General features: G+C 41.3%; 1 protein-coding gene across 1 annotated transcript; it reads left to right on the top strand.

Annotated features, from left to right (window-relative positions):
• The first annotated feature begins 3,923 nt into the window (after window positions 1-3,923).
• Window positions 3,924-120,019, top strand: rheb (Ras homolog, mTORC1 binding). The gene is made up of 8 exons (XM_041184297.1): window positions 3,924-4,309; window positions 52,904-52,975; window positions 88,059-88,126; window positions 99,788-99,870; window positions 102,383-102,439; window positions 102,528-102,575; window positions 104,539-104,620; window positions 118,600-120,019. Exons 1-8 carry the CDS (start codon window positions 4,258-4,260, stop codon window positions 118,690-118,692), a joined length of 555 nt encoding a protein of 184 aa, XP_041040231.1. The 5' UTR covers window positions 3,924-4,257; the 3' UTR covers window positions 118,693-120,019.
• Window positions 120,020-121,896: the final 1,877 nt, after the last annotated feature.

Genomic DNA, 121,896 nt, shown 5'->3' with positions numbered 1-121,896 from the left:
AACAACTTGCATTTATATAGTGCCTTTAACATAGTGAAAGAACCCAAGGCATTTCAGAGAAGCATGATCAAACAAGTTTGACACCGAGCCATAAAAAGGGAGATGAGGTCAGAAAACCAAAAGCTTGGCCAAAGTGATTGATTTTAAGGAACATCTTAAAGGACGAAACAGATAAAGAGGCAGAGAGCTTCGGGGAGGAAATTCCAATGTTTAGCACCTTGACAGCTAAAGACACCGCTGGGAATGGCGGAGTGTTTATAATCAGGAATGCTCAAGGGGCCAGAATTAGAGGAGTGCAGATACCTCAGATGGTGATGGAGCTGTGAAGATTACAGAGATAGGGAGGGGCGAGGCCATGGGAGGATTTGAAGACAAGGAGGAAAATTTTAAAATCCAGGCACTGCATAAGTGGGCACCAACGTAGGCCAGCGAGCACAGTGGGTGAATGAAACTTGGTGCGAGTTAGGACAATGAGGGATGGGCAATAAAAATGATGACCTAGCCAGTGATGGCCACATCCCGTGAAAAAAAAACACAGCCAGTTAAGAGGCTGCCTTCCAGCCTGCTGTCCAATGAAGGGCTGCGGCCTGCCTCTCCACGCAACACGTCCAGAGGGGCAGCAGCTCTGCAGCCTTGGCAGCACCTCTGAGGTGGCTGTTGCTGAGGCTGGAAGGAGAGTGAGAGAGTGCCTCCATTTTGAGATTTCCTCTCAGTGGGAATTAAAAAAAAATAGTTTCTGTGTGTTATAAATACCTTGTTCATCGTTCATAATAATATTTTAGGCGCAACTTTTAGTTCTAGGGAGATTGAAGCTAACTGTAGAAAATGGGATCAATGCAACTAAAGGAGCTTGAAGGCTATTAGATTTAAAAGGCTGGGCCCATACTGACTTAAGGGGGTTAACAGCTAGAAAGGTAAGATCATAAAACAGTGGGTGGGCTTCCTTAACTAGAGAATTGGAGGCAAGGGGTAGAATTTCACCCACGTTGGGCGGGATTGGCGGATGCGGTGGGGAAGCTGATTGGGGCCAGACGGCTATTTCACGCAGGCAGGCCAATTAGGGCCCACCCAATGTGAAATGCGAGCGGCAGAGCTCAGCGCTCCTTGTGTGGGCAGGGAGGAGAGTGTGAGCCAGGCAAGCACAAACTTGGCGCATGCGCGTGAGTGCGCCCTTCATAATCTCCCTGAGGCACAAGCTGTTTCAAGGAGATGAAGAGATATGAAAAAAATAATTTTAAAAAAATGTAACGAAACATGTCCCCTCTGATCAGGGACATGTTATGAATGAAAAATTAAAGTTTTTATTTTATTTTTATTTGGTTTTGGAAACCTCATCCCTCCCGTGGATGCGGTTTCCAAAAAAAGTGCCAAGGCCGCTTGGGCTTTTCGCCTGCCCGCCAATCGTAAGGCTGGACGGGCAGTGAACAATTTCTTTTAATTCATTTTTTAAAGGCCTCAGTAGGACTTTTAATTGTTGGTGGGCGCGCTGCTGACTCTGGCATGCTCCCGCCGACCGAAATATCGCGTGAGTGCGCGATGACATCGGGACACTCGCTCGGTGTCATTTTACGCTTGGTCGGGTTGGGCCCACCCGTCGAGCTAAAAATTTTATGCAAGGTGTCGACACTGCTTGTAAAGAAATGCGGCCCAGAGAGTTGTTTTGTTTTGGGATTCAAAGCTACAATTAATTTAAAAGCACTCAGTGAGCCCTGGAAGGCTACGTTTTCATGGTGATGGGTGAAGCTGAAGCAAGTTCTAGGGTTTCAAATCATCTATATGTTTGCTGGGGAAGAGAGCATTCTGCAGCAGGGGTAAAGATCCTGCTGTTAGCAGGCTCCAGGCAGCAAAAGTGTTGCTGTTAGCTGGCTGTGTGGAGTTGGGGCTCTGGAGAAATCCCAGGAGCTGTATGATAGCTCTGTGCAGTTAGGGCTCAGGGGAAGTCTTGGAGAGCTGAGAAGGTGGCAGAAAGTCACTAGCTCTGTGCTGGAAAAGGTCCAGCTCAGAAGAAACCCTGGGAGCCACTTATAGCTTGGTGTAGCTGGGGGGATTGGAGGTTGGTGAAATCCAGGGGCACTGCCAGCCCAGTGAAGCTAGCCAGCTGAAAGAGCTGAAATTGTGCCAGTAAGTAGAGGCTGGATTGCAGACTCGGAAATCCAAGGGAATGGAATCTTGGGAGATGAGATGGAAATGCTGGGAGGTGTGCAGTCATTTAGGCAGTCTGAATTGGGGTGGCTTTGAGGGAATTCAGAGGCTTGAATTTTGAAAGTGAAAAGTTTGGAGTCCCACATGAGGGAGACAGAGTTTCAGCAAGATTGATTGACACACAGTGTTTACTGACGTTGGATGGGTTGTTGAGAAATCTGTGGACTCTGTCTTGCTCGCATTTGCCATTTGTTATGTGATGTTGTAGTGCAGTTTGTTTGACCACATTTGCCTGTTAATTGACATGTACCAAATATTAAGTTTGAAGGTTAGAGTATAAGATAGATATTGTAAATGGTTTCATCTAATTGACCTTGTAAGTAAAGTTTATTTTTGTTTGTTCAAAAGCTGGAACCTTCTGACTTTATTATCTTAGCAAGTGTCTTGAATCTCAAACCTCATCTACTTTAAGCACAACGCTATTGGTCCCTTACTATATCTCACCAAAAACTTGGGGGTCTGACCTAGGATCATAACATGTGCCAGACCCAGGCCCTGGTGTTCAGAAGGGGAACTAACCCAGCAATAGTTCTGGACTGTGGGTGCAGGCTTGGTGACTGGCCCATGGAAGCCCCCAGATGCAATATTCTTGAATGCTTCCTCCCCGTCCCCAGGCAGGAAGCCACTGGGAGTCCCGCCTCCATGCAGCTGGTGGCCTGCCCACACTGCAGAGAATTGATCCTCTGCTGGCAAAATTACAAAGGCCTAGGAAATTGGTCGACAATTGCTTTTATGATTACTTAAATTGGCTGCCTGTCCCTGGTCAGCAGGCGGAAAAGCTGCTGCTGTTTTCACTTCTGGAAAAATGACTGGGCGACGGGACAGCACTGGGGATCACTCCAGATGCTATTCTTTGTCATTTTCCTGGTCCCTCCGCTTCCTAGCCCACCTCCAAAGTGCTGATAAAGTCCCAGCCATAAACCGTGAGAGTGCTTGATAGGGTAAATGCTAAGAAGCTGTTTCTGCTGACTGGAGAGTTCAGAACTGTGAGTTATTGTCTCAGAATAAGGGCTTGGCTATTTAGGATTGAGTTGAGGAGAAATTTTGTTACTCAAAGTGTTTGTAAATCTTTGGAATTCTCCATCCCAGATTGTTGTGGATGTCCAGTTCAAAGTTGAGTATAGTTAAGACTGAGATTAATGGATGTTTGGACTCTAGACAGGGTTGAGCTATGGAGGTGTGGAGTGGAAAGTGGAATCAGGGAAGAAGATCACTCATTATCTTACTAAATGGCAAGGCAGGTTCAAGAACGATATTGCCTACTCCAGGTCCAATTTCTTATGAAAAAGAAAAAACAAGGTTTCCAAACATTCCCTGTTTTATTTTAGATTTCAGTTTGCCTTTCTACGGATGCCCAGCATTTTTTTTGTTTGTTTTCAGATTTACCAGCAATGTTTCTTTTTTTTTGTTGCTGCTGTTGCTTTAAAAAGAGGGCAGCAGGGAACTACAGTTCCCAGCAGTCAGTGCGGTGGTGGGGTGGGGGGGGGGGAGAAGACCAACCCAGCCCAGTCCCTGGCGTTGCTAGGTAACCAGCTGCCCCTCCTTCCCAACGGGCCGGCTCTGCGGCGGGGGTGGGGGTGTGGGGCGCGAGAAATGACTGACATGTCAGATAGCCAATGGCCGCGCAGATGCTGACGTCAGGCCGGCCGGGTTGATCCAATGGGCTGAGGCGAGGGGGGGCGGGTCCACAGGATGGAAGGTTCCGGTTGAATCTGGTGAGGGAAAGGGGGTCGGAGCTGCGCCACTAAGCGTCTACCGAGCCCAAAATAGCAAATCCTGTACAGATATACCCCTCAGTCGGACAGAAATCACCTTTGATCTCTTTTTTTTGTGCTTTCTAAACTTGATATATATTTTACAAAGTATATCGATGTAGTTTTTGTTCTTGAAGTAATAAGTTCTTTCCCCTCCCCCTTCCCCCATTGGGATTTTTTTTCTCTGGGGGGGCTGCCGGCCTGTGTAATTTGTCATTTTTTTCCCCCAAAACGGAAATTGTCTTTTTAAATTACCAAATTTTATTTTTTTTTCCCTTTGGGTTTGAACCTCGTTGTTAACATGCCACAGCCGAAGTCCCGTAAGGTTGCGATATTAGGATACAGATCAGTGGGTGAGTAGAAGCGTCTGGCACAGCCCAGCCTGTGCACCGAGTGAGCAGCAGTTTCTTGTCTGTGTCTCAACCCGGAGACGGCAATGCTCATCATTTGCAGACATTAATTAGCGCCTGCTCGGCAAGATCTCGCAACTAATTTTTATTTAACTGTGCAATAACATAGGCTGAGCAGGTAGCTTGAAGACATTGTTGCCTGTTGTCGGAAAATCTTGCAACTAACTAGTTTTTAAAAATAAATGTCTATTTCCATAAACGCATCGTGTAGCGACATTATTGATTGTTACAGAAAATATTGCAGCTTTTTTTTACGTGTCTCTATTTCCATAAACTCATTGGTTGCTTGTTCTACAAGATCTTGCAACTAATTTTCATACATCTGTGTGGACTGAGCAGGGAGCTGAAGACATTCTAGAAAATCTTGCAACTGGTTTTTAATAGATCTGTATTTACTTAAGCTCATCATTTAAAGATATTGCTTGTTCTAAAAGATCTTGCAACCATTTTTTTAAATATGTGTGTATTGAGATTAAATCGCTGGAATAACTAACCTCGTGTAATGGCTGACTTTCCTTCCTCCCTCCCTCCACCTTACTTTGGTTTACCACTGTGTGGGGTGGTGTATTACTGGTTGTAGTAAATAATGTTACCTCCAGCTCGCTGCCAACAACTTTTAAAGTACTTTTTTTTACTGAGGAGAAGCTTTATTGGATCGGCAACGACTGACCATATTCTTTCGTTTCGCTCCGGAGTGGGGGGGGAGGGGAACTCTGTTTTGCATCGTGTGGTGCATATTAAAAGTGTTTTTCTGGTTTGTTCCAGCAGCTTTAATTCACAAAGGAATTCTCTGGGAAACCTAACCCCGCGTAATGACTGTCCTTAACTTCCCATCCCCCAGTCGCCAGCTTTGTTTTAGCTTTTCACTGCCAGCCAGAGAGAGATACAAGCATTATTAGAGAGCCAGTGTTTCCTGGAATTTGTGTGTTTGTAGAATGTCTTTTAATAAAATATTGCAGGCTATTATGGGCAGTTTTTGTTTTAAAATAGCCTTTCCAGCCACTGATTTAATTTATTTTTGGTAATATTGTACTATTTTGATATGTAGACTTAGATTTGAAAATAGATGACTAGGTTAAATTAATTTGTTGTAACTTCATGGTGTGGGTGAAACTTGGTGGATTTTGCTTTTTGCAAGTGGCTGTTACTTATTTTAAATGGGATTTTTCCGTGTACTTGGTCTTGATGTTGCAAACTCTCATTTTAATTTTTTAATTTTATTTAATTAAACAATGAAGGTTATTTTATCATGGCAGCAGTTGTTTAATATAAAGGGAAAACCAAATATATGTGGTATCTCTGCATGATTTCAAGTTTGAGATTTACCACCAAGCTATTAAATATTTTAAAATGTAAGTTTAAGTGCAATGAAACAACCAACAGAAAAAAATATATTGATGCATAAATGCTTAACAGCTAGGAAGATTTTGATGCTATTATATAAACTTTTATTCTGGCAGTTTTATAATGCTGTTTCAGCCTTTCAGGATACTGGTTGCTAGCTAAATGTTTTTAAGCAGTACTTGAAGCAGTTATTATAATTAATGTAGCGATTGCTTTATGTAGTGATTTATTTTGATATATCAGGGACATCAAGTTTGGGGTGAATTCTGGGTGTGGAAGAGAGGATTGATTTCTTTTAGGGCTATAACTTCTTTTGGTGTTTTCGTGAAGTGGTGGTTTTAGAAATTATGAGCCTCTTCTAACTAAACAACACGGTTATGTTTCCCTTAGATTTCAGTGACTTTGCGTTGCAGGCATTTTTTTCTGTTCCTGAAATGAATCCTAGCATCTGCATGAAATGGGTTCATTCAGTGAGGACTTAAGTCACCTTTGCCACTGTTATCATTGCAGTGCAGATTTTCTTGATGCAAGATGGGCAATGTCAACAATCCTCATGTCTTGCCCAGCTGAGAACTGACAACTCACCAACTGTAATAAATGACTGGAAAGCGTTTTTGCTAATATTTAGTTGCGAGTCAACGCAAAACAACCTGAGCTACAAAAATGTTTAGTAAGAAGTATTAGTAAATGTGTGTGTGTGTAAAGTCAAGGCGATTGACGTGAATTGCTAAACTGCCTGTTTCACTCCGTTTGCAATGTCATCTCAACCCTGAGTTGTAATATGTCCTTGAAATGTACTCCAACCTGTTAGTCTTTGTCTTTATATGCACATGTTGGTTTTTAAATTTTGGCCTGCTTTTGTGTGTGAATGACAGGTAGAAAGGACAAACTCTTGACAATTGAACCGTGATTGGAATCAAGATGGTATTAGATCTTGATTTGAACTGCACTGATATTGGAATTTATTGTAACAGTAAAATTACAGTACCTATATTCAATCCATAATGTAATGAATAACAGTGACTCTTTGGTTCACCTATAATGCAGCTAATACCAATTCACTGTAATTCTAAAGAGTCTTTCCGACTGATTATAGAATCTTTTATTGGCTATAATTAGCTGTTTTCATAACTTTTTTTTAAAGCAAAATGCTTCTGGTTCTTTTTCAGCTCAAGTCATCTGGATCTTTTGGATTTTGCACTTGTTTTGATAGCACATTATGCTGTGACTGAAAATTGAATTCCATGATTTTGCCTTATTTGAATTCAGTGCTGCTTCTGGCTCCCCAGAAATTCTCACTTCCTCTTTCTGTTCAATATACTGAGAATTAAGGACCTAAGAGACCATGACGTAGAAGCAGATGTAGGCTATTCGGCCCATCGAATCTGCTCTGCCATTCAATGAGATCATGGCATGACACTCCACTTTCCTGCCTTTTCCCCATAAACCTCGATTCCCTTACTGAATAAAAATCTTGTCCATCGCAGCCTTGAATATACTTAATAACCCAGCCTCTACAGCTGTCTGTGCTGAAGAATTTCACAGATTGACTATCCTCTGAGAGAAGAAATTACCCCTCATCTCTGTTTCAGATGGGTGCCCCCTTACTCTGAGATTGTCTTCTGGCCCTAGACTCTCCCACAAGGGGAAACAACCTCTCAGCATCTACCCTGCCAAGCCCCCTAAGAATCTTATATGTTTCAATAAGGTCGCCTCTCATTCTTCTAAGCTCCAATGAGTATAGGCCCAAACTACTCAGCCTCTCATAAGAAAATCCCTCCATCCCTGGGATCAGCCAAGTGAACCTTCTCTGGACTGCCTCCAATGTTAGTATATCTTTCCTTAGATAAGGGGACCAGAACTGTTCATAACATTCGACGTGTGGTCTAACTAGCACCGTGTATAGTTTTAGCAAGAGTTCTCTATTTTTATACTCCATTCCCTTTGAAATAAAGGTGAACATCCCATTTGCCTTCTGTATAATCTGTTGAACTTGCTATTTGGGATTCATGCACAGGGACCCCCAAGTCCCTCTGTGCTGCAGCTTTCTTCAGTCTTTCTTCATTTAAGTAATATTCAGCACCTCTATTCTTCGGGCCAAAGTGTATAATCTCATGTTTTCCCACATAATATCCCATCTGCCACGTTTTTGCCCACTCATTTAACCTGTCTATATCCCTCTGTAAACTTCTTGTGTCATTCTCACCACTGGCCTTCCCACCTATTTTTATGCCATCTGTAAACTTGGCAATAGTACATTGACTTCCCTCATCCAAGTCATTAATATATATTGTAAATAATTGTGGCCCCAGCACTGATTCCTATGCCACTCCACTAGTTGCAGCCTGCCAACCTGAAAATGCTCCCCCGTATCCAAACTCTGTCCCCTGTTAGTTAGCCAGTCCTCTATCTGTGCTAATATACTACCCCCAACACCATGGGCTCTTATCTTATTAAGTAGCCTTATGTGTGGTATCTTAAAGAACGCCTTTTGGAAATCCAAATATATTACATTGACTGGTTCCCTTTTATCTATCCTGCTTGTTACCACCTCAAAGAATTCTAATAAATTTGTCAGGCACGATTTCCCCTTCATGAAGCCATGCTGACTCTGCTTGATTATATTATGCATTTCTAAATGCTTTGCTATTACACCCTTTATAATAGACTCTTAACATTTTCCCAATGACAGATTTTAAGCTAACTGGCCTATAAGTTAAAAGCAAAAAACTGTGGATGCTGGAAATCCAAAACGAAAACAGAAATACCTGGAAAAACTCAGCAGGTCAGGCAGCATCTGTGGAGAGGAACACAGTTACCTGTGTTCCTCTCTGCAGATGCTGTCAGACCTGCTGAGTTTTTCCAGGTATTTCTGTTTTTGTTTTGGCCTATAAGTTACCTGTTTTTTTTTTCAGGAGACAATATAAGAACTTATAGGAAGTAGGAGTAGGCCAGTTGGCCCATCAAACCTTCTCTGCAATTCAATAAGATCATGGCTGATTTAAATGTGGCATTAACTCCACTTATCTGCCTGTTCCCGCCCCAAATAACCCCCAATTCCCTTGTCAATCAAAAATATGGCTAACTCAGCCTTGAATATTTTCAATGACCCAGTCTTCATTGCTCTCTGGGGAAGAGAATTCCAAAGATTAACGACCTTCTTGGAGAACGACCTTCCTGGAGAATGACCTTCCTGATCTCCATGTTAAATGGGAGACCCCTTTATTTTGAAACTCTGTCCTTAGTCCGAGATTGCACCACATCCTCTCGACATTTACCCTGTCAAGTCCCCACAGATTCTTACATATTTCAAGCAGACCACCTCACATTCTTCTGAACTCCAATGAGTATAGGCTCATCCTGCTCAACCTGTCCTCATAAGACAACCTCTTCATCATCCCAAAATCAACCTCATGAACCTTCTCCAATGCAAGTATGTTCCTTAAATAAGGAGACCAGAATGGCATTCAGAATTCTTGGTGTGGTCTCACCAAGGCCCAATACAATTGTAGCAAGACTTCCCTACTTTTATGCTTCATTCCCCTTGCAAAAAGGCCAACATTCCATTTACCTTCTGAATTGCTTGCTGTTCCTACATGCTAACCTTTTGTAATTCATGTTCGAGAATACCCAGATCCCCCTACCACAGCATCTTACAGTCTCTCTTCAGTTAAATAATATTCTGCTTTTTTGTTCTTGCCACCAAAGTGGGCAAGCTCACATCTTACCACATTATAGTCCATCTGCCAAAATTTTGCCTACTTACTTAACCCATCTGTATTATTTTGCAGACTTTTTGTGCCCCCCCCCACAACTTGTCTTCCTACCTTCTTTGCACCATCATATTTGGTTACAATACACTCGGTCCCTTCATCTGTCATTGATTTAGTTTGTAAATAGTTGAGGTCATAGTACTGATCCCTGTGACACTCCACTAGTTACAGTTTGATAACTTGAAAATGACCCATTTATCCCGACTCTGTTTCCTGTTTTAGCCAATCCTCTATCCATGCTAATATATTACTGTCCCACCCATGAGCCCTTCAGTGCAGTACCTTTTTGCTCTTATATTCGCTACTGAATACCTCTTATGTGCACATTAATTTGAGACCTTAAACATTCTTGATGTTTTTTCTTTTTTTTAGACCTGTGTTTGAAAAGTCTAAAATAGCCATAATATTTTTAAAAATCAAAACTGGAAACATGAACCTCCAGTTGTATGTTAAACTTATTCACTGAGATGTTTTTCTGATGGATGTGGGTATTGGGATTCAGCTCATCTGGCAGCATTCTTGAAATGCAGTTGAAATGCACTTGGGCTGTTATTTCTAATGTTATCAAGGAGGTATCTTGTTTTCCCATTAAAAAGAATACTTGGAATATGATTGCTAACTAATAGCTGCTCATTTGATCTCTGCAGGTTTGTGGACCGAGCTAAATTCTTGAAGTATGACCTCTCCAGCATGTGTTGCTCAAATGTAAAATTTAGTACTTAAATTTGTTAAATCAAACACACATTATGTTATCAAACCTCAGTCTGCAAAACTTGTATTAATCTTAAAGGGCAACTTGTGGCATTCTTTTGACTAGTTTGAGTTGTAAAAACACATCCAGTGAAGAACGTGCACACTGGAAACTGGAAAGTTTTTTTGAAGCATTTATATACACAGTGGTACTGTTATGCCATTCGCTGCAATAGTATTTGGAAATGGTCCTCAAAAGATTTTTATGCAAGGTTACATAGGCCTGTCAACTGTGGGATTGACATTTAAAAGGCCTTTTGTTGGGTGGCTTGGCAGATAGAGCGACTCAGCATTAGACTTTCAATTAGGCTGGTTTGAATCCCAGTATTGATTAACATTTGCAGTCTAACTTCTCCATTATAGCAAGAGTCAGCTGGCTAATGTATGGGAGGGAGGCAAAACTAGTTGATGAGAGTGCTATTCCCACAGTAAGTGCATTCTGGCAGTTGGGTGAATAAGTGTTGCTAAGGGGATCTGGAGATTGATTCAATCATCTCAACCAGCCAGGAGAATATGAATGTGCAAAGGCAAAATACTGCAGATGTTGGAAATCTGAAATTAAATTAAAACATTCTGGAAACACTCAGGTCAGTCAGCACCGTTGGAGAGAGAAACTTTTCTTTCCCAAAAATATACTTTATTCATAAAATTTGTGGAAGTATACTATATAACAGTTCAAATTTGACATGACAGTGCAATAGGAATCAGGGGGAAAACTCTCCGCTTGTTGGAGTTATACCTATCACAAAGGTTGTGGCTGTTGGAGGTCAATCATCTCAGTTCTAGGACATTACTGCAAGAGTTCCTCAGGGTAGTGTCCTCAGCCCAACCATCTTCAGTTGCTTCATCAATGACCTTCCATCATAAGGTCAGAAGTGGGGATGTTCACTGATTATTGCACAATGTTCAGCACCAGATACGACTCCTCAGATACTGAAGCAGTCCATGTCCAAATGCAGCAAGACCTGGACAATATCTAGGTTTGAACTGGCAAGTGGCAAATAACATTCGTACCACTCAAGTGCCAGGCAACGACCATCTCCAACAAGAGCGAATCTAACCATGGCATTACCATTGCTGAATCTTCCACTACCAACATACTGGAGTTACCATTGACCAGAAACTGAACTGGACTAACCATATAAATACTGTGGCTACAAGAGCAGATCACAAGAGTAACTACCTCCTGACTCCCCAAAGCCTGTCCACCAACTACAAGGCACAAGTCAGGAGTGTGATGGAATACCCTCCACTTGCCTGGATGAGGGCAGCTCCAACAACAGTGAAGAAGCTTGGCACCATCCAAGACAAAGCAACCCGCTTGATTGGCATCTCTTCCACAAACATTCACTCCCTCCACCACCAACAAACAGTAACAGCAGTGTGTACCATCTACAAGATGTGCTGCAGAAACCCACCCAGGATCCTTACACAGCACCTTCTGAACCCATGACCGCTACCATCTAGAAGGACAAGGGCAACAGACACATGGGAACACCATCACCAGGGCACACTCCCCTCCAAGCAGCTCACTATCCTGACTTGGAAATATATCACCATTCCTTCACTGTCGCTGGGTCAAAGTCCTAGCACTCCCTCCCTATCAGCACAGTGGGAGTACCGACACCACAGGGTCTGCAACGGTTCACCACCACCTTTTCAAGGGCAGTTAGGGATGGGCAATAAATGCTGGCCTAGCCAACGACGCCCACATCCTGTAAATGAGCAAAAAAAATCTTTTTCTTTCAATACAGTGCATGAGGTGCCCCACACACTTTCCATTACAGTGTACATTTACATTTCATGCCAAACATTCTCTGATGCATGTAGCTTGGGTTTTATATGGTTTCCAGACCTTTGGTGTACTATGGCAGGAGGAGGACCTTGGACGGTGGCATTTACCCATTGAGCCTTTGCAGCTTCTGCCCCAAGCTTTAGTGCAACCCTCAGCACATTATCTTGGCTCTTGGAATGTCCTAGTCTGAAGCACACTCATGAGAGCTCTTTGAAATGGAAGACCAAGTTTTGGGCAGATCAAAGAGCATCATTCACCTAATTGATGGTCCTCCAGCAGCAGCTAATGTTTATCTCAGTGTGAGTCCCCGGGAATCACCCATAGAGCACTGAGTTACAGAGCTGGTCAGGATGAACCTCAACAAAAGCCACTGCACCTCTTTCTAGACTTGCTTTGCAAAGGCACAAGATGGGCAGACCTTCCCATCAGATACTGTGCAAGTCTGATCAGGGCCAGCTTATCACAACTCCAGACCAAATATGACCTGATTGGCAATGACCTTGGGCAGAACTTTGTAGTCCAGGTTAAACAGCGAAATGAGCTAACAATTTCTGATTTCCTCCCCATTCTGCTTGTAGATGAGAGTGATGATGCCTTTCTTCGTAGGTTCTGACATACTACTGGCCAGAATCAAACCCTTGTACACTTCCAGTAGGTCTGGGCTGATCCAGTCCCATGGAGCCAAATGCACCTCGGTGTGCTGTCGCTTTCAGGAGTTTTACTGAATCTCAGAAGCCATTGAATCACAAACGTTACAGTTGCAGAAGGAGGCCATTTGGCCCATCGACTCTGCACCGGCTCTCCGAAAGAGCATTTTACCTAATCTCACTCCCCTGCTTTATCCCTGCAACCTTTCACATTCTTTCTTTTCAGATGGCTTTTGAACACTTCGATTGAACCTGAATCCACCACTGTCTCAGGAAGTTCATTCTAGACTGCAACCACCCTCTGGTTGAAAAACTTTCCCCTCTCATCACTATTACTCCTTTTGCCAATTATTTTGACTCTGTGCCCTCTAGTTCTTGATGTTCTCTTCAGTGGGAACCGTTTCTCACTATTTACCCTGTCCATACTACTCAGGATCTTGAATTAAGCCTCCTCTCAGCAGCCTTTTCTCCAAGGGAAACAGCCCCAACCTCTCCAATCTATCTACTGGTGTGGGAGGAATAGATTTCAGTTCATGGGGCACTGGCACCAGTACTGGGGTAGAAGGGAGTTGTTCCAGTGGGATGGGCTTTACTTGAACCATGCTGGGACCAGTGCCCTGGCGAATCGAATACCTAGGGCTGTAGAGAGGGTTTTAAACTAAATAGAGGGGGGAGGATTCTGGAAAAGGGATACTTAGGCTTACAAAGGAAAAGGACATAGCAACCTTGCAGGGCAGCTATTTAGCAGTGACAGGAAGGGACAGAGTGTACAAACAAAAAAGCAGCAAATAGGGTCAAATGGGGAAAAAATGGTGAAACGGCAAAATGAATGGCTATTTACTTGAAAGCACGTAGTATTTGGAACAAAATAAATGAAGTAACGGCACAAATAGGGGTTAATGGGTATGAGATTATAACCATTATGGAGATGTGGTTGTGAGGAGATCAAAGCTGGGAACTAAATATTCAAGCGCATGTGACTGTTCTAAAGGGCAGGAAGGAAAGGCTGATGGGTAACTTTGTTAACACGAGATGAAATAAGTACGATAGCAAGATGATTTTTGATCGGAAGATGTAGAATCCATATGGGTGGAGGTAAGAAATAAGAAGGTATGAATACACTGGTGGGAGTAGTCTATAGTTCTGACAGGAACTACACTGTAGGACAGAATAAATCAGGAGATAATGAGGGCATGTAAAAATGCAGTACATTAATCATGGGTGACTTTAATCTTCATGTAGATTGGGAAAATCACATTGGCAGAGATAGACATGAACAAGAATTCATAGTGTACTCGGGATGGTTTCTTAGAACAATATGTTGTGATTCCAACCAGCGATCAGGCTGTTTTGGATCTGGTAATGTGTATTGAGGCAGGTTTAATAAATGATCTCAGAGTAAAAGACACCCTCAGAAATAGTAACCATAATATGGTAGAATTCAGTTTGAGTGAGAGAAACTTGGGTCGGAAACAGCTGTGCTAAACTTAAATAAGGCCAATTACAATGGAATGAGGGCAGAGTTGGCTGGAGTGGACTGGGAAAGCAGTTTAGTAGAAGAAAAGGTTGATGAATAATGACATGTTTAAGAAAATAGTTCATGACTCTCAACAAAGATATATCCCAGTGAGGAAGAAGGATTCAAGGAAGGGGATAAACCAACCATGGTTAACCAAAGAAGTTAAGGACAGTATCAAATTGAAAGAAAAAACATACAATGTGGCAAAGATTAGTGGTAAGCCAGAAGATTGGGAAAGTTTTAAAAACCAACAAAAGATAACCAACTAAGATAAATAGAGAAAATAAATTTTGAGGGTAAACTAGCAAGTAATATAAAAATGGGCAGTAAAAGCTTCTTTAAATATATAAGGGAATAGATGGGACAAAGTGAACAAAGGCCCCTTTCGGAATGAGGCTGGGGAAATAATAATGGGGAACCAAGAAATGGTAGAGGAGTTGAATAAATACTTCGCTTCAATCTCCACGGTAGAAGATATTAATAGCATTCCAAAAATACTAAATAACCAAGGGGCAAAAGGGGGAAGGAAATAAATACAATAACTATCACTAGAGAAATGTACTAGGAAAACTAATGGGGCTAAAGGCTGATAAATTCCCTGGACCTGATGGGTTGCACCCTAGGATATTAAAGGACGTAGCTGCAGAGATAGTGGATGCACTGGTAGTAATAGAGGATTGGCTAACTAATAGAGATGGGATAAGGGGGACATGGCAACCTGTAACTAATGGAGTACCACAGGAATCAGTGCCGGGCCTCAATTATTTATAATATATATTAATGGCTTAGATGAGGGAAGTGAATGTACTATCGCCAAGTTTACAGATGGCATAAAAATAGGTGGTAGGGCAAGTGGTAAGGATGACACAAGGAGCCTACAGGGGGATGTAGACAGGTTAAGTGAGTGGGCAAAAACTTGGCAGATGGAATATAATGTGGGAAAATATGAGGTTATGCACTTTGGCAAGAAGAATAGAGGAGCTGAATATTTAAATGGAGAAAGACTGCAGAAAGCTGCAGCACCGAGGGATTTGGGGGTCCCCGTGCATGAATCCCAAAAAGCTTGCATACAAGTTCAACAGGTAATAGGGAAGGCAACTGGAATGTTGGCCTTTATTTCAAAGGGAATGGAGTATGAAAATAGGGAACTCTTGCTAAAACTATACAAGGCACTAGTTAGACCACACCCAGAATACTCTGAACAATTTTGGTCCCCTTATCTAAGGAAAGATATGCTGGCATTGGAGGCAGTCCAGAGAAGGTTCACTAGTTTGATCCCGGATATGGATAGATTTTCTTATGAGGAGAGGTTGAGTAGGTTAGGCCTGTTACTCATTGGAATTTAGAAGAATGAGAGGTGACCTTATTGAAACATAAGATTCTTAGGGAGCTTGACGGGGTAAATGCTGAAAGATTGTTTCCCCTTGTGGAAGAGTCTAGGACTAGAGGGCATAATCTGAGTTAGGGGGTGCCCATTTAAAACACAGATGAGGAGGAATTTCTTCTGAGGGTAGTCAATCTGTGGAATTCTTTACCGCAGAGGGATGTCGAGGCTGGGTCATAAAGTATATTCAAGGCTGAGATAGACAGATTTTTAATCAGTAAGGGCATCAAGGGTTTTGGGAAAAGGCAGGAAAGTGGAGTTAAGGATTATCAGATCAGCCATGATCTCATTGAATTGCAGAGCAGACTTGATGGACCGAATGGCCAACTTCTCTTACGTCTAAAGGCTCATTGCTACAGTTCTTCATCACTGGAGTCATTCTTGTGAATCTCCTCTGTACTCTTTCCAGTGCTTTCACAGATGATGGTGATGTAGTGGTATTGTCACTGGACTAGTGCTTCAGATACCCCTGGGGACCTGGGTTCGAATCCCACTATGGCAAAATCTGGAATCTGTCCTTCGTGGTAGGAAATCTGCCATCCTTACCTGGCCTGGCCTAGATGTGACTACAGATCCACAGCAGTGTCCTCTGAAATGGCCTAGCCAGCCACTCCGTTCTCAATTAGGGATGGGCAATAAATGCTGGTTTGCATCCCATGAAGGAATTAAAAAAATCCTTCCTCAAGTATGGCACCCCAAACTGGATGCAGTACTCCAGATGAGCCCTAACTCGTGGTCTTATACAAGTTCAACATGACCTCCTTACTCATTCTACTCAGTTACCCTATTAACTGCTCTCTCAGCATGCCCTGCTATCTTCAATGATTTATGTACAGATACACCGAGGTCCCTCTGTTCCTGCACCTCCTTTAGAGCTCTTCCTTTATTTTATACTGTCTCACCATATCCTTCCTGCCAAATTGAATCACCTCACGCTTCTCTGCATTGAACGTCATCTGCCACTTGTCTGCTGATCTACCAGCACGTCCATGTCCTTTCGAAGTTCAAGACTATCCTCATCGCAGTTGACAACATTTCCAATCTTTGTATCATCTGCAAATTTTAAAATCCTGCCCTGAACACCATAGTCTAGGTTATTAATATATATCAGGAAGAGCAAGAGTCCCAACACTGACCTCTGGGGAACTCCATTACAAACTTTCCTCCAGTCTGAAAAACAACCATTTATCACTGCTGTCTGTTTCCTGTCACTCAGCTAATTTCTTATCCAAGTGCATATTTTCCCTTTTATTCCATGAGCTAAAATTTTGCTCTCAAGTCTGTTGTGTAGCATGTATCAAATGCCTTTTGAAAATCCACATACACCACAACAACAGTGTTGCCCTTATCAACCTTCTCTGTTACCTCCTCAAAAAACTCCAGGTAGTTAGTTTATTTGTCTGATGGCCTTTGTCAGCATGTCCAGAGTTAGCATTTTGTCCAGACTTTTTGGTGTACTCTTGTTAGAGTACAGGAAGGACTGGGAGATCTGTGGAGACAGAAACAGTTAAATGTTTCTGCTCAATTACCCTTTCATCAGAACTGGAGGATGTTAAAGATTTAACAGCTTTTTAGTAAATAGAGTCAAGGAAACGGGGGAAGGAAGAAAAGTACAAAAGGGAAGGCTCTTGGAAAACAGGAGATAAAATAATGAAAGGAATAATGGTCATGGAGCAAGTAAAGAAGCAAAAGATGGGTCTAGAGGAGGTGTAAATGGAAATAATAGAATTATTACAAACAACTACTATTGAAAAATAGTTTTAATCTGTCCTGTTAAACTTGGTGTTGATTCCCGATGGTGTAAAGTATCTAATTGAAAGGTGAGGTGCTGTTTCTCAAATAAAACAGAAAATATTTTTTAAAAACTCAGCATGTCTGGCAGCATCTGTCGAGAGAGAAAGAGTTAATGTTAATTTTTTTTTCTCTCCACAGATGCTGCCAGACCTGCTGGGTTTTTACTGTGTTTCCTGATTGCATTTTGAGTTTTCAGCTTCTGCAGTATTTTGCTTATATTTTGCTGTTCCTCAAGTTTACCATGAGCTTTATTGCAACAGTGCAGGAGGCCAAGGACAGACGTGGGAGTGGAATGGAGAATTAAAATGGCAAACAGCCCGAAAGCTCGGGGTCATGCTTGTGGCCTGAGCAAAGGTTTTCTTCAAAACGTTTACTCAATCTGAGTTTGGTCTTTTCGTTGTAGAGGAGACTGCATTGTAGCTAGAGTATATACTAAAGTGCATGAAGTACATGTGCAATGAATGTACAGTGCTTTTGTGAAATGTAATGTGCTTTGCAAAGCTAATTACATTACCATTTGAATCACAGTCTAGAATGATTGCAGAATCCACTTGCATATTGTGCACATGTGGTTAATATATTATTGATCTATAACTGTACTACGCATTGGCATGTATCCTCTGTGGGGTAACAATCATCATCATCGGATTGCCACCCGGCTCAAACTTGCTCCACATTCCTTGCGTGCCCTCTGATCCCAGCTTTCTCAGAAATGTGGAGTGGAGCGTCCCTTGGAGAGCTCTGCTGCAGCGCAGTAGAGTTGAAGGGAAGACAGGACACACCCCTTTTTATGACACTAACTGCCATGTGGTAAGTTTAAAGGTCCAGTTTGAATGTTAGTGAATGGGTGAGTGGATGAATGAGTGATTGGGTAGGTGAATAAGGTAAGTGGATAAGTTGGGCAAGGTAGGGTGGGTTAGGTGGCAGGTGGGTCTAAGGGGTAGTTGTTGGAGGGGATTAGACAAGTATTCAGTGCAGGGGTAGACTGGCAGCTGGGGAGAGTTAGAATGGTGGTTGGGACGATGGGGATAGTGGGATGGTCGTGGTGGGGAGTCGTCGGGTGTAATCTGGTCTGGGGGTGGTTGGGAGGGGGAAGGGTCAGTGTGAGTGATTAGGTCAGTTCTGGAGTTACTCAGGAGTTATACTAGGTTTTAATCTGTCTTAACATTTTCTGGGTAACTATTCAGGTAAGTACATCGGAACTGCCTCAAGTCTCTGCCTCAAACTGAGTTAGAGACTTTCACCAGGGTCTTGGAGAGCAGGGGAATTGCCCATCAGAAGTTGAAACTTCCCAGGCAATTCTTACATAGTTGGTGCATCAGGCCCTTGCAAAGTCCCAATACGCATCTTAAGTTGTACCTTCAGTCTCTTATGATCCAGAGACTGAAAGATTTTGGGCTGTTATTTATGCACTTCCTGTAAGTATCTCACTTCTTGTAACACTCACCTTTTCTATCATGCCTGCTTGTTTGAGATTAAGATAAACTGTATGTCGTAGCTATCTCCAAGTGTGTCCTCTCAACACAGCACCACTGGCATGGGTTTATCATCAGATAAGTACTACTACCTGGCCTCCTAGTTGAGCCCTGTACTGATGACCATTTTTCCCTTTCCTGAGTTGGCTTTTTCTTTGCCCCACAGCTGGCCACCAACTCTAACACTCGAGTTGCCATCCACATATTAGTACCCCATAGGAATATCATGGTAACATTCCTTATCATCTTAAAGCTCCTTCCTAGTAATGACTATGCACATTGTTTTTGATGAGTGGAGGTAGAATTCCCTGAAGGGCTTCCTCACAACTGAACTGGGATAGCCTTTATTATTTAAATAGAGAATAGCACATTCTGCATGGTGATAGAGGCACTTGTTTGAGCTTCAAGTAAGAGCTTTTTAAAATCTTCAGGGATGAAAGGGGAATTAAATGTGGCTTGCAGGCTTCATTCTCTTTGCCTTACACCAAAGTGCCCATGATTTTTTTTCCTTCCTTGATCATACGTGCCTTCAATCCATGCCCAAATGCAGCAAGACCTGGACGATATCCAAGCTTGGGCTGACAAATGGCAAGTAATATTCGCGCCACACAGGTGTCAGGCAATGACCATCTCCAGCAAGTGAGAATCCAATCATCGCTCCTTGATGTTCAATGGCATTACCATCACTGAATCCTCGCTGTCAACATCCCGGGGGTTACCATTGACAAGAAACTGAACTGGACTAGCCATATAAATACTGTGGCTGCAAGAGCAGGCCAGAGGCTCGGAATCGTGTGATGAGTAACTCACCTCATGACTCCCCAAAGCCTGTCCACCATCTACGCACAAGTTAGGAGTGTGATGGAATACTCCCCACTTGCTTGGTTGAGTGCAGCTCCCACAACACGGAAGAAGCTGGACACCGTCCAGGACAAAGCAGGGTGCTTGATTGGCACCACATCCACAAGCATTCACTCCCTCCACCACCGATGCACACTGGCAGCAGTGTGTACCATCTATAAGATGCACTGCAGGAATTCACCAAGGCTCTTGAGACAGCACCTTCCAAACCCATGACCACTACCATCTAGAAGGACAAGGGCAGCAGGCACATGGGAATGCCATCACCTGGAGGTTCCCCTCCAAGTCACTCACCATCCTGACTTGGAAATATATCACTATTCCTTCACTGTCGCTGCGTCAAAATCCTGGACTTCCTAACAGCACTGTGGGTGTACCTACACCACATGGACTGCAGTGGTTTAAGAAGGCAGCTCACCACCATCTTTTCAAGGGCATCTAGGGATGGGCAATAAATGCTGGCCCAGCCAGTGAAGCCCACATCATGTGAATGAATAAAAAAAAATCCCATTTGGTTTTGTCCTGTTGCCTCCTGCCACTCTCACTGCATGTCACTCACATCCCTCACTCAATCCACCCTGCCCACAACCCAAAATAATCGTCACTCACCCAACTGTGACACAGGAATATGCTTCTCTAGACAAACATGACACAGGAATCTGTTTACCAAGACAAACGTGGTGCACAAAGCTCTTTAAAGAACTTGTAGCCAGCTTTCTATTTACAGCTACAAATATAGCTATTGAGCTTTTATCAGTGGCACTGCTGAATGCTCTTACCATCTCATCCCCTGACCCACCTGTCACCTTAGTGACCTTTCCCAATACTTTCATTTTTCCATCGTTCCACTTCCAAACCTTGAAACCTCCCTGTCAGTACTGTTACCCACAAACTAATTTTTCTGGTACCCCAGCCCAACATGCTTTTTGATGTTTATTTGATTTCATTTTATTTATAGTTCATCGCAATTTGGGAAGTAGAACTAGGGTTGGTTGAAGTATTGGGATATTCGACAGGATAGGATAGGTTAAGTAGTTGGCCGATAGCAAATTGAGGTTGGACAGTTCCACAACAAGCAAGGACCTGGTCAAATAAAAACAAAGTGCTGGAAAAGTCAGTAGGACTGAATGCATCTGTGGAGAGAAAAAGAGTTAACGTTTCTAGTCCAGTGTAACTCCTCTTCAGAACCCTGGATGTAGCCCAGAAACAAAGGACCTGGTTAATTTAGTTGGGTAGTTTTCATTATAAATATAGAAGAATTTACAATGGGAAAAGCTGATGTTACTGTGACAAGAATGAATGTTTTATAGACAAGGGATGAGTGCAAGGTTTTGAATATGGTACAGATACTATTGTATCTCCATGGCATTGTTCACAGTAAGTCAAGATGTTGTACTTTTTTATAACATTTCCATGGTATAAAATATTTTATTGCTATGCCGAAGATTTAAGACAATTTGCATCATGGTGAGGTCAAAGATGCGTGCCTCTTGAGGCTTAAGGTCACAACCCTAGCAACATCTATTTTAAAAGCCGATTTGTAAAGCCACTTCGGAGGTTGCAGAGATTCAGGCTTCTGTATAAAATAAGTTCTTTTTTTCTTTGGACTTATCCACCCTCTGAAGTGACATTGATTTAGGTTAATACTTGTAGTATGTCATCCCATATTATGCTCATGAATATTAGATATCTCCACTCATGTTTTAGATGTTATTTTAGAAAGTTAGAAGCATTATGCCAATTTTGTAAAATACATATTCTTCTGAAGTGTAGGTATGTCTCTCTAATGCTCCCAAGTCAAATAAATAATTAGTTGTTCAGTTTTCCTAGTGGGAATGTTCATTAAGAATGGCAGATGCTGGCTGGTCCTGGAAAGTTGATCTTTAAATTGAAGATATAAAAACTTAGATGTGATATATAAACATGAGAAATGGGAAGTGTATGGGGTTTTATATTACCCGAATTTCCTGATCAAGCAATAATGAAATTCTGAATAACCTGAGGCCTTTATTTACTCATACTTTGTGTTTTTAATGGAATACAGAATCACTATATAAGAATAATGCATTCTGCATTGTGGTTACAACCCTTTTGTCCTTAAACAGTTTTAATAACTAACTTATCACGAGCAATGCCATATATATCTGAATGTGACCATTCATATTAAATGCAGCACTTCCTGAGTGCATATTTAAATTTAAAAAGAAAATGGCCAAAACATTGGTTACATACAGAATACTCGAATAACCCAGTGTGAAGCATTGCCAGAAATTTGGGAGTAGGTTAGCCGCAAACACTCTCGATGTGGGATTGGCATGCACTTAGGGGCAGACAAATATCATCAGTTTTCAGACATTTCTTTGTGTGGATGAAAAGCTCGTACAATACATCCAGTATTTGAGGTTTGTAGACTTTTTTTTCAATTTGATTTGGGTTGTTTTCGTTGGAGCAGAGAAGACTGTGGGCTGACCTAATCGAGGTGTACAAGATTACGAGGGGCGTGGACAGGGTGGATAGGGAGCAGCTGTTCCCCTTAGTTGAAGGATCAGTCACAAGGGGGCATAAGTTCAAGGTGAGAGGCAGGAGGTTTAGGGGGGATGTGAGGAAAAACTTTTTTTACCCAGAGGTTGGTGACGGTCTGGAATGCACTGCCTGGGAGGTTGGTGGAGGTGGGTTGCCTCACATCCTTTAAAAAGTACCTGGATGAGCACTTGGCACGTCATAGCATTCAAGGCTATGGGCCAAGTGCTGGTAAATGGGATTAGATAGGTCAGGTGTTTCTCACGTGTTGTTGCAGACTCGATGGGCCAAAGGACCTCTTCCCTGTGATTTACTTTCCCGTCAACTCCTCCTTTTCCCAGCACCTCAACTGTTTTCTCTTTTCAAGACATTGTTGATAGGACTTCCATGTTGTTTGTTATCCTGCCCCAGTACCTTGTGCATGATGGTGAGCATTGATAAGTTATTTGACAGCAAAGGGCATTGTAGGTGAATCTGATCCAATACCCAGACCAGCTATCGACAAGAAATAGTTACAGTAGTTGCCACTGGCTTGTGATCAGCGAGCACCAAAATTCTTCCCTAATTTAAGAGTGCTGAGCTCGGCTATAGTGTCCAGTCTATCATTTTAGCTAAGGCCAGGTAACTTGGGCATAGAGTGGGGATCAAAGCTGGGTTGGTCCTTGACTGGTGTTGGTGCTCACTGAGGCAAGAAGGATCTAGTAAGTGTTTCAAATTCATGCAAGAAAAATTCATCCTTGTACTTTTTTTTACTAAAATTGCAGTAATGTATTTCTCATCTCCCTTTGTTTTAGTAGCATAGACAATATTTTAGTGGACAATTGTGCGAATTGTATTTCAATTTTATTTCATCAGCTATTAATTCTGTTTGCCTTTTGCATAAACATTTTACTTAACATATTTATCAGTTAATTGATTATACCAATAGAGACATCTTTTTTCTCCACTTTGTACTATTTGCTTTTAAATTTTCTTCCCAGCCATGGAGAATCACCAACTCGGATGGAAAATCAGTGGTGTGAATTATTTTTCTATCACTCTAATGTGACCTAATTAAATATAGACTGTATAGTGGCTGATAGACAAGTTCTTTATGGTAATTAAATATAGTTTAACAGTTATCTTACTTGAAACCACCCTGAATAATAAACTCTCCTACATTTATGCAGAGATGATTGTTGAATAATTATTTGGCAATAACTATTAAGTACAAATAATGAATGCTAACTCCATGTTTTACTAAGTTTGTACCTGTTTTTTGTGTTTGCTTTAATCCCTAAATTACATTTTTCCCCTCTCCATTGATGGCAAAATCTCAATTTTGAAAAACCTTTATCAAATTTGATTTGTTGGTAATTTGCAGAAAATACAGACTCAAGTATTTTATTTCATAACCTATGCATGCCTTTCTTGATGTTTTCTCGCAGAAGTTTCATTATTGAAACCTAACCTGAAATCCATACTATGCATGGTCCAAGGCATAATAGGCCTAAATGTAATTTAGGAGCAAATGTGACCAATTTTTCCACCTCATAGGATCTTGCAATACAATAGTTGGCCAACTGCCCTGTCATGCCTGTGTAGGCTTTTGGAAAGAACATCCCACTCTTTCCTCATTGCTTTTTAAAAAATTGATTCAGGAGATATGGATGACATTAGCAAGTTCAACATTTATTGCCCACCTCTAATTGCCTTTGAGAAGATGGTTGTGAACTGTTTTCTTTGAATATAACTGGCTTGCTGCACCATTTTAAGGGTCAACTACATTGCTGTGGATCTGTTGCATGTAGGCCAGACCAGGTAAGGATGGCAGATTTCCTCCCCTGAAGGACATTAGTGAACAAGATGGGATTTTACAATGCTTGGGTAATTTCATTGTTACCTTTACTGAGACTACCTTCTTTTAATTCCAGATTTATTAATTATTTGAATTTAAATTCCCCTAGCTTCCTTGGTGGGATATGAACTCATGTCTCCACATCATTATTCCAGGGCTCTGCCTTACTCATTCAGTAACATAACCATTATGCTACTATTGCCTGAAACGTTTCCTTTTACACGTGCATATCTACTTTCCTTTTGAAAATTACTGTCTGTTTCAGCCACTCTTTCAAGCAGCGCATTCCAGATCATGACTTGCTCTGTGAAAATAGTCCTCCTTGCCTTCCTCCCTTTGCTAATTTTCTTAAATCTTCTAGTTACTATCAGTAGAAATAGTGAATAAGGAGAAACTAGCAAAGCCCCTCAAATTTTAAAGCCTCTATGAAAACTCCACTGAACGATCTCTGATTTAAGGAGAACAATCCCAGTTTCTTTAGTCTCTTCACATAACTGGGGCTCCTCATTCAGAGTATCATTTTAATAAACCTTCACTGCATTTAATTCACATCCTTCCTGAAGTGCGATGGCCAGAATTGGATACAACACTCTAATTTAGGCCTGAACATGATTTATTAATGTTTAGCAAACTTTGTTGCTTTTGCAGTTTGCTTCTCTTTATAAGGAATTTCATGTGCTTTTTTCACCTTTCCCTGTTAGCTTCAAAGATTTTTGCATGCAAACCCACAGGTCTTTCTGTTCCTTTCTGGGGTATAGGCAGGCTCAGTTAGTGGGCAAAAATTAGGCAGATGGAATATAATCTGTGAAGAAGTGAACTTCTCCACTTTGGCAAGAAGAATAGGAAAGCAGTATACTATTTAAATGGAGAAGGATGCAGAACTCGGTGGTGCAGAGGATCTGGATGTCCTGGTACATGAATCATGTAAAGTTAGTATGCAGGCACAGCAAGTGATTAGGAAAGCAAATGGAATTTTGGCATTTATTGCAAAAGGAATGGAATATAAAAATAGGGAAGTTTTACTGCAGCTGTACAGGGCTTTGGTGAGACCACATCTGGAATACTGTGTATTGTTTTAGTGGCCTTATTTGAAAAAAGACACAACTGCTTTAGAAGAAGTTCAGAGAATGTTCATTCAACTCATTCCTGGGATGAAGGGCTTGTCTTATTAAGAAAGGCTGAACAGGTTGGCCTATGCCCATTGGAGTTTAGAAGAATGAGAGGTGATCTTATTGAAAAACATATAAGATTCTGAGGGGACGATAGGGAGGAGACCAGGAGGATGTTTCCTCTTGTGGGGGAGACTAAAACTAGGGGACATAGTTTAAGAACAAGAGGTCTCCCTTTTAACACAAAGATGAGAACTTTTTCTCTTGAGGCTCATTAGTGTGTGGAATTCTCTTCCACAGAAAGTAGTGGAGGCTGCATCTTTAATTTATTCAAGATTGTGTTAGATCCTTGATAGGCATGAGAGTCAATCATTATGGGGTGAAGACAGGTAAGTGGAGCTGAGACCACAATCGGATCAACCATGATCTTATTGAATGGTGGAGCAGGCTCAAAGGGCCAAATGGCCTACTCTTACTCCTAAACCCTATCTTTCTATGCACCCCTTTCAAATTGTATAAATTATTTTGTATTTTGTGGCATCATCTTTCTCAACTGCCTAACTTCATGCAGTAGTTACAGTTTGTGACCAAGTCTTTCAACACAAATAATTCTGTTTCTGTATTTTGAGAGATTGTTTTTATGGATTGCTGCACAAAGAAATACAAGTTTATCAGTAGATATCGCTAGCCCTTGTATATTAAATGTGATACTGTAATCTAGTTTCGGTAGTCAAATTTGTTGTCTGTCTGTCTTTGAATTATCCATTTAAATAGCATGTAGTTTAAGAGAGCCCAAACAAAACTAATCTAACACTCTCAAGCCATGTTCCCTCACCAACCTGGTGTGTAACTTGTTTCAATGGGAAATTACATTTAAAATCAAAATAATGCAGATGTATTGACTTTGAGTTGCACAATAGTAGGATTTGTGAAGGGATTTGATAAGAGGCATCTCTGAATTGATACTGGGTTATCACCACCTTTTGAAAAAAGACTTGCATTTATATGGTGCTTTTCACAACCACCGAACCCAAAGCACTTTACAGCCAATTAAGTCCTTTTGGAGATGTATTCATTGTTGTGATGTAGGAAACATAGTAGCCAATTTGCACTCAGCACACTCCCATAAACTGCAATGCGATAATGACCAGATAATCTGCAGATGGTGCCTTGGTTTAACATTTCATCTGAAAGTCGGCACCTCAAACAGTGCAGCACTCCCTCAGTACTTACTGCACTGGAGTGCCAACCTTGATGATTGTGTTCAAGCCTTGGAGTAGGACATTAATGCAGATCCTTATAAGACCATAAGACATAGGAGCAGAAATTAGGCCATTCGGCCCATCGAGTCTGCTCCGCCATTCAATCATGGCTGATAAGTTTCTCAACCCCATTCTCCCGCCTTCCCGTAACTTTTGATCCCCTTACCAATCAAGAACCTATCTATCTTGGTCTTAAATACACTCAATGACCTGGCCTCCACTGCCTTCTGTGGCAGTGAATTCCATAGATTCACCACTCTCTGGCTAAAGAAGTTTCACCTCATCTCTGTTCTAAAAGGTCTTCCCTTTACTCTGAGGCTATGCCCTCGGGTCCTAGTCTCTCCTACTAATGGAGACATCTTCCCCACATCCACTCTATCCAGGCCTTTCAGTATTCTGTAAGTTTTAATCAGATCCCCCCCTCATCTTTCTAAACTCCATCGAGTATAGACCCAGAGTCCTCAAACGTTCCTCATATGTTAAGCATTATAATTGCAAAGCGAGAGTACTATTGACTGAGCCAGGTAGATTTAATTGACCAATGCTATTTCAAAGTGTACATTTCAAACTTAAACAGATAAATAGAAGGCAGTGTGAAGGCACCCTTAGGTGGCAGCGATCATAATATGATTAAATTTTGCATCAGTTTGAGGGAGAGAAGAGTACATCGAAGACTATTTTAAAATAAGTAAGGGCAAATATGAGGGTATGAAAGCAGAGCTAGCTAAAGTGAGCTGGCAAATGATGTTAAGGGGTAGGGCAATAGAGGTTTAGTGGCAGATTTTAAGGGATATTTTGGAATACATAGAATAGATACGTTCCAATGAGAAAGACCACTTCCAAAGGGAGGCCCCACCATTAGTGCTTAACTAAAAAAGTTAAAGACTGTCAGATTTAAAGAAAAAGCATATAATTGTGCAAAAATGGGCAGCAGTCCAGAAGATTGGACAGAATATAAAGAACAGCAAAGGATGACAAAAATATTAATAAGAAGGGAAAAATTAGAGTATGAGAGAAAGCTAGCTAGAAATATAAAGGCGGATAGTAAGAGTTTCTGTAGATATTGAAATAAGAGTTTGTGAGCTTTAGAAATGCAAGTTCTCCTCCGCAACACAACTGCAGTTGTGACATTCAGTGACCTATTGTTAACTAGCTATCCTTTGTATATTCAGATCAGTGAATGCCTGGAATATACTGTATCAGTGTTAAAAATGTTTATATGGAGATTTAATCTTATTTTACAGGAAGGCTTTTGAGTTCAGAGTTTTCATGATTCTGACAAAGGAATTCCAAAATTGAACCTTTTAAAATAGTTAAATGCAGCAGCTATCAATGGATTAAATTGTTTGAGTGCGTTGATTTTAATTTGCTGTGATTTCTCAACTAAATCAGAAATTGTGATTATACATTTTGACCTGATTTGCAACTGATTTTCTGATTTTCTCTCTACTTGAGCTCAGGAAAAATAAAATTCAAAAATGTGAAGGTGGGATAGTTGTTTGGAATTTGATGTATTTTTCCACTATGTTTTGGAATAACATTTTGACATTGACATTGATTTTTATCTTTCAATTTATCTCAGTTCCAGGAAGCATGTTGCTTGTAGTAATGTAACACAGACACTTGGCAATAAAGGGGATTGGATCTGTTTTGCAAATTGCTATGTTGAGCAATTTTGTTTTGGCGTGATACATCAGCCAAATGTACATGGCTGTGTATGTTTTTTTATATATAATATATATGTTTGTTCACCTGAGTAATCTTTCAATGCATTTTTTCTCTCCTTCCCTTTTGCTAAACAGTGAAGTTCCATTTTCAGTTTTTTTGATGTAAGTGCACCCCGGTGTGTTAGTGAATCGTATCAAAAATTCCAGTTTGGATTAGTGTACTGAGTTAGCAGATTACAGCTGGGGCAGTGTGTTCAGAACCACAATTAGTCATAGTTTGCCTATGGTAGAAGTATTCCTATTTCTGATCCAGCACCAGTGTTTCTTGCTGTTTCAATAGCATCTTACTACCCATACATCTAAAAAAGCTTCCGACTTCATTTTCTTTCTTTTGCCCCTCCCTTCCACCCTCTTCCCTAGTGGCATGGTTCCATGTGCACTTGGTGTGTTCCAGTACCTCAGCAATATGGTCATGGGTGTATCTGAACCAAGATGGCAAACATTCAAGGTATGTCCTGTTCAGAAAAAGCAAGACAAATCCAGTCTAGCCAAATACCACCCCATCAACTTGATTGGCACCTCATCTACCACCTTAAACATTCACTCCCAACGCCACCAGCACACAGTTGTATTTGTATGGACTGCCTATAAGATGTACTGCAGCAACTTGCCATGGCCCCTTTGACAGCTGCTTCTAAACCTGTGATTTCTACCATCATGAAGAACAAGGGCAACAAATGTATCAGGGAGATGATGGCAAAGTGGTAATGTCACTGAACTAGAGAATCCAGGGACCGAGGTTAATGCTCTGGGGGCACTGCATTCAAGCATCATCTGGTTTGCACACACGTTCTTCAACAGGAGCCCCTGAATAGCGATAAAGTTAGTGAAACTGTTTTGCTGACGTTTCATTTGTCAAAAGTTGAACATTACAATAAGTTCTCATATTCAAAGCACTTGCACTGTTTTCTGCAAGGCCTGTCACCAGTGATGATACATAATTTGTGTTAGCAGAGAAGTTGCTGATAGCTGCGGTAGTGATGCAGTGAGAATACAGTATCACAGCAGAAACAGAATTGTTGACAGCTCGGACACACCCCTGTCTGATTGGTAGTAGACTCTCAGTTCTGTTGTGAAGCCAAGATAGTTTAGACCTTCACATCATCTCTATTTGCATTAGCACAGGGGTGAGGTAATACAGTTACATGGATAGACTGCAGAAGCTACAGTTATTTGCCCTCAAGAGAGAAAGCTAAGAGGGGATTTGATAGAGGTGTTTAAAAGTCATTTTAGATAGAGTAAATTAAGAGAAACTGTTTACCATTGCTGAAGACATTCCAGCAATCGTACTGAAGACTTGTGCTCCAAAATTAGCGACTCCCTTAGCCAGACTGTTTAACAGTCGTGCTGTGCCATGCTTGAAGAGTGCAATGGTAATGTCACCTCAGTCAGATGGATTATTTTGAACAGATGGCCTGAACCCTCCCAGTAACTTAGTGGATAATTGTGCACTGGTCAGTCTGACACTAACCCATTCAGAACAAGCTGTTCCAGTACAGCTAAAACACTGGCATTTACCCAACAATGTGGAAAATTGCCCAGGTATGTCCTGTTCAGAAAAAGCAAGACAAATCCAATCTAGCCAAGTACCACCCCATCAACTTGATTGGCACCTCATCTACCACCTTAAACATTCACTCCCAATGCCACCAGCACACAGTTGTATTTGTATGGACTGCCTATAAGATGTACTGCAGCAACTTGCCATGGCCCCTTTGACAGCTGCTTCTAAACCTGTGATTTCTACCATCACGAAGAACAAGGGCAACAAATGTATCAGGGAGATGATGGCAAAGTGGTAATGTCACTGAACTAGAGAATCCAGGGACCGAGGTTAATGCACTGGGGGCACAGGTTCAAATTCCACCATGGAATTTAAATTCAATTTAGTAATTTTTAAAAATCTGGAATTGAAAGCTCATCTCAGTAATGGTGACCATGAAGCTAACTTAGATTGTGGTAAAAGCCCATCTAGTTCACTAATATCCTTAAGGGAAGGAAGCTATCCTTACCTGTGACTCCAGACCCACAGCCATATGGTTGACTCTTAACTGCCTCTGAAATGGCCCAGCAAGCCACTCAGTTCAAGGACAATAATGAGGGCTGGGCAACAAATGCTGGCCTTGCCAGTGATGCATACATTCCACGAAAGAATATTAAAACAAACACTTGCAGGCTTCCCTCTTAGCCACATAAAATCCCGACCTGGAACTAAATTTCTGCTACTTCATGAATCGGAATCCTGGAACTCCTCTATTGGAACGGTGGATGTTCCCAAGCCACATGGACTGCAGTAGTTCAAAAAAGCAACTCCCCGCTAGCTTCTCGAAGCAGGTAGGGATGGGCAATGAATAATGGCCTTGGCAATGGCACTCAAGTCGCACAAACAAGCAAAGAAAACATAGAAACAGATTTAAGGCGATTGGCAAAAGAACCAGAAGCGATAAGAGGAAAGACTTTTGTATGCAGCATGTACTTAGGATTTACAATGCACTTCCTGATAGGGTGGTGGATTCAGAATCATTTGTAACCAACAGAATTTTTGAAAAGTCACAAGTATGTAGAAAGAGCGGGGGAGTGGGAAACACTGGATTGCTTTTCGAAAGAGCTTGTATAGACTTAATAGCCAAATGATTGCCTCCTGTGCTATATAGTAAGTCCCTGCTTAACAAGACTCATTAACGTTGTTTCACTTAAAATATTATCAATATATCTTGTTTAACATTGCCAATTTGTTTTACGTTATTAGCCACAGACTTCCTTCTCTGTGGCCTGTCTGCTTACATGACCTTTCCTGCAGTGCTTCTGCTCTTACCGAGTCGCCCTTGGTTGCCCAGCCCTGCCAGCACCTGGCCCCAATCATTGTATGCCCTCAAGGAAAAAGAGCGCCAGTTGAAATAAGGGAACAATTGTTATATCTGGTACTGTCTGCCATACTGTCTGCCAACACTAACTTGTTATCCAGTGAATTGTATAGCTAAGTAGGCTTGATTTCATTTCTGGTAGAATAATGGTCTACGAAGCACGGGATTGCAAGTTGAAACTGCAATCTCAATCACAGCCTAAGCATGTGCACTGTTTTTACTATTTCTGATTGTCTTATCTGAGAGATGCCTCCTCTTTGCTTTAGAAGTAGAAAGAGCAAACTTGCTCCCTGGAAGTGAACACAGAGCAAGAGCTCAACCTGTATTTTTTTTGGTACAATGTTTCGCGTAATGTTCAACCTGTCAAAAATAAAATGCCTTAATTTTGCAGCATTTAAGCCAAATATACTGCAAACATGTTTATAAATGGTGGTGCCAGCTAGTTTTCATCTCACGTTCTTATGTCTTGAATCTCAAGTTGGAATATCCGAAAACAATGTGAAGTTGAATGTTGATGCTGATATTAAAACCCCTGTTCCGTTTGTGGTTAACTTTGGTACCTGCTGTTTTCAACTGTATGTGCGTCATAGCTTGATCAATGGCTCCTCATTCTATGGTTTTTTACTGTAGAATGGCGAGTAAAAAACCTTATAGAAAGCTTAGTAACTAAAAATTACATGGACTTCTCCCATGCAGTAACCATGTAAATACCTGGCTCCACCACCTTCAGCACCTCTTTGTCCTTTTGTCTGTGACATCTTTTGGTTATCTCCACCTATCACTGGCTCTCTATCCAGCTCTACTTGTCCCACCCCCCCTTAAACCAGCTAATATTTCACCTCTCTTCTATTTTTACTTAGTTCTGTTGAAGGGTCATTCGGGCTCAAAACGTTAACTGTGTTCCTCTCTGCAGATGCTGCCAGACCTGCTGAGTTTTTCCAGGTATTTTTGTTTTTGTTTTAGATACCTGGCTCGCTAAGTTTTAGCATGTCGGAGCTGTGAAGGGGATGAGGTACTAGAGAGCGCGGTTAATAAAGCATTTAGGATTCTGAGCTTTTTAAATAGGGGCACGAGTACAAAAACAAAGAAGTGTAATGATAAACCTGTATACAACACTGGTTCAGTCTCAACTGAAGTATTGCATCTAGTTCTGAGCACCATGTTTTAGGTTGGATGTAAAGACGTTAGAGAGGGTGCAGAAAAAGTTCACGACAGTGGTTCCAGGGATGAGGAACTTCAATTGCGCAGCTAGTTAGAACCTGGGGTTGTTCTCCTTGGAGATGAGAAGGTTGAGAGGAAGTTTGATAAGGTGCTCAAAATCATGAGGGGCCTGGTCAGAATTATGTCATGTTATGTGTGCTCTTTCTGAAGGCAGGTCCTTGGTTCATTGTCTGCTGATGCTTTACCCTGAACTGTTTTCTTGACAACTTTTGTCAGTGGTGATTTGCCATTGCGTTACTACTCTCAGGGCCAGGCTGAGGAGGCAGGTCCCAAGTCTAGCTCAGCCAGAACGGGACTCAAGCTTGTGCTGTTGGTGTTATTCTGAACTAACTAAGCTAACTGCCCCACCCTGGACAGAGAATATAGGGAGAAACCGTTTCCATTTATGGAATGATTAAAAACCAGAGGACACCAATTTAAGGTGATTGACAAAAGAAGAAACGGTGACATGAGGAAGAACTGGTTAGGATCTGGAAGCACTGCCTGAGAGTGTGGTGAAGTCATATTCAATTGTGGCTTTTGAAAAAGAATTGAATTATCATCTGCAGAGGAAACATTTGCAGGGCTACAGGGAAAAAATTGATGGAGTGGTATTATGTGAAACTATCCTTGCAGAGAGCTGGCTCAGACACAACAGACCAAATGGCTGCCTCCTGTGCTGTAACCATTCTATGATTCTAGGTCAATCCAAGCCATTTGAGCTGATCTAAATTGTCATGTTCAGATAGGCAGGTAATTGCATAATGTTGGAAATACACAGCATGTCAGTCCTAATCTGTAAAGAGAAAAGTTAGACCTGTGCATACACTTCTTCAACTGGCATGATGAGGTTTCATGGCTCTGATTAAAGTATGCAAATAGGAGTAAACCATGTGTGCCTCAGACTTGTTTTTCCATTCATTTAGATCATGGCTGACATGTACCTCAATTCTTATTCGCCCATTGCTCTAGGTAGCTTGATGCCATCATCCAACTAGTATTATGTCAATCTCAGTTTTGAAAGTTTAAATTACCCAGTTTCTACATCCTCTTGGAGGAGAAGTTCCAGATCTTTGTAGGTAAAAGCACTTCCTGATTTCAATCCCAAATGGCCTACCTCTAATTTTAAGATTGTGCATCTTTGTTCTGGATTCCTCAGCCTGAGGAAAGTTTCGCTTTGTCTGCTCTTTCAAATCTATCACTTTAAACTCCTCAAGTAAATCAACACTTAACCATCTAAACTTGTTAATACAAACCAAATTTATGCAGCATAGAATTGTGCAGCACAGGACAAGGCCATTTGGCACATGGCCTCAATTTAACCCTGGTATCATTCTAGTGAATCTGAATAATCTTAATTTGAAGATGTATCAATTACTATTGAAACTTGTATTGCAGTAATCAAGTATATATGTGGTATGCACAGAATTGCTAAACTTAAGTGAGGAGGAAGGGAAAGATTTGTGAGGCTCTGTAGCAGTGATGATTTTGTTCCCAGACACTGCCTAGCATGGCAGGTTTGACTTGTAGGAACAAAAACAGAAATAGCTGGAAAAACTCAGCAGATCTGACAGCATCTGTGGAGAGGAAGACAGAGTTAACGTTTCGAGTCCGTATAACTCTTCATTGCTGAGTTTTTCCAGCAATTTTTGTTTTTGGTTCATATTTCCAGCATCTGCAGAATTTTGCTTTTGTAGGAGGTTTAGCTGGAGAGTATTGAGGTGTTGGCAATATATAATCCTTGCAGCTAATAGAATATGCACTTTTCACAATTGCCTAAAGAAATTTTGAGGATGAAAACACATTTGTTGCTAACTGCCACAGTATTGTTATGCCAAATAGGGAGCCTATCACTTGCTTGCCTATCCGTGCTAGTACATCACTGTTATGGCAAGTGCCATTAAATGCTTAAGATATTTGACCGTGCATTAATTTTTTGTTTTATCAAATCCAGACTTTTTAACATTTGTTCACAGGATGTGGGCGTTGTTGGCTAGGCCAGCCTTTTTATCGCCCATCCCTAATGAACTGCTGCAGTCCATGTGGTGTTGGTACACCCACAGTGCTGTTAGGAAGGGACTTCCAGGATTTTGACCCAACGACAGTGAAGGAATGGAGGTATAGTTCCAAGTCAGGATGGTATGTGGCTTGGAGGGGAACTTGCAAGTGATGGTGTTCCCATGCACCTGCTGCCATTGTCCTGCTAGATAGTAGTAGAGGTCGCGGGTTTGGAAGACGCCTCAGAAGTCCACTATAACTTCGTATGCAGACGTTTCTGACAAGTTAGCCCTGCTCATATTTGCACTTGCTGTAATTGCAAGCTAGGACTTTTGTGTAGGTGATGTCAGTTGTACTGTTTCAGCAATTTCTTGATACAAAAAGAAAGATTTTTATAGCCTGATAACCAACAGAAGCAATTTGTTAGGAAATTCCTTTAGGGTTCATTTAAAAGAAAAAGTGAATGCTTGTGGGACAGATAAATTCACTTCAATATATTGATATTGCAAGTGTCATGGTGACCATAACAACTATCATTGTTGTTAAAAAAAAAACAATTTGATTCACTAATGTCCTTCAGAGAAGGAAATCTGCCATCCTTACCTGGTCTGGCCTACAATATGACCCCAGATCTGCTGCAACGTGGTTGACTTTTAACTGCCCTCTGAAAAGCCCAGCAAGCCCCTCAGGTCAAGGGCAGTTAGGGATGGGCAACAGATGCTGGCCTTGCCAGCAATGCCCACAGCCCATGAAAGAATAAAGAAAAAATAGAGGAGTAAGTTTAGACCAGCTACATCTGTTTTAGTTTGTTAGTTCACCTAGATATATGTTTAACCTATAGTCAGAAGTTAGTATGCCACTTTACATCAATGTGGCAAAAAGTTTTATTCTTTGTTCCCGCAAACCTATCTTTTTCTCTATAATCATAACAGCACACTTGCTGTAGTTTAAGTTCAACTCATTGTTGAATTGTTTTTAAGTCAAAAGTATCAAGACTGTATGATGACCCACTAAAATTGAGTGAAAACAAAGCTGCTTTTGTGGATTGTTTTTAGATGATGCCTTAGTATATAACAATACAGTTCATTTGCAGTGTGATTTTCCCTGACTTAAGATGATTATATAATACAAAATTTGCATTTTAGTTAATATATTAACTAGTATACTATTTCAAGTTCCTGCTATGTTCACGTATGAGTAAATTAGCACTGAAAGTGGCTTCTTTTTGTTTTATGATTAAAAGTGGTATTTCTTCATTCTACACTATTGATGCAGAAGATAGAAGTTGGCCTGTTTTAGAATTACAGCAGTTATGGTAGGGAAGTGCTTTGAATCTAAAGTACTGACCCAATTGAAAAACATTGTTGTGGATTCTTTTCCTAGAGGAGGTTTTGTCTATCTTGTCGGCCAGCAGCTGCTTTTATATTGAACCTAATAGAGTGGCATGGATTTGTGTTTTTTAAGTCAGGTCTCCCAAGGGGAAGGACTTTGTGAATACGGTAACTTCATTTTGATGTTTCAACTGACTGTGTCAGACCAGCAGATCTGGTGCTCCACCCACTAAGCGCAGCTTTTGACTCTGAGATGTGCTGATCTGTCAACTGGAAAAATGGGTTCAGAAGCTGAAATTTTGAGTTTAGCCAATGATTGATGTCAACCCAGGGCAGTTCAGTGCAGTTGGATGGTGAAGAGCTTGTCAAGCATGTCATGTAAACCGGTGTTTTCACTTATGTATACTATAAACAGTAATTGCACTGTGGTGACTGGAAGCATTCACTTGCTGTTCATAGTGTATATTGGGCTCTTCATTTCCCTGTAATCTTCAATTAGAATTACCAGCATTTCCTTCTGTGAAACATAATCCTGCAGTGATATCACATCAGCGTCTCTGTTTTTTGTCAGTGTATTGATTTAAAAGGTAACTATTGTTTATTTTAGATACTTTAGTTAAAAGTAATTTTAAAAGACTGGGTTTGACGTGTATGAACCCCTCTGATTACAACATGCATCTTTTGTAATAGATTTTTTATGTCATCTGAACGTAAATTGCGTGCACGTTTTTATATAATATATTTTTGATTTGCGAACATAGAAATTAGGAGCAGGATTTATTATGGATATCTTTATGTACATGGCGATTCTGAATACCTTATTATTGAAACAATTGCAGTTTCATGTTTAAGTTAAACTTCAAAATCAGTAATTTTTGTGTTAGCTGCGTAAAGCTTTTTATTCATGGGATGTGGACACCGCTGGCTAGGCCAGCATTTATTGCCCATCCCTAAATGAGAAGGTGGTGATGAGCTACCTCCTTGAACCGCTGCAGTCCACGTGGTGTAGGCGCATACAAACATGCGAATTACGATGCAGGAGTAGGCCACTCAGCCTCTTGAGTCTGCTCTGCTATTCAATAAGATTGTGGCTGATCTGAATGTCACCTCAGCCCCGCATTCCTGCCTACCCCGATAACCTTTCACCCCATGTTAATCAAAGGCACTGTTCGGGAGTTCCAGGCTTTGACCCAGTGACAGCGAAGGAACGGTGATATATTTCCAAATCAGGATGGCTTGAAGGGAATTTCCAGGTGGTGGTGTTCCCATGTGTCTGCTGTCCTTGTCCTTTTAGATGGCAGAGGTCATGTGTTGAAGTCAAACCATATGTAACAAATCCATGGAAATTACTGTGATGACTGCATTTGTGTACAGCTGTGCTGGCATGGCATACTGCTTATTCATGAGTGTCATTTCAAAGATTGATTCTGGAATTGTTATAAACCTGTGTTTATATTGAGCCATGCTCAGATTTCACTGGGGTGCATTTCAATTTTTGCTGCTGCTAGGTTTATTTAGCATACTGATACAAAAGCAATAGTTTGTTCAGCCAAGGCAGAGAAATCAGCTGTGTTTATATAGTTGCGTAAACTTTAATCCAGCTTCTCAACACATCAGTTCAGCTCCTTTTTGAAGGTGCCAGTTGGCCCTGAATCAAGCATTTTTCTGGGAGTTAATTATTTTGGGGGAGGAGCATTTTTTTGACTAATCTTTAACCTTGTTCAAGGTTTGTGTATTGTGTACTTGTGTCCTTGAATCCTATACTTATCCAAGATAAATAATGTTTACTTATCTGTATCTTTTTGTTATTGTGATGAGCCAAATCTCAAATTCCTTGCCTTCAGTGAAATAAGCTTAGTCACTTGAGTCATTTTTTCATAAGTCCGGCCTAGAATCATCTTGGTTACTCTTGGGCTGTTTCCAATACATGTGTTCTGTTTTTGAGATAATACATTCCAATCTTTCACCATAACTCCTGAATTGACTTCATTGATTTGCACACGTCAGGTTAACTTGTTCCTACTTGCAGTCTAATGCCCACAAGATAAACTTTAATTCCTGTTTTGTCTCTATTAGTACCTCTGCTGAGGAGGAAGTAAAATCACTGCAATCTAACCACTTGGAGACAAGGCTACAAATAGAAAAGTAAGCCTTCACAAACAAAAATTCCAGCTTTGTATATAATTCAAGGCTGCCTTTTCTTTTCTTCTCCCAATGTGGGTGAGGGATTGGAAGAGAAAAAGGAGGGATGCATGATCAGAAGAATGAGGGGTGCAGGGTGGATGGGGTTCAAAGCCCCAGTTTTAAAGGGGTTAACCCACCTTGTGCTCCCAGTTCTCCTTTTATACATTTGAAAAGGCTACAGAGGGGACTCATGCCATTTTAAGAAAACTCCTACCTCGTCCTTCTCAACAGCTCCCTCCATTGTTCAAATGACAGAGAGCTACTCTAGTATGGAGTAGCTATTGTTTGATTGCAGTGGGTAGCTTCATATGCTCTAAATTCCCACTATTGCGCCATGCATGTTTTGTGCAGTGGGTATGCCCCTGCACACCTGAACATGGGGGAGAGTTGATACCAGTCCAATTTTGCACTTACACCTTGCAGCAGAAACAGCAACACTAGCTGATTCCATAGAAGTTGAGGGTGCTGGGGCACTCATGCCGCTCTGACTCGAGATTAGCTAACACTGCACTGCACAAGCTAAAGATCAATCTCTTCTGTTTTGTTTTAAAGCATTGAGCCATTGGAACAGTTCCACTGTGTTTTAAAGTAAAGTCATATTATGAAATTGGCCAAAATTGTCTGCCTATCTCAGACTCAGGAGAAAATTAATAGCCACTTGGGCAAATGTGATTTAAATAAGGAAAGTCAGCATGGATTTGTTTAGGACAAATCGTGTTTAACTAACTTGGAGTGTTTTTTTGAAGAGTTAATAGAGAAGATTGATTAAGGTAAATGCAGTTGATGATGTGTACATGGACTTCAGAAAGGCATTTGATAGGGTACTACACAACAGATTTATGAGCAAAATTATAGCCCATGAAATAAAGGGACAGTAGCAACATGGATACGAATTTGGCTCAGTGACAGGAAAGAGTTTTTTTTGACTGGAGCAAGGTTTATAGTGAAGTTCCCCTGGGGACTGGTATTAGGACCCTGCTATTTCTGAAATGTATTAATCAGAGCACAATTTTGAAATTTGTTGATACAAAACTTGGAAGTACTATGAACTCTTGAGAATAGTGTAGAACTTCAAAAAGAGCATAAATAAGTTGGTGGATTGGGTGGACAAGATGAAATTTAATGCAGATAAATGTGAAGTGATTCATTTTGGTGGAAAGAACGCAAAGAGACAACATAAAAATAAGTACAGTTCTAAAGTGGGTGCAGAAACTGAGGGACCTGGGTGCTTAGGTGCATAAATCATTGAAGGCAGGACAGGTTGAGTGTGATTAATAAAGCTACAGCATATTTGGCTTTATTAATAGTACATAGGGTTCAAAATCAAGGAAGGTATGTTAAACCTCAACTGGAGTATTGTGCCTAGGGCATCACACTTTTGGACAGATGTGAAAGCATTAGAGAGGGTGCAGAAAGGATTCACAAGAATGGCTTCAGAGATGGGGAGCTTCAGTTACGTAGAGAGATTAGAAAAGCTTGGGCTGTTTTCCTTGGAGAAGAGAAGGTTGAGAGAAGATTTGATGGAGGTATTCAAAATCATGGGAGTTCTGGACAGAGTAGATAAGGAAAAAAACTGTTTCCATTGGTGGAAGGATTGTGAAAAAGAGGGCACGGATTTAAGGTAATTGGCAAAAGAAGCATGGCGACATGCAGCGGGTGGTTAAGATCTAGAATACACTCCGAGTGCTGGGTGGAGGCATACTCATTTGAGGTTTTCAAAAGGGAATGGGATCATTATGTGAAACGGAAGAAATTGCATGGCTACAGGGAGAAGGCAAGGGAGTGGCACTAGGTGAATTGCTCCATCAGGAGGCCAGCACAGACATGACAGGTTGAATAGCCTCTTGTGCTTTAACCATTCTCTGATCCTATGAAAAATTTCAACTCTTTAAAGTTCCTGGAATTGACAAAGGCTGATGCTAAACTGGTGGATTTTGAGCAGCAAGGGAGCAATTTTTTTTAAAGAGAAATTCAGTTATTTAATCTTCCTGACTTGAATTTGAAATGAGTTTGGTACAAAGAAGGGGGCTTGGTTGACTGAATCACAAAGCACTCGGGTTACATTTGGTTCTGCTTAAACCACTTCTAACCAAAAAATTGGTCAACCATTCCATCGGCTTAAGAATTTTTGAGTTATTCTCCAGATTTTCATTTTGTTTTCAATGAGAGGTTTGTGATTTTAAAAAGTTGTCAATTTAGTTCAGCCTCAGGCTTTTTGGTTAACTTCTCAAGAAATGGAAGAATTGTAAGTATCTGAAGCAGTGATAGAATCATTTACCATATATGGTCATACTGTAGTTGTTGTTAGCCTAGACAGAGAATGTGGGGGAACTTTTCCCAGGAACCTGGGATGCATTTGGAGGTGGGGGTGCTGGGTAAATCGTGGAGAAAGAGTATGTTCCCTGATGTGTTGCTGCCTCCTTGCACTTTTTCCAGAGGCAGCTTCAGTGCGGCGATGGCAGTGGCTAGATGCCAGTTAAGGCAAACAGCAATTTTCCAGTGTAAATTAGATCTACCAGCGTTTTATGGGACCCTTGCTGTGTCTACAGTTCGTCAGGTAACAGGAGGTTGTTTTGTCATTACAAATAAATCGAATCTACCACCTTAAAATGCAAATTGGCAAGCCTGAGGTCCTCCACTTGGAATTTTCCTTCCAATCTCCTGGAGACTGCAGGAAGGAATAGTGCTTGTGGTGAACTGGCAGCCATTTCATTATTCAATTTTGTCCAGCTCTCTTGCATCCCATGCACACCAGCAACGCACTTCCTGCTTTCACAGTGAAGAGTTGGCCAGCCTTGCAGTCTCATGTGTTGGCTGACTCACCTTTCTGCCTCTACCACCTGCTCACCATCCTTAATTGAACAGTGCTCCTGGAAGTAGCCTCTTAATTGGTCTATTCCTATAAAATTACCCCAGGAGGTGCAGTGCTGCTGCGGCCAGGGTCAGGACCTGAAAATGGCCCTGACTTCCCAAAAATTTCACAGTCCTGAAGATCCAAAGCTGAGTTCAAATCCCACATGTGGCAGTTTGAGAATTTGAATTAAGTTTTCTAAAAATCTGGTATCAGTAACAACATACATTTTATTTTCACTGCCTGTGATAGGGTTCCTTTTCTTAGAATAGGTGTGAATTATTGTGTGGGGGGTGTGTGTATTATGACGTGGCAGGTGGTGTGTGCTAGGCGGACCAAATCCACAAAGGAAACTTGGCCATGCTATCACAACGGTTTTGTAATTTGTATTTACGAGAATATTTGTACACTGAATTCAGAAGTAATGAGTCCACTAACACCTTTGGAGATTTTAAAAACTAAAGTAAAGCATTTATTAACAAAAGAAAAGTTTTCAAACACACAAAATTATGGTTATTTAACACTACAACAAGCCCCCAAATCCCTAATTAACTTGGCTCCCAACTACACACTCCCTTTAAGGCACCAGTCCAAAATATATTTTAAATTTACATAGGCACGCCATCAAGTTTCCCACAGCACCCACTCAGCAGTGAAATTCCAACGGTATTCCTCCACCTTTGGTTACTGGACACAGCAGACATCTTCATAAGTGGCTGGGGGCTCCCCCAAGGCTATTTTACAGGGTCCTTTTAGTTCTTACATGGCCACACTACATAACCTTCCCTCCTCCTTTATATATATTTCTATGTCTTTAATCTGTAAATTCCATTGTTTTATATGTCATTGGAAATTTACCTTTCCCATAATATAAACATTTTTCATGTTGCCAATATAGTCAGTATCTTTGGGAAAATAATAAACATACTGCTTGACCTTGCTTATCTTGTTAGTTGTAAACATCCTATCATCCCTTTGAAACCCAAACAACTTCACTTATCTAAAAATGCAAATTTCCTTCACAACCTGCATGCTAAGCCCTCATCCATGTTTACTCATTTGTATTTCAAATGTCTTTTTCAGGGAGGCAGTGGCGTAGTGATGTTGTCACTGGACTACAATCCAGGGACCCAGGGTAATGACCCATGGTTCGAATCCTGCAGATGGTGGAAATTGAATTCAATAAAAACTCGAATTAAAAGCCTAATGATGACCATGAAACCATTGTCGATTGTTGTAAAAACCCATCTGGTTCACCAGTGCCCTTTAGGGAAAGAAATTTGTTGTCCTTACCTGGCCTGGCCTACTGGTGACTCCAGACCCACAGCAATGTGGTTGACTCTTAAGTGCCCTTTGAAATGGCCTAGCCAGCCACTCAATTTTATCAAACACAAAGAACAATGAAACCAGATGGACCACCTGGCATCTACCTAGGCATTGGCATTCTCAACCGTGTTGACCCTACAAAGTCCTCCTCACTAACATCTGGGAGCTAGTGTCTGGGGGAGCTGCCTGACAGACTAGTCAAGCAACAGCCTGACATAGTTATGCTCACGGGCATCTCATCTTACAGGTAATGTCCCAGACACAAACATCACCAACCCTGACCCACCAGCAGGACAGACCCAGCAGAGGTGGTGGTACAGTTGTACACACTTGGGAGGGAGTTGCACCGGGAGTCCTCAACATCTACTCCAAACCCCATGAAGTCTCATGTCATGTGGGCAAGGAAATCTGCTGATTATCACGTACCGCCCTCCCCCAGCTGATGAATCAGTACTCCTCCACATTGAACACCACTTGGAAGAAGCGCTATGGGTGGCAAGGGCATAGAATGTACTCTGACTGGGGGTGGGGGGCTTCAATGTCCATCACCAAGAGTGGCTCGGTAGCACCACTACTGACCCGAGCTGGCCGAATCCTAAATGACAAAGCTGCTAGACTGGGTCTGCAACAGGGGGTGAGGGAACCAACAAAAGGGAAAAACTTACTTGATCTCATCCTCACCAACATGCCTGCTGCGGATGCATCTGCCCATGACAGTATTGGTAGAAGTGACCACTGCACAGTCGTTGTGGAGACGAAGTTCCACCTTTACATTGAAGACCCCCTCCATCGTGTTGTGTGGCACTACCACCGTGCTAAATGGGATAAATTTCGAACAGATCTAGTAACTCAAGACTGGGCATCCGTGAGGCGCTGTGGGCCATCAGCAGCAGTAATGTACTTGAACATAACTTGTAACCGCATGGCCCAGCATATACCCCGCTCTTCCATTGCCCTCAAACCAGGGATCAACCCTGGTTCAATAAAGAGCGCAGGAGGGCATGCAAGAAGCAACACCAGGCATACCTAAAAATGAGGTGTCAGCCTGGTGAAGCTATATCACAGGACTACTTGTGTGCCAAACAGCATTAGTAGCAAGTGATGGACATAGCTAAGCGATTCCACAACCAATGGATCAGACCTAAGCTCTGCGGTCCTGCCAGATCCAGTCATGAATAGTGGTAGACAATTAAACAACTAACTGGAGGAGGAGGCTCTACAAATATCCTCTTCCTCAATGATGGAGGAGCCCAGCAAATCAGTGCAAAAGATAAGGCTAAAGCATTTGCTACAATCTTCAACCAGAAGTGCCAAGTGGTTGATTCATTTCGGCCTCTGGAGGTCCCTAGCATCACAAATGCCAGTCCTCAGGCAATTCGAATCACTCCACATGATGCCAAAAAACGGCTGAATGCACTGGATAGTGCAAAGGCTATGGACCCTGACAATATTCCAGCCATAGTACTGAAGACTTTGCTCTTGAACTTGTCGCACCCCTAGCCAAGCTGTTCCAGTACAGCTCCGACACTGGCATCCACCCGGCTATGTGGAAAATTACCCAGGTACGTCCTATGTATACAAGGCAGCACAAATCCAACCCGGCCAATTACTGCCCCATCAGCCCTGCACTCGATCATCAGTAAAGTAGTGGAAGGGGTCATCAACTGTGCTATCAAGCAGCACTGCTCACTGACGCCTAGTTTGGGTTCCACCAGGGCCACTCAGTTCCTGACCTCATTTACAACCTTGGCTCAAACATGGACAAAAGAGCTGAACTCCCGAGGTGAGAGTGACTGCCCTTGATATTATGGCAGCATTTGACAAGAGTGTGGCATCAAGGAGCCCTAACAAAACTGGAGTCAATGGGAATTGGTAAGAAAATGTCCACTGGTTGGAGTCATACCTAGCACAAAGGAAAATGGTTGTGGTGCTTGGAGGTCAGTCATCTCAGCTCCAGGACCTCGCTGCAGGAGTTCCTCAGGGTAGTGTCCTTGGCCCAACCATGTTCAGCTGCTTCATCAATGACCTTCCTTCTGATCATAAGGTCAGAAGTGGGGATGTTCGCTGATGGATTGCACAATATTCAGCACTATTTGCGACTCCTCAGATACTGAATCAGTCCATGTCCAAATGCAGCAAGATCTGGACAATATCCATGCTGGGCTGACGAGTGGCAAGTAACATTTGCAACACACAAATGCCAGGCAATGACCATCTCCAACAAGAGAGAATCCAACCATTACCCCTTGATGTTAAATGGCATTATCATTACTGAATCCCCCACTATCAACATCCTGGGGGTGGGGTTACCATTGACTAGAAACTGAACTGGACTAAGCTTATAAATATCGTGGCTACAAGAGCAGGTCAGAGGCTAGGAAGTGTGCAACGAGGAACTCACCTCTGACTCCCCAAAGCCTGTCCGCCATCTACAAGGCCCAAGCCAGGAGTGTGATGGAATACTCCCCGCTTCCTTGAGTGTTGTGAGAGCTGCACTCGTTCAAGAAGCTTGACACCATCCAGGACAAAGTAGCCCACTTGATTGGCACCACATCCACAAACTTTCACTTTCTCCACCACTGATGCACCGTGGCAGCAGTGTGTACCATCTACAAGATGCACTGCAGGAATTCCCCAAAGCTCCTTAGACAGCACCTTCCAAACCCATGACCACTACCATCTAGAAGGACAAGGGCAGCTGATAGATGGGAACGCCACCACCTGGAAGTTCCCCTCCAAGTCACTCACCACTCTGACTTGGAAATATATCATTGTTCCTTCACTGTTGCTGGGTCAAAATTCTAGGACTCCCTTCCTAATAGCACTGTGGGTGTACTTACACCACATGAACTGCAGTGGTTCAAAGCGGCAGCTCACCACCACCTCTAGGGCAATTAGGGATGTGCAATAAATGCTGGCCCAGCCAGCGAAGCCCACATCCCGTGAATGAATTAAAAAAGAACTTATTTTGATAAATTCAAGCTTGCAGTCTATCTGACGCTAATTCATTTAATTCACACACAACCATCTACACTCGCGCCCATAAATCTATTTACAATAAACCGCAATAATATAGTGAAAAAATGTTAGTTTCATGACCATCTTAGGCTCACATTGTGGAGTAATGGGTGTGGAATTTCTAGATCCCTGACATGCTTTAAAACTAGCAATAGTGAGACTTTTGAAACAGCAATTCTAGTCATGCATGAATCTCACAATTGAAAATATGCAAGAAATTGAGCAGCACAATTTACCAATATTCACCCTGAATTCCTGATAAGTGAATAGTTTTGCAGCTATTGGGTTATGTACTGAATTGGCAACAAATCTATTCTAATTTGCTCTTTACTGCTGTTAAAAATCTGTCGTGGTTCTCAATGCTACCTTTCAGTTGAATATAAATAATTTTGAAAGAAGACACATTTTCTCCAATATTTAGGTGACAAGGCTGTTAATTAGTTCAAACTTGCGTAGAACTAATTGTGTGTGGGAAACTGCTTCTTTAGGCATTAATTATTTTCACTGTCTGCTTTAATCTTTTTTATTTCACTGCAGCGATTTGCTATATTAGAAATGGTTCCAAATATGGTCCTGAAAATATTTACCCAAAAACCCTAATGAATATTGTATCAGAAATGAAATGTGGGAGAGGGGGTGGGTTGGTGGGTGAAATGATCTCCTGAAAACACAGACGGGATCGCAAACTTACTGGACAAGATTGGTTTTTCCTAAAAGTTCATTTTCTCGCTCTCCCCTTTTCCAGATGATCCCTCTTCCCATTTTCTTCCTTCCTGCCCTGAAGATGAATTTTCTTGGGTGTACACTTCGATAGGTACGAACAGGTCTTCAGTATCTACATTGAATGTTGATAATCAGTTCTGTTGTCCTTTTCCAGCCTAAAGCACTGAAGCTTTTGTTTTACGCAACGCCACTGCTTCCTGATTGAGTTCAGCTAACCAACTTGGAATAGACCAGGGATCAAATCTGAAGTCACCTTGCTTTATGTGGCTCAGTACCATGCTGGGATGAGTATTTTGTTAGAAATTTGTCGGAACAAGACTCTTTATATTTGTTTCTAGCTTGCAAGCATTTATATTGTGGAGCAAATAATTAATTTGTAATCAGTGCTCTATATGTATGAATATTGTAATGATCTTGGACCAGATCCCTAAATTTTTGATAAGATTTGGTTAGGAACCAATAACATTTCAACAAAGTTTGAGATTCAAGACACTTGCTAAGAGAATAAAACCACAAGGTTCCATGAGTTTTGAATACAGAAAAATAAACCTTACTATACAAGGTCAGAAAGATAAAACAATTTACAATATCTATCTTATAGTTGTCCTGAATATTGGAGTATGAGGTACATGTGAATTAACAGGCAAACTGGTCAAACACACCACACTGCACAATAAATAGAAAATGCGACCAAGACAGATTCCACAGATTTCTCAACAACCCACCCAGATGTCAGTAAACACAGTCAACCAAATGTGTTGAAACACTCTTTCCCACGAGGCATTCCGGTCTTCATCTTCAAAGATTCTAATCAAAAGTTGCATCAATTCTCACGGTATTAACAATAGACCACCTCGCAGGCTTTCAATCTCATCTCTTCTGCGATTCTGTTACCCTGGATTCCTGAATATGCACTTGAGCACTAACTCACAAGCACAACTTCAGCTTTTTGGCTGCAGTGAGCAGAGTACTACTGCTCAAAAGGTGTCCCTTTGCCTTGATGGCCAGCAGCACAGAGTCACCAGCCTCCTTCTGCCTCCTTAGATTACAAGGACTTCCCTGAGTGCTCTTTGATCGTCCAGGCTTCTCATGTGTGTTCCTTGATTGCCTGGGCTTCTTCTGAGCCTTCGTTACTTAACTCTGTCCACTGCAGCCCTTTTTCTTCTTGGAGCCTCTTTCTCTCTTAACTTAACAGGGTTCCCTTCCTGCCCCTGTCTGGGACTCTTCTCTGGGACCTCTCCCTGTCCTCTGCCCATCCTTGGGCCCATTCTCTGCCCAAAGAACTTAAAATGCTGAATTGTGCATGCATGGCCTGCTGCTGGTCCATGTGTGCGCTGAAACTCCGAATCCTATTGGACTTGAAGTTCCCGACCTCTGCTTTTGTCGAAAAGGTAAGTTGGCTTTCACAATAGCACACACAGGATTTGTAAAATAAATGGCCACTGTAATGGGTGTGGTGGAAAACCTAGGCTTTTACTTCCTAACCTTTCTGCCAATTTTCTTGCATTTGCTTTCTGTACGCTGACCTGGCTGTCTAAACTATTGGGCTGATCACTTTAGTGTCTCAGTGTATATTTCTTAATATTTTTATAAGACCTAATTGCTGTAACTAGGATGAGTGGGTGGGTGTTAGAATTTTTTTGTTTGCTTGAACTGTGGAAAACCTGTAGCAGCAGATCTACTCGAAACTTGGGTTGATCCTGGAGAGAGAAGTTTTATTTGTTTGCCAGAAGGATGAAGTACAGCTGGTGGAAGAAATGTAAATGGCTGAGTATCATAGACAAGCCCAACCACAACAGGCTAGTCACCTGGTGGTGGGGAAGCTTCTAGAAATGATAATTTGGGACAAATTAATAGTCACTTGGACAAATGCAGATTAATTAAGGAAAACCAGCATGGATTGCCTAAGAGCAAATTGTGTTTAACCAACTAGCTGGATCCTAACTAGAGGGTAATGGTGTTGATGTAGTGTATATGAACTTCCAGTTGATATAGTGGCATACAGGAGACTTGTGAGTAAAGTTATAGCTCATGGAAGAAAAGGGACAATAGTAACATGGATACAAAATTGGCTGACTGACAGGAAACTAGTTGTTAATGGTTATACAAACAGAAAATGCTGGAAAAACTCAGCAGGCCTGGCAGCATCAGTGGAGAGAGAAACAGAGTTAATGTTTTGAGTCCATATGACTCTTCACAGCTACTCTTTCAGACTGTTCTTCAGCTTAGTTTTTCAGACTGGAGGAAGATTTATAGTGAGTTCCCCAGGGATCAGTGTTAGGACTCTTGCTCTTCCTGATTTTTATTAATGACCTAGACATTGGTGTACAGGGAACAGTTTCAAAATTTGTGGACTACAAAACTTGGAAGCATTGTGAACTAAGAGGAGGATAGTGTAGAACTTCAAAAAGATACAGACAAGTTGGTGGAATGGGTGGATAAGTGGCAGATGAAATTTAATACAGGGAAGTGTGAAGTGATTCATTTTGGTAGAAAGAATGCAAAGCGACAATATAAAATAATGGATACAATTCTAAAGGGGTTGCAGGTCAGGAGCTGAGGAATCTGGGTAAATACGTGCTTAAATTATTGATAATGGCAGGACAGATTGAGTGTGTGGTTAAAGCGTATGACATCCTGTGCTTTATAAATAGGGACAAAAGCAAGGAAGTTATGTTAAACCTGTATAAAAACACTGGTGCAGCTTCAGCTGGAGTATTGTGTCCAGTTCTGGGCAACACACTTTAGGAAGATAAAAACTTTAGGAAGGATGTGAAGGTGTCAGAGAGAGAGTACAGAAAAGATTCACGAGAATGGTTCCAGAGAGGAGGAACTTCAGTTGCATAGATAAGAGAAGTTGGGACTGTTTTTCTTGGAGAGGAGAAGGTTGAGGGAAGATTTGAAAGAGGTAATCAAAATCATGGGCCTGTTTAGAGTAGATGGGGGGAGACTATTTCCATTGGTGGAAGTATTGAGAACCAGAGGGCACAGATTTAAGGTAATTAGCAAAAAAAAAGTAGTGACGACATGAAAAACGTTTTCACGCAGCGAGTGATTAGGATCTGGAAAGCATTTCCTGAGAGCAGTAGAGGTAGGATCAATCGAAATATTCAAGAGGGAATTGGATTATTATCTGAAAAGGAAGGATCTGCACAGCTATGGAGAAAAGACAGGGAAGTGGCAATAGATGAATTGCCAGCACAGACTTGATGGGCCAAATGGCTTCCTTCTGTGCTGTAGCCATTCTGTGATTCCATGAAGTCATATTAATACATGAGCACATTGGTTTGAGTACGGTTTTTCCTATAGCACGTGTTTCAGTACACTAAGCATATAACAGTTGCAAATGACCAGAATCAGTTGGCAGTATGATAGATTTTTTTTTTAAATTGTATTGTTGGCTCTTGGCTGTTGTGGCCAGATAAGCTGAGTGACGGGAGTGACTATCACATCTGTTGTACAGTCTGTCCAGGAAATGGAATTTGATTGCAATTGAGTCGGGATGTGCAGCTGTGGGTGACATCTAATTTAATATCGTTGGTGATAACAAATATTTCTTAGATTGGTATCATAAGATTAAAAAAAAGCCATTGCAATTATAACAAATAAGATATAAATACTTGCATGCATTTTGGTTTGTTGCGATTTTTAATAAATGCTTTCATGGGACGTGGGCCAACATTTATTGCCTGTGCCTAACTGACCTTGTTCAGAGGGCATTTAAGAGTCAACCACATTGCTATGGGTCTGGAGTTATGGAGGCCAGACTAGGTAAGGACAGCAGATTTCCTTCCCTAAAGGACATAAGTGAACCAGATAGGTTTTTATCACAATTGACAATGGTTTCATGGTCATCATCTGAGTTTTAATTCCAAATTTTTTATTGAATTCAAGTTCCACTATCTGCTGTGGTGGGATTTGTACCCAGAGCATTACCCTGAGTCTCTGGATTACTAGTCCAGGAACAATACCACTATGCCACCATCTCCCCTCGCTGCTTCGTAGATGATCAAATAGGAGTCATACCGGCTTGAATGTCCATTGGCTTTGCTGTCATGTAATTAACAGTCATTAGTTTATGATCTTTTTGTTCACAACCTAACAGCAATGTCTATAATTTTATTTTCACCAGTTGCAGGATTTGTTTACCCTTCCAAAGAAAAATGTGCTAAATTTTATGCTGGGTTAATAGAAAAACAAACTTTTCAGTTCATGTAGATATAACATTTACAGCCAATCTTAGTCATTATCCCTTTGCTCAGACCAGCAATTTTTTCCTGCCTTTTTTAAACATTAAAAATGTAAGAAAAATATTTATTATTTCAGTATCTATAGATTTAGCTGTGTACCAGTATTGTATGTAAGGAATAGTGGGATCCATAACTAACAATTTCTGCAGCAGCAACAGAGTTGGTCAGACGTGAATAAGCATGGTACGTTCACAAACTGTTATCTGTATATTTTCATTTTGAGGCAGAAGGACACAATGTTGATGCAACTTAATGCATTTGCCATTAGTTAGAAACAGCCTTTGCATGATCAGCAAATTGTCAAATCAGATGCTTCAATGGTTTCCCTGAAAACAACCCTCACTACTTTCACAGTTGTGTTTTGTTCACTTTTACTGCCCTTGATTTGTCTTGTTGGCATGCTGATTGAACATGTATTTTAAATAATGACCAAAACTTACATAGAAAATATGTGGAAAGACACTACAGATGCACACATATATCACGTATTTTTTTTTTCTTTATGGGATGTGGGCATCCCTGGCAAGGCCAGCACTTATTGCCCATCCCGAATTGCCCTTGAGAAGGTGGTGGTGAGCTTCCTTCTTGAACCGCTGCAGTCCCAGTGGCAATGAAGGAACAGCGATATATTCCTGGAAGAAGGGTTAGTAATGCCATCACCTAACCTCTTAATTACAAAAGCAAACCTAGAATAGTTTGCTAACTTGATATATCTGAGTTCAGACTGTCAAGGATCTGAATGCTGGTCTAGTATAAGCAAGAGTGCTGATTCAAGCAAAGATTTTCTTTTACTTGTCTTTGCAAAAGTACGTCAGGTTATTTTACATCAGATCTTAACACAAAGGACATAAAGATGATTGCAGTAGATAGCATTTTAGTCAGGGATATAACATGGACCCCTTGGCTTGTTTTGTGTGGTGCATAAAAAAAATGGCTTTTAAGTTATGGAATCCATTGTGCCTGTCCTGTTTTGCTGAAAGGCTGTCCCCGTAGTCCTAGTTACTTGACCGTTCCCCTATAAGAATGTTCTACCTAAATGTTGTCAAATCTTATGTAGAATAACACCGACCCTGTGATCTATTTAGGATTCAATGCTTATTCTATAAGTATACAGTTACTTGTGCAATTTGATGTCAGGCCTGCTTAATGGCTAAATGCCATATCACATCCATTTGGTCTGTTTTTCTGTTTGTGTCATGGGTATAAATAAGCTTGAAATAGCAAAAAGGAACTAGATGGTACAGTGGGTAAAAGGTCATTATCCTCTATGGCTTTCACTCCCAACATAGAGAGATGAGAGAGATTACAGTATTTATTTATTTGTCTATACAAGTTTGAAGCTAGACCAATCAGCCTGTTTTCCAATAAACATGAGACAACAGCTCAAAGTTGCTATTCATTTGGTAATAATTGCTAATCTCACTCTAGAGGCTAAATGGATTGCAGGAAATGGAAAAATGTAAACCTGGTGACAAAGGAGATTCTTTGAGATTCAGGATGAGTAGAGGGACCTTTTTATTTACTAGTGAATTCTTAATTTGACTTTGAAGTATTCGATGCTGAACTTTGTTCTTGAGAAATAGGATTCCATTCCCTGTGCTTGGACATAAAACTTTTTCTCAAAAAAATATTAGATGGAGCAACTGCAGATTACATGATGCCATTGTGGAAGATTTAATATTTTCCCAAAACATTATAACAAGTCTTTGGTTTTGTTGTTATGAATAAGAATATAAAGATTATTTAAATTGGTACATATGGACCGAGGTGTTGTGGTTACTTGAGGAATGTTTGTTTGTAGTTTGGTCCTAAGTTGCAAATATTTGTAAAGTGAGTTTGTATGAAACAAAATTATGCTGTGCAAATAGAAAATGAAAAATGTAAATTATGATGTGAATATTGTGAGCATGCAGTGAGTTCCAGATCTCAGCCAGGCTATTCTGAGAGGGGCTCAGCAGAGGCAAGATGCTTCCCCAAAATGAAGGGACTTAGAGGTAGAAACAGTTGAGAACTGGAACTTGGTCACTCTCACTTCTTAGTATCAGATAGGAAATTCTCCTTTTTTTTGAAAAAAAAGTAACCGAATTCTTATAAATTCTACTCATTGCCCTTTTTTTATTCAGATCATTGAAATAGTTCAGTACTTCACAAGATTATGTACAAAATTTTTGTAACATTCTTAAATATGTTCATGCCATCATTTTATCTTAGTGTTGCTGGCAAGGTCAGCATTTGTTGCCCATCTCTAATCACCCTTGAGAAGATGGTGATGGCTGCCTGCTTGAATAGCTGCAGTTTGTGCTCTGGGTACAGCTACCATGCTGTTACTTCTGTACAGCTTGATAGAACTTGGGTGGCTTGCTAGGCAATTTCGAAGGGCAATTAAGAGTCAACCACATAATGTGGTGGGTCTAGAGTCACAAGTAGGCCAGAATGGGTAAGGACGGCAGATTTCCTTCCCTATTGACCTTGGTGAAGAAGCTTGATTTTTATCCTGTAGTTTCATGGCCACCATTACTGAGATTAGCTTTTTGTTGCAGATTTATTAATTAACTTAATTTAAATTCCCTCTGCTGCCCTGATGGGATTTGAACTGCCAAAGTGGGTTTTGAACTTGTGTTTCCTGAGCATTAATCTCTGAATCACTAGTCCAGTAACATTATCACAATGCTACCGTCCATTTAACTCTCTTCATCGTGAACAGTGAGAAATGGCAAAAGTGTACTAGAAGCAAATGCAAGATAAAATGGTGGCATGATGACATTTGCAATCTGTCTTAAGAAGTTGTGTACATAATCCTGTAAAATACTGAAGTGGCTTAATGATCTGGATCACAAAATTTAGAGTATAATTCAAATGCCAAAATGTGCATGGAATAGGGGCAGGGAGCTAAACATGACTTGCAGGAAGTGAATAATTAGAAGTAAATATTTCATAACTTCAGTCTTTTATGAAAAAATGACTCGGCATTCATATTTATCTGTTTCCCTTTTAGGGAAATCCTCATTGACAATTCAGTTTGTTGAAGGGCAGTTTGTGGACTCGTATGATCCCACAATAGAAAACAGTAAGTAATCTGTTTTAATATTGTCTGTAAAATTTCACATTATGCTAAACTCATTTGACATGATTTCAGAACAAAGTTCTTCGTAAACAGTAAAAATGTGTACCTATTTTTTCCTTTTGCGCTTGTTCTAATCTTCCTAGCAACATCTTATGTAAGTGAGAAAGCTTCTGTTTAAACAAGTGTGGGTAAATATAGCTGAACAGTAATTGTACCTTACATGATTCAGCTGTTGATACTAGCTTCCAAAGTAATATTTTAATATACAGTGTGTACCTTGGAAACTTCCTTCTTAACCATTGCAATGGATTGGAATTGTGGAATTTGATACAGGTTTTGTAGTCCTGGTTATGAGAATTCCAAACTGAGCTCTTGGCAGCATTTTTAAATATGCTGGTAGTTTTCCACTACGTTTTAAGGCTTGAAGTGCTTTTACACTGGCACTTATTTCGGTTGATTTGCAGGAGACAATCATCTGTGAGCTGGCTCCCTGTGTGTGCATTTTAAGTGTAGAAACCCCCCCCCCCAGCTTCCCAGTGCTGAAATATTATGAAATACTAGTATTATGAGCTACTGGTTGGTTAAGAGACCCAGATTTAGTAGCATAAATAACAGGAGCTGGCTCACGGGCGACTATCTTACAGATTGTGCTCAAAATGAGCAGCAGTATACAGGCAGTTTTGAAGATATTTTTATTGCACCATACCTGTGGCCTGGATGCATAACATATTAGTGATCTGGTCTTGAGCCATGAGTTTTGACTTTGAATTTGCATCCCAGCCTCTGGTGATATTCACATTCCAGCTTAGTCTAGGTATCAAGTTGAGTGCTTTTTTGCTTAAACTAAACAGTGCTTCCAAACGGGACAGTATCTTGTAGTTATGCAGCTAATTACACTACCCTGTTTTGGTCAACCTATTTACAACTACTTAGGTTACTGGATTAGTATTCCAGAGGCTCAGATCAATAATCCAAAATAAACCCCGTGAAGGCAGTTTGAGAATTTTAATTCCGTTTTAATGATGAAAAATCTGGAAGTAAAAAAGCCCATATAGGTACAGTGTCTCAAATTGGCTGCCTAGTAACCAGAGTTGTCTGAAAATTGGACAGTTTTAGAATGTGCCGTGCATCAATTTTAATTGACTAAAATGAAAAAAAAACATAGCTGGACAATTCGGCTAGGCACTGAATTGGCATGGTGTAGCGCTGGACTAGTTATCCGTTTTTCCGCTTGTGTGCTGGCCTGCCCCAAGTGACCCTTGCCCCGACCCGGCTTGGCCTGAACTACTCTACTCTACTCGAAATCTGGCACAGCCTTGGTCCTAAGGTTGCCGGTATTGGCAGAAATGACCATGACATTGTTGGATTGTTGTAAAAACCCATCTTATTCTCTCACGTCTGGAAACTTGCTGTCCTCACCCAGTCTGGCTTACATGTCATCCTGGTTGACTCTAACTTCCCTCTCAAGTGGCCTAGCAAACTATTTGATTGTTTAAAATCAATGCACAAACACCAGATTGGTGCCTCAAAGGATGGACTATAAATGCTAGTGATTGAATGATTTTTTAAAAAAGTGGGTGCATTGGTTGATCTATGAAAAACAACCCAAATGTTGGATTTCTACTCACCATGACAAGTGAGAGTTTAATAAATGTGGAGATTTGCTTTAAAAAGCCAATTGCTTCTCAACTCAAATGTGCTCCAAGGAAGCGGACCTGTAAATCTGGTGCGGCATGCATGCAACTCTGGTGAAGGTGCCTTAATGCCCTTTAAGTTGACTGTGAAAGCCTCTTGGAAACTAAGGATGAAAATAAGTTGCCATTATTTTTAAAAAGAAAGTACTAGTTGAAACGTGGGGAGAAAAAGGTAACAGGATGAAAATTAGGGACAAGATGTACAACTATTTACAGCCAGAAGTGGGGCATAGATTATTTAGCTGAACTGCAGATGAGAAAATAACATTTGATTTTTATAAAACTTGCTTCAAACAAGCAGCTAATGTAACAAAGTGAAACACTTAGTATGTTGACCTTTCCCTATTACATCGCCAGTAAACCAACAGATGAATGATAGCAAAGAAAAGGGGTTTGGGAACAGGTGCAGGCTTTTCAGCCAATTATTCCACCATTCAGTTAAATCATAGCACATCTGTACCTCAAGTGTATCTCAAATTCATTTATGTAATTTATTTTCCATTTCTCCTTACCCCTTGATAAGCTTACCTAACCAAAATGTTTCTGTTGGCCGAGAAAATGCCAATCAACTTTTCATCTAATGCCTTTTGGGGAGAATGTTTCAGATTTTCGCTACCCTATGTATGGAAGAGTAATGCTTCCTGATTTTATTCCTAATTGACTGAACTCTAACTTTAAGATTATTCCCCTTCCCCTCAATTGCGTCACCAGAGAAAATAGTTTCCATGGGCATTGTTTTCCTGAGGGCTCCAGGACCTCACCATCAGGCTCAAATCGGGGCCATAAGTCCACATTGTGGGAAACATTCACCTCTGATTTTTCCCTGAATTGGCCAATCAGTGGTCAGGGGGTGGGCTCGACATCCAATTAAGAATGGCGGGTGGGCTTTCAAAGCTGTAGGGCTAATAATCCTGCTGTCAAGAAAGGGAGAGGGGACAACCCTGGCTCAATGAAGGGTGCATGAGGACATACCAGGAGCAACACCAGGCATACCTAAAAATGAGGGATTAACCTGGCCAAGCTATAACACAAGGCTACTTGCGTGCCAAACAGCATAAGCAGCAAGCAATGGACAGAGCAGATTTAAGCTCTGCAGTCCTGCCACATCTAGTTGTAAATTGTGGTGGGCAACTAAACATTGGAGGAGGAGGCTCCACAAGTACCCCTATCCTCAATGATGGAGGAGCCCAGCACATCAGTGTAAAAGCCGATCTTCAGCCAGAAGTACCAAGTGGGTGATCCATCTCGGCTCCCTCCGGAGGTCCTCAGCATCACAGATGCCAGTCTTCAGCCAATTCGATTCATTCCGCATGATATCAGGAAACAGTTGAAGGCACTGGGTGCTACCAAGGCTATGGGACCAGACAATATTCTGACAATAGTCCTGAAGACTTGTGCTCCAGAACTTGCTGTAACCCTAGCCAAGTTATTCCAGTACAGCTAAAATGTTGGCATCTACCTGGCAGTGCGGAAAATTTCCAAGGTTTGCCCTGTACACAAAAAACAGGACAATCCACCCTTCCAATTACCGCCCCATCAATCTTCTCTCAGTCATCTGTAAAGTGATGAAAGGGGTCATCAACAGTGCTATCAAGTGGCACTTGCTCAGCAATAACCTGCTCATTACAGCCTTGGTTCAAATATGGACAAAAGAGCAGAACTGCAAATGTGATGAGAGTGACTGTCCTTGGCATCAAGACTGCATTTCACTGAGTGTGGCATCAGGGAGCCCCAGCAAAACTGGAATCAACGGAAATCAGGGAAAACACTCAGCTGGTTGGAGTCATACCTAGCACAGAGGAAGACAGTTGTGGTTGTTTGAAGTCAATCATCTCAGTTCCAGGCCATCACTGCAGGAGTTCCTCAGGGTAGTGTCCTTGGCCCAACCATCTACAGCTGCTTCATCCTTGACCTTCCTTCCATCATAACATCAGAAGTGTGTTAATATGGCAATCATCTTGCTAAAACCAATTGCTAGTTAAATAGGTGATGGGCATTAATTATCCCAACCGACTAGAATGAAAAGCTATAGCTGGAACACTTTGTGTGGAATGTGCTGAGGAGTTGTCTTGGAAATAAATCAGCTTTAACCAAGAGACTAATTCTTCCGTCACAACCTCTTATTGTGAGTAACAAGTGGGTATGTTCTCTGATGGTTGCACAATATACAACACCATTCGCAACTCCCTAGATACTGAAGCAATCCATGTCCAAATGCAGCAAGACCTGGACAATATCCAGGCTTGGACTGAGAAGTGACAAGTCGCATTCACACCACACAAGTGCCAGGCACTGACCATCTCCAACAAGATAGAATCTAACTATTGCCTCTTGATGTTCAATGGCATTACCATCACTGAATTCCCCACTATCAACATCCTGGGGGGGTTACCATTGACTAGAAACAGAACTGGAGCAGCCATACAAACACTGTGGCTACAAGAGCAGGTCAGAGGCTAGGAATCCTGCAGTGAATAACTAGCCTTCTGACTCCCCAAAGCCTGTCCACCATCTACAAGACGCAAGTCAGGAGTGTGATGGAATACTCCCCACTTGCCTGGATGAGTACAGCTCCAACAGCACTCAAGAAGCTGACACCATCCAGGAGAGAGCAACCTGCTTGATTGGCACCCCATCCACAAACATTCACTCCCTCCACCACTGATGCACAGTAGTAGCAGTGTGTACCATCCACAAGATGCATTGCGGGAATTCACTAATGCTCCTTAGACACCATCTTCCAAACACACAACCACTACCATCTAGAAGGACAAGGGCAGCTGATAGATGGGAACATCACCAGCTGGAAGGTCCCCTCCAAGTCACTCACCTTCCTGACTTGGAAATATATTGCTGTTTCTTCACTGCCGCTGGGTCAAAATCCTGGAACTCCTTTCCTAACTGCACTATGGGCGTCCCTATACCACATGGACTGCAACGGTTCAAGAAGGCAGTTCACCACCACCTTCTCCAGGAAAACTAGGGAGGGGGAATAAAATGCTGGTCTAGCCAGCGAAGTGTACATCCCGTGAATGAATTAAAAAAAGATATCAAGAGCGCAGTTATCTCATAAGGTCATGGGGCTGCAGGAGATTACCAAAGCTAGGGAGAGGCATAGCCATGGAGGGTTTAAAAATGAGGATGAGAATTTCAAAATAAAGATGTTCCTTGGCCAGAAGTCCATGTGGGTCAGCGAGCACTGGAGTGATAGGGGAAGGGACTTGCTGCAAGTTAAGACGTGGTTATTCAGAGATTTGGATGACATCAAGCTTACAAAGTTAAGTCTTTCACGAGGCACTTCATTGAATGCCTTCTACATCTATAGACATTCCCCTGTCCACTACTTCAGACACCTCTTCAAAATTTTTAATCAGGTGTTCAGCCATCTTTAATTCTGGGCTCTAATAATTTCCCAACAACAGACGTTATACTAACTGGCCTATAATTCCTTGGTTTTCCTTTGCATGTCACTCCACTATTAACTCTATCAATTTCCAATCTAAAGGAACCGTTCCTGAGTCAGGTTAGGGCATACGCAATGTTCTCACATACTTTAAACCTTTGGGATGAAAATATCTGGGTGGGGTGTGTCAGTCTGCCATTATTTTCTTCTTTATTGTTATATTGCTTGTGCTAATTTTGGTGAATCAGTGTTCCTGATACAATATAAGTTTCCTTGGGATGCCTGGAATTCTGGCCTCTTCCTTTGCTGTAAACATTAGTGTAAATTAATTATTCAAAATGCCTGACATTCTGTGTCTCCTTAGTTTCATTTATATCATTATTAGTTTTCCGGGGTTCCACATTGCTCCTGACCACCCTATTTTTTCTGAATATGATTGTAAGTTTTTTGCATGTTGGTTTTGATAACCCTTGTCAGTTTCTTTTCAAAGTCCCTTTTTGTATCTCCTTTTTCATCACCCATTCCTGTTCTTTGTTTCTCTCTCGTTCACTTGGATCTGTGCCAGTCTTGTATGTGTTGCCTCTTAGTTTTAGGCTACCCCTTAGCTGTTTTGTTGTCCAAGGCTGTGTTTTTGACAAGTAGAGCTCTTGTCCTTTAGTGATCCTGTATCGTATTAAATTTATAATTTCATCTCCTGTTGATCTTTCAGTTTACCATATAAGAGAATAGTACAACTATCTTTTGAGACCTATTGATGTGTAAATTTTAGATTCTTGTTCCAAATAAATGTCCCGTGACCATAGCATGGCACCCATGGATGGATAAAATCTGGTTTAGACTCTGCTGTGGTCAAGTATCTTTTTGACCCTCCTCATGTATGAACATGCAGTTTTACAAGTGGTGGCCAATTGGAATGTGCCCAATCCATGTGGATCTGTAGTGCAGCAAGGGGTTAGAGTTTTCAGGAGAGGATAAAAGCAAAATTAAATGTCAAGCTGATCATTAATCTTTCATTTAAGCTATCTGTATATTGGTCAGCTCAGCTATAATTTCACCAGGCAAAGAATGAAAGAGGCAAAGCTAGTTTAGTTGGACATTTGAAGCTTGATGACAATGCTAGGCAAAATAACACCAAGAAGCTATTTGATGCCTTCAGACAGTTCTAAAGATTAACCTTGTAGGTTTTTTTTTGGCACTTTGAGACTGGCACTCATAATTAAGTTAGCTGGGGAAGGGAAAACAGAAATCCTAATAAAGAGCAATACAGCAGTAATTTTTTTGGTATAATGTTCCCCGATTAATTGGACTGAAAGATGAACTAATGAAAACCTAGAAAATGGTATAACAGTGATAAAGCATAATCTTGTGTTTTTGGAAACTTTTTAGTCTTTGTTATTGACAATATGCTGTCACGACTCCAAGAAGAATTATGTTTCAGAACCAGATCAACTTGTACATTGCGGCTTTCTAATTCGGTCTGATTCATTTTAGTGAGGGGGAAGCTGTGATAAATTGCCATTTCAGTTCACCCGCTGAGTTTGATTCACTGAACAAGAATTAAATCTGGTGTCGATTTGTAACCTAGCAACTATCCAGAGAAAGGGAATCTCAACCAAGCAGTCAAACCCAAGAATGATAGTCAGGATCTAACCACTTCATTTCCTTTTGAAGTATATTTGACTGTTTCTAACTGTTTATGGCAGTAACATAATGACTTGAGTTTAAAAGTAGCAGGTCAGTTTCTCCGTTAAATCCTTTCATCTATTTTTTTTTCCTCTGATGCACCTGGAATGCTTGCACTTGCAAAAAGTATCTCTGATTAAACTTTATCCAGTGCACCTTGCTGTCCATTGCACAACAGTCAAGGACAAATAAAATAAAATGTCAACACTCCACCAAATGTAACACCAATGTCCGGCCCCACAATTTTGTACAGGTTTGGTCTATGTTTAGCTGTCAGTCATCCTATAGGGCTGATGATCTTGCCCGGCGAGGAGGCCCCATTGCATCAATAGTAGTCTAAGACCCAAATACAGCAGCTGCTTTTTAGAAGTACTTTAGGGGTATGCACCTTGTAGGCGCAAGCAAAGAATCAATATTTCTCTTTTGTATATTTGTACAGTTATTCAGACAAAGAATTTGATTCAAGTTCTGCAATACCATGTCTGCCATGCCAGGATATCATACATAAAAAGTGAATGGGTCACGTAAAAGCAGTTCTAAAAAAGAACCATGAACCATGAATCATAAACCAAATGCATTTTTTTTTAAATAGAAGTGCTGCATTGTTTCATCCTAACATTGGTAGGAGCCAGACCTTAGAGCAAGTGCTCAGAAAACCCTTTTATGCAATAGGAAGAGGCAGCCGGGCTGCATGGAGGTTATGATGAACTTATATAAGACACTGGTTAGACTTCAGCTGGAGTATTGTGTACTGTTCTGGGCGCCACACCATAGGAAGGATGTGAACGCATTGGAAAGAATGCAGAAGAGATTTACAAGAATGGTTCCAGGGATGAGAGACTTCAGTTAGGTAGATTGGAGAAGTTGGGACTGTTTTCCCTGGAGAGGAGAAGGCTGACAGGAGACTTGATAGAGGTTTTCAAAACAAAGAGTAGATAGGGGGAAACTGTTCCTGCTCGTAAATGGGTCAAGAACCAGAGAGCACAGTTTTCAAGTGTTTTGCAAAAGGAACAGATGCAAGGTGAGAAAAAACTTTTTCACACATCGAGTAGTTAGGGTTTGGAATGCACTGCCTGGAAGTGTGATGGAGGCAGGTTCAATTGAGGCATTCACGAGGGCGTTGGATGATTATCTAAATAGAAACAATGTGAAGGGTTATGGGAAAAAGCCAGGATATTGGTACTGTTAAAATGCTCAGAGCTGGTGCAGACATGATGGGCTGAATGGCCTCCTACACAGTAACAATTCTGTGATTCTATTTTTTTTCTTTATTTTTTTCCTGTTGACATAACTCCTCATGTATAAACAGGCAGTTTTAAAAGTAGGGTTGAGGGGTTGAATGTGCAGAGTGCCTTTTCAAATTTCACAACAAAGAAGAAAAAGACCTGAAGGGAGGCATTTGGTGCAAATGCAAAATGCAGTGCAAAACCTCCAGCTGGTAGCAAGCTGTGTGGCTGAGTCTGGTATAAAGTTGCAAATAAAAACAGAACAAGCATAATACTATTTTTTAATCTTAACCTAGCAACCATCTGGAAGGAAACTCGGTAACATGGGATGCAATGCCATCAACCAGTGCAATCTATCAATTTGCTTTCTTGGAAATAACAGGCATTATTGCTCAGAATTAACTATGTTTAAATTTAATGTGAATGTTCCATTAGTGTGCACCAAATAGATCCAAAGATTAAACAATATCCTTCTGCATTACATCAATTTTCTGGCTTCTGTGTCTCCATTCATCTGTCTTTCTTTCCTCTCTGCCTCAATATTAAGATGTTATTTTGGGTTTGCTTGTGGCTAGTTTGAATGTAAACCTGCCTTTCCTACCTGTGGTGTTCCCCCATTACTTCAACTGATACAAGTTGCAAAACTCCTCTCTGTTGTGTTCCAGAACCTCCCAGTGCCAACCCGATGTGTCACCCAGTAACTTCTAAAATTGCTCCCTTGTTCTTTAGGTTCTGCTTTATATGTGCATGGGAGAAACTTCCAACTGAGTTTTTTTTCCCTTAAGATTGTAACATCATAAAATCTATGATCATCAATTTGTGATGCAGTATGGAATTTCAGATGTACCATCATGTCTCTTCTGGTTCTTTGAAAGAACTAACCAAGTGCTAACACTTCCATACCTTTTTGCCATAGGTCTGCAAATTTGCACTGTGTTTACACACTGTTGAAAATTACTGAATCTGCTTCCAACATCCTTTCAGGCACTGCATTCAGATCATAACAGAAAACAAGATTCTTAATACAAGTGATATCTAGGTTGAAGATAGAAAGTTAAGTGGAAGCAAAAAAGAGAGACTGGCAGCTATTCCCTCTAAACTGCTGATCACCCGGTTTTCCCTGCTAACCCCCATATAAGCTGACATTGTAAACTATTCTGCCTCTCCAGATGTGGCCTATCTCTCCCCTTTAAGTCTGCTGTCATCACCCCTATGCTAAAAAAAAACAACCCTTGACCGCTCCATTCTTGCAAACTATCATCCCATCTCCAACCTTCCATTCCTCTCTGTGGTCCTTGAATGTGCTGTCGCCTCCCATCTTTTTCAAAGCTCCCTGTTTGAATTGGTCCAATCAGGTTTCTGCCCATTCCACAGTACCAGTATAGCTCTTATCAAAGTTACAAATTGCATCCTTGGCGACTGTGACAAAGATGCATTTTCCCCCCTCATCCTTCTTGACCTGTTTGCACTCCTGGACATAGTTGACCACACCATGCTCCTTCAGTTCCTCTCCACTATCGTTACGCTGGTGCAATTGCTCTCACGAGCTTCCATTCCTATCTGTCTTATTGCAGGTTGGGAAGCACTTGCTGTGGCTTCTCTTCCTGCTCCCGCATTGCACCTCTGGTGTCCCCAGATAGAAAAAGAATCCTTGGCCTTCATTTCTCATCTACATGTTGCCCCTTGGGATATAATCCAAAGGCACGGTATTAGTTTTCACTTGTATGCTGACGGCACCCAGCTACGTGTACCTCATCACCACCTTTCTCATCTCCACTCTTGCTAAATTGTGAGGCTGCTTATTCAGTATTGGTTGAGCAAAAATCTCTTCCAGTTAAATATAGTGAAGGCTGAAGCCATTGTTTTTGGTCAGCACTCAAAACTTTAGTCCCTAACAACCAAATTGATCCCTCTCCCTGACAACAGTTTGAGATTAATCCAGCCTGTTCACAAGCTTGGTGTTGCATTTGAGATGAGCTTCCAACCTCAATTTCGTGCCATCTTTAAGACCGTCTATTTTGCCCACCATAGCATCACTCAAATTCACCCCAGTCTCAGCTCACCTGCTGCTGAAACCCTCATCCATGCCTTTATTATCTCCAGACATGACTATTCCAACACAGTCCTGGCTAGCCTCCCACATTCTCTTTTTTAAAATTCATTCATGGGATGAGGGCTTTGCTGGCTCGGCCAGTATTTATTGCCCATCCCTAGTTGCCCTTGAGAAGATGGTGGTGAGCGGCCTTCCTTAACCGCTGCAGTCCATGTGGTGTAGTTACACCCACAGTGCTGTTAGGAAGGGAGTTCATAAATTTGAACACTGTCCATGTCTCAACTCGCAGCAAGTCCCATTCCTCTATCACCCCTGAGCTGTTCGCTGACCTGCATTGGTTCCTGGTCAAGCAACATCTTGATTTTAAAATTCTCATTGTTCTCAAATCCCTCCAGGGCCTCATCACTCCCTGCCGCCCCCCAAATCTCTACCATCTCCTCCAACCCCACAACTCTTTGAGATATATGTGCTCTAATTCTGGTCCTGGTCTAATTCTGGTCTTGGCAGTTTTATCTCAGTTGACAAGCTGGCTAGCGTGTGAATCAGATTAATCCCAACAGCATGGGGTTTAATTCCCATTCTGGCTGATGGAGACTTGGAGCCTGTCTTACCCATAATAAAAAAAAACTCATGGCACTTTGCTGTGGTTTGGAAAATAATTGCCAAGGACTTGCTTTTGGGCAGAGAAATCAAGATGAAGAAGAAGAATTCTGGTCTCTTGTGCAATACCATAATTATCCCATTGGCAGTTGTACCTCCAGTTGCCTAGGCCTCAAGCTCTGGAATTCCCCCCTATGCCTCTCCGCCCCTTTAACTTGCCTCCTTTAAGGCACTTCTTAAAGCCTACCTCTGACCAAGCTTTTGGTCATTTGACCTATTTGTCTCCTTATGTGCCTCGGTGTCACACTTGTTTTATAAGGCTCCTGTGAAGTTACTTGGGATGTTTTGTTGTGTTACAAGTGCGATATAAATGTAAGATTTTCTTGCAGAAGAGGGAATCCAGAAGCTTTCTATAGGCATGTAAATAGTAAAAAGGTAGTAAGAGAAGGGGTGGAACCAATTGCAGACCAAAAAGGAAACCCTTGCATTGAGCTAGAGGTTGAGGTTATGTCGAAGGGACTAAACGAATAATTTGCATCTGTTTTTACCAAGAAAGATGATGCTGCAAAAGTCATTGTGAAAGGTAATTGTAATACTACATGGGTGAGAATTTTTTTTTAGTCATTCACGGGATGTGGGCTTTGCAGGCTGGGTCAGCATTTATTGCCCATCTCTAGTTGCCCTTGAGAAGGTGGTGACCTGCCTTCTTGAACAGATGAAGTCCATGTGGTGTGGGTACACCCATAGTGCTGTTAGGAAGGGAGCTCCAGGATTTTGACTCAGCGACAGTGAAGAAACAGTGATTATATTTCCAAGTCAGGATGTTGAGTGACTTGGAGGGGAACTTCCAGGTAGTGGTGTTCCCATCTATCTGCTGGCTTTGTCCTTCTAAATGATAGTGGCCATGGGTTTGGAAGGTGCTGTCAAAGGAGCCTTGGTGAATTCCTGCAGCGCATCTTGTAGATGGTACACACTGCTGCTACTGTGCATCTGTGGTGGAGGGAGTGAACGTTTGTGGATGTGATGTCAATCAAGCAAGCTGCTTTGTCTTGCACAGTGTCAGGCTTCTCTAGTGTTGTGAAGGCTGCATTCATCCAGACAAATGAGGAGGATTCCTTCACAATACTGACTTGTGCCTTGTAGATGCTGGGTAGGCTTTGGGGAGTCGGGGTGGGTTACCCATCGCAGGATCCCTAGTCTCTAGAGTAATTGACTTAAAAGGTTTAATTTAAAGGGATAAGTCATGGCAGGAGTGCTCAAAGCTGTGGTGTGCTCCATGTGGGAAGCCGGGGACATTTCCAGTGCCCGGGACCAGCATGTGTGCAGCAAGTGTGCTCAGCTGCAGCTCCTGGAAGCTCGGGTTTCAGAGCTGGAACCACGGCGGGGGACACTGTGGAGCATCCACGAGTCTGAGAGCATCGTGGATAGCACGTTTAGAGAGGTGGTTACACAGCAGATAAAGGGACTTGAGGAAGGAAGGGAATGGGTGACTGCTGGGTAGTCCAAGAGAAACAGCAAATCGGTATTCTGTTTTGGAGGCTGATGAGGGCACTGGTGCCTCCAGGGAGTGCAGACAGAGCCAAGCTTCTGGCACCATAAGCAGCCTGCCTGTACAGGAGGGTAGGAAGAGCAATAGTAATAGGAGATTCTATAGTCAAGGAAACAGATAGGCACTACTGTGCCATCAACGTGACTCCAGGATGGTATGTTGCCTCCCTGGTGCCAGGGTGCAGGATATCACTGAATGGCATCCTGAAGGGGGAGGGTGATAAGGCAGAGGTCATGGTACATGTTGGTACCGATGAAATAGGTAGAAAGAGGGATGAGGTCTTGCATCAAGAATTCAGGGAGTTAGGCAGTAGTCTAAAAAGCAAGACCTCTCAGGTTGTAATCTCTGGTTTACTCCCAGTGCCATGTGCTAGTGAGCTCAAATAGAATAGCCATATAAATATGTGGCTTAAAGGTAGGTGCAGGAGGGAGGGTTTTAGATTCCTGGATCACTGGGACCCTTTCTGGGGAAGCTGGGACCTGTACAAGCGGGACGGTCTACATCTGAACCAGAGCGGGACTAACATCCTTGCGGGCGGGTTTGCTAGTGCTGTTGGGAGGAGTTTAAGCTAATTCGGCAGGGGGAGGGGGCACAGAATGTTAGCAGAATAGGGACACATCATAATATAGTAAAACAATCAAGTCAGAGGGAGTACAGCTGCAATAATTTCAAGGGAGTAAGGCAAGGCTGAATGGCCTCTACTTTAATGCCAGGAGTATTACAGGCAAAATGGATGAGTTAAGAGTGAGGATTCACATGTGGAATTGTGACATAGTATCCATCACTGAGACATGGTTGAGGGAAGGGCAAGATTTGCAGCTCAACACTCCCGGATATAGAATCTTCAGGCGAGACAGGGGGAGGGGTAAAAGAGGAGGAGGCATTGCATTATTAGTTAAGGAGTCAGTTACTGCAGTAAGGAGAGATGACATCTTGGAGGGGGCATCGAATGAAGCTTTGTGGGTAGAGTTTAGGAATGAAAAAGGGGCAACCATATAATTAGGTGTTTATTATAGACCCCCAGATAGTCAGTGGGAAATTGAGGAGCAAATATGTGCTCAATTTGTGGTGGTGTGTAAAAACAATAACAATAGGGTGATTTCAACTTTCCCAACATTAATTGGGATAGACATAGTGTTAAGGGCTTGGAAGGAGTGGATTTCTTGAAATGTGTACAGAAGAACTTTTTAGGTCAATATATAGAGGGTCCAACAAGGGACGGTGCATTGCTGGACCTAATTCTGTGGAATGAAGCCCGACAGGTGGCTGAGGTGATGGTGGGCGAGCATTTTAGCGATAGTGACCACAACATGGTATAGTTTAAGTTTGTTATGACCAAAGAAATTGACAAGTTGCAAAAAAATGTTTTAGATTGGGGGAGAGTGGATTTTAGTAAAATAAGGCAGGATCTGGCCAAGGTAGACTGGGAACAGTTACTTGTGGGGAAATCTACAGAGGAACAGTGGAGGGTGTTCAAAAAGGAAATGGGGAGGGTACAAGCTCAACATGTTCCCTCTAGGGTGATAGGAAAGAGTAACAAGCCCAGAGAACCATGGATGACCAGAGATATTTAGGTTACGATGAGAAGAAAAGAGAGGCTTTTAGCAGGTACAAGGGAAGCAAATCAGCAGAGGCGTTAGTGGAGTACAGACAGTGCAGGGTGGACCTTAAGAAAGCAATTAGGAGAGCAAAGAGGGGATATGAGAAAGCTCTGGCTGGTAAAAGTAGGAAAAATCCCAAGGATAAGCAGGGAAAGAGTCAGGCCCTTAAGGGACCAAGGGGGCAATCTATGGGTGGAGCCAGATGACATCGCTAGAGTATTGAATGAATACTTCACGTCCATCTTCACCCAAGATTATGAGGATGAAGATATCGAACTCGGGGAGAGAGACTGCGAGGTTCTTAAGCAAATTGATATAGGGGGTGACAAGGTCTTGGAGGTGTTGGCAGGCTTAAAAGTGGACAAATCTCCAGGTCTGGATGATTTGTGTCCCAGACTGCTGAGGGAGGCAAGGGAGGAGATCGCAGAGGCTCTGACCCAAACTTTTAATTCCTCTCTGGCCACGGGGGAGGTGCCAGAGGACGGGAGAACAGCTAATGTGGTTCCGCTATTTAAGAAGAGTTGTTGAGATAAGTCAGGGAACTACAGGTGAGTGAGTCTCACATCAGTAGTTGGGAAACTATTGGAGAAGTTTCTGAAGGAGAGTATCTATCTCCACTTGGAGAGGCAAGGTTTGATCAGGGATATCAGCATGGCTTTGTCAGAGGGAGGTCATGCGTAACAAATTTTGATTGAATTTTTTGAGCAGGTGACCAGCTGTGTAGATGAGGGTAGTGCAATTGATGTAGTTAATATGGATTTCAGCAAAACCTTTGACAAGATCCCACATGGGAGACTTATAAAGAAGGCAAATGCACATGGGATACAGGGTAATTTGATAAGGTGGATTCAAAATTGGCTTTTGTCGGAGGCAGAGGGTGATGACAGAAGGATGCTTTAGTGACTGGAAGCCAGTGTCCAGTGGTGTACCCCAGGGATCTGTGCTGGGTCCTTTATAATTTGTCATTTATATGATCAAGGTGTGCAAGATTATGAGGAGGGTGGATAGGGTGCAGCTGTTCCCCTTAGTTGAAGGGTCAGTCACAAGGGGGCATAAGTTCAAGGTGAGGGGCAGGAGGTTTAGGGGGGAAATGTGAGGGAAAATCTTTTTTACCCAGAAGGTGGTGACGGTGTGGAATGCACTGCCTGGGAGGGTGGTGGAGGCAGGTTGCCTCACATCCTTTAAAAAGTACCTGGATGAGCACTTGGCACGTCATAATATTCAAGGCTATGGGCCAAGTGCTGGTAAATGGGCTTAGGTAGGTCAGGTGTTTGATGTGTCAGTGCAGACTCGATGGGCCGAAAGGCCTCTTCTGCTCTGTGATTCTGTGACATAGAGTCAAAGGCCAGGGGGGGGCGGGGGAATGGTAAAAAGGCAAAATTAATGGCTCTTAAATGCACATAGTATTTGGAACAAGATAAATGAATAAATGGCACAAATAAAAGTTAATGGGTATGATCATATAGCTGTTATAGAGACATGTTTCAAGGAGATCAAAGTTGGGAATTAAATATTCAGGGTATAATGTGACTTTCGAAAAGACAGGTAGGAAGGAAAGGGTGGTGGGTAGCTTTGTTACCACGAGATGGAATAAGTATGATAGCAAGAAAGGATCTTGGATTGGAATCTGTAGAATCCATATGGGTGGAAGTAAGAAATAACAAGGGGAAGACGACATGTGACGGGAGTAGTCTATGGGCCCCCAAACAGTAGCTATACTGTAGGATAGAGAATAAATCAGGAGATAATGACGTGAAAAGATAGTACATTAATCATATAGATTGGGAAAATCAAATTGGCAGAGGTAGTCACGAGCAAGAATTCGTTGTGTATTCGGGACTGCTTCCTAGAATAATATGTTCTGAATCCAACCAAGGCATCAGGCTATTTTGGATATGGTAATGTGTAATGAGGCAGGTTTAATAAATGATCTGTATGTAAAAGGTACCCTAGGAAACAGTGACCATAACATTGTAGAATTTAGCATTTAGTTTGAGAGTAAGAAACTTGGGTCAGAAACAATGGTGCTAAACTTAAATAAGGGTATTTAAATGGAATGAGGGCAGAGTTGGCTGGAGTGGACTGGAGTCAGATTTTAGCAGAAAAAATGGTTGATGAACAATGGCAGGTGTTTAAGAAAATAGTTTATGACTCGGAACAAAGGTATTTCCCAGTGAGGAAGGAGAATTCAAGAAATGTGATAAACCAAGAATGTTAAGAATAGTATCAAATTAAAAGTAAAGACATAAAATATGGCAAAGATTAGTGGTAAGCCGGACGATTGGGAACAATTTAAAAGCCAACAAAAGATGACTGAAGAAATAATAAAGAGGGAGAAAATAAACTTTGAGGCTAAACTAGCAAGTGATATTAAAACAGACAGTAAGAGCTTTTTTAAATATATAAAAAGGAAGAGGGAGACCAAAATGAACATCGGCTCCTTAGAGAATGAGGCTGGGTAAATGAAGATGCGCAACCAGGAAATGGCAGAGGTGTTGAATAAATACTTTGCTTCAGTTTTCACGTAGAAGACACATAGGATAGATAAAGGAGAACCAGTATATGTAATATATTTGGATTTCCAAAAGGGCTTTTGATCAGGTACCACACATAAAGCTACTTAATAAGATAAGAGCCCATGATGTTGTGTGTGGTATATTAGCTTGGATGGAGGATTGGCTAACTAATAGAAGACAAGAGAGTTGGGATAAGGGAGGCATTTTCCAGATGGCAACCTGTAACTAGTGGAGTGCCACAAGGATCAATGCTGGGGCCAGTTATTTACAATATATATTAATGACTTGGATGAGGGAAGTGAAGGTACTATCGCCAAGTTTGCGGAAGATACAAAAATAGGTGGGAAGGCAAGTGGTGAGGGTGACGCAAAATGTCTGCAGAGGGATATAGACAGGTTAAGTGAGTGGGCAAAAACATGGTAGATGGAATATCATGTGGGAAAGTGAGGTTATGCACTTTGACAGGAAGAATAGAGGAGCTGAACATTACTTAAATGGAGATAGACTGAAGAAAGCTGCAGCACAGAGGGATTTGGGGGTCCTGGCGCATGATTCTCAAAAAGCTTGCATACAAGTTCAGGTAACAGGTAAGGCAAATGGAATGTTGGCCTTTATTTCAAAGGGAATGGAGTATCAAAACAGGGAAGCCTTGCTAAAACTATACAAGGCACTAGTTAGACCACACCTAGAATACTGTGAACAGCTTTGGTTCCCTTATCTAAGGCAAGATGTACTGGCATTGGAGGCAGTCCAGAGAAGGTTCACTTGGTTGATCCTGGGTATGAAGGGATTTTCTTATGAGGAGAGGTTGAGTAGGCTGGGCTTGTACTCATTGGAATTTAGAAGAATGAGTGGAGATCTTATTGAAACATATATAAGATTCTTAGGAGGCTTGACAGGGTAGATGCTCACCAGAACAGAATGGATCTGAGGATACTGAGGGAAGTAACAGTGGAAATTGTGGAGATATTAGCCATTATCTTTCAATCCTTGTTAGAAACGGGAGGGTGTTAGAGGTGGTGTTGTCAGGAGGCTAAAGAAGGAAACAGTTTTTTGAACTGGAGGAAGGTATACAGTGGCGTACTCCAGGGATTAGTACAAGCTTTTCTTACAGATGATACAAAACTTGGAAGTTAAGTGAATTGTGAGGAGGATAGCAATGAACTTCAAGTGGACATGGATAGGTTGCTGGAATGGACAGACAAATAGCAGATGAAAATTAATGCTGAGAAGTCTGAAACGATACATTTTGTTAGAATGTGGAGAGGCAATATAAAATGAAGAATACTTTAAAGAGGCTATAAGAACAGAGACCCCTGATGATATACATTTACAAATCATTGAAGGTGGCAGAGCTATTTGACAAAGCAGTTAAAAAGGCATAAGGGATCCTGGGGTAGAGCACACAAGCAACCTAAACTGGAATACTGTTCCACTTCAGGTAGGATGTGAAGCCAGTGTTGTAGCTGTATTGGAACAGCTTGGCTAGGGGCGCGGCAAGTTCTGGAGCACCAGGCTTCAGTACTATTGCTAGACTAGTGTCACGCTGCACAGCCTTTACAGTATCTGTGATGCTGGGCACCTTCGGAAGAGGCTGACATAGATCATCCACTTGGCGCTTCTGACTGAAGATTGTAGCAAATGCTTCAGCCTTATCTTTTGCACTGATGCGCTGGGTTCCCCCATCATTGAGGATGGGTATATTTGTGGAGCCTCCTTCTCCAGTGACTTGTTTAATTGCCCACCATCATTCATGAATGGATGTGGCAGGACTGCAGAGCTTAAATCTGATCCGTTGGTTGTGGGATTGCTTAGCTCTGTCTATCACTTGCTGCTTATGCTGTTTGGCAAGCAAGTAGTCCTGTGTTATAGCTTCACCAGATTGACAACTCATTTTTAGGTATGCCTGGTGCTGCTCCTGGCATGCCCTCCTGCACTCTTCAGGGTTGATCCCCTGGCTTGATGGTAGTGGTAGAGTGGGGGGGTATGTCGGACCATGAGGTTACAGATTGTGTTTGAGTACAATTCTGCTGCTGCCAATGGCCCAGTGTCTCGTGGATGCCCAGTCTGGAGTTGCTTGATCTGTTTGAAATTTATCCTTTTTAGCATGATGGCAGCGCCACACAACATGATGGAGGGTATCTTCAGTGTGGAGACGGGACTTCGTCTCCACACCGACTAAGTGGTAGACACTCCTACCGATATTGTAATGGACAGATGCGTCTGTGGCAGACAGGTTGGTGAGGATGAGGTCAAGCACATTTTCCCTATCATTGGCTCCCTCACCATTTATCACAGGCCCAGTCTAGCAGCTTTGTCATTTAGGACTCGGCCAGCTGGATCAGTAGTAGCGATACCGTGCCACTCTTGATGAAATTGCAGACCCTCACCCAGAGTACATTCTGCGCCCTTGCCACCCTCAGTGCTTCTTCCAAGTGGTGTTCAACATGGAGGAGCACTGATTCATCAGCTGAGGGAGGGCGGTACGTAGTAATCAGCAGGAGGTTCCCTTGCCCACGTTTGACCTGATGCCATGAGACTTCATGGGGTTCGCAGACGATGTTGAGGACTCCCAGGGCAACTCCCTACCGACTGTATACCACTGTGCCCCCACCCATGCAGTGGGACAGGACGTACCAAGGGAAGGTGATGGTGATGTCTGGGATATATCTGTAAGATATGATTCCATGAGAATGTTGTTCGACTTTCTGAGAGACAGCTCTCCCAGTTTTGGCACTAGCCGACAAATGTTAGTATGTAGATGTCCTGTACACAAAAAGCAGAACAAATCCAACCCAGCCAGTTACCGCCCCATGAGTCTACTCTCCATCAGTAAAGTAATAGAAGGGGTCATCAGCGGTGCTATCAAGTGGCACCTGCTTAGCAATAACCTGCTCACTGGCGCCCAGTTTGGGTTCTGCCAGGGCGACTCAGCTCCTGACCTTATGACAGCCTTGGTTCAAACATGGACAAAAGAGCTCCAACAAGAGAGAATCCAACCATCACTCCTTGACGTTCAATGGCATTACCGTCACTGAATCTCACACTATCAGCATCCTGGGTGTTACCATTGACTAGAAACTGAACTAGCTGTATAAATACTGTGCCAGAAGAGCAGGTCAGAAGCTCAGAATCGTGCGACAAGTAACCCACCGCCTGACTCCCCGAAGCCTGCCCACCATTTACAAGGCACAAGTCAGGAGTGTGATGGAATACTCCCCACTTGCACTGGTTGAGTGCAACTCCCACAACAAAAAGCTTGACACCGAGGACAAAACAGTCATCTTGATTGGCAACACAAACATTCACTCCCTCCACCACCGATGCATAGTCGCAGCAGTGCGAACCATTTACAAATGCACTGCAGGAATTCACCAAGGCTCCTTAGACAACATCTTCCAAACCCACGACAACTACCATCTAGAAGGACAAGGGCAGCAGATAGATGAGAACACCACCACCTGGAAGTTCCCTTCCAAGTCACTCACCATCCTGACTTGGATATATCGCCATTCCTTCACTGTCGCTGGATCAAAATCCTGGAACTCCCTTCCTAACAGCACTTTATGTGTATGCCACATGGACTGCAGTGGTTCAAGAAGGCAGCTCACCACCACCCTCAAAGGCAATTGGGATTGGGCAGTAAATGCTGGTCCTGCCAGCGAAGCCCACATCCCATGAATGAATTAAAAAAAAGACCCAGGCAAGGTGGCATACAATACCCTGAAACTGTTGAATTCAAAACAAAAATAAAAATACCTGGAAAAACTCAGCAGGTCTGACAGCATCTGCGGCGAGGAATCCAGTTAATGTTTCGAGTCCGTATGACTCTTCAACAGAACTAAGGAAAAATAGAAGAGTGAAATATAAGCTGGTTTAAGTTGGAGGGGGGGGGATAGGTAGAGCTGGATAGAGGGCCAGTGATAGGTGGAGATAGCCAAAAGATGTCATAAACAAAAGGACAAAGAGGTGCTGATGGTGGTGATATTAGCAATGAAATGTGCTAGTAGGTGACATTAAGGGTAGAAAGCAGGACGAGCAAGGTACAGATAGACCTAGTGGGGGTGGGGTTGGGGGAAGGGATCGAAATCGGCTAAAAGGTAGAGATAAAACAATGGTTGGAAATACTGTTGAATTCAAAGTGAGTTTTCTTTAGTTCTTTGAAGACTGCAGTTTGAGGCATACATACTGAAGGGTTTTCATGCTTGGATTTTAAAATGCCTACCCATACACACAGCCTTCGCTCCTTTATGTATATTTTCCCCTTTGAATGCAAATTCCATTGTTTCACTATGTCTTTGGACTTTACCTTTCTAATAATAAAATTCTCACATAGCACTAAATTTTACAAGTAATCTTTGGGAAGAATAAGCACTGTCGCTAAACTTCACCTGGCTAGGTGACACATTTCACTCCTTCTTTGAAAACAAATCTGGTCAGGTTTATTTCAAAATGCAAATGTCCTTTTACACCTTACATTTGGAACTTCCCCCATGTTTACATCAAAGCCTTCAGAGCTGCCTTTGATCCAATTAAGTCTCTCAAATGCGCGCGCGCAGACACACACACACACACACACACACACACACACACACACACACACACACACAGACACAAGCGTGTGCACCACTATTTTACAATAAATTCCAGTAGCATCATTATATCTTCCTGATATCCGAATACTACGTGAATTTAAGTAGAGCCATTAATTTTGCCTGTTTATCAGTTTTTTCCCCTTTTTGACCCTATTTGCTGCTTTTTTTTTAACGTTTGTGCATTCTGTCCCTTCCTGTCTGTCTGGATATTAGCACCTAAATAGCTGCCCTGCATGCTGCTACATCCTTTTGCTTTGTAAGCCTACATATCCCCTCTCCAGAACAGAACCCTCACCTCTCTCTATTTAGTTTAAAGCCTTTTCTACAGCCCTACTTATTTGATTCGCCAGGACACTGGTCCCAGCACAGTTCAAGTGAAGCCTGCCCCACTAGAACAGCTCCCTTCTACCCCAGTACTGGCACCAGTCCCCATGACCTGAAACCCATTTCTCCCACACCAACCTTTGAGCCACGCATTTTACTCCTTGACTTTATTTACCCTATGCCAGTTTGCCTGCGGCTTGGGTAGTAATCCCAAGATTATTACCTTGGAGGTTCTGCTTTTTAATTTAGCTCCTAACTGTTAAAATGTTTTCAGCAGGACCTCCTTTCTAGTCCTATCAATGTCGTTGGTACTAATGTGGACGACGACAACCCACTCCAAGTTCCTCTCCAGCCCTAAGGAGGTGCCCTTAACCCTGGCAACGTAGCCTTCGGGACTCTCGCTCATGGCTGCAGAAAACAGTATCTATCCCCCTAATTATCCTGTCCCCTACCACTACCATGTTTCTATTTCTTCCCTCCACTTCAATGTTTCCCTGTACCACGGTGCTGTGGTCAGTTCGCTAATCCTCCCTGCAGTCCCCGCTCTCGTCCACACAGCTTGCAAGCACCTAGTAACTGTTGGATAGTTGCAGGGGCTGAGGCTCCTCGAATGCTATCCCCTGTGTCCCCATAACTCTCTCACCTGCAGTTGCACCCTCCTGTCCCTGATCACAGACTAAATCTTAATTACCCAATCTGAGGGTTGTGACCCCTCCTGAAGCAAAGTGTCCTGGAAACTCTCCTGTTCCCTGATGTGGCGCAGTGCCTGCAGCTTGGACTCCAACTCCTCAGTTCAAATCTGAAATTCCTCGAGCTGCGAATGCTTACTACAGATGTGCTTGCTGTGGATCACCTTGGTGTCCAGCAGCACCCACATGCTACGGTAGCAACACATTACCCGTCCAGCCACTACGATTGCATTTTACTTAATTTATTAATGAATTACACTGGTATCCCTGCTCTTTACACTTGAGGAATCACCTGCTGTTTACACTTTATTGTAAATTTTTTGAATACCAGTATCGATCTTATGCTGTTTTAAACTGAAACTCCCGGCACTCCTCTCATTGTTTCAAACTGGAAAAATCCCGGCTCCCCTTTTGTTGCTCCAAATGGTGAAACTCCCGGCTCTGCTGTTGCCATTTCAAACGGTGAAACTCCCGGCTCTCCTCTTGCCTTTTCAAACGGTGAAACTCCAGCTCTCCTCTCGCCGTTTCAAACGGTGAAACTCCCGGTTCTCCTCTCGCCGTTTCAAACGGTGAAACTCCCGGCTCTCCTCTCGCCGTTTCAAACGGTGAAACTCCCGGCTCTCCTCTCGCCGTTTCAAACGGTGAAACTCCTGGCTCTCCTTTCGACGTTTCAAACGGTGAAACTCCCGGCTCTCCTCTCGCTTTAACAGAACTAGAACTCAAATATATGGCCACTGTTGTAATGTTTTATAGCAGTACAATTACTCGTTAACATGGTTTCATATCTTTTGAAGCCAGTTGTACTATGCAAGTTGTATTATACAGAATAGTTTTGACTTCAGTTCAGTATCACTTTGCTTCAGTTCAGGTGCAAATTTCAGCAAGTGTATGGAAGACGACCAGTGAGGGTACCATGTAATCATATCATGTGAACTTCACAACTGCTGTTAGCTGATGTTTAAACTTAACTCATGTTCAAATGCAAGTGAGTGGAGCTCAGTGCATTTGAAGCAAGCTTGGGGCATTCCATGCCCTAATATGAAGCAGATTAAGATATGGAATGCCTTACTGGAAACCATGAAGCAGAAATTTTTAAATTGGGAAATTGATTAATATTTGAAATGTAAAATCTAAAAGAGCAGGAGACCGGGTTCAGTGAGTAACTTATTCAGTGTATTGCAGAAGGCATGATGGCTGAATGCCTCCTCATATGCTATAAAATTCTATGCTGCATACATAGAGCTCACTTTCCCCAGCTTGTATGTGATTTGGAACTACTTTTGTAACTCTGATTTGCAGATTCTTCCATCAGTCTAAGTTTGTGTAGTTCTCGGATTAGTGGTTGTGTAACACATATTTCTTTCAGTACTTTAATTTGGAACTTCAAGACTACTTCCCCCACCTATACATTTCCCAGCAGTCACTAAATTTGAGTATTTTACCCATATAATTGGACAAGTTCTAGGTTCAATGTCCAGTTTTAAGTTACCTGATCTCAATGGATGACATTAGAGGTCTGAAATTGGCTCCATTTTACCTGGGTTGGGGAGTAAAATGAGCCACAACTCCTACTTTTCAGTACTAATTGGACTTGGAAATAGGTCCCAGCTGGAAAGTGCAATTGAATTGAATACAGCTGGAAGCAGGAGAGGGCTCTGATCTGATACCTCCCTGAGTGGAAAAACCTGCTATCTCTTTGTGAAAGTTCTCACATGAGTGATTTCCATTTGAGTACAGTGCCAGTTAAGTTGTGTCTTAGGGATTCACGCCTTTCTGAAAGAAGGGAAGAAAAGTGTCTTGTTTTTAAATTTTCTGTGCATTGTAAACAGTTTAAATATATGTTGGTAGCGGCAGGTATGACTAATGGGAAAATTAATCTTTGCAATTACTGAATTGAGGGGTTAACCCCTTGAAGGGGTGGTAGAGGCAAGAGCCCTCATAACATTTAAGAAGTATTTAGATGAGCCCTTGAAACACAATAACATACAGGGCCTTAGGCCAAGTGCTGGAAAATGCGATTAGAATAGATAGGTACTTGATGGCCGGCATCGACACAATGGGCCAAAGGGCCTGTTTGTGTGCTGTATAATACTATGTCTCTCTGAATTGCATGGATAGGTAGCAAGATGAGCACTAATTAGCCCTATGTGGTTAAACATTATTTTGCTTAAATGCAAAACAGTATGTACGGGGCTAAATTTAATATTTGATGCTATAAGCAGAAAAATATTTATCACCTGTTTTGTAAGATTGGCTCTACCATCAAACCTATCCGCTGCATCCTGGAGGAAGGAGAAATAAATACAGGAGCAGGTGAACCATTAAGTGTCGATGTGAATCAAGGTTTCAACAGCCATTGGAATGTCGCAATTCTGTGGTGAGACGGTCAGCAAAGGGATAGAAAGTACAAAAGGCAGGTCATAAGGAATGAAGAACATTGTGAGAAGAAGGAAAGAGTGGAGATAAGTTAGTGAGCAAGGCTGTGGGAAGGGAAGGAGACACCCGTGGGTATGATCTTGATCTTCAAAATAAAAAAAAGTCCTTGAGCACTCATATGTTTTGAGGGGGACTAAATTTACAAATTTCTTGGGAGATTTTCCATTTCTAATATTTTAGGGGATAGTGTTTCAGCACTACTTGATTGTTTATATTGATAGTCCTTTACAACAGTCATGAACCCTTGATGAAATGGTTCATCTTCAAAGACTAAGAGCATTCTGGAAGAATGTGTGTTTTAAAAGACACTGTCCCTTAAAGAGTTAATACAGAACTCTGATTACTATTCCTGGAAAAAAACACCCTTTTACAAGAAAAAGTAGCTACGCAGTTTTGAAGAAGCTGGAAACCTCTTGACCCTAATAGCCCGTGTACAAAAGGATGCACAGGTAGTTTATGGCTCTGGGGAAAAAAATGCCTGGAAAAATTGTTTAAAAGTTGGTTTTGGTTTTGCTTTGAGAAGAGAGAGAACCAACTGCTTGTGAAAGGAAGATAACAGATTTTTGCAGTCCAGAAGTGAATATAAGCTGCTCCTAAGTTGCTATGTACTGGAATGGAGTATCTGCAAGTGTTCCTTGATTCCACCTGAAAAGCAGTGTAAGAGTCATCGACTATTTTGCAGAGCAGTGCTGAGACCCCAACCATATAACCTGGATGCCATTTCATGGACTCGCCCATCTTTCCTTTCCCTTGAACCATTGACTTTTAAGCTTGGGCAGAGTTTCTCTATTTTTTTTCTGTGTTTTCCTTAGGTTATCTTTGGAATACTTGGAAAGTCAAAATGCAATCCATCAGAGTCAGCATGGTTTTATGAAAAGTAAATTGTGTTTGACTAATTTGCTAGAGTTCTTTGAAGATGTGAAAAGCAAAGTGGATGATGGGTATCCTGTAGATGTAGTATATCTGGACTTCCAGAAGGCCTTTGATAAGGTGCCGCACAAAAGATTAATATGCAAGATAAGATCTCACAGAGTTACGGGTAATATATTAGCTTGGATCGAGGATTGGCTAACCAACAGAAAGCAGAGAGTCGGGATAAATGGGTCTTTTTCTGGATGGCAAGCTGTAACTAGTGGGGTGCCACAGGGTTCGGTCCTTGGGCCCCAACTATTTACAATCTATATTAATGACTTGGATTCAGGGATAGAAGGTACTATAGCTAAATTTGCAGATGACACAAAAATAGGTGGGAAAGTAAGTTGTAATAAAAAAATAAAGAATTTAGAAATGGATATGGACAGGTTAAGTGAATGGGCCAAAGTGTGACAGATGGAATTTAACGTGGAAAAGTGTGAGGTTATCCACTTTGGTTGGAAGAATAAAAAGGCGACTTATTATTTAAATGGAGAGAAACTTCAGAATGCTTCAGTGCAGTGGGATCTGGGTGTACTCGTGCATGAATCGCTGAAAGCTAGTATGCAGGTACAGCAGGTAATAAGGAAGGCAAATGGAATTTTGACACTTATTGCTAAAGGAATAGAGTATAAAAATAGGAAAGTGTTGTTGCAACTATACAAGGCATTGGTGAGACAGCGCCTGGAGTACTGTGCATAGTTTTGGTCCCCTTACTTGAGGAAAGATGTAGTTGCATTGGAGGCGGATTAGAGGAGGTTCACTAGATTGATTCCAGAGATGCAGGGCTTGTCTTATGAGGAAAGATTGAGCAGTTTAGGCCTATACTTGCTAGAGTTTAGAAGGATGAGAGGAGATCTAATTGAGGTATATAAGATGCTAAAGGGGATAGACAAACTAGACATGGAGCAGATGTTTCCCCTTGTGGGGAATTCTAGAACGAGAGGCCATAGTTTTAGGCTAAGGGGTGGTAGATTTAAATCAGAGTTGAGGAGGAATTACTTTTCTCAAAGGGTCGTGAATCTGTGGAATTCACTAGTTCAGAGTGCAGTGGGTGCCAGGACGCTGAATAAATTTGAGGAGATAGGCAGATTTTTAATTAGTAACGGGTTGAAAGGTTATGGGGAGAGGGCAGGAAATTGGAGGTGATGCCGAAATGAGATCAGCCATGATCGTATTGAGCAGCGGGGCAGGCCCGAGGGGCTGAATTGCCTACGCCTACTCCTAGTTCTTATGTTCTTGTCTTGCTTGGAACTAGAGATAGTTTAAATTATATTTGTCAGTGTTAGGAATGAGTTTTAGCTTTAAGTTTAAGTTTCATTTGTGTATCTGTATTGGTGTGTTAAGAAATGGAGGAACTTGGGTTTTGGTTTCACTTTTAAAACAAAAAAAAATCTGCATTCTAATAAGGTTTTATGACTCTTGAAGGGAGGTTAAAGTAAACACAGGGTAGAAAAGAACTGGGCTGTTGCCTAGCAACAGGGGTCCAGAGAGTGGGACCCATAGAGAAAACAGAAAAGTAGTTTCAGTTCAGTTGGAACTGCAGTGCCGGAGGGAACTGCAGGAAGCAGGTTCCAAAGAATGACAAAAAAAAGTCCCAAAATGAGGGAGTGGAACAGGAGAAAGGTCCCAGGAAGACTGTGAAATCAAAGGAGAAGAACAGGAATCTTATTAAGACCCTTTTCAGTGGAATTGAAAGTAAGGAGCAGAGAGGAAGGCTCCAACCTTAAAGGGGGAAAGCTGTATGGCTCATACTTAAAGCCAGAAGATTCAAGACTGCCAAAGATTGGTAACTCCTTACTGTGGTCATGTGAAGCAGTGGTGTTCTGTTGGCACAGCTGAGTATCTGAGACAGAGTGCGTGAAAAGCAAAGCTTGAATGCATGTGGCAATCCAGGGGAGAGGAACATCGAAAGGAGAGTTTGAAACCCTGGAAGTGGATCCTTGTGGAATGTGTTAGAGAGTAAGCGACATGGGAGAAGATTCCAAGCGAGTTCTTCAAGAGTGGAGATTGGAAACCCTCATGTGAAAGATGGAATTCAGTGAGGCCAGTTGGCTCACATTGTGACAAGCATCTGAGGGGAGTTGACTAGAGATTCTGGCATCTGTTTGGGGTGGCATTTGTCACTTGGTTTCAGCGTGTGGCTTGCCTGCCCATAGGTTGCCTATTGGTTTACATGAACTGTGTTCTTACTGTGAACATGAGAGTAAAAGATAGTTTTTGTAACTTGTGTTATTCTTATGAATCTGTATTTAACTGCAAAAGTATAGTTATGGGTGAAGGATTATTGTAATATAGTTGATCTTTTCTTCTTTAATATTTTATTCTTTTGTTCATCAGCTGACTCTTGTGACTGTTCAGTAGCTGCCCTCCACGTTTCTAAACAAAAGTAAAAGTTAGGATCTAAAAGCCAGGTTCCATCCTGGGTTCTGACTTGTCCAGTAGTAACATCAGCTGGGATCATAATCTTGAAAGACTAATTAGTGTACTTTCATATTCCATACTGTATGTTCATAAGCTTTGCCTTTCTGTTTGATAAATTAGTTTTGTTTATTAAAAGAAGCCTGGTTAAAGTCTTTTTTATTCTGGGTAACAGTGACAAAAGTAAATGATTGGCCATTTTTGTTGGTAAATCAAACTTTTAAACTGATGGTTCCACCTGTGGAATAGTGGGGCTAGATCAGTTGTGTACACCTCCCATCCTGTGCCTAACCCATGCATAATAGAAATTGCATAAAAATCAAATGGTATTGTAAAAATCAAAAATGTAAATACTCTTTGTTTTCTGATCAGATGAACTTGGAGGCTTTTAAAATGTTGATGTCTCTCCAAGAGCAGTGTTATGATTCAGATTTCCTTCAATTCTTTTATTTTTGCAGCAGAAAACTTTCAAAAGGGAATTTTGAAATATAGTGAATGTGATGTAGAACGTCAAGCTAAAAGTTGTCGATTGCTTACTATGCAGTTGGAGCTGAGGTGCTATTTTTAGCACTGACAGGTTGCAGAATCAACTCGTGCGTAGTATGCTGTGCTATCCTTGTCTTTGGGTCAGTTGCTGATGCTGTTGGAATTGTAATGAGGTAGAAAGGCACTTTCACATTGATATTTTTCTTTCCTTGGAGTTCTTCAGTGCTTACGCAGCATTTATCAATAGATGTTCATGCATAGTTGCTTCCTAACAAAGGATGTTTTGATGTTGTCTTAGTATTTGTGTGGTGAGCAAGATTTGTTACACACCAAGAAACACTTACAATGGGAAATAACATTGAATAGGAAGTATATTTATGTTTTGTATTCTTTAAGACTTTTCCATTCTTATGTGAATTCATTAATTTTATACTGGAGGAATGCAGTTAGCTGAAAACATGTGTATTCTTCCTCCATCAGCAATCCACAGTATGCATAACCTGGCATAGCAGTTGACAGTCGCATCACAGGCACATGAAAATATTGGTTTGATTCTGACTTTGTTTCGTCAAGTAAATGCAGGCAGCCACATCCATAGCTCTGTTGAAGGGTCATGAGGACTCGAAACGTCAACTTTGCTCTTCTCCGGCGATGCTGTCAGACCTGAGTTTTTCCAGGTATTTCAGTTTTTGTTTTGGATTTCCAGCATCCGCAGTTTTTTGTTTTTATTTTTTTACATCCATAGCCCAGTTGCGCATGTAATTTGTTCTTCTCGAAAGAACATAAAAGTCCAATGAGTATTAAAGCACCTATTGCGAATTTTTGTCATGATGACTTCCATGTTGTCTTATTTTTTTCTTAAAAGTACCTTTAACTTGTGAGTTAACCAGTGAGCTTTGAAGCTTTCAGAAACAGATGTGTAGTTATTTATTTCAACTAACAGTTAATGGTTAGCAATCCTACTGCTTTCAAATAGTTTGGAGGATTTATTTGTTTGTCTTTTAACTAGGTTTTCTAGAGTATTTGGCTCTGGTTTCTTAATGAATGCTATATCAATTGAAGACACAACAGGAATACCCTTACATCGATTGTAGATTTTCAATTAAGATTGAAAATCTCAGAACTTTGTAGAAATAGAATTTGAATAGCTAACATTTGATCTGAGAAAATGAAATGATGCTGTTCTTGAAGAGAAAGGTGATTCAGGACATGATCAACAATGTTGCAATAATTATGAATTACACAGACCTATTTTAATTTTCCCTTCAATTTCTCTGTTCTGTAAAAACATTTGACCACCTGAAACATTGCACAGCAATTGCATTTGTCCTTGTTGCATCAGATTCAACTATGTAACAATCACTAATCCATGTGTCCACCTGGTTCCAGGTGAGCCAACAACTTTTCGTGAACTGATAAATGTCAAATAATCTATATCTGTCAGAGATCGGACTGTCCCAGATGAAGGAATGGATCTATTTTTTGTGAGGCTCAAGGAGTATGCTGAAGATGTGCATTTTGTGACAGAAATTTCTTTCTTTTTTGTAATCTCCATTTGGTTTCTGTCAAAACTAAAGACCTTGTGGGTTTCCGCTTCACAAGACACTTCTATGTCTTTTGGGCATGGCCTCAAGCTTCTGCATATAGTGCTTTGATTGAGAATGTAGTTGAGGATCCAGGGTGTGCCTGACTTTTGTTAATGTATGTTATGCCATTTCTTGGGCTCCAGAGTGGGCCCCTGTAGGATTGTTCGAGAGTCACGGTATGCTGACTCCGGTTTAATGCCAGGATATTTGTGGCTCTTAAGTTGACAGTGCTGTCATGTACTGCTTAGGAGACTGCTGCCTTCTTTGGAGCGGTTACTGTTGCATCACATATAGGGCCTTGCTTTTGTATGCAGATTTCCAAAGGAAGGCAAGGCTGGAGACCCAGAATGTCTATTATGTCATTAGAAATTGTGTGCTCAAGTTATATCACTTGTAGATTAGGTATTAAGGGTAGCCTTAAAAATATTCAATGATCCTGCTGCCACTGCTCTTTGGGGAAGAGAATTCTATAGAGTTGAGAGAGGAAATTTCTTGTCACCTCCATCTTAAATGGGAGACCCCTTACTTTTAAACTGCGCCGTCTAGTCTTCTCTTTCCCACAAGGGAAAAACACCTGTTTAGCATCCACCCTGTCAAGTGCCCTCAGGATCTTTAATGTTTTAATGAGATTGCCCCTCATTCTTCTAAACTTCAGTGGATACAGGCCCAGCCTTTCCTCATAAGATGACCTCTTCATCCCAGAAATCAGTACAGTGAACATATTTTGAGCTACTTCGAATGCAGTTATCTCCTTTCTTAAATAAGGAGACCAAAACTGTATGCAGTACTTTAGATGTGGCCTCACCAACGCTCTGTACAACTGTAGCAAAACATACCCACTTTTATATTCTATTCCCCTTGTAATAAACTACAACATTGCGCTTGCCTCCCTGATCACTTGCTGTACCTGCATACTTTAAATTCATGTACCAGGACTTCCAGATCTCTCCCTACCTCAGGTTCTGCAATTTCTCTCCATTTAAATAATTTGATGCTTTTTTATTCTTCCTGTCAAAATGGACAAGTTTATATTTTCCCATATTATATTCCATTTGCCAAATTTTTGTGCACTGAATCTATCCACATGCAGACTCATGAGAAATGAATGCCTTGAAAACAATTTGAGTAGTTGGAATGCATAGCATACTTTCAAGAGTATTCCCCAATATTTTTTTTAAGGAAAGTTGAGACACAGATTTAGTAACTCCTTTCAAGGAACTCTTAACACTCCACATTTGGAAACTGCTTAAAACTGTCTTGGGATGTAATTATTTATATAAAATACTTGGCCGGCACTCCTTTTTCTCCAGTTAGAGACTCCTGAATTTGCTTCCATGTTTGTCTAAAGCAATCTCTCCTGTCTAAACAACGCACAGACGATCTCCATTGGTTATTGCTGAGGCTGAGAGTCTGTGCCTAGAGCTAAGATGGGCTGTTTCCATGGGAAGATTAATGACTCAAGAAATTAATTACGCAAACAACTTCATTGTTCTTTTGACTATAAATACATTTTAGTGGATACAAATGCATTTTCTTGCTTTTAAAGTATTGGGGTAAATTTCCTCAGCGTTTCTCCTGTAATTTTGAAACTGCAGCAGAGTTCGCTTTCATGCACGTAAAGGGTTCCCACTGAACTTCCACTGATGTGGCAATGGAGAGAAACGAAAAGGAAATTCGCTCCGAATTATCTCTAGTCAGAATGTGAATGCATTTTATTTAGAGAACCATTTCAGTTAAAATACTGTGTTAGGCCAACAGAATGAGTGCTGCAGGATTATAGTTATAGTAATCACAGCTGCATGTAGCAAGGTTTCTTCTAATCTCCCCACAATAGGTGCTTCACCCAGGTTGAATTGTCGTTTTTGAACTTTGAGCGGAAATGTATGATCATGGGTTTGATGGGCACTCAGTTTGAACAGGGAATTTGTCCCACTACCCACTCTCTGTTTTATGGGGAGGGGGAGGGGGAGAGGATGCAAAAACAGTAAATGTCAGAGAAAAACATAAAAGCAGAAAACTTCGAATGCTGGAAATCCAAAACAAAAATAAAAATACCTGGAAAAACTCAGCAGGTCTGGCAGCATCTGCAGAGAGGAACACAGTTAATGTTTCGAGTCCGTATGACTCTTCAATGGAACTAAGTAAAAATAGAAAAGAGGTGAAATATAAGCTGGTTTAAGGAGCGGGGGGGGGAAATGTGGTAGAGCTGGTAGAGGGCCAGTGATAGGTGGAGATGGACAAAGAGGTGTTGAAGGTGGTGATATTATTTAAGGAATGTCAGGGGAAACCTGATTGTATCCTGGATTTTGGAATACTGCTTTCTGTGAAACTGAAGAGCAGCCGTGTCAATATATAACAGCTGTTCTGACAGGTTTTTTAAAAATTCTCTGCAAGTGGAGGTGACAGTAGATTAATCAGCTGAATGCATTGTAGACATAGTACTGAAAAGGTTAATGATTTATTTGAAACATGTTCAAATAACTATCATGCTTTTTGTGTGAAAGGATTGATCTTTAATCATTACAATAATACTACATGGTTATAATTCCGTACAATGATGAGAAGTACAAAGGGCACAAGATTAATCATATTCTGAAGATTATCACCCTGTCGAACCTGTAATAAACACTCAAACGACTGCTTGTCTTTCAGCTTGGAATGATGCGCTTGAAACATTTTCTCCCATGAATGACATGGAAATGATACGCCAACCATTTTTTAGTTGATGTGAAAACATTTAAGTTATTACAGGTGTAAAGTAAGTTTAGTGTATACAGTAAGAGTATAGACTTCTGAGGAGAGCAGATAAAGGAAGCTAGGACAGTAGTTTGCTTGTAAAGACCATTTTATTGATCGCTGAGAAGTAACTTTGAAATTTGTACGTGGTCATGATATCACCAATGCTAATTTCAAATTTAATTTATAAACCTTACTTCATTAGAATTCTTTATTGCTAAAGGGTAGTTAGAATCTAATTGGGGGGACACATATGTTTGCTGCTTTCATCTTTAAATATCAGGAACGTTGCGCGCCATCTGGAACGCAGTATCATTTGCAGAAAGAAGCACCACACTTTTTTCCCCCAGAATCCTCTGAGATTCTCTCTCATGAATTCTTTGGACATGTGATGAGAAAATTTAATAGGTTGAGTGACAGTGAGGATGCCTCACTCCTCTTGTGTGGGTTATCTGTTTGGTTATTTTCTCACTGTCTTTGCATCTGGAAAGTGCACCCTACATAAAATCCATGTATTCTCACTGTGTCCAGCTTCTTGATAACCACATGAGGCTAAAATCTTCTTTAAATTCTGTGTAGCAATATCTTCTGTTTTCTATACCAACTTTAATGTAAGAAAAATTCCAAGACATCTTACAGAAGTCTAATAGAAAACCATTGCCCAACCAAGGGAGGGGAAGTTTGGAGGAATGTTTGGAAGAAATAAAGTTAGTGAGGAAATGATAATATTAAGCACTACAATGTTGTATGCATTCATCACAAAGAGAAATGTGCATGTTCCTTTTTGATTACTCTGATGACCTTTAGAGCCTCAATGAACAAAAAGGTACTGTAAGATTTGCTGATATTGGAATAGTTTTTGAGACACTTTTTTGACATAGAAACCGCACTTCAAAAAGTATGCATGCCTCAAATTGAGTTCTGTTCACCAGATTCAGGGACACCTCCAAGGTAAGCACACGTTTATGGCACACTTCTTCAGGGTCACTGCTGTTTCCACCAATTCCTCTTTCCTCCTTCCCACACAGATTTTAGTTTGGTTGGCATTAGCTGGGCAGTGCAATGCAGCATGTTGTCTGGTTCATTAATGCTGCCTACCTGTACAACACTGTTCACTAGCCTTTCCATTTGCTATCTAGGTGGTCCTTATAATCTGTTGAAAATTAGCAAGGACCTTTAACACATTTAATATTGATGCCAGACTTTAATTGTAATACTTTCCTCACTTGTCATTATTCTAGTTTTCCGAGTTATTTCATTACGCTCTTGAAACATGTATACCTCATAGCTGCCTCAGCAACAATCCTGCATGCTTCAAACCTTCATTTTAGAATTTAAATTTAGCTGCATCCCTTAATGCTAGAGTAATTTTCAGTTGCCTTGAGTCCAGGATCTCTCGGTTCATTGGCACTCATGGCTCTTACATCAAAAAGCGTATTCAAGCCACGCTTCAGAAACTTGAACATAGTTTAGTGTAGTACTGAGGGAGTGCAGTGATCCAGGAGCTACTGTCTTTCAAATGAGACATTAACTCAAGTCGTCAGCTTTTTTCTCAGATGAACATAAATGATTTTGGGCCACTATTGGAAGAGGAGCAGGGGATTTCAGCTTGTGACCTGGCCTACATTTATCGCTTTGATATCTATGAAACAGATTATTTGATTATTTATCCCATTGGTGCATATGGGTACTTGTGTACAAATATGTGGAAATCTTTCATGATTATCTTTCCAATTATCTAATTGTCAATTTGATTCATTCTAGCCAGCTAGCTCAATGCTCTTTAGTTGTGAAATTTCCCTGTATATTGTGATTAATGATCAAAAGTACTTGAGTGGCTGTGAAATGTTTTAGGACTTAGCCGGGCCGTGAAATGTGCTATATAAATGCAAGTTGTTTCTAATCATATTAGCCAGAGCTTGATGTACAATTTAGCGACTAGATAAGATTTTTAAATAGAGATTGCCAGAATACATGTTGTGACTGCCCTAATCCCTTTTGAACACGCTGATAATTTTGACCATTAATCTCATATATTAGTTTTCATGTGCCAGACAGTGGAAAAGGTTTTGCAAAATGTGTGAAATGCTGAAATAGTTTGTTCCTTTGTCTTTATTTTGAGCTAGAATTTACAAAATACCATGGGTTCAGTTACCAGTTTTTCAGCTCAAAGCTTTTACTCAATGTTGACAGTGTTTCATGATCATGTTCAATCTTGCTACTATAGGCATAGAATCTTTCAGGGTTCTGTTCCAATTTGAAATTCTGAAGTTTTCTAAATTTAGCAGTCTGTGAATTGGAGTAGTCTTAATGACTCCACTATTTTTTGTTTCCTAAACTTCTGACTAAAATTTCAAATATCAAGCTTCAATGGAATAATGCAATGAGACTTGGCATCTGAAAAATGTCACTCTGTCCTTCGATATTTTAAGTAAAGTGTGCATTTGAATACCTTGAAGCCAAATCTTTTAAGAAACTATTGGCATTCTTTGAAATAGTGTATTATGTACTGATTCCATTGTTTTCTAGGATATCATTAGATTTACCCCATTACTTTTTTTCTCGTCTGTTTTTAGCATTTACTAAATTGATCAACGTGAATGGGCAAGATTACCACCTGCAACTTGTGGACACAGCTGGACAGGTAAGGGTAATCCTTGTTAGAGAGCGGACTTAATATTCTAGGTAAGCTGATGTATTCAATGCAGTGCAATGTCAGACTGCATTATGGTAGAGGATTGTATGGTTAATGATTTGTTATAGTCATATGCAAATTTAATTCACTGTTTTTGCCATGCTCACCATTATGAGCAAAAGTCAAAATTGACATCAGAAAAACAATGTTACAGCAACTAAGTGGGTGATAATTATAATTATGTAGAAATCTGTTAGTATTACTTTTCCAAAGATCTGACTGTTAATTTGATTCATTGGAGCCAATTTAGGAGATAGACAACTTTACTGAATCTGAAGCACTCTAATAGTTCTTGTTCTCTTGTTTTCCTTCTTTCCCTCTTGTATCCGAAGAATGAATGGAGAAAAAGTTTTTTTAAGTATCTGCATGCGGTATTCGGTTGTGGGATATGGGCGTCGCTGGCTAGGCCAGCACTAAAGGGCATTAATGAACCAGATGGGTTTTTATGATTTTTAATTCCAGATTTTTGTTGAATTCAAATTCCTTGGGATTTGAACCCGGGCTCCCAGAGCATTACCCTGGGTCCCTGGATTACCAGTCCAATGACAATACCACATTGCCACCACTTTCCCTGCAGTAAGACCTGAACCATCATACATTCGGAGATAGGGGTTTTGGGGAACATATTTTAAGATGTTCTCTTATTTATGATTCACTTCTACCCTTACTGTACGAACAGACCTTTTAGTTTATCCCATCAAGAATCACTGCTTTCTGCTGCTCTCCCAAGTAAGAGTTTGCTTTTGCTTTTTCTTCTCCAGATTTTCTCATTATTTAATTAATTTATTGCATTCACAACAGTGTGTCCTTTTTAATGTAGGAATCTTCAAGTTTGGTTTGCAATAACTGATGGAAGTCTTTTTGTACTTCTGTGTCGAAAATGCAACTCAGCCTGTTCTCTGCCGATGCTGCCAGACCTGCTGAGTTTTTCCAGGTATTTCTTATTTTGTTTTGGATCTCCAGCATCCGCAGATTTTTGTTTTTATCTCTGTGATACTGGAGGTACCTGTTTATTTTGTCCACAAATCACCAATAGGATTACTTTTTTACACTTTGAATTGTACTTGGCAAAGGTTTCTACATAGTAGAATTGTTTACATCTTTCAGTTCCCCGATTTTTTAAAAATTATTTTCTTATGTTCGTTCACAGCATGTGGGCATTGCTGGTATTTATTGTCCATTCATAATTGCCCTTGAGAAGGTGGTGGCGAGCTGACTTATTGAACTACAGCAGTCCATGTCGTGTAGCAGTGCTGTTAGGGAGGGAGTTCCAGGATCTTGACTTAGTGACAGTGAAGGAATGGTGAACTTACGCAGAGTGTAGTGGGTGTCTGGAATTCTCTGTTCCTAGACAGGATGGTGTATGGCTTGGATGGGAATTTTCAGGTTGTGTTTCCATGCATCTGCTGCCCCTGTCCTTCTAGGTGGTAGAGATTGCAAGTTTGGAAAGTGCTGACCTGGGAGCTTTGGTGAGTTGCTGCAGTGCATCTTGTTGTTGGTACACACTGCTGCAACTATGCATTGGAGTTTGAGGGAGTGAATGTTTAAGGTCGGGTATTGTGTGCCAATCAAATGGCTGCTTTGACCTGGATGGTGTTGAGCTCCTTGAGTGTCATTGGAACTGCACTCATCCAGACAAGGAGAGAGCATTCCATCAGACTCCTGACTTGTTCCTTGTAGATGGTGGCCAGGCTTAGCGAGTCAGGAGGTGAGTTACTATCCACAAAATTCCTAGCCTCTGACCTGCTCTTTTAGCCACAGTATTTATATGGCTAGCCCAGTTCAGTTTCTGGTCACAGTAAACTCCCAGAATGTTGCATTACATTTTATTTGGTTCTCTCTCCCAAAGAGCACCTGGGGGATGTGAGGAGGGGTGAAACATCCTTATTTGATTGCAGAGACCTTCAGTGTTGCCCATTTCCAGCTGTAGCATTGTATATATTCCATGCACAGGGCAAGAATTTTGTCTGGTTTTGCCTTGACACTTCTGCCAGATGCAAGAGAATGAAATGACTATCATCCTTTTGATATGGTAATGGCAATGAAAAATAATAAGCCCTTTTAAGTTTCTGGCTTGACTTGAGGATCAAATCTGGCATAACCTGGAGTGTTTTTTAACCTGGTGGCAAGCTCTTGACTGGGTCAACTTAGAGAAACTCAGTTTCCAGCAACGAGTAGTAAGACAGAGAGGCTGAAAGACAGAGTCCTGAAGGCTGTATTGCCTTCCTGGTGCCAAAGTTAAGGAAATCTCTTCTGGGATGGAGGAACTTGGAATGGGAGGGGAAGGATCCACTTGTCATGGTTCATGTAGATACCAACAACATAGATAGGACTAAGGAAGAGGTTCTGCTGAGGGACTATGAGCAGTTTAGGGCTAAATTAAAAAATAGAGCCACAAAGGTAATAATCTCTGGATTACTAACTGAGCCACGTGCAAATTGGCAGAGGGTAAATAAGATAGACCAGTAAATGCGTGGCTCAAAGATTGGTGTGGGAGAAATGGGTTCTGATTCATGGGGGACTGGCACCTGTACTGGGGAAGAAGAGAGCTGTTCCGTTGGAGCAGCTTCATTTGAACCATGCTGGGACCAATGTCCTGGTGAATTGTATTACTAGGGTTGGAGGTAGCGCTTTAAACTAATTCGGGGTGGGGGAGGAGAGAGTGTTCAATTGAAGGGAAATTTAGAAAATCAAAAATAGTCGAGAGAACCATAAAAAAAATTACAGCACAGAAGGAGGCCATTTGGCCTATCTTGTCCATGCCAGCCTGAGGTCCAGGTACCCTTTCTAATCCCACCTTCCTGCACCCGGCCCATAGCCCTGAAGCTTACTACACTTAAGGTGCAGATCGAGGTGGTGCTTAAAAGAGTTTGGAGTTTCTGCCTCTACCACCAACTTGGGCAGTGAATTCCAGACACCCATTACCCTCTGCATAAAAAAGTTTTTCCTCATGTCCGCCCTACACCTTCTGCCACTTATCTTGAATCTATGTCCCCTAGTTCTAGAGAGAGCAGAAGTGCAGGGTAGTGAAAAGGCGAATGATAATGTGACAGGAAGGGGCAAAAAATATAAGCAGAAGACTGCCGCAGAAATTAGAACCAGAATGAGTAATAATGGTTAAAAGTCAAAGCTTAAGGCTCTTTATCTGAATGCATGCAGCATTTGTAACAAGATAGATGAGTTGACGGCATGAATAGAAATAAATGGGTGTGACTTGATAGCTATTACAGAGACGTGGGTGCAGGGTGACCAAGACTGGGAACTCAATATTCAAGGGTATTCAACGTTTTGGAAAAAGAGGCAAAAAGTAAAACAAGGTGTATAGCTTTGTTAATAAAGGAAGGTATCAGTGCGTTGGTGAGTAGTGTTATAGGTGCAATAGATCGTGATGTGGAAATAAGGAATAACAAGGGGAAAAAATCATGGGTGGAAATCGTCTCTAGGCTCCCGAAGAGTTGCCTTACTACGACAAAGTATAAATTGGGAAATAATGGACATGTGTAAGAAGGGATCTACAATTGTCATGGGTGATTTTAATCTGCATATTGACTGGACAAATCAGATTGGCAGGGGTAACATGGAAGACAAATTTATGAAGTACATCAGGGATTTTTTTTTAGAGCAATATGTTGCAGAACCTACCTAGGAACAGGCTGTTTTAGATCTAGTAATGCGTAATGAGATGGGATTCCTAAGAGATCTCGTAGTTAAGGATCCTCCGGGGGGTGGGGTAGCAATCACAGCATGGTAGAATTTCAAATTCAATTTGAGATCGAGCAACTCAGGTGTGTAGATGAGGGTAGTGCCGTTGATGCAGTTTATATGGATTTCAGCAAAGCCTTTGACAAGGTCTCACATGGGAGACTTATAAAGAAGGCAGATGCACATGGGATACAAAGTAATTTGATGAGGTGGATTCAAAATTGGCTTAGTTGTGGGAGGCAGAGGGTGATGACAGAAGGATGCTTTAGTGACTGGAAGCCAGTATTCAGTGGCGTACCACAGGGATCTGTGCTCAGTCTCCTATTATTTGTCAAAACGACATAGATGACAATATGGGGGGCAGGATTATTAAGTTTGCAAGGGGAATGTGATAAAGGAGAGTGCAGGCTCCCGTTAAGGAGGCACAACTGCATCCCTGCCAGATCATCAATGAAAGTCTCTCATATGCTTTCTCCAGTTGGCATGGTTAAAGGGGTCAAAGGGCATCCAGTCATTGCTCATGTGCAAGTTGAGCTTGATCAGTATGCCAGATCAGAGATTGCAAGAGTGAGTTTTGTAAGGTAGTGCATTTCATGAATGCATCCAAACCTCTTCCAACCTTTGTGGGGCTGAGATGTCAAGTATCAGTGTTGGCATCTTGGTCATCTAGATCTGTGAGTTTGCACCTCAGCTACAAGGCTGTATCAGTGACAAGCTAGTAGCACAGGCGCAGCTATAGGGCATGATGGTGGCTTTCTGTTATGAGCGGGAGCTTTATTATATTTGCCCAGTATTCATTAATCTGGTTCATCTATCAGTCCACAGGGAGAAAGAGCATTGAATAATGGAGCCCAAGTTCAATGCTGACTTCTTTATAGTAGTGATCCAGTGAAGGAGGAGAAGGGCCTGGTGCTGGCTAGTGCAGCTTCAAGAGGTGGCCTGCCTGAGGTCCACGGCCCAGGGGAGCCCCATCAGGAACCAGAGGATGAGGAGATTAGATCCAACCCATGGAGGTGACTCATGTGACAAAGGGTCTACCGAAGAAGGCTTTCCTACCTGGAGATGAGCGAAAGCCAATGCTGCACCCATCTGCACTTGTCAAGAGGTGCGGTGGATCATATCTGCCATGTTCTGTGGGAGCATCTGGCGCCCCATGGAGTGGAAGGACACCCTACCAGTGGCCCTGCAGATCACCGCCACACAATTTTTTTTTGCCTGCAGATCGTTCCAGGGATTCACAGGGTACCTGTGCAGCACCTCACAGTCCTCCACACAAATGTATCAAGGAGGTGACAGTTATCCTCTACAGTAAGGCTTATCATTGTGAAGTTCACACTCGATGAAGTTAGCCAAGCAGCTATCTCAGGCTTCCTGAGAGTGCAGGGTGCAATCGATGGTACTCGTGGCTTTGAATGCTCCAGGGCGGCAGCCCCTGATGTTCATTAACAGGAAGGGGTTCCACTCACTGAACGTTCAACTAGTGTGTGATCATCAAATGCACATTTGTGCCAGGCATTCTGGGAGTTCCCATGACTCATACATCTTGAGTCACTCCCAAGTGCCTCATGTATTCGAAGTGCCTCATGTATTCGAAGGGCCTCAGCAATAACAGGCTGGCTGCTTGGGGATAAGGGATACCCGCTCAAACAATGGCTCTTGACCTATGCATTGTCCTCACTGACTCAGAGGAAAGATACAAAATGCAGGGCATAGCTCGACGTGATCCATCATCAAGCAGGCCATTAAACATAAGAACTAGGGACAGGAGTAGGCAATTCAGCCCCTCGAGCCTGTCCCGCCATTCATTACAATCATGGCTAATCTCATTTCGGCCTCAACTCCAATTTCCCGCACTCTCCCCATAACCTTTCAACCCATTAATAATTAAAAATCTGTCTGTCTCTCTCTCTTAAATTTATTCAGCGTCCCGGCATCCACTGACATCCTGAAGGTGTGCTTCTGATATTTGGACCACTCAGGTAGGGCTCTACAGTACTCTTCATAGAGAGCGTCCTGCATAGTCGTGGTCTGTTGCACCCTTCACAACCAGGCACTTTAATGGGGGCTCCCTTGCCAGAGGGAGACATGGAGGAGGCTGAGAGCTCCTCGGATGATGAAGATCAGTAAAGGCAAGACATTGAAGAGGGAGATGAGGGGCAGCATCCACATAAGGATACTGTCGAAGAAGCACATTGTGGAAGATGTGCCCTTGCCACATTGATAGCTGCAAGATTTCAGGAAGAGTAAGGTGGAGGCAATGGCAGACGGCCACCTTCCCCTGTCCCTTAACACATTCCAATGCACTGAAAGGCCTTTGCAAACATAAAAACGAGAGCAAGCTCAGCATTTGGATTTGCACCTTCAACCCTCGTGACTCAACATGCCCTAATCTTTGGAAGGGTCAACGATGAACCCTGTATCCATTTTCCCAGGAAAGAGAAAGTCAGCACAACAGTGCAAATGCTGCGTTAAAGGACTTGATGCAGTCCTTGCCAACTTAATGAGAAACTTTAGTTGATAATGAGATGTGTGCATTGTTGGAGTGACTATCATGGCTTCATTGGCACTACCAATGAAGAGATAACAATTGCAGCTAACCTTTCAAGGCTGTTCAGCAAGCCTACCTCCATGTTGTCTTGTATTGAGTAAAGGTCAGTAGTTCATCTTGCGCACACTTCCACTAATGAGCGTAAGACATCTCCCTGAAATAACGCAAGGGTAGAGCAACTCATGAGTCAGGTAGACAATACATGAATATGAGATTCAGAAAGGGAGGCAATCACTCAGTGGAAGCATGGCTCACGCTCGCAATAAGTGGGCACATAGATGCATAGGGATGACATTTTCGAATGACGAGACCGTTCTCACGAGCAGCAAATGTATTTACAAATGGACATGATACGTAGTGATTGAAGTGACCCAGAAGCGAAGTCAAAATTTTGTAGTTTTTCTAACTCTACTGCTACACCTGGGTGCAGCCACGACATCAGCAAAGGTGGAGGCAGCCTAGCCTGCTGACTGCTATGTCCTGCTGTCTGAGATGACCTTGGCGGATGTCCCCCAGAAGCCCAAGGCGTCAAATGTCCCACCCTGATAAGGGTTTCCTGTTCGAGCAGGTGCACCCTCTTCAGCCTGACCAGTTGGAGTTGATGGATTCACATGCTGAGGGGATTTGGAGCAGCTGGACACCCTTAGAATGTCCTGTGTGGAGGCACCCTGGATGACAGGCAGACTTTGATTCTCCCTGTGGGTGACTCCTTGAGGAGAAGGGGCACCTGGAGGGAGCTCAAGATGCCTCCCCACCCCCCCCAAACCCCACCACTTCCCCATTTCACCTAGCCACTGATGGATCCCAACAGTGCCTTTAGCAATAGAATGCAGGTCTGAGCGCATGCCCAGCAGAACCAGCTGGACCAAGGCCTTCAAGGCAGCTGCCTTGAAACCCTGTGAGTACGTGATGCCATGATGGGAATGCGAGATTGGAGTGAGCTGAAGGTTGATTTATCCTAGCAGAGTGGATGAGATCATTTGTCCTCTTCCTGCACTGTACAGCGTTGCTGAGGTGGGTGCCTGACGAGCTGACCTCCCTTGCCACTGCCTCCCAGGTCAGCGAGGTGAGGGTGGTGGGTTTCCTGGAACCATCCCTGAGATAGAGGACATCCCGGTGTTGTCACACTCCTCTTATCAAAGCCTCGAGAGAGTCATGGCTAAACCTCAGGGCAGCCTTTTTTTCTGTGTGCAGCCATCTCGAGGCGTCTCCTGAAGACAGCTGGGCTGGAGAGTGAATACCTGTGTTCAGCTGGCATTTAAATATAGCACTCGACCTTCGGTCCATTAGGTAATGACAGGGCGGGCAAATCAGTTCCCAACCCACCATATGATTCGGAGAGATACCTACCAATGCACAATTGATTAGCTTGCGAACTTGCACAAACTTGAGTGTGAATTCCTGCCACTCCAACCAGCAGGCATCGTGCTGTGGAACCCATCCACCATGGCACTTAGTTTAAAAAATGGAAAATTCTTCCCCCTTACTTTCTGTCTCCTTCCTTTCTTGAACAGAGGTTTTACATTAGCGATCCTCCAATCCATTGGGACCTGTCTGAAATGTAGGGAAGTTTGGAAGATCACGACCAACGCATAGACAATCTCAGCAACCAATGCATCTACTATCTCTGCAGCCACTTCTTTTAAAACTTTAATAGTTTCAAATTCCTCCCTCCCTTTTACCTCATGATTTTCAACTATTTTGTTTTCTTTGTCTTCTACAGTGAAGACAGATGCAAAATACTTGTTCAACACTTCCACCACTTTCTTGTTTCCCATTATTGATTCTGCAGTCTCACCCTCTAAGTGACCAGTGCTCATTTTAGTTACTCTTTTCTTCTTTAAATACTTGTAGAAATTCTTACTATCTGTATCTGTACTTATATTGCTAGCTAGCTTTCTCTCATAATTTCTCCCTCCTAATTTTTTTAGCATTCTTTGCTGATTTCTAAGATCTGTGCAACCTTCTGGCTTACCACCAATCTTTGAAGTATCATATGCCTTTTCTTTCAATATGCTATTATCTTTAACTTCCTTAGTTAGCCACGGATGGCGCATCCTTCTCATAGAGCCTTTCTTTCTCACTGTAATATATCTTTGCTGCGAATTACATATTGGCTTGTCCAAGACATCCACAGATATGGAATTAACTTGTGTGGTAAGTATATTTTGACTACTCAATGCCACCAACATTGTGATGTGGACTGCTTGTCTGACATCAAGTACTGGATGAGCCAGAAGTTTTTCTAATGTAACATTTTTAAGGTTTATGCCATAACATAAATAGGAGCACAAGTAGGTTCCATGATTCATTGCGTCTGCTTTGCCATTTGATAAGATCATGGCTGAACTTCTATTTCCGCTCCACTTCCCTGCTTTGTCCCTCTATCCCTGGACTCCCTTGGTGCCCAAAAGCCTGCATGATGTCATTTATGAACATACTCATTGACTGAGAATTCACAACCCTTTGGGATAGAAAATTCCAAAGATTCACAATGCTTTGAGTAAAGCAATTTCTCCTCAACTCAGTCCTAAATAACCGAATGCTGAGTTCTGAACTCTCCAGCCAGCAGAAACAGTCTCTCAGCATCAACACTGTCAGGCCGCCTTAAGAATTTATGCATTTCAATTAAATTACCTCTTGTTCCTCTTAACTGTGGGGAAAAACAAGCCCATTCTATTTAATCTTGCAAGCAACATCTTCTAAAATCTTTTCATCCTAGCCAATAATTTCATCATCTTCCCATCTGGGGACTGAACCTAACTATGCCATTAGACCTCACCAGAGTTGAGTTGAAAGCCTCGCATCTTATCCATCTCCAAGTCACTTGAAAACACTACTTTTTTCACCCCACTCCTGAAGCATCAATGTTATTTAGATTAACTCGCCTTTCCCCCAATTTCCTTCCTATTTGTTCGTGGAATGAGTGTATTGCTGGCATAGCTACTATTTATTGCCCATCCCTAATTACTCTTGGGAAGGTGGTGGTCATGAGTCACATTTTTAAATTACAGCAATCCATGTGGTCTAGGTCCACTAACAGTGATGTTGGGGGGGGGATTCAAGGATTTTGACCCGATGTTCGACTGTGCGACTTGGAGGGAATCTTGAAGGTGATGGCATTTGAGCTGATGCCATGCGACTTCATGGGGTGGGGAGACAATCTTGAGGACTTGCAGGGCCACACTTTCCCTCTCATATACCAATGTGCTGCCACTTCTGGTGGGTCTGTCCTGATAGTGAGACAGGGCAGTGAGGGTGATGGAGGAGCCTAGGACATTGGCTGAAGGTATGATTCTGAGTGATTGTCAGATTGTCTTGACTAGACTGTAGGATTGCTTTCCCAATTTTAACATCAGTCCCATATGTTCAGAAGAGGACTAGATAGCTTTTTACAACAAAGCTAGTGGTTCAATAGTTACAATTACTGAGATTAACTTTTAAAAAAAAAAATTATTCTGAATTTATTTAACTGAACTAATTTAAATTCTCCGGCTGCCGTGATGGGATTTGAACTCATGTCTCCAAAGCATTAATCTAGACCTAGTCCAGTAACAGTAACCACTATGTTAGCATTCCTGGTATGCCTTTGTCACTTCTGAGCTTGATCTCCTTGCCGGACCCTTCTGATCTCTATTTTATGCGAACTCCCAATTTGTCCAAAACACTCTTGCCCACATCCTAACTAGCAATGAGCCAGACTCTGTTGTTGCCCCTCTCCTTGCAACCTCTTGTCCATTCTTATTTTCAAATATCTCCATATCCTAGCCTCACTGCTATCTCTTCAACCACTTTCCCTGTGCTAATCACCCTTTTCAGTGTGGGCTCCTTTGCAACCGTGACCCTACCTATTTTTCCCCTTCACCCTTTACTCCTGCGCATCTCGAAAAGGATCTCCAGAATCCAATTTCTTCAGCCACGCCTTTAATCACCTCCTATCAATGTACTCTAGATCATCAGAAAAGTATTGAAAGGTGTCATTAGCTGTGCTATCAAGCAGCACTTATACAGCGATAACCTGCTCACTCTCAGTTTTGGTTCTGCCAGGGTCACTTGGCTCCTGACCTCATAACAGCCTTGCTGAGGTGAGATTGACTGCCTGGACAGCAAGGCAGCATTTGACCAACTGTGACATCAAGGAGCCATAGCCAAGCTAAAACAATGGGTATTGGGGAAAACACTTCACAAGTTGGAGTCATGCCTGGTACAAAGGAAGATGGCTGTGGTTGCTGGAGGTCAATCATCTCAACCCTGGGACATCACTGCAGGAATTCCTCAGGGTAGTGTCCTGGGCGCAACCATCTTCAATTGCTTCATCAATGACCTCCTGTCAGAAAGTCAGAAGTGGGGATGTTCGCAGATGATTACATGTTGTTCAGTACCATTCATGATTCCTCAAATACTAAAGCAGTCGATGTTTAGATGCAGCAAGACCTGGACCGCATTTAGATTTGGGCTAAAAAGTGCCGAGCAAAATTCGTGCAAAGCAATGATCATCTCCAAGAGAGAATCTAATCATCTCTCCTTGACACGGCCGAAGATCAAAAATTATGCTTGTAAGTTGATGCTTGAGTGTCCTCAGAATTTCAGGAGAGTGTAATCTCGGAAGGAGAGATTGAGGTGGGCCATTGTTAAAGCTGTCCGAGTTTGAGCAACTTTTGGAGAGAATTCCAGGCAAGATCTTTGAAGGTGAAGATTGGGAAGTCTTGTGAGAGACTAAGTTTCAGCGAGATTGGTTGACTCTTAGTGTGACTAACGTTTGGGTGGGTTGTTGAGAAATCCGTGGAATCTGTTTTGGTTGCATTTGGCATTTATTTTGTGGTATGGTGTGTTCGACCACAGTTTGCTGTTAATGCACATGCATCTCATACTTACCCTGAATGTTAAATATAGGTATTGTAAATTGTTTTATCTTTCTGAACTTGTGAAGTTTATTTTTGTTTGTTCAAAACCTGTGGAATCTTGTGGCTTTATTCACCTGAGCAAGTGTCTTGAATATCAAACTTTGTTTAAAGTAGACGAAACATTATTGAATCCTGAGCAGATTTCCCCCACAACCCAGGGTCTGGCCAAGGATCGTAACAACATAAATATGTAGCTAGTGAGATTGACTTTAAATGTATTGAACACTCTAAAGGATACTATGGATTTAAACTCTCAAAAGCAATGTCATTGTTGGCAGCAAAGGCAGAATATTATGCAGAACATTGCATTTGAGTTCTTGTGTAGAAATGCTTGCAAGCAAGTTTGCAAGTCATGATTTTAAATGTTGCCTGGGACACTGTGCAACTGTTAGTAATGTAGTATAATGATGACTCATTACCCTGACATCCTACCGTGTGTGTCTTTTTAATCATTAGGATGAGTACTCTATTTTCCCTCAAACGTATTCCATAGACATTAATGGATACATTCTGGTGTATTCAGTTACATCTAACAAAAGGTAAGGATTTTTATTTAATCTTGTTCGTTTTCAGTAAGGCAGCTGCATTGGCTTGTGATAGCATATTGCTGCTTCAGAAGGCAGCAATGAGCCAATTTGCTAGCCATATTGATAATTACATTGAAGTGGTGTTATTACTTGGAGTCTGTATTATTCAGCAAATGTTAACCTAACGATGAGGAAATGTTTTTTGACAAAGAAATAAAAAATTGGTATTTTCAAAAATGCTGAACATTATATAGAGCCGTAGTGTGTTATTGCAGTAGTTTTATCCTCTTACAGCAGAAAGCTAAAATGCCTTTCAAGTCTGCTACTTCATATTTTTGAAATCCTCAAACTACTAGGGCTTTATGAAAGCAGCCTTTCAATGGCCTAAATGTATGTGTTAATATAGAAATGATTTATAAGCAACTGCAAAAAAAATTAGGTTATAGTCTTGAACTTCCTTCCTGGCATTGTTGTCTCTATTTAATAGAGTTTTATTTTCGGTATAGAAGGATGATATGTAGTGGAGAAAATGGGCAGCTTCCCTCTACATTGCACCTTTAAGAAGTTACAGCTCTACATGGAATAAGCACATTGAAAATGAATGCTGAGCCAGAAGAGGAAATCTCAGGGCTGGACTATGAGAACAGAGAAGTGGGATTAGTTTAGGATTTCTCTGGCAAAGTCAAAGTTTTCATAAATGGAAAAAATGTTCTGCAGTACCACTAGGAATCAGATGGGATTTGAGAAGTTTTTTGAAGGAGGAAATGGTTGGTGAGGCCTTGGCAGAGAATTCAAGAGAAGGACCCAGCAGTCAATGCTTTGCCACTGTTGGAATGATAGGAGAGGTGAAGCGAAGAGGGTGACATTTGAGGAAGTAAATATTTGGCAGGCTAGAGGTGGCTTAGATTGCAGAGATGGGTTGAGGCAGGGCCCTGGAGAGATTTATTAATGAAGACATGGATTTCAAGTTAAAGGCATTAGCTGATGGGTCATTTAGACAGGATACTTGCAGCAGGCTAGTTAGGGTTCGAGGGTGAGCATAGAGTATGATGCTTAATCAAGCAAATTCAATCAGTGCTGACTTTTTAAAAAAAAATTCCAAAGTGATTTATTACAAGTGGGTGTCGCATTCATTATCATTAGAATGCAGCTCATTGTGAGATTCCCAAATAACCACTTGAATCCTTTTTAGTATGCCCACACAACATTTCACCAAAGAATAGATGCAGCTTGCTATGATGGCCCAGTGCTTTTAGTATTCAAATTAAGTTGTTAAAAATTGTGATTTTTCTTGGTTAAAATTATAGTTTATACTGTCTGATAGCATTTCACTGAAGTATAAAATTGAAATGTATAATTTACCAGCCTTCCAAGTTTTTGACATTAATTATGAGCAAATTTTCCAAGCCATTCTGTGTGCCTGGAGCCTTTATAGACTTCTGATAAATCTTAATTGGCAAGATTTCAGTTTAGAAAATACATTTCCATTACCTGGAGTCATCTTTCAATGTTAATTATTTATAACTGGTTTGTTAAATGGGTATCGTTGGGCTTATAGCTTTGAAGTAAGACCTTGCTGCCATGTAGGATGCTACTGGATATTATTGAGGATTATTAGGATTTTACCTTTTACAATTGTATTGCATTCTGGCTGCTGGTTTTAATATTAAATGACCAGGACTTTGGGAGCTTAGCAACAACGTAAGCTTAGATGTGAAGCTGACCAGTGAATGAAAGTGAAGAGTTAATGTAGAATGTTTCTTGATCCTAAAAGGTGGGGAGCTACAGTAAAATTAAAATTCATCTCACTGGAAATGAGTCTGAGCTTTGGCCAGTACAACCAAATAATGCTGAATAATCAAATTGTAATACTGACTTTTGAAGGATTATAAATTTTGGTTCACATGTCACGCACTTTTGCGTCAATTGGCAAAAGATTGTTTAGTATAGTTACACTTCTAGGATTAGCCTCAAAACAGTTTTTTTTTAAATCTCAACTTATTGCAAATTTTAAAGTGACTCAATTAAATTATTAAAAATGATGGAAAACTGAGAACTTATTATCTTAAGTACTTCAAAAGAAAACCAATGGCCCCTGCTGGAACTGTGCTCTCCTGGCATTCGGCATCGCTAGTTCAGCTCTGTCAGAAGTGACCCACCTTTTTCCCAGTCCCTCATACTTGCATCAAAGCCAATCCAGGAATCTTCAGCCACCACCTCACTAATGTTAAGAGTGTGACTTGGAATCGAGGAGACCTGATGTGACATCTCTTTCTTAGAGGTAATATCAGTTAAGTGTTTGGAATTTTTAAACAAGGTGAAATTACTTAGTGGGAAAATGATTTTCTTTAAAAATCCTAAGCGTAAACTTAAATTCTGCCTTCAGAATAAATTGTGACAACTGTGAAAAGATTAATGTGGTGGCTATGATAACCTGATGGGGGCATGGGTATTCACCCTTGGCTCACAGCTGGATAGGACTGGATCAAAATGTAATTATTTTATTTTTTTTACATGTTGGCAGTTTTGAAGTGATCAAGGTTATTCATGAAAAATTGTTGGATATGGTGGGGAAAGTGCAGTAAGTAAAAAATCATTTACCATATTTTTTTCCAAATTGTAGCTTAATTTAGATTTAGGCTGACTGTTGATTAACTTTTCTTTTACAGAGTTCCCATTATGTTGGTTGGAAATAAAAAAGATCTACATATGGAAAGGTAGGTACTTTTTTACATGGGCATTTTAGAAAGTGTCAGCATATAAAATGCCTATCTGCAAGTGCACTCAACAAATGGTAGGGTAGTAATCTCATTTGGCCATCTGCTTCTGAAGTCTGTCTGAAAGCCACAGCCCAAAATAATCCCTCTACTTGGTTTTATGTTTTTATTTAAGAATAAAGATGCCCCAAAGCTAGCTGCAAGGAGAAACGCAAGACCAATGAAAAATGGATTGTTTTCCCAAATTGCCCATCTTCTGTCTTCTCTGGTGATCAGTCTGACTACCAGCCAGCCCTTCCCCTGATAATGTACCATTGCAACCAGAACCTGCCTCTCCTGCACACACACTCCCATACTTGAATCCCAATAGCATGGCTCTAAATAGTACACGATCTAAATAAAACTAAAAACCCATATCAATTTTATGAAGTAAAAGGAGCTGATCACATTCTTCATGCTCTGCATCATGAAGTAGTATTTCCTCATGTTTCTGTCCCTCCTCATCAAGAATTGGCTGCTGGAAATTCAGAATTAAACAGTTAAACCTTCTTACAGTGCTAAAAAGAACTTCATGCTAAGGAAATAATGATCCTGATACAAGTGGATTTTGGGAATCAAATTTGTTAATCTGCAGTTATGACAGACATTCTTAGTGACTGAACTAAAAATATTTGAGGAATTTTAAGTGTAATCTCTTTGATTCCCTGCAAACAAAAGGAATATGTTCAAACATTCCACCTTCTTTGAATTTTCCGGGAGCTTGGGGAGCCTATGGTTCCCTGTTGTTTTCTCCATGGCAATGCCTTGGCTAACCAGTCAGCACCCTCTTCTCCTGTAGTATAAATTGCTGTCATCATTTGAAATTTGACATTCTTGTGTTTGTCCTGATGAGTGCAAGACGAAAACTTCAGGAACGTGTCTCTTTTCAGCAAAATTTGATTTTAAATGATTAGTTCCAAACTTCTAAAAATCGATTTATGCTGCCTTCCATTGTAGTTGTAGCTTTACTTTTAAAAAAGAAGCTCTTGAATTTTATTATGCCCAATTCCATCACAAAAGGAGGTTCACTCTAAATGTGACCAGCATTTAATCTTTTCTCATGTACCAATACTTCAGGAATAAGCTTTCAGCTGTAACGTGCACTGGTAGAATGGGATGGTATTACCAAAAATACTGGGGTAATTACACTAGCTCCTTTGGTTCATTTGATCTCACTCTTAGCTTTTTTTTTCAAGCATTCACTTGAACAGGTCTCATTTTGCCTTTTGAACAGTTTCTCTTTGACAAGTTTTGTGAGAAGTTTGACTATTAGGCGTTAGAACAATTATTGATTGGAGTTTTGGAGAATGCTACCAGTGCAACAAGAAATCATATAATGAATGTTCAAATTTAGTATTATTTCAGGATCAGCCATTTTCGCGTGCAGGAATCTGCGTCATTTTTTTACTTAACTTTTGTCCAAATCAACAATTTTGTTTCTCAGTTACATGTAGCCCTTCGATTCATAGAGACAGTGCTTTGAAACTTTTTTGTGGCCAGTTTCCAACTTTTGTTAAATATTTCCAGCCTGATCCGCTTAAAATTTTGTTGGTTGGTTGGTGTCATTATCTTCCCAGAAGTGTGACTGCTTTGGATCTCCACCTCTGTTTCTCTTGTGCTGCTCGTACACATTAAATATAGGACAGCTGCATCCAGTCCCATTATATCTGTCATCTATTTGCTCCTCTTGCTTTCCTCTCCTACCCTTCCCGTCAATCTTTCCTTCCAATAATTGTCTGTTTATCATCTGCTCTAATGATGTAACCAAAATACTATATTTTTCTCGCTTTGATGTTATGCACTAATTTCCTCTTTGTTGCAGCCATTTCCAGTGCTACTTCATTAGTCTTACTCCCAGCGTAGGATATGCGGACCATTCTCCAAATGTCCTCATCAAATAGTGTTTTTAAAATGTTATTTTTAGGGTGATCAGTTACGAAGAAGGAAAGAGCTTAGCTGATTCCTGGAGTGCTGCTTTCTTGGAATCCTCTGCTAAAGAGAATCAGGTAAGGACAGTAAAATTGTGGAGAAGAACTTGAGAGGTTTGAAGCAGTATTGTCCCTGTGCCTGTTTAAGCTCTCAATCTGTTAAAGCCATACCTTTCACAAACCCGGACCATCCTTAAGTGCTTCATAACCAATGAAGTGCAATCTTTCTTGTAATGCAGGGAAATGCAGCAACCAATTTGTTCACAGCAAGTTTCCACAAGCGCCAATGAGATAAGAGACTAGGCAATCTTGTTTTTTGTATGGTGGCTGATTGATAAATGATGCCAAGGCACCTCAGGAGAGCAGCCTGCTCCTTTTCAAGATGTGTCTTGGGATGTTTGACATCCAAAAGAACGGTTTAAAATCTTGGCCAAAACATGGCACCTCTAACACTACAGCAATCTCTCAGTGCTGCGATTATTGGTTATGTATTGAAGTTTCAAGTGGGGTTTGAAGCCAAGACCATTTGATTATGAACTAAGTATGCTGGTCTGCTGCTTGATGCTTAATTGCCCATGCAGAACACCAATGGCAAAACTTCACATCCTGCATCTACTGCTAGGGGTACATTATTTGGAGAATCAGCTCCCTATGTGGAGTCTTTCTCAATAACAGCAGAGATGAAAGATTTTGGCAGAGATTGGAATCATTGGGCACTGACCACCCCCCCACCTGATTCTTTTCCTGCAGCACATCTGTAAATTGGCCAATTAGTGTCTTTAATTTCTCATTCATTCTGTACTCCCAGTAGCGAGCAAGATTAACTTCACACGGTACAGCTATCCTTGTTGTATTTGTCAGCATCTATTAAATATATTTTTACAGAGCTTTCATGTCCTCAGGATGCTCCAAATCACTTCACAGCTAATTAATTGCTTTTTTTGAATTTTGACACTGCTGTTATGTATGCAAACTGTGACCGTTATTTCAGTTTTACCTACGTTCCTGATGGCCAGCTTCCTTCCTTGCATCCAAGGCCATCTTTTCTGCATCTCTACATCTTTGCCTACTTGATATGGCACAGCTGATGGTAAATGCTGAGTTGTTCAGATCCCAGAGGGAAACTTCAGACAATTGTCACAACTATTTTCAGTTTGTATGTTTCGAGATTTGGACTTTGAATTCAGTAGTAATAAGACCACTGAGTCGTGGGTTTTTACAAAATTAGATTAAACATTTATTAACAAGAAAAATGATTTTTAAGCACATACATATATCTACAATTTACTACTATAATAACTTCTAAATCCCCTAATTAATCTAACTCCCAGTTACACTTTTGTTAAGGCAACAGCAAGACACTCAGATTTTAAAAAACCAAGGCAAACATGATACGCTGAACAATCCAGTTCGAAGTGAGTTTCCTTAACTTCAGTTCTTCATAGACAGCAGCTTGAGGCTTAGATGCTGAAGGCATTTCATACTTTTTAGATCTTAAAATTCTTGGCTTTTACACACAGCCTGCTTTCCCTTATACATATTTTCCCCTTTGAATGCAAATTCCCATTGTTTCACTATGTCTTTGGACTTTACCTTCCTGGTTATAAAACATGATCATAGTACCAATACCAGTAATCTTCGGGAAAAATAAATGCTGTTTCTTAACTTGGTGACGCATTTCACTCCCTCTCTTTGAATTCAAGCTAGTCTGGTTTATTTAAGAATGCAAATGTCCTTTTACACTTTACATTCTGAACTTCTCCCATGTTTACCTACTTAACATTTCAAACGTAGCTCATCATCTAATTCATGAATTCAGACCAGCTTTAATCCAATTAAGTGCCTCTCTCGCGCGCGCGCGCACACACTCACATATCGACATTATTTTACAATAAGTTCCAATAACATTATTATATCTTCCTGTCACTGCTTTAGTCCCTATCCACTGCAGAACCCCAAGGCCATGCTTAATCACATTGCTTAACTTTCAAATACTCGTAGTACCCTTGACACTTTCAAATCACCACAATTTACAACTCATTTGAAATCCACATCATTACCCGTGCAAAACCCTGCATTTCTATTGCCCCACACTCTCTCCAAGATTTATGTGGGTCACTGTGACATTGCAAATCAACTTCAAACTCATGCTCACTTTCAAATCTTTTGAATCTCTTCATAGAGTTTCCTCACCTACCTTTTCCAGCTTAATGCCTCTAACATAGGACTACTCCTGGTTTCCCACTTCTGTGCCATTTGTGGCTTCTTTAGCACTGTGCTCCTGTACTTGAAAATTTGTACCTAGTACCATCCTCCTTACTTTCAAAACTCATTCTTGAACCCAATATTAACCCTCTTTGATCCAGTTTTCTCTCCTGTTTGACATCCACTTTCCTCAATGAAGCGCTTTGAGAAATTTTCATCCGCCTGAGATGCGAAGCTCTATAGAGGTTAAATTTGGTCCCAAGTTGGATTAGGAAATTCAGAAGAAGTTAATTTACCCAACGACTGGTGAGAATGTGGAACTTTCTACCACATGGAGTAGTAGGGGAAGGAACATAGATCCTTTTAAGGGGAAGCTGGATAAGCATACAAGGGAGAAAGGCAAATGCTTACCTGTGAAGTTCCTAGAGGGATTCCCCAGTGCGTCTTTGGGGTACCCCCCAATCCAACGCCAGAGAGCTCGGAAGTTATGGCGCATTGAGCTTTTTAATGAATGGAATAAACAACCTATGGGGGGAAAACATTAAGCGTGAGGGAAAGAAAATACGTAATTTTTTGTCAATTTAAAATGTTTTTATGGCATGTGTGGACTTCAGTACCATTCTAAATAATAAATTCTATATACTGTTGAATATACTCACCCATCTTCATTGCATTCATTGACTTACAAAGGCTCCTGGTTAAACAACACATTGATTTTAAAATACTCCTCCTTGTTTTCAAATCGTTCCATGACCTATATAAATACATGTTGAGTATACTTTCTAGTACAAGTCTAAAACTAGAACTTTGGGTAAGGACTTGCAATGAGTATATTATCATGGTTTTACAGCTTACCTATATGTCAGGCTCTAAACCACAGGTTTAAGATTTACCAAAGTGATCTTTGATTGAAAATTAAACAAACCATGTCATAGGGGTTACCGAAGTACAAGGTTTGATGACTGCACGATTGCATAGTTCTCTAGTGAAGTTTTTAGACAGCTGCTCCTTTTCAATGTCATGTCCTGTCAATGTGAATTCAGTACTGGAAGATAGAGAATTGTCCACTATTTTGTCAAGAGAAGTTGCAAAAGGTTTTTCAGGTTGCAGTGATGCTTTATGTGACTTTCCTCTGCTGTCTTTTGCTGTGATCGTTTACAGTATTATAAAGTTTCAAACAGAAGGCATAGCTAATAACCTAAGGAAATAAATGGTGCAGATTAGACAGACTCAATGTCTGGATGGTTCAATTCATCCTTAGATGTTTGTAAATTAAATATTGTTTAATGTTGGCACACAAACGTATCATTGAGTTGTATCTAAGTATTGTATTGGCCAGACTGGGAAAGACGGGGCAGAAATTGTATGTACTAATCCTATTTTACTGCTCGTAGAGAGGTTTGGAGATTTGCAAGGACAAAGTTCAAGCATGGGTTTTCGGAAGAGTGGATGATGACAGTGGTTTTGAAAGGGAGAGGAACTGTACCCGAGGGGGAGGAAACCATGTTAGGCAGCATGAGGGCTAGGAAGAGAAGTTGGGTGGTCAGCAGTTTAATAAGAATGTGGTTGAGAACAAGAGGTAGATCTTGTGGACATGAGTTTAGAGAAGCATGAGAGGAGATAGGAGGAAAATGGGCGGGGCACGGGGGAGAAAAACACTCCTTTGGAGTGAGGGCAGGAAGAACATTTCTGAGTCCCTGATCTATTAGGTGATGGTGGATCCCTGGCAACTGAAAATGGTTGGCTCTTTTTTCCCAGTCTGGTGCAAATTTGCATGTGTAAACTCTGATGCATGACCAAAAGGTCTAATCATAGAGATACCATCTGCAGTCATCTGTTTTTCTTTTGGTTTTCATATTATTTCTGCCAAATTCCTCTTAGTCTTGCAAGTGTTAAATACAACTAATTGTTAATGAGAAATGTCAATAGAAGTTTAGACTGAAACTGTGTATGAGCTACTTTAAGATTCTATTCAACCATGATAAATCATTGTCCAAAGCAAGAGCTGAAGAAAACAGAAGGGAGAAATTATTCTTCCGAAGTGTAGTTTCAGTAGAAGAAGCTGTTTGGTTAATTCGGGATAGCAGCAGGCCCAGTGGTTTCTCCAAGACAGTAACCAAAATCCACTCCTAAAGAAGCCCGAGGTAGTTGGACAGCCTTTTAACAGGTGTTCATAGGCAGCTGTTCAGATTGTCCTGAGTTTTGACTCTTCCGCACTGAACCTTTAATTGTATCATCTATATCTTTGATCAGCACTGTCAAATTCTGCCATTCGGGGTTACATTTCCTGTTACCATAGCAACATCTTTTAGCATTCCAGTTCTTAATTTTGTCACTACCAAATTTGTCCTTAGGATTAAAAGGTTAAATCATCATTGAAGCAGTTAAGCAACATGATTATAAAATCATACAGTTAAATGAGGTAGCATTGTGTGAGAAGAAAGGACTAAGTTTCAGCAAACAGCTTGAATTTTCACACTTCAATTTGTTATGGTTTCAGTGAATATCGAGCTTTCTAGAAGTTCCCATTTCCTCTCTATAACTTCATGCTATCACATGACCTCTATCATACTGCTGCTTTTCTATTGATTTAATAACTTGGATTCTCCATGGTTGGTCTCCAAGCTAGTTAATGCTTGCCTTTTTTTCATGTTCTACCTTCTGGGGGTTGGTCATCCAAAACTGTTGCTGTGTCCTGATTCATACCAAGTCCCTTTCACCTGTGTGCTCGCTGACCACCATTTGTTCCCAGTAAAGCAACGGCTCTCAACCTTTTCAGTCCCTCCATGGCCTTTTCCCTCCCTAATTTTCTCCAGACCTACAACCCGTGCTCCTCTAATTCTGGCCTCTTGAGCATCCCTGATTTTAATTGTTCCACCATTGATGGAAGTGCTTTCAGCTGTCTGGGCCCTAAATTCGGAAATTCCCTCCCTAAATCTCTCTGCTTCTCCTCTTTTTAAGATGCTTCTTAAAACTTCTTTGCGCATCTTCCTAATATCTTCTTGTCTTGCTGAGGGCCATGGCTTGTTTTATAATGTACTTTGAATTACCTTATTATGTTTTATTACATTAAAGGCACTATATTGTTAAAAGTTCATTTTGAAACCTACTAAGTATGCCTCTAGGCTAGGTGGTGTTGTGGCCATCATTGTCAACAGCCTTCAGGTAAAAATGTTTAAAACATTTGTTTAATGTCATGGGCATCCTTTTGGCGCACTCCCAGTGCTGGTAGGCTCCAACATCATTACAATGTCCAGGTCTCTCACACTCTGGATCCATTTTCTAGTGCTGTCAGAACCTGCGATCTATTTCCCCAATTCTGCAGCCCAGGCATCTCTCTCAGTTGTTGAAACCTCTCTGATTCTTCATCCAATGTTTCAGGCACCAAGACCCAATCTGGCACTGAAAAACCACAGGGACTCCACCCCTGTAAATTCAACTTTCCTCGTCCCCTCTTGAGCCAGATCCCCAGTTCTGCCAAAGTCAGTTTCTCCCCCACCTCAATTACTCAGTGCTGTAAAACCACTTAAAAGAGCCGCAGTAGTTCTCCCACAGTGTTATCAAACTTACTCCAGTGTAGAAAATCCCCAGAAACACTGGTTCAATCTCACCCTATCTCACCAAATCCCCCTTTAGTGTTTCAAGCTCCCCTCCCGCCCAGATAGTACCCCACATTGAGTGTCTCCAACCTTCTACATTTTGATATGGATGCTGTGCTTTTCAAAGTTAAGCAATAAATATTGAGTACATTAAGGAACAATTTTACCTGCCAACTCACTAAGCAATGGCACGGAAGATTCATTAGTATATCATATATTGTAAACTGGAATGATGCACATGCAGATTTTCTTCTTGCAGTACTGCTTAATATCTTGCACCTTTCAACAGCAAAGAGCAAAACTAAATCTTTAAGGCAGAGATTTAAGGTTTTGTTTCTTGTAATGTATTTAACCTCTGGAAATCTGTGTGGTGGGGGAGATCTGTAGGTTGGTTTAAATGTGACCCTGACAGATGTCTGCAGTATACATAACCCAGGTTCATTTGATTCTTTAGCTCTGATGTGACAGGTTTAATGGCATGACAAGCGCCAAATCAAATCTGGCACCCTTCCCTGTGAGCTGAAGGGTTAGTCTGCAAAAACTGTGAAAAGCAATAACCCTCCTAATTACAATGCTGAAGTAAATCGAGCAGGACCAGTGCTAGATCATCGTGACTCTGCAGTATCATTTCTGCTGCATAGACATGCAGAGGTAGCGTGCATGAACGGTTTTGTGTGTATAAGGTCCATCCCCAGCCTAATGATCGACGCTGCTTTTTTAATTAAAAGTCCTGAAGATTTAGTTGTATTTAGCATATTTAACACCAAATTAACTTCTGGGGCAATCTGAAAAGCGTTCTATTCAACGCTATTCATGGTGTTGAATAGAATCCCAGTCTTAATTTTTTAAAAACTAACAAATTTACTTCAATGTATACAAAGATGTTTATAGACCCACAATTTTAGCTCCTCTGTTTTAATTTTTAAAAAGTCAGCTGAACTCCAGATTGCAAAATGAATTCAAAGATGGAAAGTGATAAGCCAGTGTTCCAAAAAGCCAGTTGATGATTTCAAATGTAACTTAGAATTTACAGCACAGAAACAGGCCATTCAACCCAAATGATTTATGCTTTACCCTAACCTCCTCTCATGCTATATCATCTCACCCCATCAGCATATCCTTTTTATTTTCCCCTTGTGCATATGTAGCTTCTCCTTTATGTTTTTCATTTCAACTACTCCCTGTGGTAATGTTATTCCCATAGAGACCAATAACTTTTAAAAAGATAGGCAAATTTCTCAGTAACTGGCAGATAGAATCGCGGGACAAGATTTCACATTTTAAGACTTTTACTGTAACAATTAAACTAAAATCAACAGAGACTAAGAATGACTTAACAAAGTAACTATTACACCAAACTACAGAAAAGGTGTTTCTCCATTAACTAACACATCTGAAATACTTTGACATGTTTTTACTTAACACCACATTCCCAGCAGATTTGTAGCCTTGAAGATTGAGTTCCATGCTCCTCCTGACTTTTCAGCAGGCTTCTTTCTCTCTGCCTCATCAGGGCGAGTCTTCCAGTGCCCTTTGAAAGTCGCTCCACTCAGTCCACTGAGTGTCCTCAAACCAACTTTCAGCAGCAAGCCCACTCCAGTGATTCCTTGATCTGTAAATATCCGTAAACCTCATCTCTTGGAACAGAAAACCAATGCTCACCAGCATCCTGCTTGGTAGTTAACAAAAAATATACTGTTCTTCCTCTGCTTTTCACAGCAGCATATGTTTCTGTCCCCCTCTCCATATTTTTGTTTGTGCCTGTCTTTTGTATCAAGGTATGAAAATGGACAACTTAATTTTCTATAGATTTTGGTTGGAGATCATAGGGACCAATGTCTGGGCAGAGTAATCCCCCCCAACCTCCCGTTTACAGAATGTGGGCTTCGCTGGCTAGGCCAGCATTTATTTTCCATCCCTAATTGCCCTTGAGAATGTAGTGGTGAGCCGCTGCCTTGAACCACAGCAGCCTCTGTGATGTAGGTACACCCACAGTGCTGTTAGGGAGGGAGTTCCAGGATTTTGGAACGGTGATATATTAACAAGTCAGGATGGTGAGTGACTTGGAGGGGAACTTAAAGGTGGTGGCGTTCCCATGTATCTGCAGCCCTTGTCCGTCTAGATGGTAGTGGTCGTGGATCTGGAAGGCGCTGTCTAAGGAACAACACAGCTGCCACTGTTCTTCGGCGGTGGAGGAAGTGAATGGCATCCCTTTCACAAACAATCAAATGGGCTACTTTGTCCTGGATGGTGTCATGCTTTTTGAGTGTTGTTGGAGTTGCACTCATGCATGCAAGTGGAGCGTATTCCATCACACTCCTAACTTGTGCCTTGTAGTTGGCGGACAGGCTTTGGGGAGTCAGGAGATGATTTACTCGTCGCACGATTCCTAGTCTTTGACCTGCTCTTGTAGCCACAGTATCTATATGGCTAGTCAAATTCAGTTTCTGTTCAATGGTATATGTTGATAATAGTGGATTCAGTGATGGTAATGCCCTTGAATGTCAAGGAACGATGGTTAGATTCTCTCTCGCTGGAGATTGTGATTGCCTGACATTGTGTGGCGCAAACGTTACTTGCCTCTTGTCAGCCCAAGCCTGGATATTGTCCAGGCCTTGCTGCAATTGGACATAGACTGCTTCAGTGTCTGAGGAGTCGCGAATGGTGCTGAACATTGTGCAATTATCAGCAAACATCCCCACTTCTGACCTTATGATGGAAGGTCAATGATGATTTGGGATTTGAACCGCCTCTACCCATAGCTATAACCTGGTCCTCTGGATTACTACTACAGTGACATTACCACTCCTCCACCCTCTGCGCCAAATTTACAGACAGGTGGGTAATATTGTTAAAAATGGGCAAGAAACTGGTTTTGTTTTAAGTCATGTCATAGAGTTCAGAAAATTAGTTGTTTGAAGTTTCATATTTAGATAGCCTGGAACCATGATATCCCCAGGCTATCATTGGTGAATTGAAATTCTGTGCTGATCACAGTACATGACTCAGCAGGAAGAACTCTTAGTCAGGTACAGAATGTCGTGGGTTTAAGTCTCACTCCAAAAAAAATTGAGTGCCTAATGTAGGCTGACACTCCAGTGCAGTACTGAGGGAGAGCTGCACTGTTGAACAGATGAAACATGAAACAGTGGCTCCAATTGCCCTCATGGGCAAATGTAAGAGATCCCACACCTTATTTTGAAGTCTAGCAGTGGAGTCCCAGCCAACATCTCAAAACAGATCATGTGTCAATTTTCATATTGCTGATTGTGGGAACTTGCTGTGCAAAAATTGGCTGCAGTGTTTCTAAAGTGCTTCATTGGTTGTAAAGCACTTTGGGATATCCTGAAGTTGTCAAAAGCACTTGTCTTTTATGTTAAAATGTGTTGGGTACTCCACAGCACCTGATGTGGAAATGTTTTAAAATGCACAGGATAATTCATAATGCAGACACAAACAGTGACAGAAGAGGTTGTAGAAACTTGTTCTTTTGCTCTCGTAACTTCCCAAAAAACAGATTTGTATTGTAATTTATTTCTTGGGACCTGGGCAGTGCTGGCAAGGCCACATTTGTTAGATATTCCTAGCTGTCCTTTGAAGATTGCCTTCTTGAACTGCTACACTCTTGTAATGATAGTGTTCCTACAGTGTTATGTAGGGAATTCCAGAATTTCAACCCAATGAAGATGAATGAACAGCGATTATATGTCCAAATCAGAACAGGGTGTGACATCAGAAATCTACACAGTATATTGTCTTATAACTTTGTTGTATTTTTTTACACTGAGAAATCTGATGTGTTTAAGGCCTCTTTATGCTTCTAGTAGATTCCAAATTTAACTCTACCTAGTACCTATTTGAATTATCAAGGAACATTACTGGGAACTGAGTGCTCCTGCAGAATCTGTGCATATCTGTTGCTAACTGGTTCTGAAGTAAGTCAATAAAGGTGCTTGGCTTCGGGTGTGAATGGATTTGAGTCTCAAGTCTATTACAAGGCTGTCTGGTTGAAACCACTGGCACCATTTAAGTGACGAAAGACGTATGAAACTTGCTATATGCATGATTGAGAGCATGAGGCAGAGGGCATATTCCACAGGATGTTACTGGCAAAGGGTCAACTAACCTTAGTGACCAGCCAATAGCTTGTATCTTTGGGTATCTCTTTCTGATTCTAAGTTTTCTAAGTGACAGATGTACACAGACTTCCATGATCATTCGACAAAATCTGACAAATGTTTAATGTTGGAGACAGTGGTCTGGGTTTAGTTAGCGTAGCGTTGCTTTTTATGTTTTTTTTCATTTGATTAGATATGGATTAAACATTCTTTGTCCAAGGAAGTCTTATCAATTTTCCCTTACAGCTACTAATAAACTTAATTGATGGCCGGAAGTAACATGGTTTGATTATTTCTTCTGTCCCAAAGAGCAGGTGAATTTGATGGTGCACTTTTCAATTCAGTGGGCAAATTAACGTATTGCGTATTCCTGGTTGATTCTTGGGTTCGTGGGGATTGAGAGTTTATTTGAGGGCAGGGCATTGTGAAGGGGAAGGGTGAACAGCCAGTGGTTGTGGTACATATTGTTACCATAGGTTAAAAAAGGATGAGGTCCTACAAGCTGAATATAGGGAGTTAGCATGTAAATTAAAAAGTAGTACCTCAAAGGTAGTAATCTCAGGATTACTACCAGTGCCACGTGCTAGTGAGAGTAGAAATAACATGATATATCAGATGACTATGTGGCTGAAGAAATGGTGTAGTGGGGGAGAGGATTCAGCTTCCTGTGACACTGGGACCAGTTCTGGGGAAGGTGAGACCAATACAAAGCGGACGGGTTTCATCTGGGCAGGAGAGGGACCAATGGCCTCAGTGGGTGGGGGGGGGGGTGTTTGCTAGTGCAGTCGGGGGAGGGTTTAAACTAGAATGGCAGGGGTATGGGAACCTGAGCAGGGTGTCAGAGAAGGGGGAAACAAAGATAAAAACAAAAGACAGAAAAGTAAGAAGCAAATGTGGAAGGCAGAAAAATAAAAGGCGAGAAACAAATGGGGCCATAGTGCAAAATAAAGCTAAGATGACTAACAGGGTTAAAAAGATAAGTCTAAAGGCATTGTATCTTAAGCGCGGTGCAGTCGCAATAAGGTAAATGAATTAACAGCGCAAATAGATATTATTGGTTATGATATAGCAATTACGGAGACATGGCTGCAGGGTGTCCAAGGATGGGAACTGAACATCCAGGGGTATTCAATATTTAGGAAGGACCGACAAATAGAGGAAGGACCGACAAATAGAGAAAGGAGGTGGGGTAGCATTGTTACTAAAGGAGGAAATCAATGCAAAAGTGAGGAAGGACATTGGCTCAGATAATCATGATGTGGAGCCTAAAAACAAAAATGGCTGGAAAAACTCAGCAGGCCTGACAAGCATCTGCAGAGAGGAATACAGTTAATGTTTCGAGTCCAAGTGACTCTTCATCAGATGTTTTTGTTTCAGATTTCCAACATCCACAGTATTTTGCTTTTATCTATGATATGGAACCTGTTTGAGTGGAGAATTAGAAAAACCAAGGGGCAGAAAACATTGGTGGGGGTTCTCTTTAGGTCCTCAAACAGTAATGGGGCTGTAAGGGAAGGCATTAAGCGGGAAATAGCATGCAATAAGGGTACAACTGTAATCATGGGTGACGTTAATCTACATATTGATTGGACAAACCAAACTAGCAATAACACTGTGGAGGAGGATTTCCTGGAGTGTGTACATGATGGCCTTTTGGACCAATACATTGAGGAACCAACTGGAGAGCAGGCTATCCTAAACTGGGTATTGTGCAATGAGAAAAGATTAATTAACAGTCTTGGGGAAGAGCAACCATAAAGTGATAGAATTGTTCATTAGAATGGAGAATGAAGAAGTTGAATCCAAAACTAGAGTCCTGAATCTAAATAAAGGGAACTACAAGGGAATGAGGTGTGAGTTGGCAGTGATGGATTGGGGAACTTTACTGAAAGGGTTGACAGTGGATAGGCATTGGCTAATATTTAAGGAACGAATGCATGAATTGCAACAATTATTCATTCCTATCTGGCACAAAAATAAAACAGGAAAGGTGGCTCAGCCATGGCTTTCAAAAGAAATGAGAGATAGTATTAGACCCCAAGAGGAGAGATATAAAGTTACCAGAAAAAGCAGCAAGCCTGAGGATTGGGAGCAGTTTAGAATTCAGCAAAACTGAACAAAAAGATTGATCAAGAAGGGGAAAATGGAGTATGAGAGTAAACTTGCAAGGAACATAAAAACTGACTGTAAAATCTTCTATAAATATGTAAAGAGAGAAAGACTAGTGAAGACAAACTTAGGTCCCTTACTGTCAGAAACTGGGGAAATTATAATGGGGAACAAAGAAATGCCAGAAGAATTGAACACATTTTGGTTTTGTCTTCACAAAGGACACAAATAATTTCCCAGAAAAGTTTAGGGAACTAAGGGTTTAGTGAGAGGGAGGAATTGAAGAAAGTTAGTATTAGTAGAAAAAAAATGGTGCTAGAGAAATTAATCAGGTTAACGGCTGAAAAATTCCCAGGGCCTGATTATCTATATCCCAGAGTACTAAAGGAAGAGGCTCTGGAAACATTGGATGCATTGCTGGTCATCTTCCAAAATTCTAAAGAATCTGGAGCAGTTCCTACAGATTGGAGGGTGGTAAATGTAACCCTACTATTTAAAAAAGGAGGGAGAGATAAAACAATTACAGACCAGTTAGCCTAACATCAGTAGTGGGGAAAATGCTAGAGTCTGTTATAAAAGATGTGGTAACAGAACTTGGAAAGCATTAACGGGATTAGACAAAGTCATGGGTTTATGAAAGGGAAATCATGCTTAACTAATCTACTGGAGATTTTTGAGGATGTAACTAATAGAATAGAGAAGGGAGAACCTGTGGATGTGGTGTATTTGGATCTCAAGAAGGCTTTTGATGAAGTCCCACATAAGAGGCTATTGGGCAAAATTAAAGGATCGGGGGTAATACACTGGCATGGATTGAGAATTGGTTGACAGACCGGAAACAGTGTGCGAGAATAAATGGGTCTTTTTCTGGGTGGCAGGCGGTGACTAGTGGTGTACTGCAGGGATTAGTGTTTACGCCCTAGCTATGACTTGGATGAGGGAACCAAATGCAATATTTCCAAATTTGCTGATGACATAAAATTGGGCGGGGTTTTTAAGAGAATGCAAGGAGGCTTCAGGGTGATTTAAACAAGTTGTGTGTGGGCAAACACATGGCAGGTGCAGTATAATGTGAATAAATGTGAAGTTATACGCTTCAGTGTGAAAAACAAAGGCAGAGTATTATTTAAATGGAGATATATTGGGAAATGTGGATGTACAAAGGGACCTGGGTGTCCTTGTAACCAGTCAATACATGTAAATAGGCAGATGCAGCAAGCAATTAGGATGGCAAATGGTATTCATTGCAAGAGGATTTGAGTTCAGAAGTAAGGACGCCTTACTGGAGTTATACAGGGCCTTGATGAGATCACACTTGGAGTATCGCATGCAGTTTTGGTCTCCCTACCTACTTGCCATAGAGGGAGTGCAGTGAAGGTTCACTAGGCTGATACCAGGAATGGCAGGACTGTCGTATGAGAAGAGATTGGTTCTCTATTCACTAGAGTTTAGAAGAATGAGGGAGGATCTGATTGAAACGTATAAAATTCTAACAGGGCTAGACAGACTAGATGCAGGTAGGATGTTTCCCCTAGTTGAGGGGTGTAGAACCAGGGGCCACAGTCTCAGGGTACAGGGCAGGCTATTTAGGACTGAAATGAGGAAAGTTTCTTCACCCGGAGGGTAGTCAACCTGTGGAATTCTCTACCACAGAAGACTGTGGAGGCTGGGTCACTGAGTATATTCAAAAAAGAAATTGATAAATTATCGTATGTCAGGGGCATCAAGGTGTATGGAGAGAAAGCAGGAAAATGGCGTTGAGATAGAGAATCAGCTGTGATCATATTGAATGGCAGAGCAGGCTCGAAGAGGCCAAAGCCCTACTCCTGCACCGAGTTTCTGTGTTTCTATTTGTGATCTTGGGCAATGAGCTAAAGGGAAGTTTCTGAATAGGGGTAAAAATGGAAACACATCAAATCCTAGTTGATATGTATTGACTCTCAAAATATTTGAATGTCCTACAAAATTCATGCTGTCCTGGCAAAAAAAAGTCATTCATTTAATTGTCCTCTATTTACTTTTGCAGACAGCAGTTGAAGTCTTTAAGCGAATAATTATGGAGGCTGAAAGGGCAGATGGAGGTTGTCAGCAAGCAAAGTCTTCATGCTCCGTAATGTGAGCCCTGAAGTCGCCGATGAAACTGCTCCACTTGAAGAGGCATACTGCCACTTTCCCTTTAAATAAAAACTATGCCTTTTTACCAGTTCTACAGATGGTCAGAGACTTCCTTTTTCTTTCCTCACTTATATTGAACTCTGACCGTTTTGCAAACAGCTTCACTTCGGCATAAAAAAAACTTAAAAGCAATTCATATTTTTCAAATTGTATATTGTATTTCTTGACATGGGCAGTGAATAATCATTTGCCAGCATTCATTCTTCATGTAGCGTGAATGTCAGTTGGAAGTAGTTGATTGTAAACTTTAAACTGAAAAGTGCATATTGTTACACTACTATTTACACAAACAAGCTTGGATATATCAGTGTTTTTCTTCATGTTGTATGTACACTTGTAAATAAACATTAACAGCAAACTGATTTGTTTTTAATACTTGCTGGTAGAAAAATACTGTATGAAGTCTATTGTTTATACAAGACTCGCTGTACAAAGGTATTTTAAATCAATCGAGACAGTTGTATTTAAGATGATGCTTACACCTCATTCTTGCTCTGAACATGGAGCTTGCAGGGCTCCCGAAGTTGACTGACATCTGCTTTTTTTTTTGTTTCTAACATTTTTTAAGTTGAAACCAGTGAAAACAACATTCATTAATTGAAAGTCATTAGCTTGCTGTGTGCAGATTTCTATTGTGTATTTAAATAGGTTTTCAGCAGGCTAAACGTTAAAACTTGAGACTTATCTAAAAATGCAATGCAACAAAACAAATTTTTATATGTATTTATGAAATTACCATACACAATGTTGTTTAGAAACATAAAATTGATTAATGTAGCTATTGACAATCTGCAGTAGTACAACTGCTTTATACTATCTACATTTTAAGCATCCTTCAATAATTCATGTAGGTGATACTAATGCATAAATATTTACGCGGACTGCCTTTAAAACTTTCATTGGGTAGCATTTGTCATTGTTCGTAGGAAAATGCATTTCATGTTTTCCCCCCAATGATTTGCAAGCTGTGCTGGAGGATTTATAATGTCCCATTCCATCCTTTGTTGTAATTCCTACATACAGGGTACTTGCCAGCTAATAAAAAGTGGGATTTAGTACATGGATAGATGTAATGGAATTTTGTTTGCCTGAAGTAATGCAAAATATTAATGTTTTTTAAGTTAAAGTAAGATGAGGAAGGCTTAGTTTGTCTCTTGACTATAAATTTGTTGCAATGCCTATTGGTCTTACAACCCTGGGCAATGCTATTTACGACATGATGAAAATATTTCTGTGATTGGTCAAAAATGCAATAAAATATTTTAATCTCACCTCATTTGAATATTGAAAACTATTTCAGAGCTCAGCTTGATTTGTAGCCACAGTACTGAGACATGGCAAGCCTGTAGTTAGCCATGGGAAATGGACAAAAGCAGCACAAAACAGCAAGAGAAATGCCTGAACTTTAATTAAGAAGATTTCACGGTTACACTATATAAAATTTGCTCTGAAAGGAGCATTTATTACCTTTAAAGAGAGTTCCTTAGAAGAGCTGGTTAGCCTCGACGTTTTGGGAGTGTGCCTGCCTGTCGTCTGGAGGAATGACTGGAATAGATAACAGTGGAGGATGGGAATATGGATAGGATCTTACTGCTGATTGACCAGTATATTATGTTAGTAATAGATTGGTCCATGTTAACATTCTTGCTGCTGCTTGGTCAACAGTGCAGAATGGATGATAATGTGCTTCTTGAATAAGGGTGGTTAGGTGCCACTAATGACAAGGCTGCTGTCTTGAGGGAGAGTGTGGTGTTGATAGATATGGCCCACCCCTCCCCCAGACATATCCTTATGTGCCACTGCGTGATGGATAGGTCTAGAGTTGCAGTATTGGATTGAGGCCCACCAGTTCTTCTAAAGAACTCTTAAGGTAACAACTGCTCTTTTCAGAGCAAATTTTTCAAGACATAAAGTTAGCTTACTCTGTTACCGCTCTCACCCTGAAAACCTTCAAACAACTTCTTTAAAAAGGAATTTACCTTAAAATGTAATTAAATAGCAACAATGATTATGTGCACTTTAATGTTTGTGGAAAATTGCTGAAAATCTGTGCACACTTTATCATCCCCAGGGTGAGATACATATTCATTGTTGCTTAGATTAGCTGTGTCACCCGGGCTGCATTTATGGTCACCTATACCTCAACAAGCTACCGAGATAACTCTGTTAGAAGAGAAACACTTACATCAAAGTTACTGTCTTTCACTCAAGATTGGCCTCCTTTTGGAAAGGTGTATACATTGAAGCACACTGCATGATCCAGCCCTTGTCATAGTTACTTTGCCGCTTTAATAAGTCAATGTTTTACCAAATTTTCTAAAGTGCGTGCACTTCACTAAGTCTAATTTTACCTTCATATTAAACAACACAAAGTGAAATGAGACTTCACAGATAAATCTTTCCATCATGTTAAATCTCTAATTTTTGGACAATCTATTAATTACTTTCACGCAATAATTTAAGATGGAAAGACCTGAGTGAAGTGAAGGGCTTCTGACCCCTCTGGCTCAGGAGACATGATAAATCGGGAGTTTCATTAGGTGATGCGAGGTTTGGGTTTTAAAAGCCCCTAGATGGAGTATTAAAGTCTATTTACAAAGTTTTGAGTCCTGGATTTCAATATGGTGGGCATGTAGGATGACTTAAGTTTGAAGGCTAACCTATAAGGAGTTTGAGAAAAAGAAATATTTGCAAGAATATTGACTGGTTGGATGCAAAAAGTACAGAGATGAAGTGCCCATCAGAAGCTGTTTCCTGACCTAAATTCTTTGCCTCAAATGTCTGATCTAAATCTCAATCCAAGTGGGTGACAGCTGTATTTCCACCAAAGTGGATAAAAGAATAAAACTCAAAGAAAATAAGAGTTCAGTTTATTAAAGTTTTAAAAAAGAATTTGATGAATCTATGCCATATTTCATAAAATTTTGAATATCAAAAGAGCTACTTGAAAGTGGCTGGGCAAGTTAAAAGGCTGTTTTTTAAGTATACAGGATAATTGGCCTTATTAGTAAAATACAAAAGCAACAAAATTGCTAAACTTTAAAAATCACTGCTTCAGCCTCGGTTGGAATTTCGAGTCTATTTCTGGATGTCACACTTTAGGAAATATGACAGCTTTGAAGAGGGTGCAGAGGAGACTTAACCAGAA

Source organism: Carcharodon carcharias, chromosome 3, assembly GCF_017639515.1.
Source record: "Carcharodon carcharias isolate sCarCar2 chromosome 3, sCarCar2.pri, whole genome shotgun sequence".
Taxonomy (NCBI): domain Eukaryota; kingdom Metazoa; phylum Chordata; class Chondrichthyes; order Lamniformes; family Lamnidae; genus Carcharodon; species Carcharodon carcharias.
Note: the sequence above shows the minus strand (reverse complement) of the source record. Positions and strands in the feature narration are given on the sequence as shown.

Coding starts and splice junctions, on each gene's coding strand:
- rheb (XM_041184297.1), top strand. CDS start 4,258: ATGCCACAGCCGAAGTCCCGTAAGGTTGCGATATTAGGATACAGATCA. Junction 4,310..52,903: donor ATTAGGATACAGATCAGTGG/GTGAGTAGAAGC, acceptor TTTCCCTTTTAG/GGAAATCCTCATTGACAATT. Junction 99,871..102,382: donor TCAGTTACATCTAACAAAAG/GTAAGGATTTTT, acceptor ACATGTTGGCAG/TTTTGAAGTGATCAAGGTTA.